This window comes from Podarcis raffonei, chromosome 1 (assembly GCF_027172205.1).
Source record: "Podarcis raffonei isolate rPodRaf1 chromosome 1, rPodRaf1.pri, whole genome shotgun sequence".
NCBI lineage: Eukaryota > Metazoa > Chordata > Lepidosauria > Squamata > Lacertidae > Podarcis > Podarcis raffonei.
Genome location: NC_070602.1, coordinates 93,347,674 through 93,490,426, shown reverse-complemented (window position 1 = coordinate 93,490,426; position 142,753 = coordinate 93,347,674). Strand labels below are relative to the sequence as shown.

General features: G+C 43.5%; 6 protein-coding genes across 15 annotated transcripts in view; 4 read left to right on the top strand and 2 right to left on the bottom strand.

Annotated features, from left to right (window-relative positions):
- The window catches only part of STEAP3 (STEAP3 metalloreductase), a 24,800-nt gene extending 5,190 nt beyond the window's left edge, over window positions 1-19,610 (top strand). For 2 of the 3 annotated variants that reach the window (XM_053404915.1, XM_053404906.1), the window contains exons 2-5: window positions 9,597-10,091; window positions 10,969-11,496; window positions 15,452-15,613; window positions 18,182-19,610. In XM_053404915.1, coding sequence (XP_053260890.1) covers window positions 9,606-10,091; window positions 10,969-11,496; window positions 15,452-15,613; window positions 18,182-18,472 — 1,467 coding nt within the window. In that variant the 5' untranslated portion in view covers window positions 9,597-9,605 and the 3' untranslated portion in view covers window positions 18,473-19,610. Of the gene's footprint in view, window positions 1-7,193; window positions 7,380-9,596; window positions 10,092-10,968; window positions 11,497-15,451; window positions 15,614-18,181 lie in introns of those variants that run through there. The other variant, XM_053404924.1, reaches the window with a different exon arrangement.
- An 8,881-nt stretch (window positions 19,611-28,491) lies between these two features.
- Window positions 28,492-40,947, bottom strand: C1H2orf76 (chromosome 1 C2orf76 homolog). Of its 5 annotated transcripts, XM_053404852.1 has the most exons (7): window positions 40,764-40,891; window positions 39,962-40,237; window positions 38,344-38,496; window positions 37,069-37,119; window positions 34,647-34,684; window positions 34,420-34,501; window positions 28,492-29,202 (listed from the first exon to the last, which is right to left on the bottom strand). In XM_053404852.1, the coding sequence occupies exons 3-7, from the start codon at window positions 38,474-38,476 to the stop codon at window positions 29,126-29,128; spliced, it is 381 nt and encodes a 126-aa protein (XP_053260827.1). In that variant the 5' UTR covers window positions 38,477-38,496; window positions 39,962-40,237; window positions 40,764-40,891; the 3' UTR covers window positions 28,492-29,125. The 5 variants fall into 5 exon arrangements, with proteins under 5 accessions (XP_053260827.1, XP_053260818.1, XP_053260835.1 ...); XM_053404843.1 differs by lacking the exon at window positions 39,962-40,237 and having other exon boundaries at window positions 40,764-40,941; XM_053404860.1 differs by lacking the exons at window positions 39,962-40,237; window positions 40,764-40,891 and adding an exon at window positions 39,751-39,954.
- Window positions 40,948-41,784: 837 nt separating this feature from the next.
- DBI (diazepam binding inhibitor, acyl-CoA binding protein) lies at window positions 41,785-48,372 on the top strand. The gene is made up of 4 exons (XM_053404894.1): window positions 41,785-41,904; window positions 43,296-43,413; window positions 47,393-47,455; window positions 48,136-48,372. The coding sequence occupies exons 1-4, from the start codon at window positions 41,896-41,898 to the stop codon at window positions 48,210-48,212; spliced, it is 267 nt and encodes an 88-aa protein (XP_053260869.1). The 5' UTR covers window positions 41,785-41,895; the 3' UTR covers window positions 48,213-48,372.
- Window positions 48,373-56,780: 8,408 nt separating this feature from the next.
- Window positions 56,781-65,048, top strand: TMEM37 (transmembrane protein 37). The gene is made up of 2 exons (XM_053404830.1): window positions 56,781-57,199; window positions 61,200-65,048. Exons 1-2 carry the CDS (start codon window positions 57,179-57,181, stop codon window positions 61,770-61,772), a joined length of 594 nt encoding a protein of 197 aa, XP_053260805.1. The 5' UTR covers window positions 56,781-57,178; the 3' UTR covers window positions 61,773-65,048.
- Window positions 65,049-68,165: 3,117 nt separating this feature from the next.
- Window positions 68,166-95,836, bottom strand: SCTR (secretin receptor). Of its 3 annotated transcripts, none has more exons than XM_053404800.1 (13): window positions 92,072-95,834; window positions 85,750-85,879; window positions 83,829-83,939; window positions 80,132-80,250; window positions 78,753-78,850; window positions 77,590-77,725; window positions 76,193-76,346; window positions 74,806-74,866; window positions 72,779-72,845; window positions 72,488-72,579; window positions 71,334-71,472; window positions 69,741-69,782; window positions 68,166-69,654 (listed from the first exon to the last, which is right to left on the bottom strand). In XM_053404800.1, the coding sequence occupies exons 1-13, from the start codon at window positions 92,114-92,116 to the stop codon at window positions 69,472-69,474; spliced, it is 1,377 nt and encodes a 458-aa protein (XP_053260775.1). In that variant the 5' UTR covers window positions 92,117-95,834; the 3' UTR covers window positions 68,166-69,471. The 3 variants fall into 3 exon arrangements, with proteins under 3 accessions (XP_053260775.1, XP_053260783.1, XP_053260793.1); XM_053404808.1 differs by having other exon boundaries at window positions 85,750-85,876; XM_053404818.1 differs by lacking the exons at window positions 68,166-69,654; window positions 69,741-69,782 and having other exon boundaries at window positions 71,141-71,472; window positions 92,072-95,836.
- A 343-nt stretch (window positions 95,837-96,179) lies between these two features.
- Window positions 96,180-135,218, top strand: CFAP221 (cilia and flagella associated protein 221). Of its 2 annotated transcripts, XM_053404773.1 has the most exons (25): window positions 96,180-96,378; window positions 101,678-101,865; window positions 102,621-102,721; window positions 103,768-103,854; window positions 103,974-104,069; window positions 110,640-110,740; window positions 115,411-115,514; window positions 116,373-116,532; window positions 118,206-118,338; window positions 118,434-118,545; window positions 119,963-120,074; window positions 123,370-123,457; window positions 124,396-124,485; window positions 125,703-125,798; window positions 126,480-126,576; window positions 127,537-127,664; window positions 128,520-128,600; window positions 129,274-129,381; window positions 129,525-129,662; window positions 130,051-130,209; window positions 130,311-130,411; window positions 131,642-131,734; window positions 132,232-132,339; window positions 133,875-133,940; window positions 134,985-135,218. In XM_053404773.1, the coding sequence occupies exons 2-25, from the start codon at window positions 101,724-101,726 to the stop codon at window positions 135,106-135,108; spliced, it is 2,625 nt and encodes an 874-aa protein (XP_053260748.1). In that variant the 5' UTR covers window positions 96,180-96,378; window positions 101,678-101,723; the 3' UTR covers window positions 135,109-135,218. The 2 variants fall into 2 exon arrangements, with proteins under 2 accessions (XP_053260748.1, XP_053260758.1); XM_053404783.1 differs by lacking the exon at window positions 96,180-96,378 and having other exon boundaries at window positions 101,712-101,869.
- The last annotated feature ends 7,535 nt before the right edge of the window (window positions 135,219-142,753 follow it).

The following is a 142,753-nucleotide window of genomic DNA, read 5'->3' as shown; positions in this document are numbered from 1 at the left end:
CATTATATTTTAAAAGCCAAAAATTGCAAATATAATAGTTTGAAATTCAGTTAAGTCTATCTAGGCGTAAGTCCTATTAAGGCTGCAGTTCCATAGACACTTACTTGGGAGAAAACTGCACTGAGTGTCATGGGCCTTACTCCCTGAGTAAGCATATATAGGATTGCAGAGTCAGTAATCTAATGAAGAAACAATCTTCTGTGATGTTTTTCCCAGTGGGAGAAGCCTGTTTCAACCTAAATTCTTTCTCATGGAGCTTTTGCTTCATTTCATGTGTGCAAGGCAACATTCAAACATGTGGCCCTTTAAAAGCTGAGGGAAATCTCTTTTGTAAACCTGTAACAACCTTTCTGGCCTCCTTGCTTTGTATCTAAGCAAACAACACAGTGTTGCAGGTGAGTTCTAAACAAGACTGTAGAAAGAAGTTTTTAAAAATAAATAAAAAGAAGGCGGGGGACCATTTCAAAGTATTCATAGTAGTAACTAAGTACCAGACAGGAAAGTTAAAAAGTTGAAAATACCCATTTTCTGGAACTACCAATAAACTCTATTAGAAAATAGAGGCTCCTGATGTTCTCAGAAGTGACTGTTAATGCCAAAAAGGAGCAGGCAGTCCTTGCATGTCACTCAGAGTGCATGTAGGAAAGTTGGTGCAAAAGGAGTCATGAGAGAGTACTGCTAACCACAAGCACCTTTCTAGAAAAGTAGGGCAGCAAATGTGCAGAGAACCAGGGTTGGAGTAATGGTTAGAACATTGGACTAAGATTCAGGAAGACGTGGGTTCAAATCCCGCCCACCCCACTGCCATGAAGCTCATTGGGTAACCTTGGACCAGCCCCTATCTCTCAGCCTAGCCTACTTTGCAGGGTTCTTGTGAGGCAAAATGCAGGGCTGTATACACACATGCCATCCTAAGCTCGTTTGGAGAAGGGTGGGATGTGCATTTAAACAATAATAGTTTAAAATAAAAATACATCCGTTCCAGTATAAACTTGGTGATTTTGTGCAATAATTAATTTGGCCACTTGCCCAGCCAGGTTTCATTTCTATTTATTTAACTTTCAGCATTTTATTAGTGTTGTGGTTTGGTAGTCATTTCATTAAAGAACATTTTCATATACAGCTCTATGCTATATTTGTAATGACTAAACCGCTTCTGACACAACGGAACACTGTGACAGAAGCCAGAGAGCACGGAAACGCCATTTACCTTCCCGCCGCAGTGATACCTATTTATCTACTTGCACTGGCATGCTTTCGAACTGCTAGGTAAGCAGGAGCTGGGACAGAGCAACAGAAGCTTCCCCCGTCACAGGGATTTGAACCGCTGACCACCTGATCTGGCAAGCCCGAGAGGCTCAGTGGTTTAGACTACAGAGCCACCCACATCCCTTGCTGGCCACATGACCCGGAAAGCTGTCTGTGGACAAATGCCGGCTCCCTCGGCCTGAAAGCAAGATGAGTGCCACAACCCCAGAGTCTCCTTCGACTGCACTTAATTGTCCAGGGGTACTTTACCTTATATTTGTAATGAATAATAATAATAAAAACCTTCAGCAACAATGTGACCGCTGCAGTCAGCAAACCCTTATAGATCCGAAAACAAAACATCCTGAAAATGGCCATCTCAGGAGCACAGCTGAACCCAACTGGCTGTTGTCAATGGGAGCTCAGTGCACATGCATTGTTTCTTCCATTGTATCATGAGAGCAGCACAAGGAAGTAGGTTTGGTTAAAAGATAGTGACTGGCTCAAAGTCACCCAGTGAGCTTCACATCTGAGTGGAGATTTGAACCCGGCATCCCCAGTTCAAGTCCAATACACTGATTACTACACCACACCTGCTCAATGACAATTATTATTATTATTATTATTATTATTATTATTATTATATTTATTTATTTATTTATTTATTTATTTATTTATTTATTCATTCTCTGCCTATCTGGGTGGTTTCCACAGCCACTCTGGGCAGCTCCCAACAGAGTAATAAAAAGAAGAAGAGAAAGAAAGAAAGCAAGCAATAAAACATTAAAAACTTCCCTTACAGCTAGCTCCACAACCCTCTATGCTGTTTCCTGTCCCCATTCTCCACCTAAATTCATCTCACATTCTCTTCTCTAATTCCGTTCACCTCCTTCATGGCCTGCAGCCTTGTGTGTCTTTGGAGAGAGATTCTAAAATTATTGCAAAGTCTTTGTTTCCAAAGTAGACTAAATAAGGCATAGTGAGTGCAAGTGTGTTTAATTATCATAGTTATAATGATAGGCTTGACTTTGGATATTTATCCTTAGCATTGCCTCTTGTGAAACACAGCTTCAGAAAATAATTCGCAATGCAAATTTCTGGAAACAATTAGACTTCCAATCCCGTTTCTGCAAACTTGTGTGTGTGTAAATATATATTCACATGGTGGGGGGAGGGAAGGAAGTGCTTGACTCCCTTGCCACAAAAACTGTAAATTTGCATTATTTGTTAGGCTAAAATCATGGTTGATCATCAAAAGTGCTTAGGGATTGGGTAATGGTAGCAAAAAGCAACAGGAGATGTGAGTAGTAAATGTCACCTCTTATTAATGGGAAAGAATTAACTTTGTTTACTGGCAGTTGTTTGGCATAGGCACTGGGCAAGCTTCCAGAGGCCTGACAGGTAGGATTTAAGGTTAATTAAGCCTTGGTTACTTGATTGCCTATCATGAGTAGGGGCTTCTGGCGTGCTAAATTCAATCAACCATCCACTGGTCATGTTATGTCATGCATCTAGAATGGTGAGGTCCATTTCCACAAATCTCTGGCTCTACCTAATAAGTGCTATCTGACCAAAGAGGCTTCTAGCCCCCCAAAAAACTATTGATTGCTGAGTGGGCCCATATTGATTCATAGCCTGCCTTAGTTACCTTTACAAACAAAGACTCCAAGGGACAGAGTACAATTTCCACGTTTTCTTGACCATCACAACAACCCTGTGAAGTTTCAGATAGGTGAACAATTCAAAAACTTAAAATTGTAGTAATATATATTAGCTGCTTTCTCTTTTAAATCAGTGGAGTTTTTATTGTAATCTCTTATTCTGCTGCTTTTTATTGATGGCTCTGATTTTTAGGGTTTTTAAGATTTGCTATTAGTTTTATTTATTGTAATGCTTTAAATGAATAAAATTGGCAGTATTAAAAGCAACTGGTCCCAATAAAATCAATATTGTTTTTTTTTAAAGAAAGGCAATCAGCAAGCAAATTTTTTTTCAAACAGGTACCTTTTAACTTGCCATTCATCTTTGAAAGGACAACAGAGGAAAGAGGCTGCACACACCTCTTGCAGAGAAATAGGAAGATAAACTAGCCTCAGTGAAGGATATAATTTGTAGCCGGTCCTCATCATTAGTGCATCTCAAATGCTGGGGAGGATCATGTAGATTACATGAGTCTTTGCCAACCTGGTGCCCTCCAGATGTTTTTGACTATAACTTCCATCAGCCAAAGCCAGCACAGTTATGTCAGCTGTGGTGTTGATGAGAGTTGCGGTCAAAAGCATTTAGAGGTCACCAGCTTGGCAAAAGTCTGGGCTAAAAGGAATGCAGAAACAAAATAAAATCAGAGAGCAGCAACAACGGCAATGGTTTAAAAGATTAATGGATATATTTCATGGCATAGTTAATCTCATAATTGGCCCTGATTGCTATGCTAGGTTCTTCTGTGGCAAATCTTTGTGGAATCATAACATTCTTGGCATGATGGCGGAAGCCATTGTGGTGGGTCTGCAAGTCAACAAGAGCCTCTTTTAAGACCTTTCCTGTATGCTCATTGACCACAGTGCCCTGTTGCGCTAGCAGGACTTAGTGCGCTGGCTTCTGCTAGCGCAACAACCAAGTTGAATCTGGCCCATTGGCAGTGATGGTATCAAATGTGAACACCTGTTATGCATAGACAAGCAAACAAATCTCCGGCAATTATTATCAAAACAACCTTTAACATTTCCAGACTTTCCAAAGAAAGAGTTCTTAAAAAAAAAAACTATTATTGCCAGGTATTTGAGTAGTTAATGGAATTTGAGAGGTATTTTGCTGGTCAGTAAATGCATATTTAAATGTACACAAGTAATGCTTATGACCCTTACGCAACCATATTCCACAATTAAACTGCAACAGCAATTATTGTGCTGTCTGGGAGAAGCATCACATTTTCTGAACTGGAAAATAAAGTCTTTTGACTGCTTGGAAAAATGAGACTTCCTTGAAGCAGTCTATATGGAAACTGTTTGCTACAAATAAAAGACAAATATGTGAAAAAAAGGTCTTAAAGAGCCCTTAGATAATCAGCCATTAGCTTTTCATAGTTGTGAGTGAGGAGCCAGGGCTTCCTGCACTGCGGTCAAAAAAGGCTGTTGCTATTTGTGGTGTCTATTAGGATATTGGGAATCTTGCAGATGGCCATGATGTTACTCTGCCTACTTTATAGCGTCTATAGTCTTAAGAACCTGATTCAGCTAAGCCCTTGCGATTCAATCCCAAGGGGATTCAGTTATGCTCTTAGTGTCTTAGTGTTAAATACGTGCTTAAGTAGAATGCTGAGTCAAACTCCTTGACTTTTATCCGCTCTACAAAAATAACTATATTTATACACAGTTGGTTATGTAATATGCCTTCTGGGCTGGATGCTGTGCTCCAGCAGCAGAACATATGATCTATACTAGGGTTTCAGTGTTGGAGCAAAGGGGTTGTTTGTCCTTTTGCTTAGACACCAAGAACTGGTTCTGTCTCCTGCATTAGGTAAAGGTAGGCAAAGGACCCCTGGATGGTTAAATCCTGTCAAAGGCAACTATGGGGTGCAGCACTCATTTCGCTTTCCAGGTCGAGGGAGCCGGCGTTTGTCTAGGCAGCTTTCCGGGTCATGTGGCCAGCATGACTAAACCGCTTCTGGTGCAACGGAACACCGTGACGGAAGCCAGAGCGCATGGAAACGCCGTTTACCTTCCCACCGCAGCAGTACCTATTTATCTACTTGCACTGGTGTGCTTTTGAACTGCTAGGTTGGCAGAAGCTGGGACAGAGCAACAGAAGTTCACCCCATCCCACAGATTTGAACTGCTGACCTTCCAATCGGCAAGCCAAGAGGCTCAGTGGTTTATACCACTGTGCCACCCGCACCCCTATGCCAATGGTGCCATGGTGGCAGCAATTGACTCTGCTCAGTTAAAGCCCATGTACAGTATTTCCCCATGGATTTGCTCCATGCTGGTTTTATTGGGCAAGAACAGGACACACAAGCCTCTCCCAGACTGGAGAGCTGCCCTATAGGATATAACACAATCAACATGGACTTTTAGAAGAGTGGGAAAGCCCTTCACTAAATACAACACAGCTGTACAAGAATGTAGGCTTAAAGTTACACTATCAAATTCTAATGTAATTATATTCTTTATTACGAAATGGATTCATGCAGGTCATTCCATTATTGCACTGGAGGAGTAACTGCATTCAGAAAATCCTGCAAACTGTGTTTTTTATTATAGCAAATAAAGGCATCATATTAACTCACGTGCTGACTTCTTCCAGTTCTCAAGCTTGGCAAACAGAGATGTTTAAGGTACAGGCTCTTCGCAATCATGTATTATTTTTAAATATCTCTCCTGTAGCTATGGGGGCAAGGGAGGTAGCTATGCACAATGTATCATGTGTGGCAATTGCATTGGACTTCCTTCTAGATGTTGTAGCCTAGCTTTGGAAGCCCCTGATGTCCCAGAAAGAGAAATCGGAACAGCACATTTTCTGGCCCTGAAGCACAAAATACATATCGGGCAAATCACATTCCCAATTTTTGGCACTCTCAAGACATGTAGATGGCTGCCTCCCTCCCACTCTCATGCTGCAATCTTACATAGAGTACACTGACCTGGGAGTACACCCTACTGAGCACAGAGGGACTTACTTCCAAAGATACATGCAAAGGATCATACCGTCAGTTTCCTAACTTTCAAAAGAGGTTGACAGGAACCTTTGCCTTACTGTTAATTTTGCCTCGCATACTGCTGCTTGTACCTGCCGGTAAAAGGTACCATGACTGACACACACTCACCTTCATAAATTTGTCTTGCTAGATATTACTGCTGCTGCTGCTGCTGCTGCTGCTGCTGCTATATCGGAGGTGTGCTTAACCTGTCCTGGAAACCAAGCATAGAATCAGAATCATAGAGTTGGAAGAGACCACAAGGGCCATCGAGTCCAACCTCCTGCCAAGCAGGAAACACCATCAGAGCACTCCTGACATATGGTTGTCAAGCCTCTGCTTAAAGACCTCCAAAGAAGGAGACTCCACCACACTCCTTGGCAGCAAATTCCACTGTCAAACAGCTCTTACTGTCAGGAAGTTCTTCCTATTGTTTAGGTGGAATCTTCTTTCTTGTAGTTTGGAACCATTGCTCCATGTCCGCTTCTCTGGAGCAGCAGAGTTAGTGTTGCATCTCCAGCTCTCATGAATCAGTTACCAGCTGAAATCAGACAGGCACTGAGTGTGGTGTTGTGTAGACACCTGCTAAAGACATTTTTGTTTGGGAAGGCTTTCCCTGAGGTGCAACTCAGTCGTTTACGGAAGATCAATTTTATATTTGAGGAAATGTTTCATTTTTTTTAAGCGTTTGCATAGGTGGCATTATTGGTCTAGAATTCGTAGAATGATTTTGTTCTTACAAGTTTGTGTTCCTGTGTTTTAATTCTGTTTAACAGTGTGCTCCACTTTGATGGGTTTGTGCCATGAAATGGTCTCTACATTTTATTATTATTATTATTAATAATAATAATAATAATATCCCAGCTTTCTTACAAGGAGCTCAGTGTGGCATCCTTGTTTTTCCCCTTCCCTATTTTATGCTCACAGTAATACTGTGAAGTAGCATAGACTGAGAGATGGTAAGTGGCCCAAGGTCACCCACTGAGGTTCATGGCTGTGTGGGGATTTGAACCCTGGCCTCTCACATCCTAGTCCAATGCTCTAAACACAACAACACAGCGGCTCTCCTTTTCCTCTACGCTGGTGGTGGTGCTGAGATATATATGATTTCTGCTTGGCATCTTTACTGCTGTAACTGCAAATTATACGCAGATGGGGCAGGTTTATTAACTTTCTTTCTGGATGGAGAGACTCTTGGGATATCTTGTGGAACTGGAGACAAAAAAAGAGTCTTTGGTTAAAAGGTCTCTTTCTTACCAAAATCTGTTCAGTTCACAGCAGGGATGTGGCACCTGCTCAGTTCTTCTGAGAGAAGCCTCTCCAGATCTGAGGAAGGAATTAAATGACTTTGTTTCCCTCATAATGAAGCAGCTGCAGGAAGTTTTTGGGGGCCCACTTTTTTAAAAGAAAAATCGGTTAAAACTGACGTTTATTTCAGGTGCCGAGGTTCTCCTTATTTTCCAATCTTCCTTTAATGATGACTAATTGCACAGTCCTGAGACCAAATAAATATGTATAGAACTGAGTAATTAATATAGTGCCCAAATTTATACCAGATGTGTTGAAAAATTAAAATGTAAATTTTAAAATGACATGATTAAATGAGAGCCTATCCACTTATCTGCAGCCTTTTAAAAAGAATAATAAAGCAGTGCACATTTTATTTCCTTCTGACCAGTGCCCTGACATTAAAAAAACTCTCGGTCAGGAGTAGAATTAAGTAGGGCTGCTTGCAAACTGGTAAATCAATTTCGCCACCTCTTTGACTTGAAGAGGAGTAGAAATTGCTGTCCTTGGGATATGGGTTAGGAATTCAGCATACTTTTCAACCAGCAGTACGGCTGCCTCTCAAACTGGCAAAATTGGATGAGAGCTGTTCCTGGTTGCATTGAGGTTGAAGTTATTTCCACTGCTCTTAAGAATAAGTGCCAATTATGGGAAGGAGAAACAAGAGCAGAGTACATATGTATGACCAGTCCCAGATAAACATTACATGTGAATCAGCAAAATAAGGTTTTGGACCACCAATGATGCATACTTTAGCTCTTACCAGCCATTCTGCTAGACCACACTGTTTCTTAAACAATCATCTTACAACTTGGCTTAATCGCCTTGAGCTCATGATAGCGCAGTATTTAAAACAAGGGAGTTTATTTAATCCACCTTTAATTACAGAGGCCATGCCTGTTCATCTCCTTTAAAGCACCTTGGCTTGGCTTACATTTTTCAACCATTTAATTGTCAGTGTTTGCGCAAGCCACATCATCCATCAATTTGCCCCGTGAAAAACAAAACAAAAACCTGCTTCTCTCAAAACTTTGCAAACACATCTTTCTTCCATTTCTGAATGGCACTTAATTACAGAATATAAATGCCAAGCTATGAAAGAGAGCAGAGCAGTTTGCTGCTCCTTAGGGAGAACGTAACTGTGCTTTTGAAGTGCTGTGGGCCCATTGTGAGAGAAGTCGCCAGGAAAAAAAAACCTACCTTGACGTGTTGAATATTAATATATCTTTATTTCACTCGCTCAGAAATGCATTTCTCTTTGTTTTGAGACAGGTATGAAGAACTTGTGGGCCCTCCAGATGTTGTAGGACTATGGCTTCTGTCACCATCCCAGACCATTGGCCATGCTCGATGGGGTACATCAACATCTGGAGGATCTCAAATTCTTCACCTTTGCTTTAAGACTACTTCTTACTTAGAATGCAGCTCAAACGAATAAATAACCCAAGTGACCTTTCATAGCCTGACTCAAGCTTTGTCTACTCCTGTGTTCCTTCCAAGGCAAAAACTTAACATGTGTCTGCAACTGCACTCTATTCTCACCCGCATGTTGGGCAGAGCAATAGAAAATATGTCAATCAACCCTCTTATGGTAGCTACCTCACTCTTGTGACTGCTACCTCAAGGCTTATTTGCATCAGAGCAGCAAAAGGCACTGATCCATCTTATCCATATATTCATGAGTGTGAGAACTTTCCTAAATATTTATTCCAGAGTAAAACACATAGATTAAGGTAGGGCTGAGCGAAGCCTAAAGATGCCAAGAAAACAATGCGTTGGAGGATGGAAGAGATTCGTCCCATGCTTTCACCACCCTGAATATGTGAACAAAAAAAAGATGGTTAAAATTAATTCAGGCTAAGCTAATCTACTCGAAGCAATTATGATAATATGGCATAAGGCTGCAATTCTAACCCCAGCTGTTTATCTTGAGTGCTGAAATATAGACATACATTCACTTACTAGTTAGGAATAAGAGACCACCCGTTTACAGATTTCCTGTTAAGCTCTAACATGTTATTTGTTTTGTTTGTTTGCAAAATTATATCCCACCCTTCACTGTCAAACCAAACAGCATGAAACCAATCAATAAACACTGAAACATGCAATTCACTACATAAATCATCCCATCTGTCAGCATACTACTAGATAGACCAGGGCTCCTAAATCAGAAGGTCTGGAGAAAAGGGTAGACTTCCAGCTGGCCCCAAAAGATGGCCAATGGTGGTGCCAGCTGGACTTCAGGGGAAAAAGAGATTCTGCAACTGGTCCCAGAAGAAATTCCACAACTTTCATACAAAGTGGGGTGAAAGGAAGGCGCCATTTTTAGCCGGGTATCTGATGCGACTTTGTGTTTTGTTTGCTTTAGCTTATCGTGATGCCGGAGGGTGACATGGCAAAACCACTCCTCGGCCGACAAAATGTGGAAAGTAATGCAAGCCTCATCACAGCCACTGGTAACACGACGGTGGGGATCCTGGGCAGTGGTGACTTTGCACGCTCCTTGTCTATGCGCCTGGTGTGCTCAGGTTTCAAAGTGGTGATTGGAAGCCGGAACCCAAAGCGCAATGCCACCCTCTTTCCATCAGCAGCTGAAGTAACTTTCCAGGCAGATGCTATAAAGAAGACAGATATTATCTTTGTGGCGGTTTTCAGAGAACATTACACCACACTCTGCGACCTCAGCGATGAGCTGTCTGGCAAAATCCTGGTGGATGTCAGCAACAACGATGAAATCAACCATCACAAAGAATCAAATGCTGAGTATTTGGCGTCACTTTTCCCATCATGCACTGTTGTCAAAGGATTTAACGTCATCTCAGCGTGGACATTACAGTCAGGCCCAAGGGATGGGAATAAGCAGGTACTGTTCTGATATATTGGTTGTGTGTATACATCCAGACCTGTCACACTTGGAGAGAAAGAAAATGTGGTGGGAGGGGGGAGAGAAAACATGGCTTAAAATGCAGTTACAATACATTTTTTCTCATACCTGTGATCAGGGCTCTTTGCAGTTTGGAGATAACTTGTACACAGCCTGCTGTCTTGCATACACCTCAGCAAAACCCCAAAACTCTCAGCTTCCTTTAAAGTAAAACACTAAATTCTGGGTCTCAGAGTTGCGAGAGCCATGATTTTTATGCAAATGGATTGATTATCTGATTGAGTCAAACAGAATTAATTCAAGCAATCAATTAAGCTGTCTTTATATTAGCAGTTCAAAAGCACGTCAAAGTGCAAGTAGATAAATAGGTACCACTCCGGCGGGAAGGTAAACGGCGTTTCCGTGCGTTGCTCTGGTTCGACAGAAGCGGCTTAGTCATGCTGGCCACATGACTCGGAAGCTGTACGCCGGCTCCCTCGGCCAATAAAGCGAGATGAGCGCCACAACCCCAGAGTCGGTGATGACTGGACCTAATGGTCAGGGGTCCCTTTACCTTTTATAATATAGTGACAGCCCTTGCAAAACAAAAACCAAAAAAAGCCACCCTCTCTGGTGTTCAGGTTCTCTAGGAGTCTGGGTCATAGCCTACAACTTACCTCAAAATTCAAGAAACTTGGGAAGAGGAAGTACATACGAGTCAACAGAGACAAAGGTGCACACATGAAATGCTCAGGTGTGTCCGTATTATTGCTTTGTATGGCAATCGCCATGCCATCACTCGTCCTTGAACCCCGTACCTGTGCTCCTGATCTCTGCTTGCCAGTCACTGGCATCACATGTCCTCTGTTTCCTGCAGGTCTTCATATGCTCCAACAACCAAGAAGCCAAGCGTGCCATTGCTGAAATTGCTCACATGCTGGGGTTCACCCCGGTGGACATGGGCTCCTTGTGCTCAGCTCGTGAGATTGAGAATATTCCTCTACGGCTTCTCCCTGCCTGGAAGATCCCCGTCTTCTTGGCCCTGGGTCTCTTTCTCTGCTTCTACACATACAACTTCATCCGGCAAGTTTTGCACCCTTACATCCGGGAGCAAAAGAACAAGTTTTACAAGATCCCTGTGGAGGTCGTCAACACCACGTTGCCTTGCGTTGCCTACGTCATGCTATCCCTCGTCTACCTGCCTGGAGTGCTGGCAGCCATTTTCCAGCTCTACCGCTGCACCAAGTATAGGCGGTTCCCTGACTGGCTTGACCAGTGGCTGCAGCACAGGAAGCAGATAGGTCTGCTAAGCTTTTTCTGTGCAGCCCTGCACGCTGTGTACAGCTTGTGCCTACCCATGCGGCGATCCCATCGTTACTCGTTGCTCAGAGATGCTGTCAGTCAGGTACTGTACTTCCAATTCTTTGGAATGCTGGTACGTGGTCTGTTCTGTCCGCAAATGATGTGGGTGTAAAAAAAATGCTGGTGATCTTAGTTCGTCCCTAAGATCAGCCTCCATACCTGAGGACTGGAAAGTGGTCAATTTAGCACCATTTAAATAAATAAAAAAGCAATTTGGGTCAGAGAAGATTTTGGGGTATTACAGGGCAGGTAGCTTAATATCTGAACCAGGAAAAGGGGTGGAAAGCATTATTAAAGCTAAAATTACCAAGCATAGTTTGCTTTGCATAGTTTCTGCAAAGATAAGTCTCAAGTCTCACTTGAGAGTGTCCAATAAGTATATAAGTATATGGATAAGGGTGATCCAGGAGACACTGTGTACTTGAACTTTGAAACAGCTTTTCATTCTGCCCCCTCACCAAAGTCACTTTATGGTCCTTTTATGGATCAGTAACTGGCTAACGAACAGGAAGCAGACAGTAGGACTAAATTGACAGTTAAGACAGTGGAGGAATTTAAGTAGTCTGGTCCTAAAAAATATCTGTACTTGGACCAGTGCTTTTAACTTGTTCACAAGTGATCTAGAGTTGCTGTTGTTATTTCTACCCTGCCCATCTGGCTAGCTTTCAACAGAACATTAAAAGCAGAACAAAACTTCAAACATTTAAAACTTCCCTAAACAGGGCTGCCTTCACATGTCTTCTAAAAGTCGGATAGTTGTTTATTTCCTTGACATCTGATGGGAGGGCGTTCCACAGGGGGGTGCCACTACCGAGAAGGCCCTCTACCTGGTTAGAGGGGATTAGTAAGGTGGCCAAGTTTGCTGATGACACCAAATTGTTTAGGCTGGGTAAGAATGAAACAGATTTGCAAGAAGCTGCAGAAAGATATTTCCAAACAGGGCAAATGAGCAGTAAAATTGGCAAATGCAATTCAACGTAAACAAGTGTAAAGTGATGCAGGTTGGAGGAAAAAACCGTAACTTCACATGTACACTAATGGGGTTCTGAGCTAGATATGCCTAACCATCATGATCTTGGGATCACGATGGATAGCTTGATGAAAATGCCAACCCCACTGTGTGTACTAGCTGTGAAAAAGGCAAATTCCCTCATTAGGAAAACAAGCTGCCAATATCATAGAGCATTACACAAATCTATGCTGCGGCTGCACTTGTAATACTGTCTATAGTTCTGGTCTCCACACCTCCAAAAGGATACAGTGGTATCTCTGGTTATGTACTTAATTCATTCCAGAGGTTCGTTCTTAACCTGAAACTGTCAACCTGAAGCACCACTTTAGCTAATGGGGCCTCCTGCTGCTGCGCAATTTCTGTTCTCATCCTGAAGCAAAGTTCTTAACCTGAGGTACTATTTCTGGGTTAGTGGAGTATGTAACCTGAAGCGTATGTAACCTGAAGCATATGTAACCCGAGGTACCACTGTATTGTACAGCTGGGGGGGGGAGGTGCAGAAAAGGGCAATCAAAATTATCAAGGGCCTGGAGCAACTCTCCTTTGGAGTAAAGGCTGGAATGTTTACGGCTTTTTCATTTTAGGGGGGGAAAGGCAAGAAAGGGTGGATGTGGCAGAGGTGTATAAAACCATACCTGATGTGAGGAAAGTGGACACACACACTCTCTCTCAAACTATGGAATTCGTTATCGCAAGGTGTAGAAATGGCCACCCGTTTGGACGGCTTAAAAAGAGGATTAGACAGATCGATCGATGATAAGGCTACCAGTGACGATGAATCATGCTGACTGCATACTACCCCCCCCCCCATATCAGAGACTGTCTGCCTCTTAAGTAGTAGTTGCTGGAGATCACAAATTGGAGAGTGCTGTTGTCGCCAGTGTCCTGCTTATGGGGCTTCTCATGTGCAGCTGATGGACCACTCCAGAAAACAGGATGCGAGATGAAACGGGCCTTTTGTCTAATAGCAGAGATCTTCTTACATTCCCCAAAGCATTGCATGGGAGTTTCAATGCAGCTAGTGGAAATATATTCCACATTAGCAGTCTTAGACTCACAGCCTAAGAAATACTGATGAATGCAAGATGCCGCAATGAGTTAGCACTTTTCAGTTTTTTTATTCCTGCTAATATTGTCTGAGCCTCCTTCCCGATCACCTTGCTGTATTCGATGCAAGGAATGCAGTCCCCCAACAGCCTCTTAATTCCAGCTGCATTTATTTCTCTTCTGTGATTCTTGTAAATAAATCCCTTGCAAGCCGTTGATGCCCATTTCCCTCTTTTCTTGCGTTGTTTCTTTCTTTTCCCCCCCCTGAGCAACATCCTTGCTTCATGAATCGCATTGATTTTAATGGAATAAATGGCTGGGTCTAAGTGTCAGTCTCTGTAATATAGTACAAATCCCAATTCTTTTTTTCCATTAGCCTGAACGCTTCTCTCCTAAATGCACTTAAACCAAATCCCATTAAGCCCTGAGCAGTCAAGTATTCAGAGAGCGACACTTGTGGACTTAGCTCGAAACTGGAGCTGATTTCACATATTAATTGCAGCCTTCGATGGCAAAGCATGGTCTGATCATGGAGGTGCCAAGTTATTGGCAAGCCCTGCAGAGGTCAGTGGGAAATTGAGGCTGATACAATAGAGGTGTTGCGTATTTGACGTTCTCTGGTCCAAGAGGTGGGAAGACAGTCTGCTGTGAATAGGGCTGCACTCTTCTGGAAGGAGCAGGTCTGTAGCTTCAGTGTGCTCCTGGAGTCAAATTTGTCACTGGAGGACTTCAGTGGCTAGGAATGCCTGTTTCCAGTTACCTGGCTGCTGCATTTTGGACCAGCTGAAGTTTCCTAGTTGACCAGCTACAGCCCTTTGGAACAGAAGCGAAGCCACTGTAACTTCCAGCTTGAATTGGTGCAACATGCTGCAAGTGGGGCTGGCCTTGAAAAAAACTAGGAAACTTCAGCTGCTCCAAAACGCAGCAGCCAGGTTACGGGATTGGCTTCCATTTAAGGGTAAAGGGGACCCCTGACCATTGGGTCCAGTCGTGACCGACACGGGTTGCGGTGCTCATCTCGCTTTATTGGCTGATGGAGCCGGCATACAGCTTCCGGGTCATGTGGCCAGCATGACTGAGCCGCTTCTGGCGAACCAGAGCAGCACACGGAAACGCTGTTTACCTTCCTGCCGGAGCGGTACCTATTTATCTACTTGCACTTAGACGTGCTTTTGAACTGCTAGGTTGGCAGGAGCAGGGACCAAGCAATGGGAGCTCACCCCGTTGTGGGGATTCGAACTGCCGACCTTCTGTTCAGCAAGTCCTAGGCTCTGTGTTTAACCCACAGGGCCACCCAAACCGCTATATCCTTTTAAATGTGTTGCGGATGGGGGGGTTGTTTTTATTAAGTATTTTGTGTTCTTTTCTTTTGTATTTTAATGTTGTGAACTGCCCTGTGATCTTCGGATGAACTTAATTTAATTGTTTAATAAATAAAATAAAATAAATGTCCAGACCCAATTCAGTCTCAAATGTCTGAAAGGCTACCTCCTTTCTCGGAGACCCCCTCAAGTGTTAAGATCGGATTACCTTCTTGATAATTCCACCATCCTCGGTAGTGTGGCAGCACAGGAGAGGGTATTCTTTGTGGCAGTTGCAAAATATAACTTGTAAATGATGATGATGGCGACGGATGAAATATAAGGTTGCTGGATGGACAACATTGGTGCAAACTCATTTTGTCCAGGAGTGGAGGCAGGGTGCACCAGCAGCAGATAGAGGCCAATGGCAGAATTAAATGCCTAGACTGGAATGGGAGTCAGCCATGTGCTGGTGCAGAAGAATTTAATCATTGCCACCTTTGACAGAAGGGCCACCAGGCTGCTGCTGTTAAAGAAAAGAAACCCCATGAAAATGCTTCAAGGGTACGGAGCGAACTCTGTGTATCTTTTAAACCCTCTTTTGTTGCTCCTACACACCTTTGCTCTTGTTCCTTCAGGTGGAGAAGAAAACAGATCCATGGGTAGAGGAGGAAGTCTGGCGGATGGAGATGTACATCTCTTTTGGCATCATGGCCTTGGGCTTGCTGTCCTTGCTTGCCATAACCTCACTTCCTTCCATCTCCAACTCTCTCAACTGGAGGGAATTCAGTTTCATTCAGGTAAGTGCTGCAATTCAAGGGTTTTTAGAGAGGGAGGGGGGAAGACAGTTCTCAGGGCCAAAACAGACACCACAAGGCTGTTGTTCACATAAAAAGTAAGAGATGTTTTTCTAATCTCATTCCAGTGCAGGGTGGCTGGGAAAAACTTTCCTTTTTTTGTTTTCACCATAAAACAAGTAAAAGTAATGAAAGTAGTTCAGAAGATTGAAAAGAAGGGTCAAGAGCTGTTTTAGCCATGCCCAACATTAAAGCATTTGAACAGCCCCTTGGTTTCCCAAGCCATTTGCCGCTGCTGTTTGAGAAGTACAATCCCCAAGTTCCTTTGGTGCACAGGATGAGTGTTGGGGTTCTTTGGACCCCAGACAGTTCTGCAGCACAGATTTGACACTTAAGAACTGATTTGCGGCTGCCACTCCATATTAAATATAGAAAATATCAGCACCAAATACGTTCAATACTAGTTCAAATCCATTTTTGTTATTTTCCTTTACATTTCATCATTTGCTATTTGTTTCTCTACATTGCATTACCCTAACAGAGGACTTTGTTGTTCCTCTGCCACCAAGTGGTGAAAGTTTGTGTTTGCGTGTGTTAAAACTAGTTTAGAAGATCTCTACTAGGACATGCATGTTGTAAAACGACATCAAGAATTTATTTTCCATCCATGTGTATTAGGATACAGTCCACTGCACACTTCCTTAATAATAAGCCCTACTGAATCCAATGGCCATTGACTTCTGACCAAATATCCATAGGATTGCGCTGCCCTTTCTTTTTTAAGGAAGCCATTGGACTAAGACAATGGTCTGGATACTGAATTGCCCTTCCATAAACAGAAGGGACTCCCAAATCAACAATTCTTCCTGTTAGAAGAAAGAGGTTAGGGGTTGGAGGGAGGGGAGAGGCCATTTACATCAATTCCCCTGCAGCCCTCAGCACACACCCCAAGCTGTTCTGGAGCGTCCCCTCTATACTCTGGAGCGGATTTGCAGAGGACATACAGTGGGAACCTGCAAAAAAATCACCGCCGCCAGCAGCAGGATCTCATGAGCAGAGTTCCACTCTCAGGAAGTTAGGATCCACGCCAATGACTCATCAAAAACAAATCACTGGAAAGTATCCTGCTCCAGTCATTGTATCTATTTTAGGCTGAATTTTAGCTGCCTGAGTTTTGCTCATTTATAAGAAAAGATAGGCTTGTGTTACAATTGTTCCATGCCTATAGTTAGAGTGGTTTGTGTTAAAACTGCTTCACTGTGGTGGTGGTTGCATAAAGGGAGCTGTAAACTTTTACAAATCATTACTTAAAATTGACCTGATTACTTGGCAGTGGACCTGATTACTTTGTGCCAGCCTTTGACCAGGAATGTAAATGTGAGGACAGCTCATCTGATCAGGCCAATTCGCTGTGAGAGTCTGGGAATTTCAAAAGAGTAGCTTCATTCTACCCAAGCAAAATGCCCTAGAACAGGGGTCAGCAAACTTTTCCAGCAGGGGGCCGGTTCACTGTCCCTCAGACCTTGTGGAGGGCTGGACTATATTGGGGGGGGGGGTAATGAATGAATTCCTATGCCCCACAAATAACCCAGAGATGCATTTAAAATAAAAAGGCGCATTCTACTAATGTAAAAACACGATTCCTGGACCGTCCACGGGCCGGATTTAGAAGGCGATTGGGCCGTATCTGGCCCCTGGGTCTTAGTTTGCCTACCCATGCCCTAGAAGCTCATATATTCCCATCAACAGAATCTGGCCTAATAATAATAACAACAACAACAAAAATGTCAGCATTACCCATTTTAGCTCCTATCCCATTCAAATTAGTTATAACTCCATCACATTGAAATCAACAGCTTAGCAGTTTGGTTAGGAGGAGGTAAATCAGGTCCATTCGGGTGTGGTGGCTTTGTCCAGTTGGCTGCTCAGGATGCCAGGAGCCCCAGAGAACCCACACACACCTTGCTGGAGGTCCCAATAGATACGCCTGTTTCAAATATTAGGTCATCCACCCACCCACCCTCTCCATCGTGATATCATTCCTATTCATTTTCTTTTTCCAATCTCTTGTTCTTTTTGGATTTGCCCGCCCCTCTCAACCTCCAAGTCTGTGTCCCTTATTGTGACAAAGCTAAAGTATACCTAATTGACACAAGCACATATTTCCTATATGCCTCCATCTCCCTCTTCATCTGCTTTCCCTTATTTTAGCATTCAGGGACCTGTCATGCTTGTTCTATTGACGCACCATTCACATGGCTACTAATAATAATTTTCATTGGTTTCGGACCTAATTAAAACTTACTTGACCTGGATGGAGGGCCGCCTTTGGGGATAAGGCCCATTTCAAAGCTGCTACTCAGGTGCACCCCAACCCTGTGCTTACTCAGAAGCAAATCCCACTGAGGAAAGTGGAACTTGCAGCCAAGGAATTGTGTACTGTATTGGACTGTAGCATTGGGTAGGATACAGCTACATACAAAGGATAAATAACGCTTGGAGAAACAAGAGTACCAAACTCCAGCCACGTCACTGAAAACAATGTTGTTGTTCTTCTGCTCCCCTTTTCAGTCCTCCCTTGGCTTTGTTGCTCTGGTGATCAGCACTCTGCACACCCTGACTTACGGCTGGACCAGGGCCTTTGATGAAAGCCAGTACAAGTTCTACCTGCCTCCCACCTTTACTCTCACGCTGCTGGTACCGTGTGCTGTGATCCTGGCCAAACTCTTCTTCCAGCTCCCTTGTATGAACCAAAGACTGCGGCGCATCAGGAACGGGTGGGAGAGGGGCAGGTATGTCAAGTTCACCTTGCCCAGAGCATCGGGGGAATTTTCAAGTGGAGAAACCAGCAGCACTGTGTGATCCAGCATCTCTCTCTCTCTCTCTCTCTTCCATCATGACAAGTTTTCAAAGAGCACTATGAAGATTCTGGGGGTTTCTTAATATAGTTTTTGTTTGTTTTTTGAAGCTTGTAAGTTTGGTATTATTGAATGGTGGTGATAATTATCATCTTATTTCAGGCACTTAAGGAAGGAATGTTACCAGTGTTTTAGAATATACTGGTAATTCTGGGGGTGGGGAGAGTGGTTGCCTTAAAACTTAAATCTTTTGGGGGGTGTTTGATGCGGCGGGGGAGAGACGTTACCAATGTATCTGGCTTACACCGCAGTATTTGGAATATATTGGTAATTATGTAAGGCAGGGGTGGCCAACATGGTGCCCCTCCCAGAAGTTTTAGACTACAACTTCCATCAGTCCTGACTATTGCCTAGCCTGTCACTGATAGGACTTGCAGTCCACAACACACAGAGGGGCCCATGTTGGCTAACCCTGATGTAGGGGGTGCAGAATGGTTGCCTTAAAACCTCAGTGCACAATTTTAGTTGCACAGTTTAATGATGCATAGGAAAATAGAATCACTCTGCTGATGCATTCAACAAAGGGGTGGGACACAGCATTTTCTGCGCACCTGGCAAATGGTTTCTGTCTTCTTCTTTTAAGCCAGCATTCCTGCATGATCACACAGAGCACACAATCAGTCCACCCGTAAACCAAAGTGGCAACTCTGGAAGGGCCTATTCTCCGATAACAAACGGTGTAAAAAAAAAAATACTCTAGGTCAGATTGGAAGTACGTGTTAAGTTTATTACACGGCTGCCATTAAAACAGCAACCACATGTTTATAAATCCCTCCTCCCCTTCTGTATACAAACTACCTGTGCCCCGATGCCACAGCCTGTGCATTTGCCCACCCGACATGATGGTCTGAAGCTGACGGGACAAAACCAAAAAGTGTCATCGGTTGTTGCAGAGGAAGAACTAAGCGTGAAACTGCCACACATTTAAATGCAGTTCCAGCCTCACTTTTCCTTTGCATGGGCCAAGTTCACACATTACTACTTATGTATTTATTACATTTATATAACACCTTTCTGCCAAGGAGCCCAAGTCAATTTATGATTTTTTAAATATTGAACAAATAAATGATGCAAAATGTAAAGTTGGCCCTGACTGAGCTGGTGGGGGAGGAGGGAATAAGTCCAACTGGAGCAAACCAAACCGTGATGTTGTCTTTGCCTGCTTGCCTCTCTCTTCTCCTTCCCACACAACTGGTGTCCATTGACTGGAGCAGGCCACTATATCATCCATGCAGCAATTGCTCATGTCTCTTTGGCAGCTTTGAATAAGTGAAACGGCAGGTGTGCCAGTGATCGTTTTAGCATGTCAACAAATTAGGTAAAGTGAGCTTAAAAGGAACCAGGCTGCAAACTGAGCACATGCTGGCCCTCAACACGAATTCCCTCAAGATGTCTTGCAAACAAATGGTGCAAAAGTTGGAAAGCAACCTCCATTCCCAAGAGGGAGTAACAAGAAGCTGGTAGCTCTCTAGAAACATGGAACAGTTGATTCTAAGCAGAGCCTGTTGCCCTATGAAATGTCCTCCTATGTCCTCATCTGCAGCATGTCGGTCTCCCCATCCACCTCGCCCTCCAGCCACTTCAGGTGACACACAGGGAAAGATCTCCTGGAATGGATCGCAAAGTTTGTAGTGGCTGGCGAGGAATCTCTTCAGTCCAAGGGTTACACTCCTTTATGAGGAAACCTTTGGGGGCTGTGTGCCAGTGGTGGGTGTGGCCAGAGGCAAAAGTGGGCCAAGCAATGGATGCAACTCGTTGTGCCTTGGTATTGTAGACCACGTTCCAGCCAGGCAGAAGCACTTAAGGAGGGCTCTGAGCAGGGCTGGTCAAGGGCTGGACAGGGTGGTGTGAAGGCTGCATTTGGCCCCTGCCGTCGTGGTTCCCCACCCATTTAATATGGAGGAAGGAATACGTACAACAGTTTATAGAAAGAGAAGAAATGAGCCTTTCCACCACCTCATCTAGTGTGCCCCTTTTATATCATAGAATTGCAGAGTTGTTTTAAAACAGCACAGGGGAAATTGGGGGTGGTGAGGCAAGGAGGGAGAAAAATGAGGGAGCAGCAGTAATTTGGTCGCTGGCCAACCACTTGAGAAAACAATGAAAACTTCCAAACGCAACTACTGACCAGGAGCTTCTACAACCAGCTGACATGGCTGAAGAGCATCCATTTTTATGGCATCTTGTAGGGAAGAAAGAGGCTCATTGGCCCACTTAGAGGTGACCAGAGGGCAAGCATTTAATGTGACATTTTAAATTCACATCCTTCAAGACTGCCAGTCAAATGCCCCCAAACACCAGGGCACCTCAACTCCCTGCATCTTAAATCTTCATTTAATGAGCTGCTGTATTCCCACCCAATCTTTTTCACAGCTTTGATGCCAAAGCATTATCTAATGAAGCAACTTCCGCAGCTGATGTACAATGGAAAGGCATTTCTGCACGCCAAATATAAGTCCTGAGGTTCTGGATGGTAAAAACACATACAAAGTACTAATAAGGAATGAATTCATCGGCTCAGAACCGCTTGTTCCAGGACCTGGAAAAGCCAATGAAGGAAGCTGGAACACCTGTAATTAAAAAAAGCCATGGGACAACCTTAAACAAAAAGAAACAGCTGAGCAGAAAGTGGGATGAAGCTGCTTTCAGTATTGTCTGGAAAAACCACGTCTTCTAAGTTAACACTAGTGCAAGTCACTATAAACAAATAAAATAACAACTCAAGACTACTGATTCACAGCACGGACAGCTTATTACTCCATTAAAGCAACAGAAATCTTTGTCTAGAAACGGGCTGCTGCACCCATGCACACCCCACTTGCATTGCAAAGCAACCCCGTTGAACTGACCCGATAGCGGTTTCAATGCCACCAGGGATGCATGTTACCGTCAGCTGCTACACATACAGTATGTAGAGTGGGACTCAGACTGCTAGCTCTGATGTGTTGTCTCATATCTTGAGGACAAACGCTGTAACCCTGGCCAGATCAGATCCTGACTGCTGAATGGATTAAATGGTGCAAAAATGTTTTGAGACTACAGACGTGCTCGTTGAATCTGAAGATACAGCATAGACATTTAGAAGTAGTAGCATTATTTGATTACTGTTAGGATATTAGATACGGAACCTGTCTTGATACATACCACTGGACCATTTAGACCACAATCTGCAGTTTCCTTTTGGGCTACTCTGCCTATACAATTTAGAAGGGGCATATCAAGGCAAGTATCAGGCTGTGGCCTACAATCATAAGAAGCATGAATACATTCTCTACATGTACCAGAAGATGTTCTTGGGGACTGTACTAATAATAATTCACCCCACCCTTTCCTCTTACACTTTGCTTGAGTTCAGAAAGACAATTTTGAAAGTTTAGGTAAAAAAAACAATTTACAGGGAAACCTGGGGAGTAATGACCGTTGTGCACGACTTACAATTTCCCGTAATTTAACTGCCGTCATACAAAATCTTGGGAGGAGTTTAAAAAGCAGTTTGGGAGTTCTGCAAGGGCAATCTTTGAAAAGCTAACTAAAGAACATTCAGGTGCATGCAAAGAGCACTCCTTTGGGTCACAATGTTGTGTAACACATGAATCATCTGAAAGGCTTTCAAAACGCTGCAGAGGGAGGAAGAATCAGGCAGAAGGCAAACAAGGATTCTGTCGAAGGTAACAAACTCAGGCAGCAAAAAAATTTCAGTAATGCGCTGGCCTTAAGCCATTGTTACCAGGGAGGATAGAAAGACAGAAATGCAATTGTTCCTTTCAAGAGTTTCACATGGATCTGAGCTGTCTTCATCTGGTACAGAAAAGTGAACACTGGCACCAGATGTAACACAATTGTATAGGACACCCATGTTTCTTTGTTGTAAGCCACTGTGAGCATGATTTTTTTGTGTGTGGAAAAGCGGCATACGAAGAAAATTGAATGAATGAATAGCATTCAAGTCAGGGCGCTATGAAAGCAAATGTATCTGAATGTCTCTTCCAGAGAGTTGTGCTTGCTTCAGTGGTGGCTGGTCTATGGAGGCAAATGGAACATTGGACAACCAAGCTCAGGCTGCCAGCTGCCAGCTCTCTGCCTTCTGACTTACGTCCAGTCCAGGGAGTGGCCCAGCCTGTCAGTTTCCTCCTCTTCAGTCTCAGAGGTCCCCTTGCAGAACTCAGCAGTGAGGAGGATGGGGACAAAACTAGAATTAGTTGGCTCACCTAGTCATTGCCTCTGGTTCTGCCTTCTCTCCCCTCCCTCTTCTCTCCCCACCACCACCACCAGTCCCAATGGGACACCAGATACCACTGTCTCCATTCACACGCTATCCTTGCAAAATCAAGCCTGCAGCTGCAAGATCAAGAAACACCTCTGCTTGAAAAGTAGCCAGCTGACCCTATTTATAAGCAAAAACCCAGTGAGGACAAGAATCGAGAGATCCAATGTGACCGAAGAGCTGAGGCGGAGAGAGAGGTGGAGTATTACTCCTCACAATTTTATGCAGGTCTAGAGGAGAAACTTCCCAGTGATCAGACACCGAAGTGCTACCTGCTTTTCTTTGGCAAGCAACAGGGTAGCTACCGCACTACCATGGGAGAAGCAAAAGAGCTGGGAGAGAACAGCACCACCAACCATAGGCAAGTGATCCCTTATGTTCTCTAACATGCCCCTCCCTTGCTAAACTGTGCCAAGGCTGCTACTCGGGAGTAGCAAAGCATAGCTCCTCCCCAGATATTCTGAAAAATGTCAACCTATTTCCACAGGGTTGCTTTCTACATTTTTGCCTGCTTTCAAGACGCGAAATTCAGCAGGGAGGGCTAAGCTTGTACTGTGCTGCCGGGGGGGGGGCAAGCAGAAGGAGGGGGTGCAGTTGTTTGGGGACCTGGAAGATAATGACAGTCATGGTGAGAGAACTGTAAGGCTCCGTGACTGTGCCCTTGCACGTGGAAATCCTGTGGGGATCCAGCCTCTTTGCTTTTAACAGATACCACCGATATTTTCCGAATTCCCTCCACAACCACAAGATCCAGAAATACACAAAAACAAACACACACACCCTCCAGCCCCAGACAGATCCTTGTGCAGTGCACACAAGGAAGACCCAGAGCTCTGGCAGCTGTAACTTGACAGGCCACCTGTTCATATTGTAAGATGCCCATATAGTTGTTATGTTCTCAGTAACCCCAGCTGCTTTACATACAAACATGGAGGAGGCCAGGTTTCAGCACCTTCCTTTGTCTACAGTGAACAACCCATACGAGAACATACGAGAACATATGAGAAGTTAAACAGAATAAAGCCTCTTTATAAATAAAAAAAGTTGCAAAACAAAAATCTTTTGTAAATAGTTTCTGCATTTTTAACCCATCAGTACTGGGACAGAAGGGTTACGTGACGCTTGTTTGAAGATACATACCTATGTTATTTTTCTATTTATATTCTGTATGGATATACTGCTGCAAAATGAGAGATATGAAAATGTATACTGCTTACCATTGATGTTTTCTGCACTGCCCCAATTGTGCCTTGGGAGTTTTAACCAGTTACTATCCTGCCTCATACAGGAACTTTAATGTGTCCTGTTGCTATCTTGTACAAAGTGTAACCAGGATATATATCTATGAAATGGAAGCACTGATACTAGCGAAGCCCTGCTATTTTTTTTCTTTCTTATTTGCAGTAAAAAAAAAAAGTTATTTCTAAAGTTCCTTTGCATTTTCTCCTAGTTCGGCTGTTTGAGGCACATTTTCTCCCCTTGCTTTGTAAGGAAGCGAAACACCCAGTTCCAAGGAGGGAGGGAATCCTAAGGCCAATAGAGATTCCCCTGCACTAATATTTTTTTTATTTAATATTTATTTGATATTATTTTTATTTAATAGGCCAGCCACCTGGCCTCTGAGCTTCTTCTAAGGAAGGGGTGATCCATTCTTGACTTAAGATAGGGAGGAAACACTGTCAGGGAACCTTCACTGATCCATACAATGACCTAGGATATCTCGAAGCAACAAAAGTCACTTCATTCTCTATTTTAAAAAGCTATAGCAGGAAAAAGCGAACAAGCAAAAGAGGAAAGGCAACGGTTGCCTTCCCTCTTCATCACTTTTCTTTTTAGCCACTACCTCAAAAGAATGCAACATGTCGAAGGCACCATCTCCTACTTAGGAGATGCAGAATTTTGATGAGCTTATTTGGCACATGGCTTCAAGTGAGTTCATTTAAATTCTTGCACTGAAGCTTAACCTCTGCAGGTAAAGCTTTCAAACACTCCCTAGGTATTTGCACTGGATTATTATTTTTTCCCCAATTCCACTAGTTTCCATTATGCAAAGCTTTCCCTTTCAAAGTCTTAGGATCTAGCGAGCGCTTAATTTGAAGCAGGATTTATTGGTGGGGGGAATGTTTTATATTCACCCCTAAGATCAACACACCCAATGACTGTAATTTAATACAACGAAATATGTATTCTTAGGGAAGCTGTACAGCCTGATCCTATGCATGCACACTCAGAAGTAACAGTACAATGGCAGTTGCTCCCAAGTAAACATGCAGATGACTTTTTCTGTGATCAATATCTTTAACGACCGAATTGCAATGAATGCACACTGTTTCAGCAAACCAGATCTGTTTTACACAAACAGAACTAAATTAACAGCATGGAGAAGATTCCACATCCATGATCTGCAGGGAATAGATTCAGGTTTGCATATAATAAAGAGGATTAATATACAAGAGAAGCAAGCTAGGAGTTTCCCCTGGCTTTTTGCTTAACATCAGTCCAGCAAATATTTGTCTGCGCAGCCTTTGGCATTTCACCGGGCATAGAGAACACAGGCCCCTTGGGTTAAACCAGTTCACTAATGGTTATTCATAAAAGCATCGCTATTTTTCCTTGCACCTGCAAAGCAAAAGCACAGGCTATGCTGACACCTTGTGGCTTTTGCCGCAGACAAATCCGCTTCTCCCTTCTCCCTGCAGAGCAAAATTGCATTGGTTTTTCTTCAAAAGCAACTAGTGTGTCTGTCTGTCACAGTCGTGCTTGCTGAAATTCCAGAAACGGCTATCGGCAAACCATGTGCTTGTCACTCGGAGAACAGCTGCAAGGTGACACGACACGAGGAAACCAAACTGAATGGGACACTCGCACCAACTCAAGTAGAGGACAAGCGTCCTGATGTGCTAGGCGGCTAATGGGGGGGGGAGGAGTCTCTGCCCCTTACCTTTGCAGAAAAATAGCATGCTAGCACAACTCAGACAACACAAAGAGCTGAAAATCCCTCGCCTAACAACACTCCCAATGCTCTCCTTGCTCTGTAACCCTGTCACTGGGTGCGTATCTATCAGTTCAAAGCAGCTGGTGACAAGGAGATTAAAAACTGCAGGGTTTGGGGTGAGAAGAGGATGTATACAGAAACTTTGTCTCTTGCCTCCTGCACCCCATAGTTCATCCACAACTCCCCCAATATGTCTCTTACATTCCTTGGGCACCAAAGAAATCTCTCACTTTGCTTCCCAATCACTGCTTTATCTCTTCTATGTAATAAAAATCAAAACTCTTTCCAAGCCCTTCTGTGTTCTCCTCAAATCCATCATCACAGAAGTGCAAGGCAGTTTCACCCAGGTTCAGAAGGATATACGTTCTTTTTGCATTTGTGACTTTTCATCCAAAGAGTTTTGGCCCCCCTGTAGGCATGGTTTTCTCACCGGCTACAAATTTTTTATCCTCCTGACCATTTCTCCTACAGTCAATTCAATTCAGCACTCTAGAAACCATAAATTTGCTTTTTAACCTTGAAGCCAAGAGCAGCTACACATTTGTGTTCTCCCTACAATAAAAGATGTTTCCCTTATGACCATGGCAGAGTCATCCACTTCTCTACATGGCAGTATATCTAAATGCTTGCAGTGACATGAAAACAGGTTCAATTCACATGTTACTTTGGTATCAGAGATTATTTTATCTGCAATCGCTTGCACTTCCAAATCACCACCAACACCCCACATTCTTGAAGCATCGTGATTGATCTAACCCTGTAAGGAATCTGCCACAAGCTGAACTGCACAGCACACACAAGGAGATGCATCTGTTTCCATTTCAGATATTAACTTAATCAAATATTCAGAAGTTAGTTATTCGTGCATCTGGAATCCCTCATAAAATCTGAATGAGTTATAAAACACATTTATTTCAATTGGGACTAAATTCTAAGGAAGCCTAGGCATTTTCACACTCACCATTTTGCAGAAAAGAAAATTGGAAGGCACAGTTTATGCATTCCCAAAGGCTAAAAATTACTTGGGGTTTCTGATGTTCCATCCATTATCTTGTATTGCAGTTCAAAACGTTATACCTCAGAGCTCCACCAGTACTTTCTTTGCTGCCTGCCAACCAAAGCTTATCACGACACAATTTCAAACTATGTATTTCTGACTCATTTCTCCTTCTGTAAGCAGAAATGAGGCACTCAGCTTGTAGAGGAAACAGGATGGGGTAGAAATCTAAAACTAAAACGTTTCAATGTTAGTGTCTCTCCATACCTTTGGGGGTGGGGAGTCATTTTAAAGAGCTAGTGAAAACACACAATAATCAGTACTTCAGAAAGTCGTAATTCAGAAGCATCATTGCCAGGAATAAAACAGAGACCCTATTGTTAAAGCTCACTCAAACAATGAAGTGCCCCTGCTTTTACACTGGAGAATTCCTGAAGCAGCATTAACTTTTCTCTCAAGAGTTTCTTTATATATTTCCAGATTTCTTACACTGCGCAATACAACTGGACAATGTGGGAACACTAGGCACAGAGTGGAACAACTGTAATAACCTTCAAAAAGAGCCAGTGCACAATGGACAAAGTGCATCAAAAAAGAAACACTGCCAGGTTCTGAAAATATCTGAACCACACCTGTACCTCTCTTCTTTAAAGAACACCACAAAACGGAAGCTGCAGACTTTAAATCTGCAAGGCATTTATGTTACTATCCACCTCTTAAATACGCATTCTGGTCTCCAAATGGCTATCCCTTAAGACCAAAGAATATTCTATTATTCTAACAGAGAAAATAATCCCAACATGCCTTGGGATGGCCACTGACCAAATGGCAACACACCACCTTGTTGGAAGTCCCAGTAACCAGCCAATATGGTGCAAGGAATTTTACTGCATATCTACACCCAATCAGAAAACCAAGGAAGGAGAGCAGGTGTAAAATTCCCATCACAGAAGGGGCTGCTAGAAATTATTGACTCTGCAAATGGTTCTATGCCCTCCAGGGTAAATGACTGGCTAGTAGGGGGCAGGTTCAACTACAAGGAAGCTTCTTCTTCTGCCCCAAATCTACTCTAGTTGGTCAGGAGAACCCATAGAACAACATGTGATGGCGGGTGGGGGGAAAGAGGAGATCATTCCGTAAAGCAAGCCGAAATACTTACGGTGATGGAACAATCTCCTCAGTGCTACAAGGAATTCCACCCTATTTCCAAAAAGAACAAACAAAATTCTCCATTTGCTGCCCACAAATCCACCAAGCATCACCCCTGTGCTTTACAAGAATGTATTTCACTTAGAACTCTAGCCATCCCTTTAAAAAAAAAAGCATTTTGCCTGCAAGGCTGAAGAAATGAATTTGAATATGGAACATGAAAGATTTGGCATGAGTTAGTGCTAATGGATCAGTCACACCTGTTCCTTTATTATTTTCTTCACAGAAAAGGATCTTTGAGAGTGAGCTCTGAGGGAGGAACTGGCTATGGTATGACAAGATTTTGAACAGCAGCCATTCTGACAAAACCCCACAGGATTCCCAGCCTCAGCAGTAATGACTCACTTGCGATAAATAATCCTTTATTTCAAAAGTTTCCAAGTTTGTACACAAGACTCCCCCCCCCCCCCGTGATTTTTTTCAGATTTGTAGCAATAACATATAACCATTAAGCAGAAAGGAGCCATTTACATTTTATCCAGAAGACACAGCAAGGGAAAAGAATGGAAAAATAGCTTACATATATATATATTTGGGTTGTGTACAGAAAAAACCCACCTCATAGGCTTGGCTATGGCTTCGTAGCTCAGATTAGCATCATATTTTGCCTCAGATCCAAGGCAGAGGTCATCTTGCCATATTTCCCAAAGTCTGAGATGTCTTCCCCTTGACTATAATAATAATAAAAATAGCCCAATATATTTCCTAAGTCTTGAAGTCAGCCAGCTTCACCTCGGACTCAAGCTGCCTTGGATTCTAAGGCGGTCCAAGTACCTCCAAGGAAGAGATTCTTGCCTCTGACTTGCATCTCATCCAAGGCCAAGGCACAGCCCTAATAAAATACTGGTGTTAGTTAATTACATTTAACACCTTGTCCACAGCCAACATTTCACATTTTTAAAAATGTATGGTGGATTGGTATGTTTCCACTGTAAAACACTTCCCATACGATTTGTGAGTAGGGGCTTGTGTTTGAAAAGAACTGAAGATAGCAACTGTATGAAAAGAAGGGTTTGTTGTTCCTGCAAACAAAATTCATAATACTTATAATATACAGCTTTTTAAGGTTTAAGAATTTATAAAGCCTCACAAAACAAGCAGCGGGGGAATCTTCTCCCAAGTTGCAAAGTCTTCACCAGGTAGCGACGGGATTGGCTTTATATTTCCTGTAATCATCCATGCAGAAAAATGCAAGCTCCGTTTCATTTGCTGAAAGGAAAAATATTGAGCGTGTTTCGTGAAAACATTAATTTTCAAGCCACAGAACGTTAGATTAACATTAATTAGAATCACAGATGGTGCTGAATACTCTATGGTTCAAGGCTATTGCTAGTTATTCACTTGTTTGTTTTTACATCAGATCCAAATAGCAAGAATGTGCTTAGTACACCCAACCCCAAAAGCATACTACAGCCAGGGGCAAGAACAGCACCCTTCTTAAAAGGCACCATTTTAAAACAAGGGCTATGAAACCATTTGCAGAGCATTCCATAAATAAATCCAGTGCTTCTCTTCAGAATACATGGGAAAATAACAAAGTTCCTCATTCTGTTTCGCGGGAGGGGGGGATATCCCCCTGAAATTAACCTGTAGCCATAATAATTTAATACTTAGAGGATGAGTAGAATATTTTACAGATCACTTTACATTCTCCCTCATGACCCATAAAAAAACGTGCGTCTGAGGGAGCTAATTTTTTTGCCCTGCCAATGATTAATTCATGAGGCTTCAACAATATGCAAAGTGAAAGACACAAATTGGCTTCTCCAGCAATACCTTCAAATGCCTCTAATTATCCACAGGGGATATGGCAGAGCTGAAGGACCCGCAAAGGTTCAGAGCAGCCACAATTCTTCCCACCAGCGGGTCAAGGACTTCCTCTTCTAAAACAGTAAGTCAGCAACATTACTAATTCAGAGCGGGGGATGGAGCTGACGGAAAGCCATCACAATTAAGAGACGTCGGATTCTTTTGAAGTGGCAAGCCACGACTAAGTTCCACCGGTTTTATTTTTTTTGATAAACTAAACCAGAAGTTAATGAAGTCTGCCTGTGTAATGCAAAACAGGAGCGAGGGACGGCAACTCTGAATATTGGCTAGGATGCCTGCGGAAACTGGGGGCAAGGGAAAGTGAGGAAGATACAGCAGCAGTTCCCAAACTTTTTTGCCCTCCCCCCTGGACCTCTTAAAAATGGTTGAGGGTCTTGGTGGGTCACTTAATCATATTTTTTCTTCCTTTTTTCACAATTGTAATGTGCTGTGTTGTAATTCTTAATTGTATTTCTATTGCTTCTTTTATTTCTTATATGGCGTTTTATTGAATGCCATAAAATTCTACAGCATTCAAATTCTAAATGTTCCTCACAGGCCCGCTGCAAACCATCTGAATGAAGCTCGTGGACCACAGTTTGGGAACCTCTGTCATTCAATATACAGTGGTACCTTGGGTTAAGAATTTAATTCGTTCTGGAGGTCCGTTCTTAACCTCAAGTACCACTTTAGCTAATGGGGCCTCCCGCTGCCACCGCACGATTTCTGTTCTCATCCTGAAGCAAAGTTCTTAACCCGAGGTACTATTTCTGGGTTAGCGGAGTCTGTAATCTGAAGCGTCTGTAACCTGAAGTGTCTGTAACCCGAGGTACCACTGTACTTGCAAAACAAAAGGGAGATGGTGGGATGCTGCCTTAAGTCAAGGCGGACCACTGGTCCATTTAGCTCAGTATTGCCGGCAGCAGCTCTCGCAAGGTTTCTGGCAGAGCTTCTTCACATGCTGGGGATTGAATCTTCTGCAAGCCACCCTGAGACCTCTGGAGATAGGGCAGAATATAAATTCAATAAATAAATAAAATAAATCTTCAACCTTCTGCATGCAAAGCAGATGCTCTACCACTGAGTTCCAGCCCTTCCCCACGAGACAGTTAAGCCTCATTTATCAGACAATTGTTGCCAATTAAAAAAAAGTTAATTCTCCCAAGCACTTCCAGGTATAGGGCCTGTTTCTACAGGGTGAGTCCTTTAAAAGAGGCCCCATGGATACAGAGTAAATATGTTCCATGGGGCCTCTTTTAAAAGACTCACCCTGTATATAACATTTCACTCCTGGTTTTATAACCTGGGAGAAATAAGCAGCAAGCTTCAGGTTCACACACTGACCCCCACTGTCCACTCCCTCAAGAACCACATTTCTTTGAATGCAGGATCTTTCTGGTTTAGTTACTAGAGCCTCCTTGTGACAAGGAGACGGTCGTCTTCAAAAGCAACTACTCTACTCTGAACTTTAAAATGGTAAGCGCAATGCCGGTGGTGAACAAAAGAGGTTCAAAGACTCTCTCAAGGCAAATCTTTAAAAATGTAGTATAAACACCAAAAACTGGGAAACACTGGCATGCGAGCGCTCCAGTTGGGGAACAGCCTTTACCAAAGGTGTCATGGCTTTTGAAGATGCTCAAACTCAGAATGAAAGGGAGAAACGTGCTAAGAGGAAGGCACGCTTGGCAAACCCTTACCGTGATCAACTCCCGCCCGGAAATCTATGTCCCTGCTGTGAAAGGACATGTGGATCCAGAACTGGCCTCCACAGTCACTTATGGACTCACTGTTAAAACTGTGTTTATGGAAGACAATCTTACTTGGCTACAAGTGATCGCCAAAGAAGCAGCAGCAGCAGCACAGGTTGAGAAGTAGGTAACTTGTGGCACTCCTGATGCTGCAGCCCTGGTTTCTGGCCAAGCATGTTGGGCTTTTAGAAGTTGGGAGTCCAACAGCAGCTGGAAGGCTGCAAGTTTCTGCACCCCTGCCATAAAGGAAGGATGCATTTCCCAGCTTCAGAAAGTAGAGAACGCAAAGGTCCATATCCCCTCCTCTGTATCTTCTTGGGCTACATCACTAGCCAAACCAAAATAGTAAAAAGGGGCAGTGATGACAGCCCTCTATATCTGACTCAATTCAATCATAGAATCTTTTTAAAAGTGCCCAAGTCTCTTAGCTTTTCAATTTAATTGTTCAATTTGATTGTTCAATTCAAATTCAATTCATTAAGTGTTTCACCAGCTGAGAACCCCATTCTGGGGGATGGTTGAACATAATTCTTCCACTTCATGAAGCAAAATTTCTATGGTCCAAATATTCAGGCAAAAGGTATACAGCTTCCTTTAATGCTTGCCTCCTACATCTCCACCATGAGAAGACTGGCCTAAGAAAGCCAATCTCACAAGACAGCAAAAAAGCATTTAGGTCAGGCAACCCCCAAACTCGGCCCTCCAGATGTTTGGGGACTACAATTCCCATCATCCCTGACCACTGGTCCTGTTAGCTAGGGATGATGGGAGTTGTAGTCTCAAAACATCTGGAGGGCCGAGTTTGGGCATGTCTGATTTAGGTTCTTACAGGACTCATCTGTTCCAGGGCTTTCGTTGAGAGTATACCTACATAGCAGCTGCCCATGTTTCTGGTTCAGTGCAGATGATAATAATTCTGGAGCTTTCCCCCCCGCTCCATGCAAAGTTTTCCATTTCCTTAAGTTCATTAGCAACAATTAATGGATGCCAATTGCAAATACGGGAACTGGCAGCTTCAAAGTAGTTGGATTTGCTTACAAAATCCAAGTAGCATCAGCATGCGAAGTCAGGTCACTCTCTTGGGCGCCATAACATTTTCCAATGATAATTACCCTTTACAAATTAGCCGAATATGCAAATTAGCCTAAATGAGCCAATTCAAACATTTCTGGAAAGCCCACATCCCTATTACTCTGTTTATAACCACAGTCATTCCCTCCATTCCTGATGTTTACACTGTGAGTGCCATTGCTTATGTAGCCAAAATGCTACCGTCAGAGGGCAAGAAGGGGTGGAAGGAGGGGGACTGAAAAGTTTGAAGAGGTGCAAAAAGCTTTAGGAAGGGAGAGAGAAGCCCTAAGGGGGATAAGAGCCCAAAACAATCCAATGAGGGCTGCGTATGCTCAGAGACCATGGAATGCTGACTGTCGGAGAGAGGCAGGAAAAACTGGAGAGATGGGATGGAACAGCCACCTCCATGCTGTAATATTTTGCTGCAGATCCCACCGGTGTTCCACTAAACAGCTGCTTTAGAACACTTCTAAGAAACAAAGGAAATTTTCCCTTACAGTAGCAAAAGCATATTTCTGCCAGGAGAAAAAGGCCAGCCATGCAGATACAGCGTATCATTGTCTCATAATGAAGCTCCCCTATAGATGCAGAGCTTTTAACAACACTGCATCAGCTTTCCAGTCAGGTGCCCTCCTTGTGTTTTGCACTACAACTCCCATGATCCCCCACCAGCAAGAGCTAAGGATGATGGAGAGTTGTAGTGCCAAACATCTGGAAATACCAGGTTGGGATCTTATCAACCCCCAAATTAATTGAATGCAGAAATGCCCTAACACACCTTACTGATTTAATATTTAAAATCTCTTCATCATGTAATACATTTTATTGCTGAATATGTAAGTGAGTGTATAGAGACAAGGGATAAAACAAGCACCATTAGCTGTACTGCTGGATAAGTGTTTAATGGTTATTGTATTTGTACTTGTTTAAAAACCACTAAAATTTTGTTTTAAAATACATATATTTAAAATCTCAGCAGTTAACTGGGAAGCTTACTGGTCCAGTAAACAAAAGACCAGAACCTAGTGCTCGTCTTGTGCTATCAGTAAGCCTGAGTAGTTTGACTACCTCACAGGCCAGCCAGAGTATCAACCCAAAAGCTTACTTTTCTTTTTCGTATAACGTGAATCGAATGAGATGTGATCTCTACCTGCTCAACGAATGTTTCAGAAGTTCAGCTGGCTTATGTGGAGCAAAAGTTTACACCCACCCAGCGGACACCTGGTTTGCCACACAACACTGTTACCTTGCATTTATCGCTGCATGACATGGCCTATGGCACTTCCCAATCAGGAAGCAAGCAAATGTGTTCCAATATTCCCTTTTTATACTTGTATTCCCTCTCAAGTGATCTTGGTGACTCTCCAGAACTGCACATTATTGAACAGGCTCTCCTCATTACTCCTCACTAGTTACACTGCTTAAATTTCCAACCAAAGCATCAGTGTAAACGTCGCTGAAAAGATGAGGCAGGCACGGTACGAATAACCAAGCTGTCAGTCATTTAAAATTACCCTCAACAGAATTCCAAGCATAACCTTTTTATTTCGCGGTGGGGACGGGACGACAGAGGGAATACCCCCATTAGCATTCTGAAGAGAGGTACATGGGGCCCTCGAACCCAATGATTTGAATGTACGTTAAGCACACATACACACTGGTCCTCAATAATAGTCAGGTTGCGTATGGAACATCAGGTTTAGCATTTGCTTTTCAGCAGGCTATCCAAACATAATCAGCCAGGATAATGACAAGAACAACGAGCTGAGGCTTCAGTCAATCCCAGCCCACTACCAACCTATGCCAGCGGCTTTCAGGGTGCTGTCCTCTGCCAAAATGAGTTTGTCATCATCTTCTAAACTCACGACGAGTTCATTGGTCTAGAAATGGAGGGGGAGGAGCGGATGAAAATAAATACGGAGTAGTCAAATAACATTATATCCTACTAGAAGGCAGGCACCTTCCAGCATGAACAAATTAAATTTAGAGAGAATTAGGAGGGGAGTGAGCAGTCATAAGATGTACCTTAGAGCCATGCGCCTGGTGAAGAATCTTCATTGTATCTGAAAGAGATTGCTTGCTTTGAGATAGTTTTTTTGTTTCTTCTACTGGGCATTTAGCTATAATGCTCCATCTAAGGTCTTGTGCATCACACCATACATTCTTCCCGCACATTTGTTACCTTGCAATATTTTTCTTCTTATTTTGCTTCTCTCAACTAGAATTGGACAGGCAGTACAACATCATCACAATCCTAGAAAATCCCTCTGAATTCAACAGAGACTTGTTCTTTACAAGCTCAAAAATACTAATGGAATCAGCTGTAGAAGGTTTATATACTTAGAAACATGCAATCTAATCTCACATCCATTAAGCCTTGAACACAAACGCCGAGCAGAATCCTTAAGACTACTCAAAAATACAAATAAATTAAAAACCCAGTTGACAGTATAGGCTGCAGAATTCAAGCCACAAAATGAATCTGAATTTCCAATCGCAGTTTTGATTAGTAGTTATATGGTTTAAAAGTAAAATCTCACACACACACAGAAAGCAGGTCCCTTTTTAAACTGTTAATCAGAAGTTGTGTGATACGAGATCATCTTTCTTCCTAATATAATCACAGTTTCCCAATCCGGATTGGAGGCAACCTCAGAATACATCCCTACTTGATAAACCTCTACTTGCACCAAACATGCTGAATTGTGCATGAAATATAAAAGCTGGTGGTGTTTGCTAAGGACACTCACTGAGGACCTTTTATACCAAACAGAGAGGCCACATTACAACTGACTTTTTCTTTATCTTTGCAAAGTAAGTGGCAATCACCTATTTAAAGTAATCTCAGTAAAAATATGAAACAACCACCATGTCTTGCAATTGCTATACTGTTGCTGAACGTCCAGCCTACCTATCGGTGTTTTCAGGAAAGTCATACCCTCAAGCTATGAGCAGCATTTTATTTTAAAGTAGGTGTGCTTCAAATGGCTGCTTTTTCTGATAATTGCACTCTGGTTTCTTATTATCAATACCTGCTTATTATGTTATGCATTAGCAAAGCAAGGCAAAAGGCAAATGTTCACAACCAAAAAACCACCCATCCATTAGCTAAACTGCTGTTTTCTTGCCGACAGTTAGTGAAGAACTATAATGGATTGGGTGGGAGAGGGCGAAACCTGTCAGTTTCGGTTCTCAGTTTCTTATTTTTTCAATCTTAAACTCAGTTCTCCAAGATGCTGCAGCAGTTTGCAATTTTTTCATAAAAATTAAGTGCTATGATCATTAAAATTTAGTGCTATTGTTTCATTAAAATTTTAATGCTATTTTCACCTAATGTACACATTTTGCAAGGATTTTTTCCTAATATGGTACTGAATGTTTTGCATGCTGTTTTCACTAATATATTCATTTTTATACACATTTCCCCAGCTATGTGCATGTTTGTAAACACTGGTTAGAGAACTTTGTTTCAGAAAATGCAAATTTGATACATTCAGCATTAAAGGCAAACTGAATTCAGTTTCTCCCCCTATCCCAAGACAGGGCTGAACTGCAAAGCACTGCAACTAGTAACCACTACAAATGTCCCCTGTAACTCCTGAGCCAAGCCTAGATCTTCTTGACAACAAGCAAGAGAAACCTGCTGTTTAATTGTTGCTCCCTGAAAGTTGAAAGTTTTCAAAATGTCAGATTCCGAGCTAGATATATTATATATACTATATTGCCAAATCAAATATATTTGATTTTGCAGCCCAAATCCTGTTTGTTTTCAATGATTAATAAAATACTTTGCTTTAATTTTATATCCGTTTCACAAATTCATACTTAAGCTCTTTCCTGTTTACCTCCAGCCTCATTCCCACTCTCTTCTTATTTACTATGTAAATTCTTTCCACACATAAGCCTCTCATTCCATGCTTCTTGCTCCTGCTTGGCTACCCCTTCTGACCTCACAATTAGTTGCTGGATATTGAAATGCAGAAGCACGGAGGAAACTGCAGTTTCAAAGGATTGTGGGTCATGAGCAGCACTTCAACATGTGAGGCGAGTTTAAAAGGCACTTAAGGAAGATGATAAAAAAATTAATACCCAAAAGACAATGCTGCCAATTAACACCAGCATGAATAATCTGCAGGCTAATACTGAAATGAATTCCAAGATGTACAACGGTTTAATTATTCCATGAGGTAAAGCTTAAACTGTCATGGAACCAAAACTCCCAATTATTTTCCAGCCCAACCTCTACATCCAGCTTCCCCTCACAAAATACCAAAATGGGAATCTAATTAGGTCCCCTCCAGATGTTGTTGAACTACATCTTCCATCATCCCTCACCAAGCTAGCTGAGGCTCATGGGAGTTGTAGTCCAACAACATCCAGAGGGCATCACAGGCTAACCCCGATGCAAATAAACCAATTTAATGGAAGTGCAAGGAAAGATACATACCATATCTATATTTTTTAAAAGGAGGTGGAAGTCCTGTCCTTAATACCACATCTAGAAAAAAAATGTTGAAAAGGAACATTAACCATTTTCACTTGGATTTAACAAGATACACACAATGGGTAAAACTCAACACTGCACTCTTCCAATTGTTCCATCTGTACAAGCATTTCAGCTTTCCAGGTGGAGCAATCATCCCTCCTTCCCCTGCACACTCTTTTGAGGGTTCTCCCAAGCCCCCCAGAGCCAGTTTGGGGGGGGCATGGGGAGAAGATGGGGGAAGCCCCAATTCACAAACAGAAGTTCTTGCCCTGGGCATTGGCTTTAAGTGAATCCTGCCCACAGTTATTATCTGTTCTTAGAACCAGCAGCACAGTCCTATGCATGTCTACACAAAAATATGTTCATCTGAGTCCAATGGAGCTTACTCCCAAGTAAGTGCTCCTGCAGTCCAAGTCATACAAATCAATGGAATCCCAAGTTCCAAAAAAAAAAACATGGAAAAGGCTTATAGTGGCATATTAAGTGTACCAAAGGATGTTTGAAATTACAGGTTAAAATCATGCACAATACATCCCAGTATCTGTGAAAAGTCATCATAATCCCATGAATTCCATCCACACTGTTACAGTGGTACCTCGGGTTAAGTACTTAATTTGTTCCGGAGGTCCGTTCTTAACCTGAAACTGTTCTTAACCTGAAGCACCACTTTAGCTAATGAGGCCTCCTGCTGCCGCTGCACCACCGGAGCACAATTTCTGTTCTCATCCTGAAGCAAAGTTCTTAACCCAAGGTACTATTTCTGGGTTAGTGGAGTCTGTAACCTGAAGCGTATGTAACCTGAAGAATATGTAACCCGAGGTACCCCTGTAGATCCATAACTGCAGGAAGCCTTATATGTGACATGTCTCTGAGAAGCTGAGGGTCCTCTGAAGGATGAGCAATAGAATGGAACCTACGGATGCCTAGGGCGTTGTTCATCCAGGCGATGACATAGTAAAAACATAGGAAGTTGCCTTATACCAAATCAGACCATTGGGTTCATCTATCCTAGTATCATGAACACTAATTGGCTTTCTAGGGGTTCAGGAAGGAGCTTTTCCCAGCACTACCTAGAGATGCCAGGGATTGAACTTGGTACCTTTTGCATGCAAAGCACTAGGCTACAGCTCTTCCCTGGGGCCTATCAGCATGGGGCAGTGTCCCCCCACTTCCCCCCCCCCGCCACATGTTCCTTGGCACACCAAGAAGCACTAGCCAGCCATAACAGTTTCTTACCATTCTTCACAAATTCAATAAACTCTCCGACAGTCTGATCCAGAGTAACATAATGGTACACAACAGGTTTAAAATTACGGTGCTCAAAGGAGCGAACTAGACGAACAGTGACAGTAACGTCTTCTGATGACATGTGAGTTATCCAACAAGTACCTGGAAGGCAAAAATGTAAAGCAACATAATGAAGGAGCTTGCTTTTGGAAAAAACAAGAGCATAAGGTCCTAGCATTGGGTACAATCAATGTTTCAGTAGCAAAAAACTTCAAGTTCTTTTGTTTATTTGTTTAAGATGTATTCCAGCGTTGTACATAAAAGAATTGTACCCAAAATGCATATTGATATCTAAGCAGAACTTTATATATATATATATATATATATATATATACACACATACATATATATATATATATATATATATATATATATACATACACACACACACACACACACACAAAGAGCAGCCCCTAGGGGCTAACAATTGGCAGGGTTGTAGTAGACAGCAAAGGGGAATTTAACCCATCCCTGCCCTGTGGAATACTGTATCATTCTTTTGAATCTAGCATTTGCCCTGGAAGGATTCCCCTCCGGTACCAATTGAGGATTGTACTCACTTTCAAGTGAACAAAATTTATATACCGCTTGACTGCAATAAAACCTCTAAGCAGTTGACAATAAGTAACCTATTGAAGCAAATCTAAAATGGTGACTTGCAGGCACTATTGTGTTAATAATATTTATTAAATTTCTATACTGCCCTCCATCCTGAGATCACAGGGAGGTTTACAATATAAAACACAAAAATACATAGCATAATAACAAACAAACAAAAAAATACCCCTGCTGTTCAAAAGGCCAGATTGTTTAATCAGTGATTTAGCAAAGTTTTTACAATATTCATTCTTGTGCCACTTCCAGTTTGTTGTAATACCGTTTGTACTTGTAAACAGATGTTTCATTTACTTGCTGTACCTTATTTGCTAGAATATACTATTTTGTCGTTTTAACCATTTAAGTAAAAGGGTGTTTGTTTAAGAATCACATCGGTTGCCCCACCCACTTTTGGTCTGGCACGTTCAGAGCATCATGCAAGCTACACCAATACCACATGGTGGCATAAATAATGTTTAGTAAAAGTCATGCTGCGCTGTGTCTAACTAAGACACTTAGTTTTTAGCACCATGAACTGTACATTTGCTCATAATGCACAAATACAAACGTTGTACTCTCCCAGATACTATTTTTCGCTACACACAATGTACCAGGGCACTGGGGTCGGAGCCACCCAACCCAAATCTCCCTGAGTATCACTCCAAACTCTATTTTTATTTTATTTTATTGGTCTCTTGCTCAATGGTGCAGCGGTGCAGTGACGAAGCACCGCCACTTAGCTCAGAGTGGTGAAATCACCTTATGGCGGGCGCCAATATATAAATAATTGCGTCAATCCTCTGCAAAACCACTATAGCGACCAACCAAAGTGTCAAACAGAACGTGGAGCAATTCTGCGCTTGACACCATTCTCATGTCAGGCTAGGAAATGTAATTCTTGCTGCTACTGGGAATCCCCGACCAACTCGCACGACGAATCCCGCTCTCCTCATGCTCCACTTTGCCTCACCGGCGCTCCAGGCAAACGCCTTCCCTCCAAACACGTGGCCCAATCTCAGGCAGAGGTCTTCCACTTCCTGGTACTGTACTTAGACGCCGCGTTTCCCCGGCTGCCTCCAGACACAGCCTCGCCTCCTCTGCAAACGCCTTCAACGAACTCGCCAACGATTGGCTGTCGCGAGCACATTTCTCCCGCCCTACTGGCGGAGTTGCGTCGCCCACTGGCCCCTTTATAATTGACGGCAACTTTGCCCATAGAGAGAGCAAAACCCATGGCCGGTTAACACTATATGGGAAATATAGAGATATGGAACTTGTAGAAAGCTTAACCTGCAATCTTATATACATACACGTTCTTGAAACTCAGAGAGGTTTACATACGTGTTTCATGTTCTCTGCTTTATTTGGGATTTGCACTGTACAGCGGAATCTGTTGGGAGCTGCCCGGAGTTGCTAGGGAAACCCAGCCAGATGAGCGGGGTATAATTTTTTTTTATTATTATTATTATTATTATTATTATTATTATTATTATTATTATTATTCACGTTTACATTCGCGTGAAAAGTGCAATCAGAATTTTAAAATGTATTAAAATTGTTTTGCGGTACAGTCCATTCTCCCCATTGTTGCAGGTTGGGGAGAAGGCTGTGGCCAATAGTGGCTTATGACAACCCTGCAGTGTAGCCCACTGTTAATACTGCAAAACGCTCCTTTCGTCGCAGCAAATATTTAATGCGCTGAAGTTGCCTTGAGACACCCACTTCCAACCCAAATCAACCGCTCAGTTTCATATTAAAATAGCATGATTTACGGTCTACGGAGACGGGAACAATCTTCTCCTTTGGCGAGGTGGGGTCTAGAGCTTGAAGCTGCGCGTTCAGCATTCCCTTTCGACTGCAGGCGCTTCTCTTTTCGGGCGGGCGCCCCCTCGCCTAATTACGCTTATTATCCAGAGGCCGCCGTCATTAACGTTGATATACTTCCGGTTGTCGACTAGTCCGTTCCGGTTGTCGACTAGACCCTCCATGTGCGGGTCAAGAATGGGGGAAGCCGCGCATTGATAGAAATCATGACATTTTCTCAGCATAGTCTGCATCTATCAATTAGGGCAATTTCCATGATTTGAAATTGCTAAACAAGAGTTCTTACCCCAGATAAGAACCGTAGCTATTCTGAGCATGCAGTTTTGCTTAAGAACATAAAAAAAGAAACCCCGGCTTGCAAAGTCCACCTATCGTAGCATTACCTCTGCAAACGAAAAAACAAGCCAGCAGGCGCTGGACGGTCCAGTAATAATCGCGGCTGCCTGCTTATTAAAGTTCGAATTAAGCTCAGGATGCATGCACGCGCACGACTTCCGAAAGTCCTTATGTGCAGCCCGCAGCTTCCTCGATAGACGTCATCGTTGTTGTTGCTTTTCCCCCATCCCCCCAAAATACTTGCTTACTTTAACCTTAATATGAATCCTTATGTATTTTTATCAGCTTTTGTCATGGGCGTAGCCAAAGGAGGGGCAGCTGCCCCCTGCCCAGATCAAGTAAAACAATAGGAATGCCTACGTAATTGGCCAATCACGTCGAACAAAAGTCCTGCCCCTCCCTAACAAAAATACAGTATTGGCTACGCCTATGGGCCTTTGCCTCAGTCGCGAAGAGGGTCTTCAAACAACGTAAGGAACCAGGGAGGTAGGCTAGTCTTCCATTTTGGTTATACGTACATCTGTGGCCACCATCGGAGTCAGGCGTTGCCTTTCGCCCGTCAGTCCCAGCCGCTTGCCGAATCGTGGTGGGAACAAAGGCCGGCGAGTGCCCGCCCCCTCTCTTCTGATTGGTCGCGCGAGCTGGGCTGATTCGTGAAATAGAGACTTTGGGGCAAGAAGCTGCAACGGGCGCAGTTCAGCCTTTTGTTGCATCGGGAAGAGGTCGCTGCGCGCTTCTGCAACCATGGCACAGGTAAGCCCCCCCCCTTCCCTAACGAAAGGGCGCTCTTCCAAGACACCCCCCCCCTTTGCAGGCGCGGCAAGTCTGCTTCTCTTTCGCTAGGCTTTTCTCAGTGTCGGTTTCGCTTTTCTCTGCAGTAGTCGGCGGAAGGGTGTACGCGCCTCTGTTGAGGTCTTGTTCCTGCTTTCTTTCTAGTTGGAAGTGTGTCTTCCACACTTCTCCTTCTGGCCGCTGCCTAATAAGCTTCTGTTTTATGTTGCTCCTGCAAGCACCCACACAAACCCCACTTCGTAATATAGGCGGCCCGGAATGAGGGGGTGGGTCTCTTTCTTTCCTCGTGGGGGAAGAGAAGGAGAAATGAAGCGCCCTTGTTCTCCCATTGCAGAGCACGCGCTTGTGCCTTGGTAGGCAGTGCTAAGTCCTCCAGGGGCTTATTCCTCTGCAAAGTTGCGGCCAACTATTAGAAGTAGGTCGCTACTTCTGAAATAATAGCCAGTGATCATTATAAAACCACAAATGTGAAGCGTGTACTAGCCAGGTAAATTCTTAAAAATTCTTCCAAAGCTGTTATTTTGTATCTTCAGTCATGGTGGTTGAAACTTTTCAGAAGCCAGACTTTCAAGATTTTGCACAGTGGGTCTGCAGTCCTTATGCGTAATAGCTTGAAGCTGAGTTCTTGTTTAGAATTGCTAATACTGTACAGGCAGCCTTTTCTTCTCTTTCTCTCCCCCCCCCCCCGCCCCCAATCTGGAACAGGCACTTTTGCCTAACTGATCTAGTGGTTGAAGGATAGGTGATAAAACCTCAGTTTTTATGGTATGTGAGGCTCTTGTGTGAAAGGATTCTTTAGCATGCTGACTGTGGATGCAACAAGAGAATTTACAAAGTTGGGCCTGGGAAAAAGCATGCAAATGCAGCTGGAGATAATGGCCCCTTGTGGCTTCCGCTGCCAAGTGCATGAGCAGCTTGCTCAAGGTATGTGGCAGCACTTGGTGGCGTGTGCAATGTCTTCGTGAAAGTGGCTTGCAGGAACTTGAACTTGAAAAGAAATTGGGCAACAGCCCCGGTAAGTCGTGCTGGAACAGCTTTTCTGCCAAGTGTTAGTAAAGCAACTCATTTTGCAACCTTCCACCCTCAGGATAATTATCAAGCTTCAAATCTCCACACTGTTTGCCCAACTAAATTCCCACACCTTGAATCTTATGCATGGTTGTCTGGGAGCAAGTCCAACTAACCTGGTGGGACTTATTTCAAAGTAAACATGTAAAGGACTGTACCACAGTTCATGAAGCTCTAAAAAGTTTGGTGCTAAAATTTATTATGATTTAGATGAATTATGTTTGCCTACATTAAGTGTACTGAACAGCAGTAAATCCCTTAATTTGAATCCTTATTCGAAATAGGCAGAGTTTGAAAAAGCTGCAGAAGAAGTCAAGAAGCTGAAGACCCAACCAACAGATCAAGAAATGCTGGATATCTACAGCCATTACAAGCAGGCCACAGTTGGAGATGTAAATACAGGTATGAGTTAACTTCACACCACATTCAAATCCATGCTTAGGGATTGCTCATTGAGCAATTCTTTCATCCTAATCTGTTGAGTTATTTCATTGAGAATTATAAACTACTATATACTGAAATGTAACGTATCTCACACCAGATAGGTAAAGATCCTATATGCTGTGAGTCCAAATGAGCACCGTAAGTTAAATCTGGGTATATTAACTGCATGTAACACTTGATAGTAAATGTGCTCCCTCAATACAGGGCTCCTTAAATGCCCGGGGCAGCCTTTCAACGAGATCAACTTGCCTTTCATTTCAGACTTGCTCGTTTGCTTGAAAGCAACTTGCAATAGCAAGCAATTTACTTAGCTGCTTATAACCTCTTTCAAAATCTGCTTCATACCATAAATAGTTAAAAGCATCAGTTGCTACTGCTTGCATACATAGCATGGAGTCCTGCGATGTGCATAGATTTCATACAACAGCATATAAATAAGTGGATTAAAAAGTAATATTGCAGCAAACATAACTATAGTTTCAGGTACATCATTTCACATCAAGTCTCCCTATTGAGGTGACCATCACGGCTAACTTCTGCTACAGCAGCTCCTTTGAAATATGTAATACCTCACATACTTCAAGGAGTGTAGCCAGATTTAGCTGATTCTTATGAAACAGTAGAAACTTTAAGTGGGATGTAACTTGCAATAGTGCCTGCAGAAATGTTCTACATTGCAAAGGCCTAGTCAGGACGAGTTGTCTGATCCTTGCAGAGATTCCATATTCTAAGTGAAGCAATTTACCCAATCCAGTAGTTCAGGGCATTGCTTAACTTTTTGGTGTCCTAGTCTAACCGACTCTCAAGAGCTTTGGGCTAGGAGCACTTGCAGCTCTGAAAGATACTTGCTCTGAAAGATAGCTTGCTCTGATTTGCACACAACTCAAAACAAAATGCCTTTTCTGTGAGGGTCCTTGGCATAGAACTCGTGAAACTGCTGCATGTGAGAATGGCAACTGTAAACTCTGTTCCAGTGGAACTTGCTATGAGTTTGAGTGACTGCCTTTAGAAGCTACAACCAGATCCTCTTTACCCCTCTCCACAACCCTTGCCCAGTATTGCAGTACAACAGTTAAGCAGGATATGAATGTGTCTGCTGCTTTGGATGTGTTGCCATGTTGGCACTCCAAGTATCCTATTGGACGAGTGTTCAGAAAGTGAATTCCAAAAGGATAGGTTGGGCCACTTTTAGTTGGAGCTGAGATAGCAGACTATTGCACAGCTAGACTAGGGTTCGCATAACAGCCTAGTATTACGCTTGGGTTTCATCTTTCAAGAGGAAGGTGAAACTATCAGATTCACTAGTCGAGGACAGAAGCACCCATTTGGTATCTTACAACTAAAAGCACACCTGTAGAATCTGCACATTGCACTGGATAGCACTGCTCGAGGCAGGGGGAGGTTTAATATTTTGCAGGAGTATCAATAAGTAGCTGAAGTCAGGTTGGGGTGTGCTACAAGCAACTATTCGGAAGAGCCCTAAAAATGCTTGGGAAGTTAAAGCCCTTGTATATCTGCTTCCTTTAACTTTGGTTTTGTTTAAACATTGGTGTGAGAGCGTCATGCAAACACAACTTTTGTACTGATCACGAGAATGACTAGTTTCTCTTGGAGGCCATTCTTGTTGCCACAGCTGGTACCCTGATCTACCAACCTACTTGGTGGTTCAGCCTATTGGATAACTTCAAATGCAGGGAAATTAGTTGAAAAGGGAGTCTCGTTTCAGTACGTAAAACTGGATGGAAAGTCTAGGCATAATTCTGCTGTTTCTGTAGCTTGTGTGTGTTTTGGAGGTTGGGGAGGGGAGAGAGGCTTGGTAGATGAATCAAGGGTAGCATACTGGTTCTTGATAATGGGACCAACCAGAAGACTGACATGAGTGCCCCTGTTTTGATTATTTTGCAACAGTGTGGTTACTCATGGGCATGCTGCAGGAGGGGGATCTGAAACTCTTGGCTAATTGCCTCCGCTTCCAGTGCCAGCAGTACAAGGGTCAGGCAGTAGCTTAGCTTCCCTCTGGGATGACAGTGCCAACTAGAGCTAAAGGTCACCCAGTACCTTGCAAGCAGCTGGTTTTCATGAATAGCCCCATTGCCAATCCTGGTGTAAAAATGACAGTGCTGTGTTTGCATGCAATTCATTCTGAAATGCTAATCATAGAACTTGAGCACAATACATTCGTTTATGTATGCCCCACCCCTCTCCAACCACTCCTAAAGCACAGGCATGGAAAGTAGGTCAAAAGGTAATATTTGACCATCCTGGGCCTTCAGGCAAGTCCTTCTGAAAGAGCAGTCAAATACAGACAAACCTACTAGACCAAATGCTGGTGTTCAGTAGACTGCCAAGGAAACAAAGGCTGTTCTGGTACGGTAGCCACTAACTAGGCCAAGGCACAAATGGTTAACTGGAAGCCAGATGAGAAGTTGCTGGCTCAGAGTTCATTCGATCCTTTGGAGGATGCTGTCTCTTTTCATACAGGGTGGCTGTATAAAGATTACTGGAAATATATGTGAACTTATTCAGATGCTTGAGGTTCACTATATAAATGCAAAATAACATGGTACGATGGAGATTGTGATCGGTTACCAAAAAAACAGAATCGCTTGGAGCCAAAAGGAAGAAGCCGTCTGTTCCAGGTTAACATTTCCGCAATGGAATCTGCCCCGTATCTCTGTACCATATAGTAGCTAGTTGGGTAGATCAGAGAAGAGAGTGCCAGAATATTGTCTTCCTTATTGCTGAAAAGGATCCTCCTTGTAGATGGAAGTGGAACAACCAATATGGCAGCAGTGGTCCCAAAGTGAGCACCAAGTAACTACCAGAGCTTGCTCCTAAGATGTTCTGTGCATTTTCTGTCCCAGTGAATGGTTGTCTTAAGTATCCTTGGATATATATAGAGAGAAATCTATCTTTTCGTATCTTCTTTTTTATTTCCAAATGGAATATTGCAACACATATGGCATGCAATTTTCATGAAAATGTAGGGTAATTCCCTAATGTCAAACCACAGGGCATTGCACCCTGCATGAGATTGAGCAAGTTGCCTACCATTAAAATTAGTTGTGAATTGATGAGTCAGTTTCTGATAGGTGTAGCCAGTATGGGCATATTTGTCTTAAAATCTAGGCTGCCTAACTTGGCAACACAGGCTTCCTACCTTATGGAAGAACAAATATGCAGGCACTTCTGTTGCTGTGTTAGTTGAGTTAGGTGATCCAAAGGAAACTTGCTCATCTTGGTTCAGGGGGCTCCATTGTGGGCAATGCGGTGCTTATTTTGCCGTCTCTCCAGCACTTGGTTATTCTGGTTCTGAGAATATAGGTTGGCTTTTAGGTTGCACATTAAACCGTGTATGCGAAATCATTTTGAACAATGATTAGTAAATACCCTTCATTCAGGAACAAACATGCCATGTTGACTGAACAATCCTTGGATTAAAGCTGTCCTTCAAAAGTTGAGAGGCGGCAACTTTGCTATCGTTAGCAACTCTTCAAGGAAGTACCTCTAGATTGGATATCAACTTGAGAAAAACAGCTAGAATCGGCACACAGCAAAATGTGACCTATCCTAATGGAAACTCAGAGTTAACAAACAACTTACTATACAATGAACAAAAACATGCAGGAAGTAAATATTTGGCAGGCTTAAAGCTTTTTAACAAGCAGGACTAAACTTCTGTTTCTAGGCTGCAAAAAACAAACAGTAAGTAACAAAAGGATGCCAAAATCTATACCCCAACTATGCTCTTGCCTCTTAAATCTAAATGGGAAACTTAAGATAAATAAGACTCTGACTGATCAGGATCGTGATCATCTTTATTTTTCATTTTATAGTTCATGCAGTTTGCCTTTGTTCGTATACCCAAAGCGATCTCTTGTACTATGGGGGGAAAGCAAGGCTGTTGCATTACTATGTTAAAATGTCACTATTTCAGACCGTCCTGGGATGCTTGATTTCAAAGGGAAGGCCAAGTGGGACGCCTGGAATTCCTTGAAAGGTAAGCCTTAAGTGCAACAGCAAATACAACTCAATTGCTATCAAATCATTGGGATGGCTGACTCAACTTAATCTCACCCATAGATCAACATTACTTGCCTTAACTCTAGCAGTTCATTCCTTCAGCTTTATGGCCTTCCTTTAAGCCCTTAGTTTCAGTGTCACAAAAGCTGGCTGTACTGCAGCCATTTCATGTTTCCACATGTGCACAGATGTGCTGGTGTCAATGGATGCAGGTGGGGGAAGGGTATCTGTGTTGAAACTCTTCCTAGCAGGCTGTTTCAGCACCTTTAGAATTGCCAAGAGTCGTCTTTTATAGATTCCCAGCTCTGTACCTGAGAAGCTAGGAGGTTCCTTTGGCCAAAACGCATAACTTGTAAGGTGTACATGGGAGTCAAGGTTGTTTGTTGCTTTCCTTTCCCCACCTTGTCCATTTTAAGGGTTCATGATCTCCACCACTTAATCCGGTTTCAACATACAGCTGGGCCATCTTTTAGACTGAGTTGACTATTCGTGTTCACACGCCACTGAAGTAAAGGTTAACCTACTGTACAGTTACGTAACAAATGGGCACAGAGGAGTCCTTTCTTAGGTGACATGGGTGAGGGAGGGAGGCTGATTACCATAGATCTAGCATGGATTGAACACTACTTCATGTTTTATCTCTGCTTTTTCTTTCAGGAATGTCCAAAGAAGATGCAATGAAAGCATATATTAAAAAAGTGGAAGAGCTGAAGGAAAAATATGGAATGCAATAAACCCCTTTCCTGCATGCCTTAAAATGGAATCATGCCTTACTCTACTAACTTAAACTGTGTTACACAGTATGGCAGTGCCAAGACTTGATGCCACTTTCTATAATTAATAGCTGTGTAAATTTACTTCTAATGGTTTGTATAATAAACACTATCAAATTCACTTGTTGGTAGTCTCGTGGATCTCGTGTATCAGGAGGAGTCCATTACTGTGCATGGTACCTGCACAAGTTGCATAGAGGACCACTAGTATAGAGGCTGGCCTCTGTCTGGCTCTCCAGCAAGGATGGCAGGATACTGTTGAAATATCTGAAGCCAGCCACAGACTGCTTTTAGCTGGAGTCCCATGGCACTTCCTCTCTTTGTCTCTTGGCCAGTCATTAAGAGCTGCTCAACTGCTTCCAGTGCTGGGGCAAACATTGCTTCACAATTCCAAGTCTCTTGCCCATCTCATGTGTGAACAAACAGTGTGACACTCCACTGGTCAGAAAAGTGGCGAGTTCAATTCACGAAGGCTAAGGAGCCTTGTTCTTGATGTAAGATTGGAAGTGCACTGCAAATATTGTCTGTGCAGCTTATAAAACTTGTAGGTGCCAAGCAGAAGCATCCCGCACTTACTGTAATTGAACAATGCAGCCAGTGTGAGGCACACCTTCAATAAAAAGGTAAAGGACCGCTGACAGTTAAGTCCAGTCGCAGACGACTCGGGGGTTGCGGCGCTCATCTCGCCAGTTTTTCCGGGTCATGTGGCCAACATGACTAAGCCGCTTCTGGCGCAATGGAACACCGAAACCAGAGCAGTGCATGGAAATGCTGTTTACCTTCCCGTCAGAGTAGTACCTATTTATCTACTTGCACTTTTTGAACTTCTAGGTTGGCAGGAGCTGGGACTGAGCAACAGGAGCTCACCCCGTCACAGGAATTCGAACCACCGACCTTCTGATCGGCAAGCCCAAGACCGCATCCCTAAACCTTCAATAGCAACTGTACAAATAATGTAGTATAAAGCACTGGAGGGAATTCAACAACACATGACTCACCTGCACGAGCATTTCAGCTTCCCCTATTCACTCTTCTGGGAGTTTTGTAGAATCACGGAATTGTAAGGGACGCTGATGACCATGTAGTCCAATTCCCTACAATGCAGAAATATGAACCTGTCAAACCTGCAACCGTAGTGTTGTTAGCACCTCTCTCTAACTAGCTGGGCTATATCTATGCTCCCCCCATGGCTCCATAGCTGGTTTCAAGAGGAACAGAAGGAAAACCCATATTGTGAGAGCCCTTGTGCAGTCCTTCTGCTTATGAGATGCATTAGGCATATTCCCCTCAAGTTGTTTGGAAAAAACGAAGTGATATCAAGCTGCTCCATACCTGGAGTTAGACCCACTGAAACAAATGGGCTGATTTTGTTAGATTGCATTGGCTTCAGGGAGTCTGCTCTGAGCAGCACTTGACATTGGATGTTGCCCAATGATCTAGCTTCAAATAGCAAAGATGACCCTTCAGTACAGGATGGGGGAAGCCAGCTTAATCCCTTGGATGCAGGCATAGTCTTTGAAAACTGCCTATTCACAGGCGGTCTTAGACTGTGTGTCACCTTAAAGGCTTAGTATCTTCCACAGGTTTCATTCAAACAAGTGCCAGCACAAGGGACCCCAGGACAAGCAGTGAAATGGTGTGAAGGTGGTTTTTGGCAGAGCAGAGCCATGGCCCTGAGACATGGCAGCCTGTATTGTATTGGGACAGGGCCGGATTTAGGTTTGATGAGGCCCTAAGCTACTGAAGGTAATAGGGCCCTTTATATGTCCAGCTGCCCTTTGTCAACAACAAATTGGCGCTGTTTTTTGTGTTGAATATATGCTATATGTTAATTTATGGACCCAATACGTATCTAAAGCCATTTGCACATAACAGATAGGAGCCTACACAACACAAAACACTGTTGCTGTATGTAGGTTTTATTTTATTTGTTTTTTATCTTATATTTTGGAAATGTACATCCAGTTGTTTTCCTTTAAATTTTTGGGGGGCCCTAAGCTATAGCTTCTTTAGCTTATACGTAAATCCGGCACAATAGGGAAGATTCCTAAATCCTACTATGGGCAACAATCTAGGTGATGCTTCTAGGACGATGAGGTGTTCCCCACTGCAATTTTGAGAAGCAAATTGGGTCATAACTCAAAGATGGGCTGCAAAGCCTATCCTGGTCACCAGATGGAGCCAAATAACTCTTAATGTAGGCGATTTGGACGCCCTTGCCTACTCTTGGCAACTAAAGTTCTTAACTGCAACTACTGTTTTTTAAAGGGTATTCAAGCAGTATCTGTTACAATATTCAATTGGAAGGATTAAGTAGAATCTTTTCACTCCTAAAGCTAGTGTGTGCTGCTCAAAAACCTTGCTGGTTGAGCTCAGATTTGTTTTATCTGTTTGGAGGTAGCCAAAAGAACCTAAAGCTTAGTGGAATCAAGAGGGAAGAATTAAGTCTGGCAGGCTTCGTACAGGAGCAGGTAAGAAGGCCTAAGCTGGATCATATCAGAGTAGACTTGGAATTCCATGATGCCTGTTAACACTGAATGCTGACTCTCCTTGAGTAGTTGCTGGGACCAAAAGAAGTTCCCAGGCCCTGCACCTTAGAGCTCCACAGGTAAAATGAGTGGAAGTCTGCCACTTGGACCAAGCCTTTCCAGTTAAAAGCTATAAAAAATATATCCTGTGAGAAGGCTAAGCTACATACACAAATGATGTTTGGCTATGTGTTGTTTTCCTCATGGATGTGTGTGTTATGTGCTTCAGAAGACAAGTACAGTCAGTCATACCTTGGTTCTCAAATGGAATGCTTCCAGAAGTCCGTTCGACTTCTGAAAATGTTCGAAAACCAAGGCGCAGCTTGCAATTGGCTGCAGGAGCTTCCTGCACTCAATCGGAAGCCGCAGAAGCCGCGTCGGACATTAGACTTCCAAAACAAGTTCACAAAACTTCACTCACTTCTGGGTTTGCGGCGTTCAAGAGCCAAAACATTCGAGTCATGAGGCGTTCAAGAACCAAGGTACGACTGTACAGGGGTTGGGTCTTTTTTTCCTTCCTAAAAAATGCTGTTCTCCATCTCAGGTGTTTAAGATTTCTCCTATGGAAGAAAATATATAGTGCCCATATCTTTTTCCTTTGGGAGATGGGATGGAAAATAGTAGTTGTGGGTAGGTGGGCTTTTTTCAGCAAAATAAGACTGCTAGGAGGAAAGGGGAGAGGATCTTTTCCTTATCACCTACTTTTCTGAGGCTGAGTGTTGCCTTGAGAGGGGAGTCACTCGTTAGATGTGACTCAAGGATTTGTTCCTAAACAAATAAAAACTTATCTCTTGAGTGTGTGTAGGGGTCTATACCATGACACAACAGCAGCCTCTTGCCAGACATTCAAAAACAAACCCTTGCACTATTTAGACCATTGCTAGATATGTTTTGAAAATGGCCTTATTTGTGGATTTGAAGAGCTCCTGCTACAACTCTTGAAGGTTGATTAAGCTGCCACTTTGCCTGCTCAGCCTAGAAGAAAATCTGATAACTGGGCAGACTCTTGTTTTTATGGATGCATTGTAACAAAGGATGCCAATCTGAACTTTTTCTACGGTTTATTTCTGTTGATCACAGTATCACTGCAGTTGGCACTACTTCATATGAAAAGAGGCCCCCATTCTGACCCTGTTACTATTCCTTAACTTAAATGTGACCTAGAAAATGTAAGTAAATATCCTGACCTAATACTTAATGTAATGGTCAGGACACACAATCCTGTGTTACCAGAAAACGTTAATTGCCATTTCCTGTAAGAAATAATTGGGTTCAGCATAGGCAGTGCCATCTTTCTCCAAAGGTAAACATACAATTCAGGAAACATACAATCAACAGTCATGTCTCACTAGGGTCATGTCCTTCCAACTTCAGACTTGGTAAACAGACAGTAACTTGTAGGAATAAACAATAGTACAATGAATAAATGAAGTATAACAGTCAGGAAGATCCTGCCTCTCCCCAGTTATGTTGGTCCAAAATTATACTTAAACCCCATATTTAAGTTGGTTGGGATTCTGGGAAGTTCACAATATCAGGGACCCACTTTTCACACCACAATCTCAAGAATAAACTAACAGATCAAGAAACAGGTGAGAGACACTGTAGTTGTGCTGCTATAGAATATCAACAGATGGAGCTTAACACACAAGGCACAGATCTTTGGTTCTGATTGATTCAAAACAAATACATGTGTCCCCCCCTTTTTTTTTTAGGGTGGATACTACAGCAAATCATATCCACTCTAGGCTTTTAGATAGATAAGGATCCTTGGGGGGAGGATAATTTCACCTTTATGGTCAAGCTATGTACTACATGATTTGCTGCCTATTATTATTATTCTATTTATTATTAGTGCTTTTTACTGGGGGGCTGCAGGGGTATGCATACCCCTAAACATTTTGTGAATCTAAGTTTGGTCTCACTGAGGGGCAGTATTTCAATATGAGTAGGAAAATGAGAGTACCCCTAAACATTTTTTTAGGAAAAAAGCACTTTTTTATTTATTTATTTATTTATTTATTTAATTTCTGTATGTAAACAGGCTGCCTTAAGCAGCATCCATATGCTCTCTCCATTTTATTTCATGTAAGAAACCAACCTTTATTCCTCTGTTTTGTGAACTTCATTATTGGGCGTAAGGTTAAAGGCAGAAGCACATATTCATAAACGGACACATACGAACTTCACCCAAAGGTCCCAAAGCTCTTCAAAAGCGAATGGATTCACCTGTGCACCTTGTATCTGCAAGTGTCTCCACTGTTGGGGGAAAATTGACTGCTGTGCAATGAATGACTTTCAGAGCTGCACATTGCAAGAGTTCTCTATAAGAGTTGAGAGCACACAGTTCTAGAGCTGGCTCACAGCTGTACTGATGCCTTTGAAGCAAATTTGCCCTGGAATGTATCTAAAGCTGTTAAACACTCCAAATCTCTCTTCTCTTTCAACCCCTGTATCTTTTGAGTTTCAGATTATCATATTGTTTTGCAATACATTGGCTGACTAGCTTTGTTTTGCACAGAACCCCTTCCACTGGACATCCTGTTTTTCATTACAAGCTCTGCATCAAAAAAGACCAAACTATCTTGCAGTGTTGAAGTGAGTCAACATGATGAGCCCTTCTTTCAGTCTCAGCCCTTGTAGTTGAACAAGTTTTTTCTATCATGCCTCTATTCTACACTGTTATAACATGAGCCCGTAACCTTATATTTATCTCATTTGTGTGTGCTATGAAAGGGCACATTCAAATATTTGTACAGTGGTACCTTGGTTTTCAAACGTCTCGGAAGTCAAACATTTCGGTTTTCAAACACCGAAAACCTGGAAGTAAATGCTTCCATTTTCAAATGCACCTTGGAAGTCGAACGGCTTCCTCTGGGTTGTTGTTTTTTTTCAATTTCCTCTATTGAATTTGCAGGCCGCCCTTTGAGCCTCAGTTTTCGAACGTTTGGGAAGTGAAAGGGTCTTCCGGAATGGATTACGTTTGACAACCGAGGTATCACTGTATTTTCTACAGCATCTGAAGGAAAGGACGGGGAACAATGATTTGGGATTATGGGAGTTGTAGTCCAACATCATCTGGTCCCGTATCTCCCACCTAAAAGACTGCAAATGTCATCTCAGCCCCAAATGTATTTTGGTGGCACTCTTTTCAAGCACCACTTTCTTTTCTCTCTGCCCCAGCATTAAAATAGAATTTTATAATACGGGCCTACTTTACAAGACTGTTGTAAAAATGAATGAGGTGACCATAAATCATGCTGAACACTTTGAATGTGCTAAGGTATGCTTAATCAAGATGAGGCAGCTGTTTTAAAGTGTTGTCTTACATCTCTCATTATGCAGAGTCAGACCACTGGACTATCTAGGCTTGTATTTTCTACTTGGGCGCACAGTGCCTCTCCAGAAAGCCTTTCCCAGTACACCTACCTGAGATCCTTTTAACTAGAGATGCCAAAGATTGAAACATGGTCTCACCCTGAACTGTGAGCCTTCCACTTGGTTTGGAGTATTTCCTTGGTGGGGTTGCGAACTGCCCTAATCACACTCTTAAAACGCTAGATTGCTATGTTTTCAAGACAAAGCTTGGACTTTGACAGCAGACTCTGATAAAGTTGGATGTTTTTCCTTGTGATTCACATGCTGCAATCTTTTCAAAGCAGTAATGACTTTATCAAATATAATGAGAGAGTGCAAAAGTTCGCTGTTTTATTATTCTGGCTAGGAGCTTCCTTACCTTTATGTGGAGTAACTATAACACTATCAGATCTCAGGCATGTAAAATTGGAGACCTTTAGCCCATTCCCTGACTTTATACAAGGCTGTATCCCCTAAGGTGTGCTGCAGAGGACTATATCTGCTGTATTTCACTCTACTAACTGCTGTTTCAGTTGATCCTGAAAACTAGCTGCTGCTCTCAGAAAAGAGACTTGACTCCTAATTTGTGACATAGTCCAAAGGGAGCATGAAACAAGAAAATAGCTGACCAGCACTACAAGTACATGAAATCCCAATAAAGTAGATTTCTTTCCATTTTGTTTTTTCTTCCACATAACCTGATTTAGTCAATGAAACAGTCACCAAGTACGAAACAATATTGGCCTTCGAATGCAGAAATATGGAATGATCAGGGAAAGCATGTGGATGACAGCTTGCAAGAAATAACATTTCACAGTGCTGGTGCAAATACTGCGTGGGCAATTATCAAACACAAGAAGATAGCTTTTTAAATGTTAAGAGCTATAGATTTCAGAACAAGAAAGAAACTGAGGATATACACTTTACATGGAAATGACAGCACAGACAAATCAATAAGCCCACCACCCTGCTCCAACAATCAATTCACTGCAAGGGTGAGCAGCAAGAGAGTAAGAAGGATCCTCTGTCCACCCTGCCTCCCTTATTTTGCTCAGCAATGCCTTGATAGCTGCAGGCGGTGAACATAAGGACTTGAGGGTACAAATATGTTAGAGCATCAGCCTTCAATCATCCTAGCATGCCAATGCCAGTTTAACTGCAAGCATGTGCAGTCTACCCCAGGCAAGAAGCTGGCATTGGATCCAGTTTTCACAGGCTGCTCAGAGCTGCCCAACTGGCATTTATCTTCTTGTGTTTTTCTTATGTTAAATGTTGTGCAATCATTGCTGGGAGATCCCTACTGTGAGTAAGAATTCCCAGAGAGAGTGCATGCGAGCGTGCGTGCTGTGTTCATCTGTTGGGGGGGAGTGTCTAGTGACACCTCTAAAACAAACAAAATGGAGGCGATATGCTTCTCTCAGTGGCAATAACACTTATGAATACCAGTTGCTGGAAACCACAGGACAAGGGAATGTTACTGGGCTCATGTAACAGGCTTCCCATGGGCATCTGGTTAACCACTGTGAGAACAGGATGCTGGACTAGATGGCCTCTGGCCTGATCCATCAGGGCTCTTCTTATGTCCTTAGGATTATTTCAGAAGCTTTTTTGTGACACGTTATCCCCAATTGACTGGTGGACTTTCAAAAGGTGACCTTGGATGATAATGAAATGCAACCTGTTGCTGTTGTCGGCCTTTCTCTGTCTAAGGAGACAGTGGAGAAGTGTGCCTTTGGGGGTGAAGTCAAACTGTTGCAGGGTTGCAGTGCAGGCTGTAGAGACTAATACCTGTATGGAAGAGACATGTTTTGTTGCAGCTGAGGCAGATGAAGGTGTCTGGTTTTGCTTCTGCAGATGCACCATGGTGCTTCTTTTCTCTGCGCTTCTCCCTGTGGTTATTCCTCCTCTGGTCACAACTTGATCACAACGCCTAGAGACAGTCCAAGCTATCTGAAAGACCACATTCCCTCATACAAACCTGCTTGGGTTTTGAGACCTTTGGGGGAGGCCCTTCTCCCAATCTCCACCTGAGAGAATGTGGGAAAGGGCCATCTTGGTGGTAGCAACTCCAGAACTCCCTCCCTGAGGAAGCTAGCCTGGCTCTCTTTGTTGTCCTTCCATTGGCAGGTGAAGACCTTGTTCCAACAGGCTTTTGCCAAGTGACTGCTTTTAATGAAAGGGCTGGTGCCCTGCTGCTTTTTATCACAATTGTGGGTATTTTTAAAACACGTGTTACAAAACGCTCGTTTTTTATTGTTTTTTTCTACATTTTTAGTGATTCCCCCCCCCCTTTGTAAGCCACCTTGAATCCCGTCAGGGGCAAAGGTGGGGTACAAATAAGTTGTTGTTACTGACAAATTGACAAACTGTATTCCAAGTCTTGTTTTGTTTGCGGTTATTGCCCTGCTGTGAAAAAAACCAATAAAATGCCTATTTCACAGAGGAAGGAAGCACAACTTAGGTCGCCCTGAAAGAGGCGGCTTGGAGCACTCCAGGTCACCTGCGCACGTAAGCGCGCAGAAAACAGCGGATCCCCCCGGAAAAGGCGACCTGGGGAGATCTGCGTGGATCCCTGCCACCCGCGGCGACCCAGGAGGGGACCCTGCACTTCTGCCGCGGCCCAGGCGAGGGCGGCGGTTGTGCCCCCGGCGGCTCTTCCCTGGCGCCGGGCTTGCCCGGAGCGCCCTCCGCCTCTCTCGGCCCTCCTCCCCCTGCTCCTCCTCCAGCCGCTCGCCGGCTCCAGCCGCTTTCGGCGGCCTCCTCCTCCTCCTTCCCTCCTCGGCTCGGCTGCTGACTCAGCCACAGGGAAAACTCAAAGGGCAGTTCGCCTGCCTGTCTCCCGCCGCTCTCGGCAGGACGCGCGGGCGAGAGCGGCCTTTGACGCGCCCCACTCCGCCGCCATGGGCCCCTGGCCGGGAGCGGGCGCGTGAAGCGGGCGCCCGGGAGACATTTCTCGCGCTCTCCTCCGCCGCGCAGCCGCCGGCCTCAAAGTTGCTCCCCGGACTTCGCCGCCTCGCTCCGCGGGAAGGGGCGCAAGGCAGCATGACAGCCATCGCAGTGCAGGTAAAATCGGGAGCCCAGGAGGAGCCATTCTTCCTCTCTGGCGGGTGGGACAAATATATATCTATCTCTTTTTGTTTGAGCTGGAGCTGCGTGTTTTGTTGGCATCGCTGTGTGCCGCCGCCGCCGCCCTTTGTTCTGGCGTTGCAGCGCCTCTGCCCGCGTTTCCCCCTCGCCCTACAGGCAGAGCCGCTCATCGCAGCCCGCGCTTCAAACTAGCCGACTTTCTTTTGCCACCTGTTGCTCGATGCAAATTCCCCGCTTATTACCATCGCTTTGTCTTGAAGCAAGGCGGAAAAAGTTCTCTCGTGTGCTATTGTGTCGATCCCCCTTGGCTGTGGCCAACTCTCTGTCTCTCCCTGTCGTTTCCTTTAGGAGAGCTTCCCGGATAGAAGATCTTCTGTCCTCCTGCAATCTCAAAATCTCTCTCTCCATCGCTCCCTCTTCCTGTAGGTGTGTGTGTGTGTTTCAGATCCTCCAACATTTCTCCGATGAAAATAGGGACACCCTATTCCATCATAATAATAATTTCACTATTTATACACCGTCCATCTGACTGGTTTGCCCCAGCCACTCTGGGAGATTTCATACATACATACATACATACATACATATAACACTAAACTTTTTTAAAAAAAAAAACTTCCCTATACAGGGCAGCCTTCAAACATCTAAAAATGGTACCTTATCTCCTTGGCTGGGAAGGGATCACATAACTCCATACCCTCCAACATTTCTCCCATGAGAACATTCCAGGGACATTCCAGGATCAAATCAGAAACCAGGACAGTTTTTGTAAATCTGGGACTGTCTCTGGAAAATAGAGACACTTGGAGGGTCTGGCATTTACATCTGACTTTGAATGTCTGGACTGCTTTTCTAAATTTGCATTCACCATCCAATGAGGGAAATCTGATGAGAGACAGTAGTTAGAGCGTGGGGGTTAGGGTTCGAATCCTCCCCGCTCGACATAAAGCTCACTGGGTGTCCTTGGGCCAGTCGCTGCCTCACAGCCAAACCTACCTCACAGGGTTGTTGTCCCATTGAATATGCAAAATCTGTGCTTTCTAGCTGCATATTTCAGGGGTGGGGACTTTTTAAAAACTTGTTTGCTTTCTGACATTTCTGCCCTGCCTTTCTTCCGCCATGAAACCCCTTTTAACATCATGTGTACAAAACGATTCTGCTCCAGAGGCAGAGCTATGGTCCGTTGGGGTTTCACTGTGTAAGCTTTTGTCAACTTAAGGACTCAAATAACATTCTGAACTTGCTCCATTTCCTCCCGTCTCTCCTGGAATGCAATGAGTTGTTTACAAAGATCAGTGGCTCTGTTCCTCCCCGGGACATTATTACTGATGTTTCAGCAAAACTGACTCTCGCTCAGTGGATCTTGTGAGGATATTTTGTGCAAGAGCCATATTTTAATATATAGAGATAGATAGATATATAATGAACCACAGGGGCTGCAATTAAGAAAAGAAGAGATATAGGATGTTACAAGGAAGATATGCTCACAGCGAATGTTTTTAGCTTGTGAACTAAGCTCCTGAGAAATGGGAGCAGGATGGCATCATAGAGAGTTGCTTTATACTGAGTCTGACCATTGGTCCTTCTAACTGAATCCTCTCTGCACTAGCAGCTGCTCTCCAGGATTTCAGACAGAGGTTTCTCCTTGCCCTGGAGATGCTGGGGTTAGAACCCATGACCTTCTGTATGGAGAGTGGATGCTCCAACCACTGAGCTACAGCCTTTTCCTCAAATTCCCATTTCAGCAGTTTCCAGCAAAATCATATAAATCTATGCATGTGTACACACACACACACACACACACACCCTTAAAATTATTAAATAATAAAATCAAGCATTTAAAAACACTTAACCTTTAAGCAACTCCTATCCAGCATTTATTATTCCTCTGCTGGATGTCTCATCATCAACGCAAGCTCTGCTTGACTGAATTTCCCATCTTTCCCCCCAAGTTGTCCTCTCCTGCTTCACACTCCTTATCCTTTGAAAACATCACCATTCATCGCGCTGATCAGAGAGGAAGTCCTGGTTTTCTCTTTGATACCTCTCTGCCTGGGATAGCTCACTCGGTAGAGTATGAGACCCTAAATCGCAGGGTTGTGGGTTCGAGCACCCACATTAGGCAAAAGATTCCTGCATTGCAGGAGGTTGGACTAGATTACCCTTGAGGTCCCTTCCAGCTGTACAATGCAATGATATTCCTTTGCTCCTTATGTTGTGCCCATATCCAAAGCAGCCTGGATAGCTCAGTTGGTTAGAGCATGGCGCTGATTATGCCAAGGTGGCAGGTTCAATCTCTGTATGGGACAGCTGTATATTCCTGCATTGCAGGGGGTTGGAATAGATGATCCTCAGGGTCCCTTCGAACTCTACAATTCTGTGAAATCACATCACTACTCCCTTTGCAACGTTATAAAATGATGGCCCTGGAAAACCCATGAGACAGCTCCCCATGCAGTAAAGGTTATCTTGATTGGATACATCAAAATAGTCAGGGTCCTTTCCTCCAACACACAGGAAATCAGAACTTGGTGGAGCTGCAATGCTCATTACTAGAAAAGTGTGTATAGGGAGAAGTGGAACATTTTAACCTCTCACTTTTAAAACTCCGGAGGCGGCGTCAATGACAGCCAACACTTCTGCACAGAACAAGCCATGGCAAGACAGATCGAAATGTTAAGCTGGGGAAGTTTCAATGCAGCCTTGGGCGGGCGGCCTGGGCAGGCAAGTTTGCAGTGGCAGCCAGGGAGGCAAGTTCATAAAGTGGGGCAAGCCACATGCGCAATAGTCTTGTTCCTACACACACAATTTAAAAAAATGCTCCGATGGTGGGAGGATTTCCTGGTTCAGCCAAGAACAGGTCTGTGCTGCTTTGTTGTTGTTGTGTAGTCGTTTAGTCGTGTCCGACTCTTTGTGACCCCATGGACCAGAGCACGCCAGGCACTCCTGTCTTCCACTGTCTCCCGCAGTTTGGTCAAACTCATGCTGGTAGCTTCGAGATCACTGTCCAACCATCTCGTCCTCTGTCGTCCCCTTCTCCTTGTGCCCTCCATCTTTCCCAACTTCAGGGTCTTTTCCAGGGAGTCTTCTCTTCTCATGAGGTGGCCAAAGTATTGGAGCCTCAGCTTCACGATCTGTCCTTCCAGTGAGCACTCAGGGCTGATTTCCTTAAGAATGGATACGTTTGATCTTCTTGCAGTCCATGGGACTCTCAAGAGTCTCCTCCAGCACCATAATTCAAAAGCATCAATTATTCAGCAATCAGCCTTCTTTATGGTCCAGCTAGTGGGAAATAAAAACTCTGTTTGCTAGTATATGGTGCCTTGTTGTTTCTCTGAATGGTAGTCAGCCAGGGCATTGCCTACAAGACCAAAGAAAGATGTGACTAAGTGTAGCCTGCTTCACTTTTCTTTTTCTTATGAATGAAATATGGCAGATAATTTACTTTCTTTCCAGACTCTTTTCTTAACAGCATAAATGTAGCATCTCTCTCCCCCCCCCCTCTCTCTCACACACACACACGAGATGTTATATTCAAAAGATTGGTTTGGTAAGACTTCCACTGCTTCTGTGGCATTTTAAATGTTTTATCACTGTCTTCCCTTTCTTACAGCACTCTCAAATCATTTGTATATTAAGGCTGCATATACACACCATAGATGTAAGGCACATTGCTTCCCCCAAAGAATCCTGGGAACCCCTCGCAGATCTAAAGTTCCCTGCACCATTAACAAACTACAATTCCCAAGATTCTTTGAGGGTAGCAGTGTGCTTTAAATGTATAGTGTGTACCCAACCAAGCTTGTCTGCACGGTGTATTTAACCGACTTCAACGACTCTTGCTGTTATTGAGCATTCTTTCTAACTGGTCACAACATCAATAGCAATATAATTGCTGGCTGCGATTTAAAAGCAATCTGTGTTGCTTTAATAGGAGGGGTATTTAACTTCTTTCTTTTTGGACCTTCTCTTTAAGGCCCAGTGGTTACTCACTCGTAGAAGACGGACAAGATCGTTTTTTGAGATGTTCATCAGGAGCCTGATTATCCTCTGCGTTGCGATAGCCATTGTCCTGTCCTCCATTGCTGTGTGCGATGGGCACTGGCTTTTTGCCAAGGGAAAGCTCTTTGGACTGTGGCACTTCTGCACAGTCGGGAACAATAGTGCCCTGAAATGTGCCACTGATCTCACGTTGGCCAACATTCGAGGGATCAACGTGGGAATGACTTTTGCAAGAAGTCTGGTGTCTTTTGCTGTTGTCGTCGCAATCTTTGGCCTGGAACTTCTCATGGTCTCCCAAGTCTGTGAAGACGTCAACTCCAGGAAGAAGTGGTCGATGGGATCGATCCTCGTTCTTCTCTCGTTCCTGCTCTCATTCACTGGAGTTTTGAGCTTCTTATTCCTTCTGAGGGACCACATCACTCTCACGGGTTTCACACTAACCTATTGGTGTGAATTCATTTCTGCCTTCCTTTTCTTCCTGAATGGAATCAGTGGACTTCATCTTAACAACATCACATTTCCGTGGAATAGAATGAGGAAAAATTAAAAGAATGGTGGATATTAGCTTCACCAGATACACAGAAAAGTAAACTGGGGCCTTTCAAAAGGAGACCAAGTTTTCTTAGTTTACATTAAGAGAAAACATATGAAATGGATGTCTCCAAGATCACTTGATAATGGATGCTGGATACTGGAAGTTCGCTATTATGACCTGCTTAGATTTTGAATGATGTAACTCTCCACAGAAATGGAAGTGCAAAAGACTGGTTTCCTTTGTTTAAAGCTCATTCATTTAAAGGTGGCCCAGTAAAAGCAAAACAAACTTGGTTTGCTGGTTTTAATGCTATTTAAGGCGCATCCTTACTGTAATCTATCTGGAGTTCTTAGATTTATTAATCAAAAGCTCCAACCAGGTCACAGTAAATTGTGACTTAATCTCATTAAAACCAATAGGTCAGATTGTCAGGACTAAGAAATCTCACTGGAGGTCATACTCAGTATCCAAGTGAGAAAAGATTATAAATGTGCTTTGTCCTTTTCAGAAAACTTCATGGTTTCATTTTTGCACATCAGCTGGGATCAAGATTAGGATCATTTGTACTATGCAAAATGTTGAGAATGCTAACTAAGGTCTCACCTCCAAATTCAAATAATTTGCATTTTAGCATAACCTATTCAAAAAACATTATATGGGCTTTGGTCCTTGTTGTTTCTGCCATGAGAGTATATCTGATTTATATACAATGCCAACATTTCAACAAACCAGCCATGCACTGTGGAGATAATTGCTCTCATCTGAACTGTACCTCCCATGAACCTTTTTATGGTGACAATTTGGTTTCACGAGATACAGGGCTTGTCTTACATCTCACCACATTCTGGTGTCTCTCTTAACCATTTTCCAAGTGGGAAAGGAAGAGATCTCAGGCCAGAGTGCAAGAGGTGGCTGGGCTGCCCTGGAATGGATTTCAGTGGCTTTCCAGATGTGGTTGGACTCCAATTCCCATCAGCTGCTGCCGCCAGCATGGCCTGTGGTCAGGAATGATGGGAGTTGTAGTCCAACAATACATGGAGGGCCACAGGTTCCAAGCACTGCCCAGCCGCATCTCCTACCTGGAAGCAGGATGGTTTGAAGGGGAACCACAGGAAGGCGCATTGATGGAGACGGACACAGACAACCAGACTTTGGTCATCATGACAAAACTGATTGCCTGATTTGAACCACAACAAGGAGCCTAATGACAGTAGGTATACTCTTAACGACACCGGCCAAATGATAAAATAACACCTGCAGTATTCATTTGGTTCAGTATAAGTGATTTTAAAAGAAACTTCCTTAAGATGTCCACCTTTAATTTTGTAACATTCAGGCACCCCTGTTGCTGGAGAGCAACACAGAGAATCAAAATGCTTAATATATGGGTTGCAGTCGTCTCTTACATGGCTGGAATTTATGCTATATAATTTAATATTATGTCTGATTGTTATTTCTTTCATTCATGGATAGCAAGCATGGACCCCAGTCATTTCTATCTTAGAGTAAGCATCTTTACGAATAAGTATTATTCTCCCTCTCCCTTTTTCTTCACATGATTCCACAATCTCATTATGTGGCCAGATGGGTTAGAATGATTTCAATTATAGAAGATCCACAACCCTCATTGTGTTGGAGCCGAAGAGGTGAATTGGGCAGCTTAGCAGCAACAAAGGCACTTTGCTGCAGAGAGGCAGAGCTATCTGCCCAATATATTGTTAAAGAGGTCTTTGCTACTCAGAGTTAATGAGGAAAAAACAAGGCAAACTCTTCCCTGTGGGCTAGAGATGATCTTTCAAAACGCCATCACTCTATGCAGTCCTCAGAGAACAGGATGTAGATCAGGGAATGCTGTGCTAGCATTGCCAATTTCACTTCCCTCTTCTCAAAATCACAGGAAGCAAAGTTCCTGCTCTCTCTTTCTCTGAAGGCAGTCATCCAAGCTGGGAGTGTTGTTCAAATTCTCTTCTTGTTTTTTAAAAAAATTATGCTTTGATAAAAATGCTTGGAAATTTTTTTTGTTTGGGTTTGAGGAGTGATCTAGTGTATATCTGCTGGCAGGATTATTTTGAAAATACATCCAGGGACACACGTAACTACCCATGTAGTTCTGTATGGATTGACAATTGTTTCTTGGTGAAACAACAGCCGTAATACCCTAAAGAACCACCATTTACCCAGTGCAACCATTTCGTGACTAGTCGAGAGAGAAGTATCCTCACGATCCACGATGGCTTAAAAGGGGTTGGTCAAGGTGGCTTTTATGTGAAGCTGTTCAACACACCCGACCCCCAAATAGTTGTCAAAATGGTGAGTGGTTGGCACACATTTGTTCATGATTATGTTGCAGAAGTGTTGACCAACTGTCCACAAATGGTTCAGGTGTTCTAGGTGAGTTGTCAATGGTAGAAAGGGCTGATGAACGCAAACCCTTATCAGAAACATGTGATGTGTGTCAGAGACTGTGCTGTTCTCCATTTAAGCACAGTCCTTTTAAAATAACAAACATCTGGCAACTGGAAAGAGGCAATACTGTGCCATGGATTTAATTCAAGGGCAATCCCAAACGTTTGTTTAGGAAACATGATGTCTTTTTGGAAGAACGGTCTAGTGAATGAAGAAATTGTGGCAAGGCTTTGTTCCCCATGGGCCTACCCAGATAATCATCTTGCAGCACAACAACTGTGCAATTGTGACTAATCTGCTGTGTAAGAGCCACAGAAGTGATAGCTTCCTTTAAATAAGTACACATGCTTAGGGGACTTTTGCATTCCCTCCCCCTATCACTGGCTGCTTCTTAAGAGTTTCAGCTCCATTTTTACAAAAGCTCAACACTCCAACACTCTCTGAAGTACACATCATTCAGACTTTTCTAAAATTGGCACACTATGATAAGACATCCCACATGCATTAGGCGGGCCTGGGTATCACACAATTTCCACTGAACTGAAGCTTTCAAGACTATCCCATGGAGGTTAAAACGCATTAGAGACCCATTTTGAGCTGACAATCTGAAGGAGCCCTCCATGCCATTCTATAGCTGGTTCTTCTTATGGGCTTATGATTCCATTCCTATTAAAGGCCATTTGTCAGTAAAGACTGGAGAGTGTGATAGCAAAGGGGTGTGTTTGTATGTGGTCTTTGTCTCAAATAAGTGTTGTTGTTTTTTATTATGAAACCTGCAGCTTTTCTAAACTGTTTTCTTAAAAAAAAAAAAGGTTAGAGAATATAGGAAGAAATCTCAGATCTGAATGTCAAATGTTCAATAAACTACTTTGTGAATTGCTAGTTCTAGTCCTGTGTCGCGATTTGGGGGCAGGTAGCAGTTTGAAAGCACGTCAAAGTGCAAGTAGATAAGTAGGTACCGCTCCTGCGGAAAGGTAAACGGTGTTTCTGTGCGCTGCTCTGGTTCGCCAGAAGCGGCTTAGTCATGCTGGCCACGTGACCCGGAAGCTGTACGCCAGCTCCCTTGGCCAGTAAAGCAAGATGAGCGCCGCGACCCCAGAGTCGGCCATGACTGGACCTAACGGTCAGGGGTCCCTTTACCCTTTACCTTTTAGCCATTAAACAAGAGCATGGAAACGGATGCGGGAGGGGCTGTTGCTCAATGGTAGAGACGTGCTTTGCACACAGACAGACCCGAGTTCAACCCCCAGCATCTCCAGGTAGAACTGGCAAAGATCCATCTCTGAGACACTGGAGACGGCTGCCAGTCAGTGTAAATAATACTGAATCGGACTGAGTGTTTCCTAGCTTTCCTCCAAAATCAAAAATGAAAATTGAAGACTATTGGAACACAAACTATGGCACAGTCTCACAGCCACACATTTCTCCAGAGCAGAGTGATACAGTGCGTGGAAGGCTTAGCAGAAGAAACCAAATTATATTTGAAAATATTCAACTTTAATCAAAGATACACGTGCAACTGGTACTGTGCATAGTCAGAAAAGGGTGCACATTCACACCCAGGGCTGAATAACAGCAAGGAATTGCTATCTTCATCTTTCTTTGCTTGGGAGGTTCACGAGGGCATCAGGTTGGCCACTGCCACAGACTAGAAAAGTCTGGCACTCCACAGGCAATTCTTAGGCTCTTAATTAGTACTTTGGCTCAAGGCGGCAGCATCAGTAGCTTGCAACAGTTCAGACTTGGAAGGGCACTACTGTAAGTGGGTCATTGATATGCCACAAATGGGTTGTTGGCAGTACAGGTAGGATGTTTTGTTTTGTTAATTACTGGATTTCCCAGTAAACAGGGGTAGCATTCAGCTTACTTGGTTCTTCCCTGAACCCAATGCAGATTGCTTTTCTCTCAGATTCCCAACTCATATGCATGTGTAGTGCGATGCCAAAATGATCTAGGCATGTTGAAAAGAAAAGCAAGTCCCTTTCAGCTTGGCAGAAATGCACACAGGACTTCAACAGCCAATTTCACAAAGTTTATTATGAGTTAGAAAGAAGCTAAGATGACAACCGGAGGAAGCAGAAGAAAGAGGGCAATTCAGTTTAAGCCTACCTGCCTATGTATAATGTTGTTTTCGCCTAATATTTAGCTTTGGATTCATCACAACTATTTGTTCGATAAGGGATAGTACAGAATGATCACACCAGACAAACTAGATGGTTCAGACTATAACACAGAGTAGATGTTGTTATTATCTCTTCAGCAGGAATGGGCTACTTGCTCCACACTGCAGCCTTCTGGGAGTCCTGTAAGCTATTGGACCACAACTAAGGAGTGCATATTTATTTATGCATCATTAACACAATGCAATGCAAAAATAAAAAAGAGAGCATGGTAGAGGCTTGGTCCCAGCTGACGTATATTATGCTTCAATTTGTTCAAGGTCTCATGTGAGACAAGAAACAGTAGCTCTGAAAAGATGGATGTCAGTTAAGAGAAATGCTAATTCAGATTTTTTTGGTAACTTCCCCTGTGGCAATTTACTTTCAGGATTTATTTTAACCCTAGCATGTTGGGAAAGTGTGGCAACTCCCCTTATCCTTAGTTTGAGGCTTCTACATATATTTCTTATTTGGAGATAAGTCCTTTGCTTTAATTCTGGATTTTGGTTCAGACAACTGGTCATGGGGACGCGGGTGGTAGGGAAGCGGGTGGCACTGTGGGTAAAACCTCAGTGCCTAGGACTTGCCGATCATATGGTCAGCGGTTCAAATCCCCGCGGCGGGGTGAGCTCCCGTCTTTTGGTCCCAGCTCCTGCCCACCTAGCAGTTCGAAAGCACCCCTAAGTGCAAGTTGATAAATAGGTACCGCTTTATAGCAGGAAGGTAAACGGCGTTTCCGCGTGCTGTGCTGGTGCTGGCTCGCCAGAGCAGCTTCGTCACGCTGGCCACGTGACCCGGAAGTGTCTTCGGACGGCGCCGGCTCACGGCCTCTAGAGCGAGATGAGCACGCAACCCCAGAGTCGGACACGACTGGCCCGTACGGGCAGGGGTACCTTTACCTTTGCTTTAATTCTGGATTTTGGTTCAGACAACTGGTCATACAAACTGCCACAGTCAGTACAGAGACCGCTTTGGCAGATGCATGAAGTGGGCACCGAAAAGTGTGCTTGGATCATACACATGCACCCTGAGTGCAAAGAAATAAATGAGGGGAAAGAATTCAATTTTTACAGCAGGAGGTCAAAAGGCCAAACAATACAAGCTGTACTATGCAGGACATGCATGAATGCCGAATCCAATCAAGATCCATTTAGCATGGGTGTGACTGGCAGCTGCTAGTGATATATAGGCATAAGAAAATCAATAATGTGGTGGGCGGGGAATGATTACTTTCTCTAGCGAGCAATGAATACCCAGGATCTGTTGAAACCCAGTTTCACAGTGTCAGTCACATGTGCTAATGAATTTCTTCTACCTGGTAGGTCCATGTTAGAATCTCACGTTAGCAACACCTGCATGTGGTTCCCGTAAGAGGGGAACTCAAATGTGCACATCCTTATTTGCACATGCAAATCAAAAGGCCTCAGATGCATTCTTTCTTTTTTGCTTGCTCGCTCTACCAGTTTGAAGGCTCTTGCACTTCTGTGGGCAAGGCTGCAACTCTGCGCAATAGAAGAGAAGGCCAGGAATACACAGCCACAAATTATGAGTGCTGGAATCTTCTTGTTAGCTATTGCCGCCCATGGAGGAAGAATTTGCTGCTTCTCAATGCGCACACATTGCTCCCGAGAAACGGGGGGGGGGGGGAGTCCCTGACACCCATTCCCTCCCCAATCAGGCTAGCTGTGGCTCCTGCAGTTGCATCATGTGACACAGGGGCATGATCCAGATGGTACAAGTGAGCAGCAGCACAGATTTCCCCAAGGGAAGGGGAAGAGAAAGCATTTTGCAGAGGCAGCCGTGAAAGCAAAGCAAATGCAACGACCCAAGCACACATGCCTGACATTTGGAAGTAGTTTTTAATGGTGGGATTGTCTCCACTAGTCAGCCTGGCAGAGTGGCGTTGTTCCACTTGTGCTGGACATGATACAGTTGAAGTTCTGTCGGCTCAAGCTCTACTGGCATGCAGTCAAACTAGATGACCCTTTGAGGTCTCTTCCAACTCTAAGACTCTAAGCCATGTTTATCTACCTATATGTTTATATAAAAAAATGCAGACATGCAACCTATTGAAAGTAATAAGGAGGTAAGAAATGCACATTAACCCCACTCATCTGGTCAAGAACAGTCTTGCAAACACATCTAACTTAGCTCTGGCTTTGGCAAGTCTACCTGGAAAGAGTTCAATAGTAATACATCAGCCACCACAAATAACACTCTGCATGTGTTTGTGGTCTTTTCTGGTTTGGTACCGAGATCATTAGCTGGGCATTCTCAGCTTATTGAAGAGATCATTGTACGATGGGAGGAAAAGGTAGTCTGTAATATATGCAAAACGCAAGATGTTTAGGGCTTTCTAGGCATCTTGGATTAGCCCCAGAAGACAACAGGAAATCAAGCTAGACGATGGAGAATAGATATGGCACCCAGCTTCCTTATTCTTGAAACATCAAGGCAGCCCTTCACAGAATGTGTTACAGCAGTCAAGCCTCTGGATTACAAAAGCATGAACAACAGATACATGGGCTGAGAGAGACATCATCTTCTGAGAAAGTAAAGTAATTAAAAAAATATTCCCTCAACCATCATGGCAGCTGAATGTCCAAGGTCCAAAGCTGCAAACCTGTGAGATCTAGTTTCGGTGCTGATCACAATCCATTGTTGAATCCTGCAGCCAGTTAAGGGTGTAATTTTTTGCTCTCTGTGTGTGTGTGTGTGTTTTTAAAGCTTGTATTCTACAAAGTGTCTCCAGACAACACAATGTTTCCCCAAGGAAATGCAGCTGATGAGTCATGTCTTGCCCAAACTATTCAATGTCGCACAATATTCAGCAGTACAAAACAAATCAGAAAAGCCTTTTAATCTGGCACTCACATCCCACTAGAAAATGGCATCTTAGAATGGTGTAGTCAGAAGGGAATCTTCCACCAGGAAACAAATCTTCATACATCATCTTTGTAAAAAAAATAAATTTAAAAAATCCTCCAGCTCCTCCAGGGGATAATAAAGATTCTGGGCACAGACAAAGCCAGACTCCGTGAACAGCTAATTAAGGGGCAAATTTAGCTTTCAGATCCATAATCTCAATTCTTGAGCTTTCCAGTTCCCTCCGAGTGAGCAATTAGTTCTTTCCTGCACAAGATCCATCACATTTGACTCAGATTTGGGGCAGAAGGTCCCCTTTCCTCCTGGGGGCTGGGCTTCATCAGCTGCAGCACCTGGGTGAATCCACTGACATCATTCGGAAATGTGCAGCTGTGATGCTTCTGCGAATGAATGTGTTTTCTTAAGTGCCACTGCCGCCATTTTCTGTGGATCTCCTGCTGGACCTAAACAAAACATTATGGGGTCAACATGCAAATAAGAAGAACACGTATTTTGATTTTTAGTACATTACAATCTATGGGAAACTCACCTCTCCGTTAAGAAAACAGTAAAGCACAGCCACAGCAAAGCCCTGAGAACAAAAGAGGCCCGTGTCATTTATGAGATATACAACTGGAAATTGCAAGTCGGCACTCCAGAAAAAATATAGATGCAAGAAGAAGCTCATGTAGACCTTCCAGGCACGCAGTGTGCTGCCAGATGTGAAGAAAAGACAGAGTGGCTTACAGAGCAATCTAAACCAGGGCCAGAGAAGAGTGGTCTGTCTACTACTGCATCCCAAGTCCTGCCACCACAAACTAGTCCGGGGCGAGAGGTGCAGTGGGGGGGGGGGAATCACAGGCACATAGGGCCCCCCAAAGGGCTTGGCCCCCTGAAGCTGGTGCCCCTGGTCAGGGCAGAAGGTGGCGGTGGGATTTCCACCATACCACTCCCACGAGCTCCAGGATTAGAAAGCTGGAGCAGCTTTGGAACCAGTGATCCATGATCAGCTCTGCTCTATCCCTGCCCCATAACACCCCATTTCGGGGGCCCATGCTGGTTAACCACCTGTGCGAACGCTGCCATGCTTAGCGTCTCAAGTGCTATGCTTTCTGCTACCACAGCAAGTAGCAGCAGAAGTGATGGTCCCTGTCACCTGTGCCATATGTTAAGCCCCTCCAGTGGCAAAGATCCATGGGTTAGGATTGGATTGTTACACTAGGAGAAATGATATACTTTGCTGGACCAACTGGATATTTTAGCAGTTGCAGTGTTTTCAAACTCACACAGGTCTTTCTTGCAACAAGGGCATTCTGAGAAGAAAGTGAGGCATGGGGCAAGATGGAAGAGGTCCATGTTACAAAGAGGGTCCTGCAAGGTGCAATGAGAAATACTGGATCTCTGGGGTGTTGGTCCAATCAGAAACCCAATGCAGAGGAGGGCTATATCATGCCCAACCTGAATGTGTATTTCATTCCTTGTGCCATTAAAAAAAAGAGAAAGACTGTTAACTACCCTTGTCCTTGTGGGAGGACTTTATTCCTAAAGCAGGCATGGCTAAACCCATTTGGGTTAGGGACTCACCTGCCTTCTCCCAATTTATGAAGTGCCCAAGACCCAACAATTATGTTGGTGAAAGGTGGGGGAGAATTGACAGTACTGGGATGGGCAGAGACCAATACCCTGATAGGGATAAAAAAAAGTTCCCTCCCTAACCCTAATCAACCACTTGACCAGTGGAAAGAAGGTAATAACCTGTCCTCCTCAGTTGATCTGTCCAGATCTGGGAAGAGGGGGCTGTGTGGCAATTTCTGTGTCTGCTTGTGTTTGTTCACACTCTCTCCATGTATGTAAAAGTATGCATGAGAGAGAGTGGTGCAGCCATATCCACCACTGGCATGCAACCTACAAAAGATTTGCCAAGTGTTAATGTGTTGGGCCCCCCAAAAAGCATTAGCCAATAACCACCCCTGTTCTAGTTACCTAAGAATTCCAGTTACCTCTTTGCATCCTGTTTGCTCTAGACACCTGGGGGCCTGGAAAACATTAAGGAGGTTTGCCAACACAGCCTGTTTTGATTGCAAAAGACGGGTGGGGCTTCTTTCATCTGAAGATGATGAAGACCTTCCAAGGAACAGATTACCTGGAAAGATCCAATGGCTTTTTCAAACAGAGCTTGAATCTCCATGGTGCCGTTCGTGGTATCGAAAGGGAAGAAAGCAAATATGATGTAATGGACTCCAAAGAGAGGGATGAGGATGAGTGTGGATTTAGCGAGTCTCCTAGGAGTAAAGACGGAGATAACAGAACAAAACAGAAATGAAGAAATGGCCTAAAGAGGGTGAGCTTCATATTGATCTCAGTTTGTAGGCAGAACTATCCCCTCCAGTAGCAACAGAAGAAAACGCAAAGGGAAGTTTCAGGGGCAGTGCAGGCCCGCCTTTAAAGATCAGCAATATTACTAGCGCCAGACAACAGGTCACAGGGTCTAGGTCCCAGAAGTCCCTGCAGCTTCTGTTTTTTTACATATTGGCAGCAGGCACCATGGACATCCTCCATGAATCTAAGCCCCCTTTAAAGCCCCCTAAGTTAGTGGCTATCGTCATCACATCTTCTCAAAGTGAATTCCATAGTTTAAACTCTGTGCTGTGTGAAGAAGTGCTTCATTTTCTCTCTCCTGAATCGCCTACCTCTTCAGTTCCACGGGATGGCCCTTAACAGAAGTACAGTGGTATCTCAGAAGTCGAACGGAATCTGTTCCAGAAGTCTGTTTGACTTCCAAAACATTCGGAAACCAAGGTGCAGCTTCCGATTGGCTGCAGGAAGCTCCTGCAGCCAATCGGAAGCCGCAGAAGCCTCATCGGATGTTCAGTTTCCAAAGAACGTTTGCAAACTGGAACACTCACTTCTGGGTTTGCGGCATTCGGGAGCCAAAACGGACGAGTACCAAGGCATTCAACAACCAAGGTATGACTGTATTACAAGAGAGGGGAGGGGGATTTTCTCCATCAGCTTTCATCACACTACGCTCAGGGCTTTGCATCCAGATTTGTGCTCTGTTGCTGCTACTATAGATGGGGATAAGATCTTTCCAAAAGAAGCACAAGCAGACCTGGAGGCATTTTATTGGGGTGGGTGTCCTTGAGGCAGCTAATCAGACAAGTTTATCTGGGTGATACATATCTTTGCATATATTTGCAGGCAAACAGGTAAAATATCTGTGCACAGGTATCTCTTGCTGTTGTGCTTATGTGTGAGGCTGAGGGTTTTTTTGTTTTTTGTTTTAAGCTGTCTTACTTGTATTGACTGGAATCCTTGTTCCTTCCATCTGGCCATCTAAGTTTGCTCATTAGAATCCTCACAATATTAACAAACAAAACGAAATTGATCTGCAAAGAGAATGAAAAGCTGGCATTGACATTCACATATTTGAAAGACACACATCAAATTTACTCTCTTCAGTTCGATCTTCATCTCAGAAATCGGCTGTGAAATGGACTTACAGCAATAGCATGAATTTGTTTATTACGGTCACAGACGAATAACATTTGGTACAAAAATAGAAGAGGCATTGTAATTCAGACTTACAACAATAGAAACTACCACAGGGCCTTGAATGAGCCACCGGGCATATGTAAGATGAGTATCCCAGCATCTGTAAGAGAGCAAAATTCATTCATTGTGCTTTTCAGGTCAACAAATGCCAGCGAGCATCATGTTAGCAATATTTGTCTTCAAAGGAAAATATCGCAAGGCAACATGCCCAGCAGATAGGAGCTGGCATCCATCCTGGCCTTTCAAATTATACCGGGTAGGTGAAACTATTAGAATACTCAAGTGTGCAGAAAACAAGCAGGAAAAGCAGAAGAATACATTTGCATTTTACTGTGAGTCATGATTCAGAGCAGCTCAACAAATCAGCAATGCCCTAGTCGCCATCCTTTTTCAACTTGATGCCCTTCTTCGCCACTCCCATCAGGCCCGTCCAGCCTGGCCAATGGTCACAGCATGATGGGAGTTGTAGTCCAAAGCACCCCCAGGATGGGGAAGTGTACCCTGGTCTAGGGGTGGGGAGGAGCGGGATCCATCCAGACCCTGATCACCCTCAACCTGGTAAAGGAAGTCCCAGTGGTGTCAGGTGACCCACTTTTGCCTGTGCATTTTGAAATCAAACTGTGCAAGCAAAGGCACAATGCTATGCATGCAAGCCCTGAGGATCAGCTGATTGTCTGGGCTTGCATAGCCCTGTGGTGACTGCAGGCAGCCTTTCTGCCCAGCTGCTCCTTTACCTGCCACACAGCTAACCTCACATAGGACATCAGATGTGCAGCAGGAGGATGCTGCTGGGCCAAAACAGGCTTGTGGTTCTGGAGGGCCTCAGGCTAAGTAAGAAGACCAGGGCTGAGGTGAGGGCTGGATGAGGACAGACTGAGGTTAATAGAGTCTCATAGAGCAGCCTCTACAGCTTCACCTGGCTCTCACTATAACCAGGAGTACTTTTCGTGAAAAAGAGGGGCTGTGATCACCTCCCTTATTCCCTTAGAATTGCAATGGTGCCTGCCTGAGAGGTGCTGGAACTGAGTTCTGGCAAGTTCTGGCTGGGGAAAAAAGCCTTGACTATAACACAGGTATATATGGCTGCTGGCCTGAAAGATTTTTACTTCTGATACCGTATTCCAACCCCAGTCAAACGTCAAAGTCCAGAGGCCTCACAGCAATGCAGCTGAGTCAGCTTCTTATCCTTTGACTTGAGGTTCCGAAAACACTTCCTTGTTTTTCAAGATAATATTGTGTTTTCGTTTAGCGCGGTCTTTGCAACGAGAAAACAACAGCACTTCACAAACAACCCAACTCCCCCTGCTGGATGGGAAATGATCGTAATCAAATTAATGCATATGCAACAATACGTTTTTTAAAAAATAAGTGTTTAAGGTTCCACAATAATCTGTGTTGTTTTTGATGCAACAGGCGAAGAACAGCTCCCTTCTGGAATTTATTATCACAATAACTGCAGATACAGCTGCTTCCCCTCTTGCCATTTTAATACAGAGAGCTCCTGACAATGAGTGTCTTTCATAAATGCCCTGCTGCTGCTGCTGCTGCTGCTGTTGTTGTGATGTGATGTTCAGATGAAAACTCTGCCTATTTTCTTTTACTGATAATAATAAAAGTATGAGTTCTAGATGACAAATGAAGGCTACAAATGGTTCTTGGAACAGAACAAAAGACATAAACATGGTCTGGAACCAGATTAACTGGCCTGACTTCCCCAGCGTAGAATGATGGGGATTGCTTGAGACAATATATGTCTGGCCAGTGGGAGATGGCAAAGAGAAAAGAACGGATTCTGTTTTCACAAGGAAGCTGCAGATTTTTTTTATACTGGCCAGGCACTTGTATAATGGGATACACACTATTTTTAGGTGTGGTTTGATCAGTATTAATTGCAGCTGAACTGCTACTGTTATTCTCTTCTTGCCTCAGTGTATCAGAATATTGCAAGAAAATAGGATTGCAGCCATTTGAAACCAGCTGTCAAAGGTTCTGTGGGCACACAGCTGAGGCAACGCTAATAAATACAGAGCATGGAAAGATGTAATGGAAACACAACTTACCCAACATTTTCATGTAATAGTCTGGCCGTGACCCATGCAATTGCAAAGAAAGTTGGAGTGCCTGCAGTGAAGAAAAAAAGAGAGACACCCCCCGGGTCAATCCTTAAGGCTTGTCCATACTTCCTCTTCTCCCGCTCCTTTCGCCCAGAGCAAAAACCGCTCTTTAGTGCTCAGTTGGAGCAAATAGCAATTCAGGTGTTTTGCGGATTGCCCTTTGTTCCAATTTAGAGCTAAAGACTAAGCGGAAGTGTGGGAAAGCCCTTAATCATAGAACGCACAAGAAATCATAGCATTGTAGAGTTGGAAGGGACCCTGAGGATTATCTGGCCTGCAAAGCAGGAATATGCAGCTATGCCATCACCAGCTAAATGAATATTTTGATGCATAATAGCAAACTCCTGTGGTTCTGTGAGGCAAAATGGGAACAACCACAAACCAAAGAGAAGTTCCCCTGATACAGTGGTACCTCGGGTTAAGAACTTAGTTCGTTCTGGAGGTCCGTTCTTAACCTGAAACTGTTCTTAACCTGAAGCACCACTTTAGCTAATGGGGCCTCCTGCTGCCGCTGCGCGGCCACTGCACGATTTCTGTTCTCATCCTGAAGCAAAGTTCTTAACCCGAGGTAATATTTCTGGATTAGCGGAGTCTATAACCTGAAGCATATGTAACCTGAAGCGTATGTAACCCGAGGTACCACTGTATACCCAGGGGAATATGAAGCTATACACAAGCACATGATGTTTCAGTTCAGTTGTCCCCAACTCAAAAGGGAACAACAACAAAAAAGAGCCTGTGGAAAACTGGCTGCTGAGGACTATGCATGCATATTATTGGCTTCTTTGAAATGTTTTTGTTACCTCAGCTGTGTAAGCAATACATTCTGCCCCTGCAAACCCTGCTCCATCACACACCTCAGAGCTGTACAAAGGATAGTGAGAGAAAGAAGGAAAGCGGCGAGTGGGGAGGCAAGAGGAGAAATAGGGGGAGGGGAAGCATCAAAAGAAGCAATGTAGCAAAGAGGACAAAAGAAAGAAGAATAAAGCAGGAAGCAAGAGCAGGGAATGAAGAAGAGGGAGCCAGAGGCTGTGTACACACCACACATTTAAAGGACATGACTTCCCCCAAAGGATTCTGGGAGCAGGAGCTTGTTAAGAGTGCTAGGAATTGTAGCTACAGCTCCCAGGATTCTTTGCAGGAAGCCTTGTGCTTTAAAGTTGTGGTGCCAGAAATGGAGTGAGACAGGAAGTGAGAGACACACAAAATGAGGGTAAGCAAAAAAGAGTGCAGGAAGGCAAGGGAAGCAGAGCAAGGACTGACATGGAGTCACTGGGGGATAATACTGTGCAGCATTCTGTTGCAGCTCCCCCCGGTGTCAACTGGTACTTACCCCATCCCAGAACCACAAACCACCAGAAGAACTTTCTTTCGGAGAAGAAAGACATCACCAGCAAGGTATGAAGATAAAGCCCTTCTACAAGAAGCCAGCTGTAGTTAGCCATGATACAGAAGTTAATGAAGACCATGATAATCTTACATCGGCCCTGAGGAAAAAGGAAGAGAAGCTAAACAGCATGTGCTTAGTCTCCCTTTCCTAGGCATTTCACAGTCCTGCTCCCAAGCTTCACCTTGCTGTGTCATGCTTTATTTATCACCGGTGTAAAAGTCGGGTTGTGGTTGTTACAATTACTACTCATTTTTGTCATTCTCAGTGTAGATTTTGAGTGATACAAATCTACAGTGTAGATTTTTCGCTCTATAAGACGCACCAGACCACAAGATGCACCTAGTTTTTGGAGGAGGAAAACAAGAAAAAAAATATTCTGAATCTCAGAAGCAAGAACAGCAAGAGGGATCGCTGCGCAGTGAAAGCAACAATCCCTCTTGCTGTTCTGGCTTCTGGGATAGCTGCACAGCCTGCATTCGCTCCATAAGACGCATACAGATTTCCCCTTACTTTTTAGGAGGGAAAAAGTGTGTCTTATAGAGCAAAAAATACAGTAAATCACACACAGAATAGACCTGTGGGAATCAATGGACTGAAGTTGCTTAAATCAATGGGTCTGTTCTGAGTATGATATCATGGGATATAAGTCGCTGTTACCCATGTATTTTATTTATTGGTTTGGATTGTTTTATTTCTACCACTAGCATCCATGTTTAAATGTATGCTGTATTCTTTAAAAAAAAATGTTGTAAAAGATTCAAAATGTTATCTTTTAAAATCAACAAGTCTGCAACAAATTATTATTGTTCAAGTCCTGAACACTTTTGCCATTTTCAAACCTACTGCCAATCACAGAGGTTCACATTCACTCCCTTGTGAAATCTTTATAAGAGCTGATTAATGCACTTCAATTAATTTCCTCGTAAAGTGATGCCACACGACACGTTATGCAAATTGTGTTTAAACACGTTTTGCTCTTTGGTTTCTTTGGCCTTGTGATTATTTCATTCATTTAGTTTGAACATCCACCCCTTGTGGTTGTGGTATTCATAAAACCAAAGAACAACTAAATATATAAACAATATATTATTTATGTTCAGACCATACATACACAAACAAACAGATGAGCAGCACACTCCTTAGCATTTTTTACTCATACGTAAATCCTCAGTTTTCAATGGGTCTGCACCAGGGAAGTTCACATAAGCTTGCACCTCAAGTCTGCCATTTTCCCTGACAAAATGGCTCACAGGGATGGAAAGGGAATTTAATTCTCAGGCACCTTTCTTCAACCTATGATGAGCTGGATGGTAGGCCATATTTATAGGCTTCTTCCTTACCATGTGTAACTCACAGTAGACTGTATCGTCAGTGTCTTCAGACAGGACAGGATCTCTGATGAAGTTTGCCAAAGCTCGCAAAATGAACGATGCAAAGAGCTGCATGTGGATGCAATTTCTCGTACAGCGAAGCCTTCTGTGGCCCAAAGAGAAAAGCATCAAGAAGGTTTCTAAACAAGGAACTGCTTGGGTTTCTTATCAGACATATGAACAGATCTTACACCATCTAAAGTAGAATCAGACTATTGATCCATCAAACCCATCTGCTCATGGGTGTAGTCAGGATTTGGGAAGGGAGGCAGAACGGACACGATTGGTCAGTTAGTTAAGTATTTCTATGGTTTTACTTGATCCTAGAAGGGAGGAGCTACCCCCTTGCCCCCCTTGGCTATGCCCATGCATCTGCTCAGACAGGAAACTGCTTCTCCAAGATCTCAGTCTTGCCACTTGAGGATTGAATATAGGGCAAAGTGTGGTACCACTCAGCAATGGTCATTCAAATCAACAGGAACCTCATCAGTACTCTGCAACCATCCAATACCATTGCCTGATCTGATAGCATCGTGAAGCAAAACTGACGTATTGATGGTAAAACTGAGAACTCTTGGACTGAAGATCATCTTTCCCACAACACTAGGCTGAGGAACTAGTGACCCTCTGGATGTTTCCGGACTAGACCTCCCTGACTCTTAGCCATGCTGGCTGGGGCTGATGGGAGCTGGAGTCCATAGCATCTTGACAACTTGACAACACCCCTGCTTTAATAGAAAGACAAAAGAACTAATAAAAGGGGGAATGCAGTCACTGCTTCTTTGCCAGGCTTCGTCAGATCCACCTGAAAAACCTATCCAATGAGCAGGATATCCACCTAACATACAGATCATCTTCCCAAATCCACAGCTTAAGTTTTAAAACTTAAGTTTTTTCTTCTACCCACTTGAATATACACTTCTGCCTGTTGACGTTTGAACGGAATGTACACTTCCCCACTGTTACTGTGCAAAACAGGAAGCCCTTTCAGAATGAATATCTGACGAAAGATCAATGGAACGGCTTTTGAAATAACACTTTATTTCACTATTCATTTGGGGGTTGGTTTTTTCCACAGATTAACCAGGAAGTAGAAACAAATATTTAAAAAGGAATGAATAATTCTTCTTCACCTGAAAGAACCCAGAATGCCCAAGGCAATTGTCAGCGCCACTAGAGAAGCGCTGGTTCCGATGGTGTACACAATCTCCAACTTCCTCAGGTAAGACACCTGTCAAGAAACATCCAGGTACACTCAGTCCCGGCAGAGATGTTAATGTGTAGGAAACCCACTTGTCTCAAAAAGAGTGACAACATGTCTTTTTTCAGAACATGCTGTCCCATCATTTGTTCTAAAAGCACTACCATGAACTAATTTGGTTTTGCCTGCAATCAGAGTGATTAGAAAACACTGCCCCAGGTAGAATTAGGCCAGATTTAAAATTTAGAGACACAAAAACCCCACAGAGGGTTGTAAGTGGTTGACAACATATTTAAATTGTTTTACCATTGTCTACAGGTGCAGTATTAGTGTGCCATAAATCAATGGCCTGGCAGTAGGCTTTGCTTCCATGTCAACTGCGCTTGTGTATAACTAGTCCCAACTGAGCTTCAGTCACTTAAAACAGACTGCTGTCCTATAACAAATTTTTGAAGGGAGAAAGGCTCTGTTTGTATTATGACTGAATAATACTATGTTTTGTCACCAGGTGGGGCTATTTGCAACACCTTTTCCTACTCTGCTCTTTAGTGCTGTGTTTCAAACCCGAGTAAGCCACTGGCGGAAGATAAACGCATAGGATGAAGGCAGATATCTAAAAGTGTGGTATAGGTGGCTTGAGCACACTTTTTCTGCTGCAGAACAAAAACATATGTATTTACGATATTTCTATATCCCACCTTTCTATGCCAATCTAAAAACAAGTACAATAAAAGTACAGCCTAAAAACAAAACAAACTACGAAGCAAAGTCAACAGCAGCTAAAATCAAACAAGCAGCAGTTTTAAAAGCACAACAGAAGACAGAGCCATGGAACTGGATTCTCCTCCTCTCCTCTGGCTCCAGTTTTTGAATATCAGCAGGAACCTCATCCAGAGTTATCAGGAAATGATGCAGATCCAAAAGAGTCTGGTGAGAGGATATCCTAATGGGTTTTCCACCTGTGGCTTAGTGGGTCAATCTAAACAAGCAGAAATACCCAGGAATACAGGGAATGTGTGCTCAAACCACTTCCACCCCACTTCTGATGTTTCCGATGACCTGCCCGTTGAGCATTCATCCTGGTTTGTTTGATGACATTGCTTTAGGGCGAATGTCATCCCACATTGCCCAGTGAATTTCTCCTTCACTTTCCTTATCACAAAAGGTCATGTTTGGGGAAGCAGGTTTATTGTGAAAGACCTTCCAATCAACTATAATTGCCCAACCTGAATTTTCAGTATTGAATTCCACCCAAAAACAGCAACTGTTTGAAAGTGCCCATAGGATACTGTACTGATTATTTGTACTTACCCTACGCTGCCACGCAACTATAGGAGCATTAATCTCTTCCACATTTAAACCACAAGCAATATAGGGTCTTGGATATTTTTCTGACCAGCCATCCTTGGTGCAGTTACGATATATAAACCCTTGGTTTGCAATGACAGAAACAAAATAAGTCATACAGTTAGTAGTTGCAATTAGCACTGGTGAAAGCTACTATTATACAGTAAATACACATTCAAGACCACATGGTGGAGTCTGGAAGTTTTTGCTTCCTTTTTAGATTACCTGCAGCTTGCTGTGATGTCAGAACCCGGGCAAATTGTGGTTCATCTTAACTATGGTTTGCTGAAACAAGCCAATTTCAAACTGTAGTTTATGAAGCTGGCTTGTTTCAGCAAAGCATTTTCAAGATTAGCCATTAGTGGAGCAGAAAATTGTTTACTGTTCTTAAACCACAGACAAAAATAGCTGTATTCATTATGTTCCAAAGAGATGCATTAATCCTGTTATGTTTAAGAGCAATTAAGTGACTGTCTGAACACAGACATTCCTGCTTCTGTCTCTGTTTTACTTTTTTGTTCTACAAGGAACAAAGTTCATTGTTGGCACCATAAAAATAAATGGTTCCCAAGAATGAAAACATCATTTCAGGATTGCAAGTGCGGAGATATATCACACAACTGGTTGCACTTACGCTGTGGCTGTTATGGCATGCTGTGAACCATAAAGCACTAGCATCAGTCACCTATAGTATAGTAAATGGTATGCAGTTAAATCCCAAGTATATTAATTGGAAGTAAGTCTCACTATGTTCAATGAGACTGGCTCCTTTCTAAGTACCGTATACTTAGGCTTCAAGTTGTTTAAAATGTAACTGATTGATCAAGGCCAAGTTGAGTCGATCACCTTGGGCAGCAGGATCCACTGGGGCAGCATATCTGGCCTCCAAGGAACACAACACATATAGATTTTTATTCCTTCCTGGTTCCTGATACACAGCTTCTCATACTCTTCCCGCTTCTTCCCTGACAGATAGGTTGGGGTGTCATTTTGTGGTTCACGTCCGGTACCAAAATGTCTTGTGGCAACGCTGTGATTGATCAATATGTATTTAAAGGTTTTCTTATCACCCTTCATCATTAAAGCAATAAAGCCCAGAGCAAGCATAACAAATCAAAACAGCCAAGAGCTGAGTTGTTTCAATTTTACCAGCTCCCTCTAGCGGCTGAGTTTTCCATCTGCAGGCAGCTGGTGGGAGAGGCTGTCTGTCTTCCCTGACCTGGTCCTTCCAGCTGCTTTGGAACTAACAACTTCCATCTGTCTCAGCCCCAGCCAGCGGGGTTGAGAGAGTTGTAGTCCAAAGCAGCTTTGCAGTGTTCCCAGCGATCAGGCAACAAGCTGCTCATTGTCCCTTTTCCAGACCCTCTCAAGCAGGCTGTTAAGGTGCTGAATCATAACACCTGAATTGGGAGAGGTTGTGCAGTCCTTAGATGCAGTGGTGAAGTGGACGAGGAAGAACCAGAAGAACTTGAATCCTGGCAAGACAGGGGTTCTGTGGCTAAGTGATTCCTGTCACCTCTACAGTTCCATGCTCTGGGGAGCAGTTGCAGCAACAGAGGACCACTCCTCCTCTGCCAGTTTATGTAACTTCCTCTGACGGACTGCATACACGCAGCTGGAGACTGTGCTTGCATGGAATCTTCCTCTGCTCATCCCTTTTCAATTCCCTCCTGGTTCTGGGAAACAGGAGAGGGTGGGGAAGCAGGTGGGACCTTCCCTTGCCTGACCTGCCTCTTCCTCCTCTTCTTCCAACCCATCTGGTGCTCCAGCCTCTGATTATTGCCTCCTGGCTGATACAGGTCCCCACAAACCATTGCCCCCCTCTCCCGAGTCAGACTCCACCCGCCCCCTGCCCAGATACACACTTGCCAGTCCCAGAAAGGGTGCTTCTGGATCCAGCATTGTCGATGGAGGCTCAGGTAACCTTGGTGGCTAGAAGCACCTTTCTGCAGCTGCAACTGGTACAACTGGTACAACTGTTCCTGCACCAGGAAAACGTAGCCATAGTAGTTCGCACATTGGTTACTTCAAGACTGGGCTACTGCAATGCACTCTATGTGGGGCTTCCCTTGAGCTTGATTCAGAAGCTGCAGTTAATGCAGAATGGTGCAACTTGATGCTGACAGGAGTGAGTCCTTGTCTGCATATAACACCTGTGCTCAGAGATCTGCACTGGTTGCCAATTTGCTGCTGGGTCAAGTTCAAGGTGTTACTATTAGAATATAAAGCCCTTAAGAGACAGTTTACCTTACACTATATATGTCCACTCAACTGCTGCAATCTGCAGAACTGGCACTGCAAAGGTGCCACATAACACCCATTTGTAGCAAATCAGTATTTTAGGGTGGCAGCTCCCACTATTTAGAACTCCCCGTCCATTAACATCAGGCAGGCACCTTCAATTGACTGTACTCTTTTCGGTGCCTGCTAAAAACATTTTTTTCCTAGAGAAGACTACCCAAATATGCAGAATGTTTACATGGGTTTTAATGTTTTTAGCTTATCACTGATCTTAATCACCATCCAAAGCAACCCTTCACTGTGGCTCCATGAAAACACGACAGAACAAATACACCAGGCAGGAGCCGTCTTTCCTTGTTTATATTATGCTTTGTTTTTATTCCCATGGACCAGAGGGGAAATTACCACTTCTATCTGTGTGTTTATAGATCCATATCTATATCTATATGAACAAGCAGTTTCCTCAGAAGCACTCTGTGGGCAGCCCATTATTTTTCTCATTTTGCAGATAGGAAGCCTAAAAAGTTTCATTGTTGGGATCTGAGCCCTGATCTTGGTCCAAATTCTCTCCATGTGTGGCACAAGAACATGAGAAGATGATTCAGGCTACAGATCCATCTGAATCACCATCCTGCTGCACACAGTGGCTAACCAGGTGCCTCTGGGAACCCTACAAGCAGGAGAGGAAGGCAATAGCCTTCTTTCCCATTCCGGCTCCCCAGCAGCTGGTGTTCAGTGCCATACTGCCTATGAATCCAGAGATTATGTATACAACCACCACAACCAGTTGCCCATGATAGATGGTGGATTCGTCTAGGAATTACATTTTTAAAAATCCAAATAGGTTGTGCCACTTGTCAAATTCTACTTATCTTACCCCAAGCTTGACGTCACAGAAAGAAAAAGCCAACGTAACATTTACAGAATTTACACTCTGATCCAAATGGGATCCTGGAGAGGAATTTACTGTTCACCTGCTCGCCTGGGGCAAACAGCAATTGCCCCACGGGGAATAGGCAAGGAGCAAATGCAGAAACCTGCTATGCCTCCTGATGCCAATCAGCTTATGGGACGTCCAGCAACATCCATTAAGACGAGTCCCAGAAGGGCTCTTGGTCTGTGACCTGACTTTCTACCTCTTTCTTTTTTTCTTTTGTGATCCTTGGATGAAGGGTGGTATATAAATTTAATTAATAATAGTAATAATAACTCTGTGCAAGGCTAAGATAGCAGCATCAGACGTTTCTGGAAGCAGCTCCTAGATTCTAGGTAAGATTCTACTTTCCTTAGAAAAACAATACATGACAAACCATATTCTAGCCTGTGTTACACTGAGGACTCAGCCTTTAATCCTTGACAGGGTACAAGGAAAGCCTGGTATCAGACAGTGCCTATGGAAGTGTTATGTTTTAAGTTTTACCTGTTTTCCCAGTTACCATTTGGAAGGCTTTGGGGCAAGGAACGCTAACTGTTTGCCCAATGGAAGAAGACAGCCAGCAGGTTATATTATCCCACATTCCAAGGCATCTGTCTAGGAGTCAAGAACAACAACAAAAGTTACATACCTCACGCCATCCAGACAAAGAAGAGGAATTACCACATTCTGACCCCCAGGCCTGAGGTTCCTCAACCCTGCTTTAAGCACATTTCTATGCCTCATTTCCCATTTGTTACGCCTATAGTGGAGATGATCAGTATCTTATCTTCTGGGAAAGCTTGTGGCTTCTCTAGGGCTGTCACAAATTGTGATGGAAACTCAAAGTTTAAAACTCCCAGATTTGTGCAGGCATTAGCAATCATTGGCTGATTCTCTGAGCAAACCCCAGAATTTTGGCTATCAGTGCTTGAGATGATGTGGATGGGCTAGGTGGCAGCTCTACTCACTGCAAACTAATCTGAGCAGCCCACTTGGCATCATCTAGGCACTGCAGGTGCTACAAGGAAGGGAAAAACCTACCATGTATCACACAGCAATGCCTGATGTATAGCAATGCTTCGTATCATTCCCTCTGCTGCCACCACCACCACCCAACTCTACAAGTGTTTTCCAGCTGGTGCAAAAATACAAAGGGCTCCTTTTATTTATTCTGCATCTTCACATGCTCATACTTTGTTTTAGACTACTTGGGTCTGCTTCATGTAGAGCCCAGACACCACGGGAATTGGCAGCCTACAGGCATCCATTAACTAAGCCAAGTGGGCATTAATCAGGCAGTTCCAGGAGCATTTGAGAAGGAAACTGTGATGAGTGTGCTGGGAAAAGGGAGGAGAAGTGATCTTGTTCAATTGTATACTATTGTGCCCCATAGACATATCTTCTGAAGTAGGCATTTGGCATTCCTAACAGAGGACCCCCTTGATGCCAATGGCATATAGAGATAAAGTGTAGTTTGGGGGGGGCAGATAGATGACAGACAGGGCCATTAATGCCAAAGGTTCCCACAGACCCACTGGATGCCTATCACCTGACTTCAACTCACTGATAAACAGGAAGGGCAAGGACACTGTTTTGTTTATTTAAGAAATGACTATATTAATAAAACATCATAAATCAAGACAAGGAGGAAACAGATCAATACTACCTTTCAACCAGCCATTGTTCTGAAATCTCTTTCCCAGAAGTCATCCATTCCCTATCCCACCTGAAACATGCACACCCACATTCACTCACCCAGGTCTCTGTGGACAACATAGTAGGGGGAAATATTTGAGTCTAGCTACTAAATACAATACAGTGGTACCTCAGGTTAAGTACTTAATTTGTTCCGGAGGTCCGTTCTTAACCTGAAACTGTTCTTAATCTGAAGCACCATTTTAGCTAATGGGGCCTCCTGCTGCCGCTGCGCCGCCGGAGCACGATTTCTGTTCTCATCCTGAAGCAAAGTTCTTAACCTGAAGCACTATTTCTGGGTTAGCGGAGTCTGCAACCTGAAGCGTATGTAACCTGAAGCGTATGTAACCCGAGGTACCACTGTACTCTCTGAGCACACTAGATTTGATTCCATGCAACACTGAAATTTTTGAAACTGGAGCTTCCTTTTTCAAACATTATACAAGAAGCACAAAAGCAGGATGTGAGTGAAACGAGGCTGAAATTAGTCTAATTTTCTATCAAAAACAATGACCAAAACAAACAAAAAAACCAGCTGCTTCTTCATTCCAGAATCCTTGATGCGTATCCTGGTATCTCTAATGACTGGGACTTTCCTAGCCTGCAATCTCTGTTTCGGAAATGAGTCCCACAAGTGAACCCATGGCTACAACATCAGCCTAATTTTTCCTTACGTGTGCATGCACGCGTACACACACACACACACACACACACACACACACAGTTTTACCTGAACTCTGGAGCAATTCATTTCCATTTGTCACATTCACTTCTTCCTTGGAGAGGACCAAGCTGCAGAGTTGTTCTTCTGTTGTCATAATTTTCATGATTTCACATGATGAAATAAAGGCTCTGACCTGCTAGTTGAGAAAGCATTTGCTCTTTTATTGGTCAGTAGCCAAACACACACCCTACAAAACATCCACATAAAGGTTTATGGGCAGGTTACAGTTATAGAAATAGATGGATTCCTAACAGTGCAGCATGTTAAAATCAGAGAATGCCCTTTGAAGTTTTGCCTGCCCTTCTGAGCTCATTTTGAACTCACTAGAGCAGGAGTGGGGAACCTCGGGTCTGGGGATCAAACGCAGCCCCTCCAGGTCTCTGGCTCTGGTCCTTGGGGCTCTCCCAAGCCACTGATTTCAGTGGAAGCAGCTGAACTACACCAGTTTCATGTTGACAAAAAAAGTCCATGTCATCAGGGTTAGATTGCAAAGGGCTTAAGTCAGCTTGTTTCACTGAAAAGATATGTTCATGAATTAGAGGGAGTTTATACAAAAGCCACCCCAGATTAGCTCGACACGACCTGCAGCAGGTATAGCCGAAAGCACACTGGGGCTTTGTCCTATAACAGCGGGATATCCTTGTTTCCCCTTAGCACATATTTGATTTGCACTGCTTTGAGCAAATTCCATGCCATCTGCACATTTATCTAATGCTTTTAATCTAATGTACATTGTAAACTTGCATTAACACATCGGGTTACGATACCAAGGTAACCCAGCCAGTTCTTGAAAATGTGTCGGCAGGATTTGTTGGTCTGCTGCTCCTTTGATTGCCTTTCAAAAAAAATAAATCTCTTTCAAATGAATGAACCCTTGCCATTTGCCATTCAAAAAATATCAGAACATGCCCAAGAAAGATGTTAGATTGTTTCTGTATGCCACAACTGCTGCTAGAATTTTGTTGGCCAAAAATTGGAAATTACAAGAAGTACCAACAATGGAGGAATGGCAGATGAAGATGATGGAATTTTCGGAGCTAGCCGACCTGACCAGAAGAGTCCGTGACCAGAAGGAGGAGGAGTACCAGGAGGATTGGAAGAAATTTAAAGACTATTTAGCTAAATATGCTAAGATAATTTAAATTGAAATACTTGCAAGTACCAGTCTGGCCTACGATTTAAATAAGTGATGTTATAGAATAATATGTTTAAAGTAAAAATGAAAAGAAAGAAAGATGTCAATTGATTAAGTAAATTACATGTGAAAGTAGTTTTGGAAAACTGTTACAATGATATACATTGAAATTCAGCCTGGGTGAGTTGAGGAAGTCACCCAACAATGTAAAGAAAAATGGAATTATTATACTTAAGATTTATGTTTGTTTGTTTATTTGTTTGTTTATATATATATGGAAAATCAATAAAAAAATAAAATATATATATCGGAACAGGATAACTATGCACACAAAAAAGAGAGAGAAGAAGAGGGGAAATCCCTCACAACTGGCAGCGGAAAGGGCAACCTAGACAGGAACAGCCCTGCTAAAATTCAGGATAACAAATGTGTGGAATTTCCATTGTCCCCCCCCCCCCGCTCTTTTCTTTTGTTCTTTTCTGCACACAGCAAATCAAAATGGGGAAAGTCCATTTCAGTCTTAACAAAAGCCAGTCCTGCTCAGCCATAGCAACCATTCCAAAACTGGCCAGTGTTAACTGCAGACAGCATACATTTCATCGGTGTTAGAAAGGTCTCCAGTTAGCAGTGACAGACACAGGAAAGCAACAGGTAAACAGAATAAATGCTGCAAACAAGGCTACAGCTCTTACTGGGGTTTCATTTGAGCCTTGGCCCATAAAGAAGGGCTGGAAGTTGACTAAATACATTGAAATAGATTATCTGTATGCATTTTAGTTAGCTCATTTCTTACGTTTGCACAGATCTGCCTATAGATTGAACATATCACCTCCTGGTTAGGAATGTAGCCTAAATTTATTATTTATTAAAAAAAAGATTTACAACCTGCCTGACTGTAATCTGTACAGTTTTAAACCATAAGATGTTCAGATGGCCTGGACTGGTCCCTATGGCAAGTGCCAGAAGGGTGTCATACTCAGGGGGCAGTCTGAAGGGGTGGGATATATGTGATAGATTATAGAGGTGGCTGGTGGACACACACACACACAGTCCTTGGGTTTATTTTCTTGCATTTTTTAAGGGCTTCTTTCTTTTCTTTGGCTGGTCATTTGAGCAATGACAGGAGGGGAGATCCTCTCTTATCTGTCAGTCACTCAGCATGGAAATCATAATATTTATCCTAACTTATTTGTGACAGTACTTGACTCAAGGCGAAGATGGAAACACAGGAGGGAAGGTGCCCCTTTGCTTCAGATTCCAGAGAAGCCTGACAAAGAGCAGGGGTGTAATCTAAAGGCACACAAATTTGCAATTGCCTAAAACTAGGAAAGGGAGGGTAGGGTTCAAACTTTGCACAATCACACCTAGAAGGAAGGTGTACTCTTGGGCCCTCACTAGGAAAAGGAAGCAAAATGTGGGGATGGTTGGCCTGCTCAACCACAGCCATGGCTCATGACATTGGGCAGGGGTAGGCAAACTAAAGCCTGGAGGCCAGATGCGGCCCAATCGCCTTCTCAATCCGTCCTGCGGACGGTCTGGGAATCAGCGTGTTTTTACATGAGTAGAATGTGTCCTTTTATTTAAAATGCATCTCTGGGTTATTTGTGGGGCCTGCCTGGTGTTTTTACATGAGCAGAATGTGTCCTTTTAATGCATCTCTGGGTTATATGTGGGGCTTAGGAATTCGTTCATTTTTTCTCCCAAACTATAGTCCGGCCCACCACATGGTCTGAGGGACGGTGGACCGGCCCATGGCTGACAAAGGTTGCTGACCCCTGACACTGGGCCTTACGTCAATGAACTATTACTCATTGTGAACCATGACACTTGGCTAGGAAAACTGAACTGACAGCCACAGTCTTGACAACTAGCCTTGCATTTTAGAAGAGGGAGCTTTCTGGATGTCAGCAAGTACAAAAAAGGCTTCCTTTCTGTCTGCAGACATAGAATAGAGCTTGGAACCATCTTTGGTGGAAAAATGCCTCAGCAGGGTAGATAGAGCATGTTAATTCCCTCACAGCCACCTGTGTGTCGCTAGAAAGCCCCGTTACATGCTTTGAGAACTATGTGTCCAAGCTCTGAAATGGAAAATAAACCAGAATATATATATATATATATATATATATATATATATATATATATATATATATATATATATATACACACCAAGCCATGACTTAAAATAGTCTGATCGCTCTGTTTTGTTTCCAAACCAGATGAGTTCCAATGAGAGAGGGGGATTTTTACCTTGCCTTGTTGGATATAAACATGTCAGAAAATGTAAGCATATGCGTATTTTGGTCAGCTAGGATAGCTCAGTCGGTGGAGCATGAGATTCTTAATCTCAGGATCATGGCTTTGAGCCCCGTGTTGGGCAAAATATTCCTGCATTGCAGGGGGTTGCACTAGATGACCCTTATGGTCCCTTCCAACTCTACAGTTCTATTATTCCAGTGTAATGGGTTCGGATGTTATTCAGCTTGAGTCTGCCATTCTAAATAACAAGGGGGCGCTTTAAAAAGTAGCTCAAGCAACATGACTGAAAAAGGTAAGGGCACAGCTCTCCTGCAGGCAGCCAGGATTCCTTTATGGTTGTGTAAAAAAGGGTAAACTACGATAGTTCAGTGTTCGAAATGTGGCAAGGACAATGCTTTCCTGAAACATATGTTTGTACAGTGTTCTATAGTTACTAAGTTTTGGGAGAAAGTGCTGGACTGTGTAGCTATGACTGTACAGAAAAAGTTAAATCTTTCAGTGGCGAATGTTCTATTGAACTACAGTATTTACCTACTGTATGGAAATTAACAACAGGACAACAAAAATGGATCCTGCGTGGCCTAATGGTGGACAAGAGATTGATATTGAAGAACTGGAAAAGTAAAGATACGATACCCTTTAATCAATGAGTTGGCGATACGATATCACTCGCAACCTATGAATGGGGGGGGTGTATCACTTTTAGATATATTTTTGTTGTTCTTTTTCTCTCCCTCACTTTTCCTTTTTTCTGTATCACTTTATATTTTACTGAAGTATTTTCAATTACAGTGGTACCTCAGGTTAAGTACTTAATTCGTTCCAGAGGTCTGTACTTAACCTGAAACTGTTCTTAACCTGAAGCACCACTTTAGCTAATGGGGCCTCCTGCTGCTGCTGCTGCGCCGTCGGAGCACAATTTCTGTTCTCATCCTGAAGCAAAGTTCTTAACCTGAAGCACTATTTCTGGGTTAGCGGAGTCTGTAACCTGTGAAGCATATGTAACCCGAGGTACCACTGTAAAACAAATAAATATTTTTTTAAAAAAAAAGTTATAGAGAGTGAGGCATAGCTGATGTTCTGTAGTGGAGAAGCCTGTAAGACGTATGTCAAAAAGTCCTGCTTCAAATCAAATGAATTCCCTCAGGGAAGCCACTGTCTTTTAGGATGTGTTCACATTACCGCCCAGCTGTGCATAGCAGCTTGGCTTCAATTGTGTCAGATTCGTTTCTGTCTGTGTACACACCAGGGGGCTTTCTAGTGTCTTTACCCCATGCAAATGTGTTCACAGCTACTTGTGTGATGTGAAACAGCACATCAAAGTTGTATAACAAAGTACAGGATGGATATGGATTTCGCACAGCATTCTATGAACACAGATTAGAAACCCAACACTGGAAATGCAGCAAGAGCACTGTAAATGGGAGGGTTAATGTATCCTTAATATTAGCCCCCCTCCCTGTATCTGCAGCAGTAAGAACTGCTGAGGTAATATATGTGAAGCATTTTGAGCACTGAATTGTTAGACCTCTAGGATGTATGTGGCCGTGGTGTGTGCGCACCAGAAGAGAGATTTGAGTGGAATCACTCATTCAGTGCACCTATTATCCCAAGCAGCATGGCTAATCCATGCTGAGTCATGTGCCAATTTCCCATAATTTTGCAGAGGGGGGGGAGAGATGTAGGCTCTGCATAGGTTGTTTTTTATCTCAGGAAATCGGTGCCAAGTAGCTACTTCTTTTTACATCATATTTTAAACAAATGGAAGACGTTATAATCACAAAAGTCAAAGGCAACCTGTGGGAGTCATTGCTTCCTATTGTGACAACAGGTCTAGCTATGGTTTTAAGCTAAGCAACTTAATTGGCGGAAATTTGTGTGTGAATATGAAAATCTGGTTATACAGGTCAAATAATACCCTTGCTTCCAAACTAATAGTCTGATACACTGTTGTACTTTGAGCAATAATTTTACCCAATCCTTAAATAATATTGGATACCTCATTTTTTAAATATTTGAAATGGATCGATTAAAAAAATGTTTAATTACAAACTCTAAATATTTTAAATTTTGTTTTGGTTTTTTTTAATGTTTTGCTCATCTCCACATGACATTTATTCCTCTAGCCTCACCTAAGCAACATTGCATTATGGAAACAAGCAAGCAAGAAATAAAATTTTGAACAGGTGTATGTCAACAAAGCTATTTATTTCTCATATAATTTAGTATATCAGTTACAATCAATAATGATGATATAAAACATAAGCAAATATGCTTTTAACCAGCAGCTGTCTCAATATGGTTTATGAAGATAAAGAAAGAAGCTGTCATAAAACTTACGTTTATAGACTGAACAAATCGGGAGACTATCCATTCAGCTAATCCCCTCTGCATATGCACAGCACTTAAGCATTCTAGCCCCCATAGCACACAGAAACTATTTGAGGACAAGACTGTGCTACGTGGTCTGAAAAGTTTACTTTTCCACTGAGCACACCTTTAGGGAAAGAAACTTTTCCCAAGGAAAATCTCATGCATTCCTAAATTGAAGCTGCCAGTGTGAGTGTGCTCCCCTAAAATAACTAAACTCTAATCTCTCTTCTAAAACACACTTTTCCTATCCTCTCACCGCTTCGCTGATGCATCAGAATGTTTTGTATGGGACATACAAGTTTTTAAGGAGTTTCATGTCCTCTCCTTGGGGAATGAAGCTCAGAATTTTTCCAGCTTTATCCCACAGTGCTTTGTTTATTCAATAAGAAAAATGCCTTGGTGTTCAGTAGGGCTTACTCTCACAGAATCGTATATATATATAGGATCATAGCCTTAGTGCATCAACCAGGCTTTCATAAATTTCTCCCCCTTTCCCTTTTCAGTGGATGGACTCTTGTGTGCGTTTGCAGCAAAACAATAATACAAGGCTCTTTGGTTACTTACAGTTAGTGTCGAAGAGGAAAGGATTATTATTACGATGGTCCACATGTTCGGCTGTTGTCTGTCTCTTTCATCTCCCAGGTGCAGGATCAGAAGTCATTTCAATGGGCAATCCTCAGCAGGTTCTCTCAGTCTGTTTCCTTGGGTTCCTGAGCTCGCCTCATCTTTCGCCGGTGCTGTTACTTCTGTTACTGAGTCCCAAGAGGGCTCTTGGTGCCTCTTTGAAGCAGGATGCTTGACACACACCTTGCACTGCAGGCAGCTCTGCAGTCCATGCCCCAGATATCTTCGTCACCCGTGCCCCCTTTCATTACTCATTGTTATCGCTGCACTTGAGCAAGGAAAGGTCAATCTTTTACGTTCCCACGGTAAGGGCAGCAAGAAAAGTTCTGGCACAGATGTCACAGGAGCCAGGGGGGAGATAATTTAATATCTTGGAGACTGGAAGGAAGCAGGTGAGCACACAGGAAAAAAATCTAGTGGGATGGGGTGGGGGGAGAGCTTTGCACAATGGGATTCTAGCTGACCAAAACACCTCTGCTAATGTCTGCCTGGAATGATGACCGGAGAGCACAAGGGAAAACTGATGGAGAGAGACTAACTTCAATGGAAATGAAAGCTCCACTCCTGCGGAGCTTTAGTAGGAGCAAGCTTCAGTGGGTGGGTATATGGAATATGATTCATTGTTCACACTCACGTGGGTAGGGATGCAAGTACTCCCTGGAAGCTACATATGACAACAACTATATTGATCTAGTGTAAAAAGTAGGGCAACAGCTGCCACAGGTACAGCCCATGCCTAATCACATTTATTCAAGACTTATACATCTAAGTAATGGTGCACAAAACTGCATCCTTGTATTATTGACTTTTGGGGGGAGGGCAGAGTTATAACCTGGTAAAATCATTTCAGAGCCCTTGACCAAAAACAAACACATACAGATGCATTTCATGCCTCCACCTCTTGAACACACATGCTTATTATCAAATGTGAAATTTGACTACAGACCTGAGTCCCCGCTCTTGTCGTGTCTTACTGCTGGCTTGCACTGATTATATTTGGTATATGCCACATCCTTTTTTTAATTGCTGCCCAAGTAGCCCATTTAAAAAAGGGTAGCTATGTCCAGGAAGGGGATATTGCACTCTAGAATGTTTTACCTGCCTGCATTTCTGATATTTGATCTGCCACAAAATGTTAATCACTGTGCAGCAATACAACAAATGCAAAAGAAAAAAAAGGAAAGGCTAATGTAGAATTAAATTAGAAGCATTATTTTTCTTATAATGCTACAAGACCATATTAAATATACTTTGGGCTAATATTATCAACATCCATAGGTACTGAGATGATTTGCTCCCTCAGATATTCTGAAGAACCCAGAACATTAGTAAACCGCAGAACTACTGTGCTCCATCAACTTCCCTGTCTGGCAGCCCAAAACATTTTGATGTGTCACGCAAAGGACAAGATGGCGATTTCCATCACCCCGATTCCATATTGAAAAGCTAACCCGTTGGACTAATTTAAACAGGACAGCATTCTTTACTGCACCTCAGGGCAGCAGACTAGCTTAGAAGGCACAGGGCAAGCTGTCTGGCTCACACAGCACTCTGTCCACTCTGCATGCCTTAGCATATGAGGCAGCTGCCCAGTTCTGCCCAATGGAAGAGCTAGCCCTGTAAAATCCCTGTTGTCCCCCCAACTTTTTAAAGGCTTAGTTTGTGGCAATTCTTCTGCCTTGCACAACACAACTGGTGCATCAAAGATTCACATCCATATTGGCGAAGTACCTTTGCTCTATCTGGTGCAGAGGAATGGTTCATGAGACAGCTAGTGATGTGGTTGATGACGCTTCACCTTTCTGCAATGTTTGCCCTGCATTTAACAAAAGAATCTAACAAGAGCTCCCTGGACTGGGCCAATGGCCTATCTAGTCCAGCCTCCTCTTCTCACAGTGGCCAACCAGGTACCTAAATAGGAAGCACACTTAAGCCAGACCTGAATACAAGACCATTCTCTCCTCCTGACCCCAAGCCATGAAGCCCTTTGGGAAATTCCAGAGATCAGGTATTTGAGAGAAGGAACAGGACAACAGATTCCGAGTCCATTGGCAGAATTTTAACCTGCTTTGCCTGCTTGTATCTTCACCATTACTATGTCCTGCTGCAACACAGTTCCTTTCCTGTTACCTTTCATTGCCCTTTTCTTAACTTTCTCATCTGTGTTTCATTTTTGAATTAGACAGGTAGTCTACTAACAAAATAATGAGACTTTTGTTTGCTTGGGATTGCTATGGCTGGCTATTAAGCACCAGCCACGTCCCCTTGGCAAAGGGAAGGATGCATCGTAATAGTCAGAAGTGTTTCTGTTATAAGGTGGCATATGAGGCAGCAGTTCCACCTTCAGGTTGTAAGGTCATCGTCAGATACTACAGGGAGCAAGGCGCCTTCCTCTTGCTTGTTTTGAACTTCCAGGTCATGCATATAACACAGGGCCGGATTTAGGTTTGATGAGGTCCTAAGCTACTGAAGGTAACAGAGCCCTTTATATGTCCAGCTGTCCTTTGCCAACAACAAATTGTCGCTGTTTTTTGTGTTGATTTACTTACATCATAGGATCCTACACCACACAAAACACTATTGCTGTATGTAGGTTTTATTCTATTTGTTTTTTTATCTTAAATTTTGGAAATGTACATCAAGGTTTTTTCCCCCTGTAAATTTTTTTGGGGGCCCCCAAGAGAGTGGGGCCCTATGCTATAATTTGTTTACCTTATACGTAAATCCGGCATTGATATAACATGCAGCTAAGGCACTGCCTATTATCTCACAGTTACATGTAGAAGCAAGGTGGGGGACTGTTGCACATAACTTTTAAAGGTGCGTGTTTGTTTTCTTCTAGTGCAGTGGTTTTGCAAACCTTATGCCTTCAATGAATGCTTTTTACATCAGTCAGACCCTGAGGGTCTGCTGTGGATCTGCTGCATGTTGCAAAGGATTCTGGGGCCAGCTGGGCTTTCTCCACCACCCTTCATCAACGGAACAACCTCTTATATATCAGGAAAAGGTTGCAGAGGGAAATTGGGATTGATGGGCAAGCTGTATTGCATGGAAAACTCCCTACAATTCTTACCAATCATCAGAGAAGCTCTGACAAGCTTCCAGGGTCCCTGGAGCTACAATACTTGCAATAATTAATGCCTAAAATAGGGGTTGGGGGGGATATAATCTGACCAACCCTGGAAACCCCTGTTTTGCCTTCTAATCCTAGGTGTGCAGATGCTGGCGGCTGATATGCCTGGAAGCATCAAAAGCTACCATATGCCAAGTCAGACCATTGATCTATCTAGTTCCGTACTGTCCAAGAGTTAGATTCTGGAATTGGTTTTGAATCGCAGAGGCAACCCTGGAATATAAGGAATGAATACTACTATTACTGCTGCGGCTGAGCATGGACCTGGCCTTTCACCTCTGACGGAAGAAGGGCCACAGCCCATTGGGACAGCATCTGCTTTCCACGCAGAAAGACGCAGGTTCAATCCCCAGCACCTCCAGGTCGGACAGGGAAAAGACTTCTGCCCCAAACCCCAGAGAGCGGCTGCTAGTCAGTTCAAATTAAGCCCGGTAAATAAAGCCACTAACATGCTGGAAGGCAATTTACAGATAACAGTAAGTGTACTGCTAAAAACATACCCCCCAAAAAAAACATTAAAAGCAATTAGCCATGGAAAGAATTAATCTATTGAAACCATACCAATAATTAAAGCAACGCACGACACCAGCCCTTTCGTTAAAAGCAGCTTCCAAAAGTACAGTACAAGCGCCGGAGGAGAAACCCATGTCTTTCTCATCCTCCCTTCCAAACTCACTTCACTAACCTGCTCAAACTAATGGTATAGCCCCCTCTGTCTTGAAAACCCTTTCCGAGGTAGCAAGCACGAGGTTTTTTGTTTTTTGTTTTGTTTTATTTTGCTTTTAAGGAACCTAAAGCCACAGCTTGAAGCATAAATCTGTGGGGAAGACAGAAAAGCCTCCTGCTGCCTGGCGGGCTTCCCTTCCTCGCTTCCCCCCCCCGGCCGAGAATGGCACGGTCCGCAGCGTGCTGTGTTCCTCGGAACGGCGGCTTGGCGACCGGCTTAGCAACGGAGGTGAAGGGACAAGCTCCGTGCGGAGGGGAAGGGCGGGTGCCGCCGCCTTCTTTTTGCTCCCCTCGGCCTCCCCATGCCCCTTCCCCGCGCAGCCCCCCACTGCCCACCCGGCTCCCCCGGCTGGCCCTGGGCTGCGTGGAGTAGTGACCCGCACGCACGGTAGGTCCCTCCTTGAGCCCAGAAGAGCCGGGGAAGGGCTGGTTGGTTTACACTGGGGGGCCGGCAGGTTGCAAGCGAAGCAGGCTGTTGTTTGCCCGGGGATTCATTGTCAGAGCAGAAACTCCCCTGCGTGAGGCAGCGGACGAGGGTGTGGGTTTGTTGTTATTGTTGTTGTTATTATTATCATTGCAACTCTTTCCCCATCTGTCCCAGTGTTGTCTGTTCCAGGGTGCAATGCAATGGTTCCCAAACTTTTTTCAGGCCGCTTCCCACCCCCTTTAGTTCCACAAACTCATTCATAGTGTCCTCTTAAAAGGCATTATTCAAAATAACGGTTTGCATAAGCCGCATCATAAAATTTAGAACAGGAACAATTAATTGCGTGTTTCTTCAGAATCCAATTAAAACTTTTTAGTTTAATTCAACATAACTGAGGGATTTGATCCACTGATGACACCAGTTTCCCACAGCCTGATAGTCATTTATGCCTCCAGTGCCACCCTGACACCCCCTTAGTGCCACCCTTGGTATCCCACTGCCCATTGCATTATAGACTAAATATTTGGCATGTGGTCCTTTTTAGCTCCTGGAGAATTGGGTTGCTTCTTTATGCAGGCTCAGGCCTCATCGGCCTCCTTAACCACTAACTCTGCTTGTAGTGAGTTTCTACATGAGCAACTGCAGACAACACCCAGGTGTTGCTAACATGGCGCAAATGTTAGTTTGAGGGCCATACATGTCTACTGCTTCAGGCAGCAGATTGTCGAGTACAGTTGACCAACCTGTGGCATGAGTGCCATAAGGGGTGCACTTCAACAAGGGTGCTTGAGAAAGAGGTCCTGTGGCTTTAGATAATGGCCTGCTATTGTTCCTTTCTCTTCAGTGCTGCCCTTCTACTAGCTAAAGATACACCTGCCTCTGGATACAAGGAGAATTTTATATGCACTGTAGTAGTGTGGATTGGAGTTGTAATACTACATAGTGTGGACTTAGTGTGCTTGCCCAAATGATTGGCTATCACTCTTCTAGAAATACCTGTGGAAGTTTGTCCCATCCTTGTATTTTTTTTAAGAGTCCATGTTCTCTTGAGATCCCACTATACAAAGGGAGGTTGAGCTGAGCTGGAGTGTCTGGCCCAAACTCATCCAGAGACCTTCATGGCTGGTTGGGAATTTGAACCCAGGTCTTCCGAGTCCTAGACACAAATTCTCACACATTTTATTTTTAAAGGTACATTGTTCTCTATTTATTTCCCACCATAAACAGTATGTTCCAATATTGCACATACAACCTTTTTTAGAATAGATAGGTGAGGAAGCTGTGTTGTGCAAGAAACACATAGCACAGGGTTGGTGCCGAAAGCAGCAGTTCATCTCCCTTCTGCCTCAGTTTGGGTAGTATTGCTGGCCTCATTCCCCTTCTGGCTGCTGCCATCATTTATGTAGTTCGGCTTGGGAATGTGTGACAGTATCATCAAGATACTGGGTAAGCATTGTGGGGTGGGGCGGGCCAATTTGAAAGTGGGATGCTGTTTCAGTGTCCACTTTATGTCAAGTATAACCAGTGCTATTTTTCTAGAAAAAGAGGTGCCAGAACTCACCATGAATGCCTCCCTTGTTCTCTTATAATGGCAATGGCGCCCACCTGAGAGGTGCCACAACTGAGTTCTGACAAGTTTTGGCTGGAAAAAAAGTCCTCAGTTTAACATGTAGTTCCACCCAAAAGATTTGCTCCTCTTCTCTCCCTTTCTGTTCCAAGGCTTCACTTGGTTTTGCGATGTCATGAAGGGGTTGGCTGTGACAGATGCCCAGCAGATGAAGTTTTGTGAACCCAACAGACGGTTTATTATTTAATTTTCTGTGGCAAGCCCCAGGCTCTATTTACATTTAGATAACTCTGCTTACTTCAACTGGACCTGCAATTCCTCTTAGCTGCTGCTGCCTTTTGTAATTGTCTTCATTAAGTAAACAACTCATTCTAAAGTTATTTAAAGCAGGGAATTGAAATGCCGTTACTATAACTCCACATATTAATGTCTAACAAATGAAGAGGAAGTTGGAAAAATTAAGATATTTTTAAAAGATTGCCCAAGGAGATTAATTTATCATACTCTAAAAAAATAATCAGATGGACCTTGAGAGCAGCTCATGTTCCTTTCCTGGAACATTCTGAGATGGATGGAAATAAACTTTCTGTACATTACATTTGTTTGGTCAGGACCTGTTTCTTAAGCATAAGAGTATATCTGAATTGTGATCCTTTTATGTGGCAGAATTATGGATTGTTGACTTACTCTAAAGCATTTGAGCCATTATGAGGTTCTTAAAGTTAATGAAGTTTGGCAATTATAATTAACATTACTGTCTGGATTTCTGTGATGAAGCCTTAATTTGTGTGTCTGATGTGTCAGATTGTTTGCTGAGAAATGGCCTTTGCTCTATTTGGAGGACAAACACAGTTCTTGTTTTCAGTTCTGGCTTTTCAATATTAAAACAAAATAAATAAACAAATCTGTCAGAAAGGGCATTTGTTTTCCTTGGGATTCTAAGTACAGTACTACATTTACTCAGAAGTAAGTCTAGCTTTGATCAATGGGACTTGATCCTGTCAAAATCCTGTCAAAAGGATTTTAACCTAAACCATAGAAAGGGCTAAGCACTTACTTACTTATAAGGAGAGTTCAAGGGCAGTCTGCTTTGGGTCTGAGTATGGAGACATCTCTGAGTATGGAGAAGATTAGTGTGAGCAGCAGTTACTCCGAAACAATTAGTGAGAGAATATTGGTATCCCCCTTGTGATACTGATTTATTTATTTTTTATTTAACCGGATTTATATACTGCTTAAACATGAAAACCTCTAAGTGGTCCACATGAAAACAAACAAACATTTAAGAATACTGATAAAATCAGAGATTAAAAATAAATTGGCCTAATTGTTTTTCCTAAATATAAATAACTAGGGGCTGTGCTCCCCTTGCCAGTCCACCACATTTAACCCACCAGAGATTCCTCCCCATGCAACTACTAAACTTGCTTTTCACCCATTTCTGAAGCCACTTCTCCCTTCTGTTCTGCAGCCCTGCTTTGCACTCCTGTTTTCATGCCTATACCATGAGAACCTCCTGAATCTTCTTCCTCCCTCTCATCCCAAGTCCTAAGCACCCTTTCTACATTTCCCCCAGCTAGAAGCATCCACCGTCTCCTATTCTTCAGTCCCTTTCATGCCCCTGCTTTCTTTCATCTTCAACCTCATTCCCATGCCTCTTGCTCCCTCCTTTCGCAACCCCTTCAAATATTCCATAGTACTTCACTGTTGTTGTTTAAAACCACCATTTCCCTCTATCCCTGCTTTACTCAAACTTCTGCCATTGTTTTAAACCACCACTTTCCCCCTCTCAGTGTTACCTCCCTTCTCCTGTCCTAGGGCCTCTGCAGTGGTGCAAACTGCCTTCTCTCTCTCTCTCTCTCTTTTATTTCTTTATTGTGAACACTCATAGATACATCCATTATACATAAATAAAATGAAAAGAAACAGAAAAAGAATAAAAACAAAAAATAGATAACTAACTTCAAAAAACAAATATTTTCAAATTAACTTCTACATAGGGAGTATAAGCCTTCTTTACACAGCTTTGGCTTGACTCCTTAATTCGAATCATGACTTCCCACTATCCATGAACGTACTTGGTAAATCTTTTTTTTTTTTTTTTTACAGATAACTGTATTTAGATGGCAAGTTTTGGAGAAACATTCTGATTGCCAGTAGGGTTTAGTCTACGCTAAGCCAAGTGATGCTCTGGAAGCCTTCTTTTTCCATGAAATTTATAAAGACATCCTATTCTTAATCTTTCTTTTGAGTGATTTCTTATTAGGTCTGTTAATTTGGTAAACTGCCTTCTCTTTTCCCCACATCCCCTTTCCTGACTTCATGCAAATCCAGGATTGTGGTGAGGTGCTACCAGTACTCCAATGGGAGCTGCACAATGGCAGCTCAACATTTTATGTATTATGTATGTATAGGAAGAAATCAGCAGGTTTTAAAAAAAATATGCATTCTAAAACAAGGGGCTGGATTCAGCTAACAAGTCCTGCTAGCAGAAGCCTGCACAAGGACTTTGTTGACTCAGTAGGGCTTTCCTCGCTCTCCTCCCCCTGTGCGCCCCAAGTTGGCTCGGGGGGGGGGTTGGGAGAACCCCAATAACAGCACAGCAGGGAAAGAGAGGGCCGTTTGTACCATCAGGCAAGCAGAAATGCTTGCGTTGACAGCAGTCTGGTTAGTGCTACGTTGAATTCCTCCCAGAATTACATATTTAAATAAACATCAAGTTTACATTTCTGGGTAGGCTTCCCTAAACAGAAATGTATTTAGTAGGAATTAATAACAGCAAAGGTGCCTATTGTCATGTCACATGGCACTTGTAAAAATGCCAGTTCCATAGATTGGAGCAGGCACATATGGGGAGGGGGGCGGTATGGCCAGGGCTTTTTTCCAGCCAAAACTTGCCAGAACTCAGTTCTGGCACTTCTCAGGTGGGTGCCATTGCCATTCTGAGAAAATGTGGGAGGTGTTCATGGTGAGTTCCAGCACCACCATCCCTCTCTCATTTTCGGACAATAGCACTGGTGAGGCAGTCCTCCAAGTAAACTGGCTCCAGGTTGTTAAGGGATTTTTTTACTAATAGCAGCACCTTGAATTTGGCCTGGTAACAAACCAGTAGCCATTGCAGATCTCTGAGTAGAGATGTAGTAATCTGACAGGGTCTAGATTTCAGCCTCCTATTAAGGTTTAAGCCTTTCCCCGCCCCCCACTAAACTTTGTTCTACAAACCTGTTGCTGAGGGAACTGAGACATATCCTTCAGCGTCTACCCTGTTTCCAGATGAGTGAGTTTGGGGGAGGAAGGATTATAGAACAGATTTGTAAAAAGCCCCCTGCTTGTTGTGTATGCCATGTGAGAATCACTTTCAGGCAACTAAACAAGGAAGTGTCATTAAAAATTGTTGGGTTTTTCTCCTGCCATAAAATAATTACATAGATATACGTGGGCAGGTAGGTTTGTATAATTAGTGGAGTTATTTGCATGTTGTTATGGCCATTATGAATGAATCTAATATCCTATTTATAAAGCATTTGTTGGTTTTTAAGGGGGGGGGAATTCCTTGGAAATGCTCAGCAAGCTGTGTAACAGTGTCATCCATGGCAGCAGGAATTGAACTTTCGACTAGGAATTTGCACAACAAGTGTCTTTGTGCATGTAGGATTTTCATATGTACTACTATATTTTTGCATTTGATTACAGGGAATGATCATTTTGATGCCTGTGAAGTTGTATTAACCACAAGAAGATGGAAGTGGTGAAATCAGCCTGTTCCGAAGAGTTCAGCAACACCAAAGAAACCCCTGAGAAACTGCAATCTCTTCTTTTGGACAGCCTGGTGGATGATACTAAGGAAGCAACTGATGTCCCCAATCGCCTTGTGGAATCCAGTAGGTGATTGGATATACTTATGCAGGCGGGACTTCTTGGTTTATAGGTTTTTGAAGGCCTTCGAGTGCTTCCAAATGTTAACTGTTTTCGGTGGGGTGCGAGGTTCATTACCAAGAAATCCAGGTTGTGCTGTTATAGTTGATTGGGAGGTCTTGCACACAAATACCACCCTTCTAAAAGTTTAGACTTATGGGAAGAAGCTAAGAGATGGGGCAGTACATTGGATAGTGGAGGGGGTGGGGTAATACTTGCTTTGATACAATGCCACTTCCTTGCGAACAAATCAGAGCAAACGCTTATTAAATAAACCAAGGTTATCTAATCTCCCTGAATGCTCAACAAATAGGTCATCTGAAAGACCTTCAGTCTTGCTCCTAATGAAGTTGACTGGTTGGCCAAGCAATCCAGAGATACACTGCTGCTATGCAGGCAGAATGGCTGCTAAATCCTTTGCCCACTTAGCCCAGGCAGGAAGTGAGGAGACTTACAAAAAGACAACATCTGGGTTAGTGTGGTGAGGCTGATAGCAATGGGCAGGTTGGGAGCGAGTCCCTGATAGCTTTTTCGACAAAGAAGCTAGACTGATTAGACTGTGGCACCGATCTACCTAAGCTAATCACAGCTAAGCCTCATTAAAACAAATGGAACGCATTAGTCACCGCTAATTTTAATTGAGCTCTGATCCAGCTGATCTGACTCAGTATACCAATTATTGCTTCTGATTTCTTTCATTCTTTTTTTCTTCTCTTTTCAGAGATATTTAGAAAGCTTCTAAGAAATGATGTCATACAGGCTAAACCTGCCATCATGCACTTTGGAGGGTATATAATGGAACAACATCACCAGCAAGTACTGGTAAGTAATAATGGTGTTGTTAGGTAGCGGGCTGAAATGAAATAATTACACCTGGAATTGCCCACTGGCCACCTATGCTCATCACGCTAAACCATGGTTTAGTCTCAAGATGTGCATGAGCAGGACGGAGCCACAGAGCATCTTGGACTTGGACATTCTTATCCTCCCCCCTCCCCCTCCTGTACAGTTGGGAAAAGGACTTTGGTAGCATCTGCTTTTTGTTTCACTGCATCTCGAATTGTCATGCCAGCCATAGAAGGGACCATGGTTTAGAGCAAGCCATTGTCAGATTCAAAAATCATGGTTTATTAAGCTGGCTTGTTTAAACTAGTTGCAGCTGGCGGTAAACTACAATTCCTTGGGTTAGACAACACAGCTAGGGAAAAATCTCTATGTCAAGCCTATCCACACAGATTTATTTTTTTCTAATTCCCGTCTTGCTCCTTAATTTTGACAGGAAGTGAATTCTCCACCCTGGTTCCTCTGAAGCTTCAAACAATTCTTGCATATTTTATGTAATATAGTGTAAAAGTGGCTGGGACATAAGCCAGCATTTGATGCAAGAGGTGATTCATTAGGAATTGAACTCGATTGGTCAGAACCATGAAAATCTATGTCTAAATCCATTTAAAAATAGATTTCTCCCCCATCCTTAGACACAAAGCAAGATTCAAGGGAAGTGAAAATGCTGCCAGAGCTTCTCCTTGGACCAGGGCAGCAAGTGGTGTGCCAGCTCTAAACTTGCTGTAGCTCCTTCCTGCTCATGAAAGTGTCTCTAAACCATAGTGTAAGCATAATATAGAAATGCGGCCACTGTCTTTTGATCACTTTCTGAATATCTTTTCTATTTCATTTGCAAACACAAAGGGGGAGAAAACCTGTAAGAACAATACTGAAGGAAATGATCGGTCAAGGAACTATTTTCCAAAGCTCACTAGATAGCACTTCGAATTCATTACAGTTAGACTGTCACTTAAGATTTTAAAACATAGATGTTTGTTCTTAAAATGAAAGGCAGAAAAAACCCTGCTTATTTTGTTCTGCAGAAACTTCTGAATATTTCAAGCGAAGTTATAAATTTCCATGTTATTCCACCGGAGACAAAGTACTTTCAGATCAAATACAGCAAAATAGTAAGTGTCAGTAGTAACCTTCTCATCATTTGCATTTAATTCTCCACTTTCCATTTTCACATTGCAATATAAATGGCAGCTGGGCACTTCTTGCGAAATTACCGTTCTCTGTTTTACAGCAACGGCTTGTCCCTGGCTTGTCCTTCACAATTACGGTTGATTTCTGTGCTGATGAATGGCGATACTATTATGACTGCCTTAGAATCCATTCTCAGGTAAGACACCACAAGGGGGGGGGAATGTATATGTGGCCTCCTCCTCACTTTGTATGAGTGAAATAAATGTTGTTGTACTCCATGATATATAAAAATAATGGATTGATCTTACAGATTAATAATACTCAATTTTATTCACTGTATTGTCAGTCTATATTATTCATCCCTTTCCTTTGTGTTATTTTGTTCTACCCTCAGTGAAGAGATAACACACTGAATTTGGGGGGAGGGGGAGGGAGGAGCAAACAGAGGTCTAATGTGAACCTAATGAGGAAATACTAGGAGTGTCTGGTTTGGTTTGAAATACAAAATAGAAGTGTTCAGAAGAATAATGGTTCCAGGTTTTTTAAAATCCTCAAAACTGGTCATTTTTTCACTCAAATGCAGCAAATTTTTGTTGGAATGGATTGCAGTCTCCTTATAGGAAGTACACTTGTGAAATTTGCATGGGAAATTCAACTCAGTGCTGCAGAAAAATAAAAATGAAGCTTCTTAGAATGCTGAACATTTTCAGGAAAGCTATGTTTTTCAATTTTTCCTCATCCCCAAGAGGACTAGAAACATGCCTTTAAAGGCAAAAAAATGTCATTTATCACCATAGGATGGAGAGATATATCTCTGTATAAGGCTGTTATGTACTGAGTTGAATAGGATCCAAACTGCAGCAGTCTGATTGGTCCTAGAACAATAGGATCCAAAAGGCAGCAGTCTGATTGGTCCTAGAACAATAGGATTCAGAATGCAGCAGTCTGATTGGTCCTAGAACAATGCAGCAGTATGATTGGTTGGCAGGAACTACCCAATCATGCTCCAGATAGAAGTGAATCCACAACCTGATTGGCTTACAGTAGAATTCCGGAATTAGCCAATCATGTGCAGCCCATTGTGTAAATAATGTATATAAAGCAGATACTTTGAGGGGACTTCCATTCATTCCTCCTCACCACTATGAGCTGAATAAAGAGCATGAAATCACTTCGCGACTCTGAGTATATTTCACTGGCGACGAAGGTGGGATCCCGCTGAGCTGACTGCCACACACAGCACCGCAGCACCGCAGCACCGCCACCTGCCGCACCGCTGCCTCGCACCGTGTATCCAGGCTTCAGCTCCGGGACACAAGGAACTCAGAATGGCAACCGACAACAGCTTCTCGCCATTCAACCCAGCATCTGGAGACTGGGAAGCGTACGCCTCCCGTTTCACCTTCCTCCTAGAAGCCAAAGGGGTCACCGACGAAGAAGACGCCAAGAAGAGGGCGATATTCTTCAGCGTCTGCGGAGAGGAGACGTTTGAAATCGCCCGGGCTCTCCTTGCGCCTGAAGACGTCGCTACTGTTCCATACAAAACAATAATGGAACAGCTGAAGGGGCACTTTTCGCCGCAGCCCTCAGTGGTGGCTCGTCGAAATGCCTTCTACGCAAAGCGGCAAGCCCCTGGGGAAACCATAACTGGGTTTGTGACCTCTCTCCGCCAAGCCGCCCGGTTCTACAACTTCTCAGAGCTGGAGAACATGCTTCGTGACCACCTCGTCGGTGGCCTGAAGGATGAGAAGCTGCAACGACGCCTCTACGCTAAGAAGGACCTAACGTTCCAGGTCGCTCTGGAGGAGGCCCTGGCAACGGAAGCTGCCGAGAGGTCGACGCAAGAGGCACGGCCGAGCCAGCTGTCCCAACCGAGGGTCCACCACGAAGACCTCACCGACGACTCAGGATCCGACAGGGAGGAGGTGCACCGAGTACAGCAGTGCACTCAAGCAGCCCACATACCACAGCTGCCTCGACGAGAAGGAGGGAACTGCGCAAGCTGTGGAGAAAGTCACGAGAGGAGGACCTGCCGTTTCCGCAACGCAGAGTGCAGGCAGTGCAGAAAATTGGGACACATCGCCCGGGTGTGTCGGGCTCGGCCCACCCGACGCCAGGCATCAGATGACCAATCCAAGAGCCCCAGGTCCCGGGGCCCAACGCACCAAGGCAACTCGACAGAGCTCACGGACTTCCAGGTATACCAGTTGCCCCACCCCAACGTAGAGAAAATTTATGTTGACGTACAGATAGAGGGGGCCCCATGCCGCATGGAGCTTGACACGGGTTCAACTCTATCCATAATCTCGGCAAGGACCTTAAGGAAACTGTGTCCTACTGGGGGTCCCAAACTCAGGCCGGCCCCATTCACCCTCCGGGACTTCCAAAAACGTAAGGTCCCCACAATGGGGGTGGGGACCTTCAGGGTGCAATACCGAGGGCGGACGCGGCAACTGGACTTGCTTGTGGTCAAGGGCCCCTACATTAGCTTACTGGGATTGGCATGGTTTGGACCACTGGGGCTAGCCGTCACCGGGGTGAACCACACTAGCTTACAAGTGGACGTGGACGCCATATGCAAGGAATTTCCGGGGGTTTTCGATGGGAAATTGGGACAGTATACGGGCCCCCCCATTGCTCTACAGCTTGACCCCGCAGTACGACCGGTCAGGCTCAAGGCCCGCCGGGTCCCGTTCGCCCTGAAACCCCGTATAGACGAGGAATTGGACCGGCTCGTGAAGCAAGGAGTGCTGGAGCCGGTGCCTAATGCCCCCTGGGAAACCCCAATCGTCACGCCCGTCAAGCCTAATGGTTCAGTCCGCATCTGCGCAGACTACAAATGTACCATAAACAAGGCCCTCACGGCCCATGCATACCCAGTGCCAGTGGTCAGCCATGTTCTTGCCACCCTGGCTGGGTCGAAAATTTTTGGCAAGCTGGACTTGGCCCAAGCATATCAACAGCTGCCAGTAGATGAGGCCACAGCAGAGGCACAGACGATTGTGACGCACAGAGGAGCATTCAGGGTAAAGCGGCTGCAATTCGGTGTCAGCGTGGCACCAGGCATATTCCAGAATCTAATGGACTCTCTACTTAAAGGGATTCCGGGCGTCACCCCCTTCTTCGATGATGTGTTGATTGCCGGGCCCACACCAGAGGAGTTTGAGGACCGCCTCCGCACCGTTCTGCACCGTTTCCAGACGGCGGGTCTCAAGGTGAAGCGGGAAAAATGTCTACTAGGAGTGCCTCAGGTGGACTTTCTGGGATTTATGGTGGACGCAGAAGGGGTCCACCCGACTGGGGACAAGGTACGGGCCATTTGTGATGCCCCAGCGCCCAAGAACAAGACTGAACTTCAGGCCTTCTTGGGACTATTGAACTTTTACCATTCCTTCCTTCCCCACAAGGTGGCGGTAGCAGAGCCCCTACACAGACTCCTGGACAAGCGGGCCCCTTGGGTGTGGGGCCAGCGCCAGGAGGCCGCATTCCAGGCAGTCAAGGACTTGCTGGTCTCAAACTCAGTCTTGGCACACTTCGAGAGGCTGCCGGTGGTGCTAGCATGCGATGCCTCGCCCTATGGAATTGGCGCTGTCCTGGGACACCAACTCCCGGATGGAAGAGAGGTACCGGTGGCATACTTTTCCCAGACACTCAACGCAACCGAGCGGAACTACTCGCAAATCGACAAGGAGGGTCTGGCAATCGTGAAGGGAGTAAAAAAATTCCATGATTTCTTGTACGGGCGGCCCTTCACCGTGGTGACTGACCACAAGCCGTTGCTTGGCTTATTTGCCCCTGAAAAGCAGACCCCCCAAGTGCTGTCTCCTCGCGTCCTCAGGTGGTCAATTTTCCTTGCCAGCTACCAGTATGCACTGATTCACCGTCCAGGGAAGGCGATGGGCCATGCGGATGCCCTCAGCAGGCTACCACTACCGGAAACAGGCCCCGACCCAGCACCTGCACAAGAGGTTATGAGCCTGGAGCTGCTTCCCGACCACCCCATTCAGGCACAAGAAGTTGCACACCATTCCAAGAAAGATAGGGTCATCTCCCGGGTCCTGGACTGGGTGTGGAGGGGATGGCCCAGCAGCAGCCCCGGGCCAGAATTCGCCGGCTACACAACCCGCAAACATGAACTGTCGGCCCACAAGGGGTGCCTGTTATGGGGAAGCAGGGTCATTGTTCCCCAGCCCCTCCGCAAAAGGGTCCTCACAGCCCTACACGAGACACACCCAGGGGTAGTAAGAATGAAGGCCCTTGCCAGGAGTTATGTGTGGTGGCCGGGGATCGACGGAGAGATAGAGGCCTGGGTCAAACACTGCCAGGCCTGCCAAGAATCCCGCCCAGATCCCCCAAGGGCCCCAGTCCAGTCCTGGGAGTCCGCCCGAGCACCATGGTCACGCCTGCATGTGGACTTCGCTGGCCCCTTTCAGGGGAAAACATTCTTCATAGTGGTGGACTCCTACACCAAATGGCTGGAAGTCGCACTGGTACCGTCCACTTCTACGTCTGCAGCCATCCGGGTACTACGCAGGCTGTTTGCAACCCACGGGCTCCCTGACACTCTCGTCTCAGACAACGGGACTGCATTTACGTCAGGAGAATTCCAAACCTTCACAGCGCAGAACGCCATCCGCCACATCCGCCATTCCATCCTGCCACCAATGGCCAAGCAGAACGCATGGTGCGGACCACCAAGGACACCCTTCGCCGCATGACGCAAGGGGATTGGGAGTACCGCCTTGCCACATTCCTTCTAGCACAGCACAGCACCCCCAGCTCAACAACTGGCCGGAGCCCCGCTGAACTACTAATGGGTCGGCGCCTTGCAATCAGATTGGACCGCATTCACCCCGATAGAGCTCAGGATGAGGTAGTGGTGGGGGAAGGCAGGAACCCCCGGACCTTCGAGGCCCAGGACCCAGTGTACGCAAAGAATTTTGGGGCAGGCCCAGCATGGGTACCCGCCACAGTCACCAGGGTCACTGGCCCCGTGTCGTACGAGGTGCTAACAGATGGGGGGCAATGCTGGCGCCGCCACTGCGACCAGATACGGCGACGATTCCCGGGAGAAAACCAGGAGGAGGAAAGGTCAGAGGAGTCCCAAGGGAACAGAGGGGCAGTGAGACCCATAGAGCACGAGGGGCCAGCAGGAGAGGCAGAATCAGTAAATACAGAGAGGACCTGCGAGGCCGAAAGGACACCGGAACCAGAACCACGACTGAGCGAGCCGGTTGCGCCAGACCAAATAGCCCCATCACAGCCAGCATCCTTGGAACACGAGCCAGAACCTGAACCCCGGACCAGGGAACACCCCAGGCCGCAACGCACACGTAGGCCGCCAGCGTACCTCGAGGACTATGAATGCGACCTCCCGGGCAGGACTGGAACTTAGAGGGGAGGGGTGTTATGTACTGAGTTGAATAGGATCCAAACTGCAGCAGTCTGATTGGTCCTAGAACAATAGGATCCAAAAGGCAGCAGTCTGATTGGTCCTAGAACAATAGGATTCAGAATGCAGCAGTCTGATTGGTCCTAGAACAATGCAGCAGTATGATTGGTTGGCAGGAACTACCCAATCATGCTCCAGATAGAAGTGAATCCACAACCTGATTGGCTTACAGTAGAATTCCGGAATTAGCCAATCATGTGCAGCCCATTGTGTAAATAATGTATATAAAGCAGATACTTTGAGGGGACTTCCATTCATTCCTCCTCACCACTATGAGCTGAATAAAGAGCATGAAATCACTTCGCGACTCTGAGTATATTTCAAAGGCAAAAAGGTAAAGCACCCCTGGACGGTTAAGTCCAGTCAAAGGTGACTTTGGGTGGGGCGCTCATCTTGCTTCAGGTTGAGGGAGCAGGTATTTGTCCACAGACAGTTTTCCAGGTCATGTGGCCAGCATGACTAAACTACTGGTGCTTAGAGGACCATGACAAGTGCCAGAACACACGGAAACACCGTTTACCTTCCCGTTGCAGCGGTATCTATTTATCTACTTGTACTGGCATGCTTTCAAACTGCAAGGTTGTTTATAAAAACCACTGGCATGTGTGGCTGGAATGTAGCCCACTGTACAATTTTAAAAGCCACATCCATTTCTCTGGTTTAGACTGCTCTGCCTCCTTTCTTTTAGCAAATGTTTTGTGCCGCTGGGGAAGTGGTAATTCTGTATTGATTTGCTTTGGATGTTTGTATGTGATGCCAATAAAAGGTTTGATGATGATGATGATTTCTCTGGTTTTGGGCTAAAAAAAGTTCCCATCCCTGATTTAGGCAGAAAGCACACTGATTTGGCCATATGGCTGTCTAAATCTGTTTCCATGTTCTCATATCTGAGAATGGAATAAGGCCGTAATCCTGCGCGCGCGCACACACACACACACACACAAAGTGACCCTGTAGTCAGAGACCTCTCTTGTCTGTTGCTGCACAGTGCCTAATATATATTTGGCACTTTTTATAAATAATAAACAGTTGTTCTGATAATAAGTATGTCTTGCATCTTGGTAAACATGTATAAAATCAGACTGAAGATCTTTCCCCTACATTGTGTATGTTACTATAATGATAGGGGAGGCATCTCCATTATTCTCTATTGAAAGCCAGTCATTTTTCACAAAATCCCTTCAGTCCACGTAACCTTGGTTCTTGTAACTCAGCAGTACAAGAGGAGCCAGTTAGCAACCACCCCAGTGTATGTCAATTAATATTTATCTCTTGTAACAGTCTATGTAATTTCCTTCTTGGTTTTCCCTCCAGGGAGATGACACGTTGCTGGTTCCTCTACATGCCTATCCTGTGATGAACACTGTAGAATTTCCATCCTTCATTAATTTATCTGATGTTTCTCTAGGACAATGGTAAGCTGTTATGATTTTTTTTTAATTAAACTGTTTCTCATGTATTACTAAAATAATTAGCTTAATGTGACAGGTTGGGGAGAGGGCGGAACGAAACAGAGTACCTTTTCATATGATATTAACTCAATCAGGAAATACAATTGCATCTGGTTTTACCATAGCAGTGTGCTTTCAGTGGGCAGGCATTGTAAAATATATTTGATTATTCTGAAAGATTATCTGTGACTGTAATGCTGTATTTCTCCAAAGCTGATGAGATTTCTGAGAGACAGTGTTTATATTCCAGCAGTATTCTGCCACTACGGTAGCCTTGGTTGTATAAATGGTTTTCATTAGCACTGTGCTCTTACTACAGAGTTATAGTACAGAGATGATGTATTCTAGAAACAAATGAAGCTGACTTATAACAAATCAGACCATTGACCTACCTGTTTCAGTATTGTTTACATAAATTAACAGAGACTCTCCAGGGTTCCAGAAGGGAGTCTTTCCCAGTCATACGTGGAGATGCCAGAGATTTAACATAGGACCTCCTGTATGCAAAACAGATGCTCTATATTGACAAGCTGGAACGTGTATAGAGAAGGGCGATCAAAATGATCAAGGGTCTGGAAACCAAGTATTGTGAGGAGCAGTTGAGGGAGTTGAGGATGTTTAGCCTGGAAAAGAGGAGACTGAGAGGAGATGAGATAGCTATCTTCAAACATCTCAAGGGCTGTCACATGGAAGGTGGAGCAAGCTTGTTTTCTCCTCCTCCAGAGGGAAGGACTCAAACCAATGGCTTTAAGTTACAAGAAAGGAGGTTCTGACTAAACATCAGGAAGAACTTTCTGGCAGTGAAAGCTGTTGGACAGTTGGAACGGTCTCCCTCAGGAGGCGGTGGACTCTCCTTCATTGTGGGTTTTAAAGCAGAGGAAAGACGGCCATCAGTCATAGATGTTTTAGTTGAAATTTCTACATTGCTAGGGTTTGGATTAGATCAGGGGTCAGCAAACTTTTTAGCAGGGGGCTGGTCCACTGTCCCTCAGAACTTGTGAGGGGCAAGACTGAAGGAAAAAAATGAACAAATTCCTATGCCCCACAAATAACCCAGAGGTGCATTTTAAATAAAAGCACACATTCTACTCATGTAAAAACATGCTGATTCCCAGACCATCCGCGGGCTGGATTTAGAAGGCGATTGGGCCGGATCTGGCCCCCGGGCCTTAGTTTGCCTACCCATGGATTAGATGAACCTTGGGTCATCCAGCTCTGCAATTCTATGATGCTAAACCCTTGAGCTATGGCTTCCCGATGCATGAAAGTCCCTGGTTGTGGACCCAGAAGCATTCTCCTGAATGCATTCAAGTGAGGGAGAGGAAGCGCTTTGAATGTGCTTTAAAGGTATAGTGTGTGTGTAGCATCTACGCACAGGCCTCATTGGAACCATTTTGCTTTTAACTGTATATATATATATATATATTCTTACAAATCCTGTTCGTTAAGTGAAAGTAAGTTTATTCTTAAAAAAATTCTCTCCTGAGTCCCATGATCAATTCCATTTTTCACATACACCCATCTCACCCTGTCCACCCATGCCTTCCTTCTTAGGAAGGCCACAATTGCTACCCAAATTGGAAATGTTAAAAACCTATCAAGCAGGGAATCTCTTCTTCATCCAAACTTAAAAAAAAAGAAAAAGTTTCAAGGCAATACTACATATAAACTACATTCCTTATTAATCAGCTAGACAGGATTTTAGTCAACAGTTTATAGAATGTTGGAGGAGTTTGAGTAAAAAAATAAAAAATAAATTTTTTAACAAAGTGAAGAATATGCTGTGTTTTTCTAAGTCATTTTGTTTTGACTAGTTAAAACCAGACATGCAAAAATCCTTACAGATAGGCTTGGCTTTTGGAAAATGCACAGGGCATTCGGATGTCAGCCAGCTAGGAATCCAAAGCTGCTTTTTAAGCTTAGGGTACGCGTCTAATCATTGGCTGAGAAGATGAGTCTAATCCCAATAACCTGTGAATAAGCCTTATTGATATCAATAGATGTAACTAAGGAAGAGCTGGATAACGGTTCCGATAGTTTCATGTTATCCGTCCTGGATGCTACCTCTTATAACCACAGATGGAGAAGTCAAGTTTCTGAAGGCAGCCCTGCTTAGGGAAGTTTTGAATGTTTGAAGTTTGCTTCTGCTTTTAATGTTCTGTTGAAAGCCACCAAGAGTGGCTGGGGAAATCCAGCCAAATGGCCTGGGTAGAAATACTAAATTATTATTATTATTATTATTATTATTGAGTGCTGCTCAGTCTAGATAAAAATGGATGTAGTTTCTCTCTGTTGATCTATTTATACATGCAGTGTGCAAGTGGGGGATCTTTATGGGGTGGAGTAGTCAAAACTGTGACCTACAACCTGAGTGACTGTCAGAGGAGTTTGCTGAAAACTAAATTCTAAAACACCGGATCTATGAGTTCACACAATTTTTAATTCAGGATGTGCAGTGCAATTCTGTACACATCTACTCGGAAGTAAGCCCCATTGAGTCCAGTGGGACCCCAGGCTTGCAGGATCTCATTTGTTTTTTGCTAGAACCCTGAGATTCACAGAGCAAAACCTGGTGCAAAAGACACATGCTTGGAATTAAAGAATTATCAGTCCAGGAACTCACAGTGTTTCCATGCAAGGACCCACTGCTGGTTATCTCAAGCTTAATAATAATATAATAATAAATTTTATTTATATCCCGCCCTCCCCAGCCGAAGTCGGGCTCAGGGCGGCTAACAACAATAAAACAATACAAAAGTACAACACAAACAACACTCTAAAATCATTCATTATAAAATTAATTAAATTCAAGCCACTGGCCACCATTGGGCCAGAGCTCCGCGAAGATTGCCGAGGGAGGGAGTCAGGCTGTGCCCTGGCCAAAGGCCTGGCGGAACAGCTCCGTCTTGCAGGCCCTGCGGAAAGATGTCAAATCCCGCAGGGCCCTAGTCTCTTGTGACAGAGTGTTCCACCAGGTCGGAGCCACAGCCGAAAAAGCCCTGGCTCTAGTTGAGGCCAGCCTAACTTCTCTGTGGCCTGGGACCTTCAAGATGTTTTTATTTGAAGACCGTAAGTTTCTCTGTGGGGCATACCAGGAGAGGCGGTCCCGTAGGTACGAGGGTCCTAGGCCGTATAGGGCTTTAAAGGTTAAAACCAGCACCTTAAACCTGATCCTGTACTCCACCAGGAGCCAGTGCAGTTGATATAGCACCGGATGAATGTGATCTCGCAGCGAAGACCCCGTAAGGAGTCTCGCTGCAGCATTCTGCACCCGCTGGAGTTTCTGGGTCAGTCTTAAGGGCAGCCCCACGTAGAGCGAGTTACAATAATCCAGTCTGGAGGTGACCGTCGCGTGGATCACAGTGGCTAGGTCAGGGCGAGAGAGGTAAGGAGGCAACTGCTTAGCTTGGCGGAGATGGAAAAATGCCGCCTTTGTTATAGCTGCAATCTGCGCCTCCATGGAAAGGGAGGTGTCGAAGATTACACCCAAACTCTTAACGGACGGTGCTGGCACTAACTGCGCCCCCGCAAGAGATGGGAGTTGCCCCCCCAATCCCATATCGTCCCGTCCCAGCCACAGGACTTCTGTCTTCGAAGGATTTAGCTTCAACCAGCTCCCACGTAACCATCCAGCCACAGCTTCCAGACATCTGGTCAGTGTGTCTGGGGCCGAGTCAGGATGGCCATCCATCAACAGATAGAGTTGGGTGTCATCGGCATACTGATGGCAACCCAGCCCAAAACTCCGGACAAGCTGGGCTTCTGTTGTTTCAGCAGTAGAATTTGCTGGGCTAGGCGGGTTATACTGTTTCTTCTGTTATTAAACAATTTGGTGTCAGAAATCCTTGTTGATCTAGAGAAAACTACCCAAAGATTTACCTTCTGCCCAAGCCTCATATAAATTAAAAACACTGTAGTGATTTCAGCTGCCTTTTCTTTCTTATTATTTTCATAAAATAATATAAATTTTCATTCAAGATAATACGGTAATGAAAAAATACAGCATCTGAGCAAATTAAATACATGATTGTTTTGCAGATTATTGTGTTTTTTCTCTTCCAGGAATTGCTAATTTTAATAAAAATACTACTTTATTGTCACCTGTCTCTGGTTCATATATTGCATTAATTTGACAAGGGTTTCATATTCGTGTCTCTTTGTACTTACGTTTCCCACATTTTTTTTATTATTTCAATATATCAGGAAAGAACAACTTGTGTAACTACACAAAATCAAATGCAGTTATATATAAAGGCCCTACATCACTTAGTGCAGAGTCAGACTAAAAATAATTGCAGAAAGAACAGCAACCAGTTCAGAAAAGATAGGGCATCACAACATACAACTGAATATTTTTGGGATCCCGTGATGAATCCCAAACATTACTGATCGGATATCTCTATAGAAGACTTCCATTGCTGAGCAATAGCCATCTCAAGCTGCTCCCAGCAGGAAAAGAGCCAACTTTTTGCGTTTAACAGTTGGATTAAGGTCACTTTGCAGGGCTAAGGAGGGGTTTGTACTTACCTGCTCAGTACATTTCTATCTGTCATGCTGCCCAGGGGTGGGCAGATGTGCTAATGAACATTAATGTAATTATTTCTGATTCTTTTGTCCTGTATCACCTTTTCCAGTAAAGAATATGTGATTCCCCTGGAGTGCAGCTGTCCCATAGATTTTGAGTTCCACATAGACTATCTTCAGCCTCACAAAGCCTTTACGGTTCATCCAACATCTGGTAAAATCTTGGGAGGGGGAGCATTACTTCATTAATGTGTGAATGCTAGTATCTTAAATAGCGTATACTGTATATATAAACATATTATAGTGCAATCTGCCACCACCCCTCATGCTGGGCTGGGTAGGTAGATGGGTGGGTGGGTGGAATGAGGAAAAGTGTCCCTTCACCCAGCTAAGACAACTTTCCACCAGCTGCTGAATTTGTAGGTTGGCAGGAGCCAGTGGAAAGCCCCAAAATGTGGGGTTCAGTGGAAAGGGCCGACCCGAGCTGGCCCATAATTCTCTGGATCTCAAGCCAATCTCACTGTCCTTTCCATCCACTCCAAAGCCCCACTGTGGCTGCCATGCGTGGCAGGGCTGTAGATAAAGCCCCATCGGTGGTAGGGAGGATGTTAGGATTGCCCCCTACTCCACAAATTAAGAACAGAGATCTTAATTGCTACAACCTCCCCAGTTGAAGAAAAGGAAACCTATGAGCATCGAAATGCTGCTAGACTACAATGCCCATCATCCCTGGAAATTGGGCCATGTTGCCTTGAGCTGATGGCATAGCTTATCTGCACCAAGAGGCTTCCAAAAGTTTGAGCTTTAGGGGTAGTCATGTTTGTTTGTTTGTTTGTTTGTTTGTTTGTTTGTTTTTACGAAGAAGTGCCACCAGCTGCTGAACTATACTCGTAATTCGCTTTTCCAGTCACCTTGCCACCTTTTCGCATCACCTTTAAGGCCTCTCAAACTAAGCTTCCAAAAATCCCTGATTGTTCTGTACAATTTCTTGCAGTCATAAAAGTGCTGTGATTTCAAGGTGAATGCACTAACTATTTTTTTGTTTTTGTTTTAATTCGCTCATTCACTACAGGAATAATTCCTGCCAACGGGAAAGCAGAAATTATGGTAACATTTGCACCATTTGAATACGGAACAGCCCAGATGAAAATGGAGTTGTGGATTTCACAATTTAACTCAAAACCTTATATATGTGCGTTCACAGGAACATCATCGCCACGCCCTACATTAACGTATGTGCGGCCGGTACTTGCTTTGAACATTTTTTTAAAAAATCATTGTGTGTTTCGCTGAGAAACCTTTACAAAATAATATTTCCTGGGGAGGGGTGTCCTATCGTAACAACCACACAGTGTGTGTGTGTGTTAGAAACAAATGAGCCAAGATGATATAAATACATCAGGCTGAATCCAGAGTAAATGAGTAAGTAAATGTGGTATTAGGCGACATTGAAATCAGAGGAAAAGGTTAGCTACAAAGTCCTGTAGATTTAAGTGGGAGGTAAGTTCCTCTAACTTTGGATCCAGCCCATCATTTTGTTTGGAAAAAGCTGCAGTAAAGATACTTCTTAATAATGCTTTGAGAACAGTAATGTCATTTTTTTACACCAGACTGAATTTCAGCGTCATATGTTTATAATTAGGGAGGGAAAGAGCTGTCTTAGTTTCCAGTCCATGTCAGTTTCATGTTCCATTCTGTCCCATTTCTGCATTAATGTGCATTTAAATAAAAATCTGGATGAAAATGTATAGTTAAATGTGTATTTTTAAGAGCTGATTTTTTTCCCTCAGAGTATGCGCTTCTCAACATATTTTACCCTAAAATAAGCATTTTTGGTAACTTATATGGAGTTGAGAACTGTGTCACAAAATGCACTTCAGAATTCACAGAAATAGGATTCCCTAGCAGAGATGAGTATTTTCTCACTGGAGTCATCATATAAATGGGGACTTCACATCCTCCAAATGATTTTTTAGAACTTAGGAAAAAATAGAATCTAAAGTGTTTTCACAATAATGTAGGCAGCTTTCATAGTCTCTTGGCTAGGTCTCAAGAGGCTACCTTTATAAACTTACAAATTCTGATCGGGCTCAGATTATAATCTGAAGCAGAGAACAATTCTTGAGAGCACCATCATCTGCCCCTCAGCCATCACCACCCCAATTGTGCTCACTCTTTCCTTCTTCTTACCTTGGAACTCACTTGGCAAGCATAACAGCAGAGGCAAGGAGGAAGAAGAGAAGTTGGGTGTTTGCTTGTTCTCCCCCCTCTCCATTTGCACATAAAAGGGTGCCTGGGCTCTGAGCACATGTGGAAGATATTATTTATTTATTTATTCATTCATTCATTCATTCATACATACATACATACCCCGCCCTCCCCGGCCAAGACCGGGCTCAGGGTGGCTAACATCAGGTATGAAAACAATTGATTAAAATACAACTTAAAAACAGGATTAAAATACAACTTAAAATACAGCCTCATTTCAGTGGAAGCCCAGATCAAAAACTGTTTGGGGGGAGAAAACGTCAAATCTTCACCACGGCCAACTATCCAGACTGGTCCTACATGGGCCAGAAGAAAGCCAGGGAAGTCCCCAAATAGGGGTTCCATCACAGAAGGAGAAGGAAAGAGGGGAGGAGATCAGACTGGTTCCAAGCCAAAGGGCAGGCGGAACAACTATGTCTTACAGGCCCTGCAGAAAGAAATCAGATCTGTCTCAAGGGCTTCTGCCATTGCTAAAGCATACACAGTGATTCAGGTCTCAAGATATCCAAAGTTTTAGACTCCCACTTAAAAGCCAACATTTTTTGAACCACATCCTAATGGGTTGATGTCCTTTGCAGAACTGTAGCTGTACCTCCATCTATCACAATTAAAATCATGTGTCTCTTTTGAAATCTAGGAGAGCAGACTTTGAGAAGCAAGAAGCAGTTTTGGCGAGAATCCCAAAGTCTCCACAAAAAGCAGTGGCACGGCTACTGCAGAAGACATCATTGCCAAAGCAAGAACGGGGCAGTCCCCTACAAAAACCACAGGTGGGGGATTCAAGGAAAATAACAACTGCGGCAAAAATTGTTAGAATGAAATTGGGCCCATTGTTTGTTTTGATGTGTCACATTTTATTCCGTAGGCCATTGAATATAAAAACTTGAGATTCCCAGCTGATTTGTCAAATCCTTATGCTGTGGCAACTGTTTTGGTTCAGGAACCAGGCAAAATAAAGATTAAATACTTAAAAGAAGGTAATAACTTTGAATATTATGTGTTTGTGTAATGTGTGGTACTACAGGGCTGGAATTTCTGGGCCTGACTAGAATACACGGAAAGGGCAGCAAACACACTTGATCTAAGTGTGTAAGTGCAGTGATCACAAACTATTTCGCCTATTTGCATTTGCATTCTATTCCCTCCTCTTCGTTTTCTAAATTGTATGCTCTTTGTGGTAGGGAACTTTGCTTTCATTTTATCACTTTCCATCTTTTCCCCCAACCCACCTCAGGCAGATTGGCTAGTCAGCCCTAGGAAAGTGATTTGAAGTTGGAGGAACTTGTTCCCACCATAAAACACAGCTTAGTTTGACTAAATTTGGCATCTCTGTACATTTACTAATTTGATTCTGTGACTTAGAGGTACTAATAATGTCTCATTGTAGTTCTCACATAATAAGCATAGTATGAATAATTTCATAATTTTATTGTATGATTAGTCTATATGATGTACTGTACATACATAAATAGATGGATGGATACTGCCCTGGTATCTCTATACTGTAGATGGACAGGTGGTTATAAATATTTTTGGGCAATTAACAAACAAACAAACAAACTGTACCATTCCATCTGAATCTGAAGGATCTTCCCCCAGTTGAAATAAATCACTTCCAACTCTCGTGGCCTTGCAATTATGAGCACTGCTCAGCATGGGAGACCCTGAAGGTCCCTTCCACACAGTATAACTTTGTGTTTGTGAGGACCACGCTTATTAACCTCCCTGCGTGGTTTTGGCCTCGGACCCTCTCTGTACTCTCTGTACTCTCTGCTCCAGAGAAGCAGACATGGAGCAGTGGATCCAAACTGCAGGAAAGAAGATTCCACCTAAACATTAGGAAGAACTTCCTGACAGTAAGAGCTGTTCAACAGTGGAATTTGCTGCCAAGGAGTGTGGTGGAGTCTCCTTCTTTGGAGGTCTTTAAGCAGAGGCTTGACAACCATATGTCAGGAGTGCTCTGATGGTGTTTCCTGCTTGGCAGGGGGTTGGACCCGATGGCCCTTGTGGTCTCTTCCAACTCTATGATTCTATGATTCTACTGATACTGCCACTGTGCCACCCTGGTCATGATATGATCACTTCTTCACATGTGTACCACTTGAAGAGGGTTTGTTGTATATCTTGAATTATGTAATGTAAACAAGAAACGTCTCATTTGAAAATATTCATAGGTCTTATTCCCATTAACACCTGAAGCACCATCATAAACTCAGGGCCCTACCTCCTGTAAAACAGATCTTGGTAGCAATATAATCCACACTTTTTCAACATTCTGCAGTCTCTTTAACGACATGCTAAATGGAATAATTCACCATTTGTAACTGCAGCCAGTGGTGGAAGAGCTATTTTACTCTGTCTCCTGAGCATCCTGTTTGTATTTGTGCCTTACAGTCCTAGGAGGGCAAGGTGATGGAGGAGCTATAACAAGGCAGGTGAAAGAAGCTGTTTTTGAATTGAAAGTCAAGCAGGACATACAAGCAGAGCTAACCAACCAACTTAAATGGTGAGTGGCGCTCACATATTATGCAAGCAGAAATAAACAAATATAACGGCTCATTGTATTTAGGACTAACTGAATACGCCACTTAGCATATCTTTTGCAAAAAGTGGATAAAGTGATTTTATTCTTTGCTTCCCAGTTTGTAGCTGGTGAAAAATTATATGATTGTGATTTATCTTGTCAATAACTGAACAAAAAACTTACTGGGACGTATCCAGTGATACAGTGGTTTTGCACTAGTGGAAAGCAATTCTGCTTTTGCAATGTGCAGTCCTTCTCTCCCCCCCCCCCCAATATTGGGAGGCCTTCAGGAACAGTAAGGGATATGTCACAGGGGGCTGCAATAGGTAGAGGAACTGGCAAAAGATAGGTGTTGGGCATAAGCAGAAGCACTTTCTGTGAATCACCTTGTTGTAGAATCTTGGTTTGTAAATCATTCATGTGCCAATACAAATGCAGTCTTTGGGTTGAAACAAAAAAGAAGCACAGGGCTATAACCAGAAGAGTACTGGAAAACAGAAGGGAGTGATTCAGCCAAAATTAAGCATTTTGAAATTAGGTGGATTTCAACAGTAGAAATTCCATTGAAATTACTGGGTCTTAGAAGTGCTCAATTGCGCCTTGCCCATGTCAAGTCAATAGGCAGCAATCTAAAAAATCTGCACAATGTTTGCATTGGATTGATTTACTCTTTGCAAAAGCCTTGTTAGTACAGTGGTACCTCGGTTTAAGAACAGCCCTGTTTGCGAACTATTCGGTTTAAGAACTCCGCAAAACCGGAAGTAGTTTCCCGGTTTGGGAACTTTATCTCGGTCTAAGAATGGAAGCCGATCCTACCAGGCAGACAAATGAGAGATAATGTAAGAAACATAATTAATGTCATAGAATATCTGTCTGATAGGAGCGATAAACAAGCAATTTTAATGTTTGTAGATGCAGAAAAGGCCTTTGATAACGTAATTTGGGAATTTATGTTGAAAAACTTAGAATATATGGAAGTGGGACAAGAGTTTTATAATGGTATAAAGGCAATCTATACGGAGCAGAGAGCAAAATTGATTGTGAACAATGTTATTACAGAAGATATTCAAATATCCAAAGGAACAAGACAAGGTTGCCCACTATCACCACTGTTATTTATAACGGTTCTGGAAGTCTTTCTAAATGCAATTAGACAAAACAAGCAAATAAAAGGGGTAACAGTAGGTCAAAATGAGTATAAAGTTAAAGCCTTTGCCGATGATTTGGTACTGACTATAGAAGAACCATTAGAAAGTGTGAAGGAGGTGTTAGACGAAATGGAACAATTTGGAAGGGTGGCAGGATTCAGATTGAATAAGAGAAAGACCAAAATTATTGCAAAAAATATGGAACAAAGTACGATTGATTTGTTGCAGCAACGAACTGAGATAGAGGCGGTGAAAAAGGTTAAATATTTGGGAATTTGGTTATCACCTAAGAACATTGATTTGTATCAAAATAATTATATCCCGGTTTGGAAAGGAATTAAGAAAGATCTGGAGGTGTGGGCCAGAATGAAATTATCATTCTGGGGAAGAATATCTACGATAAAGATGACGGTGCTACCGAAAATGCTGTTCTTATTTCAGACTATACCCATATTAAAGGGCACAGGAACCTTCAGAGAATGGCAAAGAGTGATTTCAAGGTATATCTGGCAGGGGAAGAAGCCGAGAATAAAATTTAAGTTATTGACAGATGCAAAAGAAAGAGGAGGCTTCGCCCTGCCAGATATGAGACTGTACTATGAAGCAGCATGTATATGCTGGATAAAGGAATGGATAAAGCTAGAAAACAATGAGTTACTAGATCTTGAGGGTTTCGACAACAGATTTGGGTGGCACGCGTATCTATGGTGTGATAAAAAAAGGGTTCACAAAGGATTTGGAAACCATATCTTCAGAGGTCCATTAATAGAGGTCTGGGAAAGATATAAAAATATATTAGAACCAAAAGTACCACATTGGTTATCTCCGCTAGAGGTACTGAGTGTTAAGAAGATTAATATGAGAGTAAAATGGGGTACATATGGCGAATTGGTAACCAGTGAAGGAGGAAAATGGAAATTGAAGCCATATGAACAAGTTAAAGAGTATATGAATGATTGGCTGCACTATTTCCAAGTAAATGAAACATTTAAAAAAGACTTGAAGGATAAAGGATATGTTGAAAAAGAATCAATTTTCCAAAAAGACATAATAAATAATGAGTATAAAATTCTGTCAAAAATGTATAAGATATTGTTGGAATGGTATACTAAGGATGAAGAGGTTAAATCGGTAATGATACAGTGGGCAAGGGATGTGGGGCACAACATTCAACTCGAAGAATGGGAAAAATTGTGGAAAGAGAACATAAGATTCACGGCTTGTACGTTACTGAAAGAGAATGTGATGAAAATGTTTTATAGATGGTATATGACACCTGTAAAATTAGCAAAGATGTATAAGGTTGATAACAAATGTTGGAAATGCAAAGAAAAAGAAGGGACGTTCTTTCATCAATGGTGGGAATGTAAGAAAGTGAGAAGCTTTTGGGAATTGATATATAATGAGTTGGAAAAAATGTTAAGATATACTTTTGTGAAAAAACCTGAAGCTTTTCTTTTAGGGATAGTAGGAAAGGACATAAGAAGGAAGGACTGCAAGCTTTTCCAATACGCAGTAACGGCAGCCAGAATTGTGTTGGTCCAGAAGTGGAAACAAGAAGAGATACCGACAGTAGAAGAATGGAGACTAAAATTGACAGATTATGCAGAACTGGATAAACTAACTGGGAAAATTAGATATAGTAAAGATCAAAAGTTTATTGAGGACTGGGAAAAATTTGTGGACTATCTGAAAAATACATGTGGTATTAACACAACACTAGCAGGATTTCAAGAGGCACTGTAAAAAACAAATAAGTATTGTTTATTAGAAATATTAGGAATAAGGAGGAATATTGGCAATACGAAAAAAGGGAATGTGTATTAAAGGTATAACTATGGATGATTGTCAGAGACGCTGAAGGAAGTCCAAAACAGCTATGATTTGTTATATTCGAGATGAAATGTACAATTTGATGAAAACCAATAAAATTTATCAAAAAAAAAAAAAAAGAATGGAAGCCGAATGGTGGAAGGGCACTGGCAACAGGAGGCCTCATTAGAACAGTTTAGGTTTAAGAACAGACTTCTGGAACAGATTAAGTTTGTAAACCAAGGTACCACTGTAAATAGTTGTCTGAGCTGAACTTTAAAGTGAAAACTGTTCTCTCCTCTCTTATATGAATGCAGGCAGGTTCATTTAGGCAAAGATCCAATTTCTCCAACTTTTCAAAAGCAATTTTCTGAAGACCGACGTAGAGAAGTAGAACTATACAAGGTAGGGCATATTTTTGTTTTAAAAGAACTGTGTGGGTTTGTACACTGCAGGCGACAGCTGGGGTGCTTGTACTCAGGCAGATAGATCCATCTTGTTAGAGTATGCAAGATGTGTTCAGGATTCTGGCTTATAGACTTATCTTGAGAGGAAGCATGCACCTTGCTGCCATTAATTTTTGGGGATAATATGTGCAGTCCCGTTTCCTGTCTTCAGAGTTCACGTGCAATGTATAGCAGGAAGAAAAAGGAAAGTGGGGGAGAAACAGAAGAGGGGGGGCACCTACTATACAAGCTCTTCGGGGATATCTTCATGTACCCTGTAGGTTGGGCAGTGGTCCTGTGGCATCAATATACCAGTGCTCCTTTTGGAGCATGTTGTGGTCTTACATGCCTATTCAACATAGGCAAAGAGTCATAGGGACACAGGAATCTGCCTTGTACTGAGTCAGACCCATTGTCCATCCAGTTCAGTATTGTCTACACTAACTGGCAGCAGCTCTTAAGGGTTTCTGAAGGGGATCTCTCTGGAGATGCTGGGGACTGAACCTGGGAACTTCTGCATGCAAGGCAGATGATATGCCACTTTATTTGTATACTCCTTTTCTGTATACGTTATGCTCAAAGTGGTTCACAGTTCACAGCAAAGTATGACAACAAGCAATGCACCACATTCCATAATATCCAGAAATGTAACACCATGTCGCTTAGAGTTCCAGACAACTTCATCTCAGCTGGAGAACGATCTCATCCCACCCCTTCAGTGGCAACCTATGAATCAAACCCAGAACTCGCCTCACTGATGAGTTCTGCTTACATTTTGCAAGTCCCTTGGAAGACTACAATTTTATTGAGCCCTAAATGCAAGACTTTGCTTAAGGATCCATGTACTAATGTACTAATGTGGGTATTTATATATCTTTGTTTATGGTGCTGAGGCAGATTAAAAGGGGAGAGCCTATTATGGAGAAGGAGTTTCAAAGGAAGAATGTTGAAGTCTCAGTCAAACGTGTCATCCGAGACATTGGCGAGGTAGGTCTTTGTGTCAGAGTCAAATGGATGGATGGGAATACAGCAGGGAAGCTTGCCTTTGCGTTAAGAAATCCTTGTGAATATAACTGGGAAACTTCCTTTCGTTGGTGTCTCTCGCCAATAGGAAATAACAGGGGAAAGAGTCTGGTGAGCACTTGGAGATTTATTATGGAGAACAGTTGTGCGGGGGTAGCCTAAGATTGCAGCAGTAGTGTGGGGATGTCATAGCCACCTGAAATTTGTTGATTTAAAAAGAAATCCCAGCTAGATGCATCCCAGAGTTGATTGGCGTGTACTTAAAGAGAAAGAAATGAAACAAGTTGTCACCATGAAGTTTTGATTATTGTAATCTTCTTGCGCTTCTTGGAAATAAGGTTGCCTTTTTGTATTTTGCTGGAGGGATTCACTCACATGCTGGAAATTTAGGTTTGCACAATTAAAGTGAATTAAAGTGCACTGGTGTAACAAATCCACTTTTAAAGTTAAATCAATCCCTTTGTGGTTAGGAAAGTGATGGGAAAATTTATTGAAAAGTGTAAACGATTGATTACAGTAAGATCATGTCCTGCGCAGGGGTTACATTCTGAGGGGTGGCGTGTAAAGCCGGAATCATGCATAGTTGACTCTTACCTGCCAGAGCTGGCGCAGGATCTTACAGGGCCATCCAAGATCTTGTGAAGGCCTCTGCAGCCTGTGCAAAACCTTCCCAAAGCCTGGTAAGCAAGTCTGAGAGCTTAAAATCTCTTGCTGTGCCTGAAAAACTCAGCCTGGAAAGAACTTTTAAGCTGTCCGCCTTGCGTGTGTTTAATTTGTGCGATACCAGTTGGCCTGCCACCAAGCACATAAAGCTGTGATTGCACAAGTTAAAAGTGCACAAGTTGTGACCCTGCTGTAATGGAAATGAGTATCACCACTGCACAAGCAAATCAAGATGAATGTTCATAGATGTAGAACTTTCCTGCAAACGTCAGAACAAATGTTCCATAAAGACCAGTCACTGTCAAACCTCCATATAAGCAAATGGGTATGAATGCTCAAGAAACAGGCGATCCAAAGGAGCCCTTAGTTGTACAGAAGTCAATGGGTCATACTTCTGTGTAATTGCAGATACTTTCCCCAGTATAAATAGGCTGCTGTTAAATAAAGAGCTTGAAAGCGTTTATTCCTAACTGTAACCCTTTAAGACTGAAACTTTTCCCTTTTTGTGTGCCGTGCAGCCCCCCAAATTCTATCCCACGTTTGATCTCCTGCTAAACAACCCTTGGTGTCACAGGCACTGGAATCTGCGACGGTTCCAACAAGCTGCTCGAAAGGTACTGAAACAAATTGTCTCAGTTAAATGCAGGTGTGCTACCTTCCAGCTGCAGGAATGCTGCTCATTCCTAAATCCTTCCTGAATTTGCAAGTGTGTTTTATACCTTTTTTTTAAAAAGTTACAGTATTGCTGTGAAACTATGATTGAATCTATATTGCGGGTATGATGGCTTCACTGCCTAAAGTGTTTGCATTAAAAGGAAACAGTATGTCAGCTGTTTGATAATCCCACCATTCCATACAGCTGCCAAGCCTAATTCTGCATGGGTAGGAGAAAGTGGAAGTCACAGGTAGATGCACTGCAGCAATTATACCAGGCTTTTGGATGCCTCACCTTCCAGCTTCACAAGAACAACAAACATTCCTACACTTTAAGGTTCCATAAGTACGTTGATCAGTGCCTCAAATAGGTAGCTGTATGCAGCTTTAAAGGCTTTATAATTTTTTGTGCCTTCTTTTATGAATTCAAATTAGTTTTTAAATGGCCACATGCACTCTTTGTGCATCTATTTTCCAAGTTTGTTGCACAGCTGTAAGGTCTAGAAAACCCTGGGGCTTAAAAACGAAACAAAACAATTTGGCAGTTTTCAGACTTATGTACACAGAGATTCCAGAAAAGTTTTGGAAGACACATGCCACATAGAAAATGGATTGAACAATATCCTAAATGATTCTCCTAGATCTTGGTTCACGGCCGGCTCAATCGTGTGCTAAGTGTGTGGCGTGGAGTACTTAAAAATATTAAAAACCAAGACTGGGAAGAAGCATTCCCATCAGGTAAGCCCTCCGATTTGGAAACCCGTTTTTTAATATTTGTTTTTGTGTCATGTTGTGAAAAATGATTAGAAAGGATGCCATGACACACTGCTGTGATGCGCACCCTCGTGTGCTATAAATGAATGAATAAAGGAACAGCTAGAAAAATCCTTCCGTACCAAGATGGGTTTTGTAGCACAGCCCTGCAATGCTTCCACTATGCTTTTTCCTCTTGTCCTCTGTGGGTGGGCCACACATCACAAGTACTGTAAAAACAAGAAACAGGAATGTCATACCATTTGCTTTGTGCCATAAATGGCAACGGCTACTGTCAGATGCAGGTGGTGGTTGCTCGTGAGTAACCAGGCAGGACTCCGACCTGTCTTTTACAGCTTTTATTTGGTGCAAACTATTTAAAGTGCAGAACCACAAAGTTCATGTCTGTCTTAGTCACTTGCAGAATCTGGGAGTGGCCCCTTCCGGCTTCTCCCCCAACATTAGACACCCCAAATCTCTGCCTCTCCTTTTGTTTCGCCCCTCTGCGCAAGCTGGGCGATGGAAACGGCGTGTCTGCCTCCTGGCCAACCGGGCTAGGTGAGGCGCTTGGCCTCTCAGCAGGATCTTCGAGCCCTCTCCTCGCTTGGCTGGCCCCTTCCCTCTCTGCTCCACTGGAGGTGTGGCTTTCCCCACCGCTGGACGAGGATCTGCTCCTCAAAAGCGTTGGAGGCTCTCTGTATTCCCCTGCCTCCCTCTCCTGTTCTGATGGCAGTCCCGTGACAGCTACCATTTAGGCAGAACAGCAGAAGAAAGCATGAGGAATACTTTGGGAAGTGGGGACACCTTCTGCCATCATCTTCCAGGTCCCAGGGGTCAAAATGAGCAACGAAGGGACAAAAGTATCCCACCGTTTCTGCTGATCAAAATGCATACCCACTCTTAACTCAGTCTTAGCATTTGTACATTTCTGTGCTGGTTCAACAGAAAGCAGTTCCGAAACGACCAGCACACTAGCAATAAGTGATGATGGAAGAGTGCCTTGCGTCCTCACGGAAGATCGCCTGCTGCCTTCTGAATTCCCCACTTACAGTTCGTCTCGGGCTGATGAGCTGGTAGGTGCCTCTGTGACGTTAGCAATGGTTGATGGGTTAAAAGAGAGTGTCGCGCTCCTTTCATTCGGTTGGACAGCCGATTCCTGTGGCTACAAAACTGGCGTTCTCAAGCCTATCGATTCCAATTAAAAAGCATCCTGTGGCTACCTGGATGCCAGTTATGATATTTCCTCCCCAGTCCAACCATTAGAAAAGATTGTTGTTAAATAAATTGAAAACTAATAACAATATTTATTTATTTGGTTTTTTTTAATAAAAAGAGAATAAAAGACAAATTTTCCCGTTTGAAAGATTGATAGTGGAAGGTACAATTCAGTACTTGAGGTTACTTTTCACAATAATCTGCCTCAGAAAGTCTGGTGGGACCAGAATTTGGAAATTTCAATTGAAAAAATCTGGGGTCTAAGGTTCCATTTAAACCTTTTGGAGCTGCATTTGAAGTTGGTCCATGGTTCGTATTTAACGCCAAGGCAGCTGTCTTGTGTTGCCCCAAGGGATGTGTCTGCTGTTGTTGGAAGGGATGTTAAGTCGTAGGCACCTACTGACCTGTGTAGTGGGACTGCCTGAGGTTTATAATTTCACGTTATGGGACTTTGCCTAAATTGCCTTTACTACTGCTCAGCCAATCCCATTGATTCCACAGATAGCATTATTAATTTTCTTCTTGGCTGAGGATCACAACAATAAGAATCAAGAACGAGTTGCTCACTTCTTAGTGGTGGCTCAGGCCACATGGTGGAATGCCGGAAGACATTAATTTAAGAACTCAGGGTTTCTAGTATAATTAAAAAATGGCAGATAGCCCTATTGGAAATTCGATACCATCTTACATACTGTTTTGATTTTTTTTCCCAGGCACCTGAAGCTCTCGGTATAGTTCCTGTCAGGTCTGCAAATGTTAAGATTAAACAACTTCACCACTTCTATGAACTAAAGGTTAGATGGCTGCTAAGTCGGGTCCTGTTTTTTACTTTATGCTAGATGTTGGGCGGGACGCGGGTGGCGCTGTGGGTTAAACCACTTGGGCTTGCCGATCAGAAGGTCAGCGGTTCGAATCCCCGCAACAGGGTGAGCTCCCATTGTTCGGTCCCAGCTCCTGCCAACCTAGCAGTTCGAAAGCACGTCAAAGTACAAGTAGATAAATAGGTACCGCTCTGGCGGGAAGGTAAACGGCGTTTCCGTGCGCTGCTCTGGTTCGCCAGAAGCGGCTTAGTCATGCTGGCCACATGACCCGGTAGCTGTACGCTGGCTCCCTCGGCCAATAAAGCGAGATGAGCGCTGCAACCCCAGAGTCAGTCACAACTGGACCTAATGGTCAGGGGTCCCTTTACCTTTACTAGATGTTGGGCAAGGCATGATCAAGAGGGAACAGGTGGCAGATTTCTAAGTTCTCCCATTTTTATTTTTTTAAATTGTAGAACTAGGTCAATAGAGAGGGATATTGATCCTGAAATGCCTGCCATGTGAAGTGTTTCCTCTACACAGTGTCATGGGAAGGCATGTGAATTACAATAAATATGATATTCCCTTGTTAATTCATTTTAGGTAGTTTTCATTGGTTCATTAGAGTTTTCTACCGTATTTCAATTCCTTTTCCCTTTGTCCAAAGGTCCCTCAGCATTTCACCCTCATGGCATATCAGCCATTCTGTGTGCACCATGCGGCAACCAGTTACAAAGTTCCAAAATATTCCCAAATTCTGAGGACCGGTGCAGAGGTAACAAAACTTCTCCAGTATTGCTCCCCCCCCCCTTTTCTTGTGTTATTCTTAGCATTTGGTGGTTTAATAAATACCTTTTAAGAAACCTAACTAACAGAAAGACACCTTTCCAGAACATTTACTTTCTGCCTTTTTATCAGGAAGAGTTGATCCCAGTAATACCGGCTTTAGAGGAAAAACTCCAGGCGCAAGAAGACGAACTGGACACCACCCTGCTAAACCTCAGAGCTCCCGAAGCTTTGCTTCATCCTCCAACCGATCATCCACTTCAAATTTTCGTAAGTAAAAAAGGGCAGGCCTCAGGGCCACATCCTGAATGGCTTGACTACAGTGGTACCTCGGGTTACAGACGCTTCAGGTTACAGACGCTTCAGGTTACAGATTCCACTAACCCAGAAATAGTACCTCGGGTTAAGAAATTTGCTTCAGGATGAGAACAGAAATCGTGCGGTGGCAGTGGGAGGCCCCATTAGCTAAAGTGGTGCCTCAGGTTAAGAACAGTTTCAGGTTAAGAACGGACCTCCAGAACGAATTACGTTATTAACCCGAGGTACCACTGTATTCAGTTTCCTGACTCCTTATTGGTTGGCTGTCTTCAAAAGAAGCAAGAATTGGGGGTGTGGCCTGTGGCTCTTGCTTCAGTGTTGCCCTTCGTTTCCTTTTCAGAATCCTAGCCCAGGACTGTGTGAGTTCAAGCAGCCATTTCCCTATGCAGAAAGCAGCATTGAATATCATATTTGCCCCGTTCCGAAATACGAACTTACCAAGCAGTTTCCAGCAAAATCCTGCATACCGATGACACAGAAGAAGTTCCTTCATCACAGGGTAAGGGCTGTTGAAGTCACTGGGGATTCAAGACATGGGAGCTTGTCTTCTTTTGCTGGCTAAGATTGCTAGCAGAATTTTCTGATGTGTGGTCTTTTCAGGAGGTGATTCACGGCCTAACCAGCTGGAGAAAATTCCCATCAGTTATCCATTCAACTTTACCTAATGTACCTGCTCTGAACAACATACCAATGCCATTCTGGTAAGTAAGAACGAGTGCTTTCGTTGAAGCACCTAATTAGGTTAATTGCACCTCAGTTGTGTATACCCGAAACAACCCAGGGAATGTCGCAAGACTGAAAGTGTGGGCTTCCTGACAGGCTACTGATAGGCTAGTTCGTTTACAGTTTACAGTGGTACCTCAGGTTACAGACGCTTCAGGTTACAGACTCCACTAACCCAGAAATATTACCTCAGGTTAAGAACTTTGCTTCAGGATGAGAACATGCGGCGGCAGCAGGCGGCCCCATTAGCTAAAGTGGTACCTCAGGTTAAGAACAGTTTCAGGTTAAGAACGGACCTCCAGAATGAATTAAGTTCTTAGCCCGAGGTACCACTGTACTATTAACTTATTTCAAAGCATTCGTATCCCATTCTTCAGATGAAAAACGGTGCTAAGAACAACAGCCAGATGGTCCTGGACCATTGCTCTGTACTTTGGTCAGATCAGATGAGCCAACGATGAGTGCTCATCTGGCAGCTAGCCATTTATTTATTTATTTGTCCTAGGCTTATTAATATCAAAGTGAAATGCTTGATTTGTGCGTACGGCATTGCATGTGGTCAGTAGAGGTCAGGCTAAGCCTAAGTTATGCCTCAGTGAGGAGTTGAGGGAAGGGGAAGTTGGCTGCTAGATTTGCTCAAAGGAAGAACTTAGCTCAGCAGATTGTGTCCACTGTTTTGTTGACTGCTTAGGTGGCCCCAAACCACTTGGGTTTGAAGGAACAAAGGGTCTCTTTCTAAGCAACACTCTTACATTGCAAATGGTTCATTTTGATCTGATTTTTCTGTCTACGCATCGGGCACATTCCCCACATTTCTGGTTATTTCAGTCATGGATTCCTGCTGTTGCACCACTTTCCACCCACACCATTGGCAGAGCGTTTTTGTCCATCCCCTCAAAGTTTTCTGTGACCCATAAGGTCAGATCCTGTTTTATGTGTTTAAAGGTTATGATGGAGGTAGGGAGGGTCATAGCATTGTGTTTGCTCTTGTTTCTTTTATCACATTTTCAAGAATAACAATGGTTACTAATAAAAACAACTTAAAAAGACCCAACAGTGAATGTAGACACACACACTACATATTCCTTATTTTTTGTTTGAAAGGTATTGATATAGTTATCTATGAAAAGATAACATTATGGAGAGGATGTAGATTGTGTTTCTCCCATTCTCTCCTACCTGCATCACTGTGGTTCTGTCTTCCGCAGCAATGATCCCTACAATAAAGTCATGATTCCAAAAGCTGTGCCTCCAATACTGAATGACTTGCCAGAGCATGATAAGGAAAGTGTAATTGACGAGTAAGTTTCCTCTGCGCTGTTCTTCTGAAACAATTTTGTTGTGTTTCAAGCACTGGGACTTGGTCGCAAACGTGTATGTGTATGATTAAAGGCGTACAAGGTTGCTCTTGTATGCGTGATGCTTGTGTTCCTAAAGGCTGAAAATGACAAGTTAGGCTACAATCCTAAGCCCACTTAAACCTGGGAGCACAGGATCAGTGGAGTGGTGATGGCAGGTCAGTGTTGCGCACCTTGCTTCCCAAGGGTGAGCGTCTCTGCCATTTAGAGGGTGCGGATGGCGGCAGAGTCAATCCAGTGCCGCTGAGCCCACACACCCCACTCAGCTCCCCAAGCCTCACCCCTCTCCCTCTCGGTAAGCAAAAGCGACATCATTGGGAAGCCAAGGATGCAACGCCACCCTGCCTTCATGGCCTCACTGAATTAAGTAGAACCTGCTTTTGTGTAGACATGCCCTCAAACAACTTTAACAATAAAATAGATGTCAACTTCGTCTTCAGAGTGGCTGACGTGGAGTCTCCAATAATGCTTATACCAGAGATGGTAAAAGCTGAATTTCCTCAGATTGACCTCTCATCTGATGAGAACATATCACAAAAGTATGGAAGGTAAGCCTGTTCCCATTAGAGGGGTGGGGAGGGAACCACCTGGCCTAAGATGATATTGGACCGTGACTCCCACTATTGCTGGCCATGGGTCATACTAGGTGGGGCTGATGGGAACTGGGAGTCCCACACAACCCTACAACAAAATGTCACACAGCAGTTAAGAACGTATGGCAGACCATGTCGGTAGTGTAGATTTTGGCGAAATTCATCAAAAATAGTTCAAAAGGGCACATTATTCTTTTAGATTTTGCAAAAAAAAAAGTTCAACAACCAGCAACTTGCCCCCCCCCCCAAATCTGTGTCTGGATTTTTTGAAATATGGCAACCTTGTCTAAGTGAAATTCAGCTATTGTTCCCCTCTATAAGTAGATGAATATCATTGGTGGTCATCTTTAGCCACTCCTGAATACAGCACAGTTCCTAATGCACAATTATTTTGATTTCTTTTATGTTTTTGCCATTCCTTGTAAAGAAATAACAGATGAGATCGAAACTGAGATTTAATTGTACTGACAGTTGGTGGGGAAGGCAAGCATTCAGGTTGTGCAGAACTGTTCTGCTTAAAAAATAATGCTTTGTACTTTGGAAGCCTGTTACTGCACCTGAGTTCGGTTCAAGCTTGCTTGGATTTCTGTAGTGAAGCAATAAACGTCATAATATTGACCAAACCCATTTATGTAAGCCCTAATTAAGCTGACATGTTCTTAAGTCGAAGCATATAGAGAAGCAAAGATAATGGTGAGAGTGGCCCTTGGACTGTATCCATCTAATTAGCTGTATTAATCTGAGTTAGTGTATGAAGATGTAGTCTGCAATCCTATTTAAGGATAAGGGCTAGAGTAGGCATAAAGTGTGTTAAATGCATGAAAGCATTTAATGTCCTTTAAAAAAAAGAAACCATGGAAGATCAGCATTGGGACCATACATTTAACTTGTATGTTTAAATAAAACCAGCTGGGGGAGGATCAGAACCATAGCATGAGACAAAAATCGCTCCCACCCTATGCTGTCGTTTATACTGGAGTAAGTTATCATAGCCAACCATAGCAGTAACACTTTCCCTCCCAGGGAAAATGGCAGCTTCGAAGCAGGAGGATTTTCACTGGGAACACAGGATCGGGGAAGGTTAACCCCTGCCCTGCTTGCATGCCATGGTCCTGACCCTCTGACACACATAACACTCCACTGCTACTAAATGGCGTTTCCATGCGCTCTGGCACTCATCACAGTGTCCCATTGCACCAGAAGCGGTTTAGTCTGCTGGCCACATGACCCAGAAAGTTGTCTGTGGACAAATGCCGGCTTCCTTGGCCTGAAAAGCAAGTTGAGTGCTGCACCCCATAGTCAAGTTTGACTGGACTTAACCAACCAGGGGTCCTTTACCTTACAACTACTACTAAGAAAAAACAGGCATGCTAAATGCATTTATGCATTAAACATACCATTTGCTCTTACTCCTATTGTACGCAACTGAGATTCACTTCTGAAGGCTGTTATGATCCTTGCAGTAGTTAAGAATTACTTTCTCTTCCTAGTGAAATAAATATAGAGCTTAAAGCTGCCTCATGCACATCTGTGAGTACTTCTGCACCTGTATCCAGGTAAGTGAACAATGTGAATTTGAATAGACATTGTATTGCTTTGCTGGTATAGTTAAGTAGAAACTGTAATGATCCTTATTGATGGATACATAAAGGCTACTAAATGGCCATTATTCTGTGGACTCCTTATAGCAGGCATAGGCAAGCTCGGCCCTCCAGACGTTTTGGGACTACAACTTCCATCATCCCTGACCACTTGTCCTGTTAGCTGGGGATGATGGGAGTTGTAGTCCCAAAACATCTGGAGGGCCAGAGTTTGCCTATGCCTGCCGTATAGGAACCAAGCCCCACTGCTGCCTGCTTTAAAGGAGATTAGATTGAAGATTTGAGGGCAAGATGGGGCATGGTGGAATTCATATATATGTATGTTTTATTGGGGGAAATAAATTAGGAAAGTATATAACATTACACAGCTCTTCTTGCAGTCTTGGTATGATATAATTTTGTCCACAGTACTTGTTTTATGCAATCTGGCTCTTGTTTTAAGCCACAATATGAAATATTATTATATCATAAGAATAAACAACAGGATTTACAATTTCATGAATTATACATAAGATTACAGTCAGTATACATGTCCACATGTACTGGATATGTATATATTATCTATGAGAGGAGTTATAAATACAATACATAGTTTATAACAATATAAACAAATATATAATGTGTGAACTGCCCTGAGACCTCTGGGTATAGGGCGGTGTATATAAATCCAATAAATGAAAAATGAAGTGGTGTTGGTAGAATATATTCCATCGGTTTCAGTAGCCCTTGGATTTTCTGTATGTATACCAAAATTTGGATATGTTTGGCTTGTGTGATGCACTTTTGGACGCACTCAGAATATGGGCCATTATATATGATAGACTTCTGAGTATGGCAGGCCAAACATTTAACTTCCGAACAGGTTCCTCTCTTCCCAAGCGTTTGAATGTGCTCTGCCAAATATTGGCTACTTCTGGTTAGTGCTAACTCCGGCTGCTCCAGGAACAGTCTAGTTTGCTTTGTTTCATGTCCTGAACTTTTTCCTGTATCCTTTTTCAGAGATATAAGAGACATTGTGGACTGGTATATTCAAACTCAGAACAACATTTTTGGACAAAGGATAGGTGAATCTATGGAGAAACTGAAAGAAAAGGCCATTCAGAAGCACCTAATTCTCAACTAAATACTATGCTGAGATAGTTTTATGCGTCAGCCAAACTTTCTACATTTTTTTATGTAGCATAGCATCTTGTGAAAATAAAAGCTCTACACACTGTTATATTTTCATGTGAGGACCCTGAACATTGCAAATTATATGCCACGTGAATTGGAAGTATGTTGTTGTTGTTTAGTCATTTAGTCGTGTCCGACTCTTCGTGACCCCATGGACCAGAGCACGCCAGGCACTTCTGTCCTCCACTGCCTCCCGCAGTTTGGACAGACTCATGCTGGTAGCTTCGAGAATATCATCCAACCATCTCATCCTCTGTCGTCCCCTTCTCCTTGTGCCCTCAATCTTTCCCAACATCAGGGTCTTTTCCAGGGAGTCTTCTCTTCTCATGAGGTGACCAAAGTATTGGAGCCTCAACTTCACGATCTGTCCTTCCAGTGAGCACTCAGGGCTGATTTCCTTAAGAATGGATAGGTTTGATCTTCTTGCAGTCGGTGGGACTCTCAAGAGTCTCCTCCAGCACCATAATTCAAAAGCATCAATTCTTCGGCGATCAGCCTTCTTTATGGTCCAGCTCTCACTTTCATACATCACTACTGGGAAAACCATAGCTTTTACTATACGGACCTTTGTTGGCAAGGTGATGTCTCTACTTTTTAGGATGCTGTCTAGGTTTGTCATTGCTTTTCTCCCAAGAAGCAGGCGTGTTTTAATTTCGTGAATTGGAAGTATAATATGTTTCATTTCCCTTCCGTACCTATACATCGGTTGCTTCAGAAAATGAGCCGTATTGTGTATTAGTTGGCTTGCAAGAGCAGCTTCACACACTAACAGAGAGAAAGGTTGAGAGGAAAACACCAGGTGAACAGTTAATATCAGTGGTGGGGTGCCCTCCCATCTTTATTATTTTATACAAAGCTGTTTCTGAGAAACCCTGTGTCTAGATTCTTTGACAACCATGTTGCTATGTATATATATTTTGCCATATACATGTTTGGTCCATAGCTTACCCACCTGTGCATACACAGAGAGAAAGAGCACAGTGTTGTGTATCTTGTGTGACAGCATTAATTGCTTTCTGATAAAAGGTAGAAAAAAACTGATACGCTCTATATTTGAGTTCATTGCCTTCTGTTTAATTGTGGAATTACAACAATTATGAACTGTACCTCAGACTCTAGCCTGGACTCTTTGACTTTCTGGATTCAAAGGGTCACTGTTTCCCCTCAAGATCTTGCAGGCAGGTAGATTAGGCATAATGAGACAGCAAAGTGAAGGGGATTGAAAGTGAATTATCACATCGGCCCTGTCATGGGCCTGTCAAGGAGCCGACTGGTTGCATGCTCAGGAGCTGTCTCAGTGACAGACAGCGTTAAATGTGAAGTTTGATTAGAAACAGGAACTTAGCCTGAGGAAATGTCATGTAAACTAATGTCTGTAAATAAGTTTTCTAGTATTAAATACAACAAAACAAATTTGCTTCATTTCCCCCTAGTTTTTAATTGGATTAATTTGCCAAGCCGTTGTTTTTCTCTGCATTGTTCTCTGGTCCGGTCTGGTTTCACGTAGATGTTTTTATCACCTAGTGTAAAATACATAAAATTCCAAGTCATCCTTTATCACTGACACCCCCAGTTACATAAGAAGTGGTGATTTATGGGCTTTATTAATTGGAAAATTGGAAAAATGCTTAAGATTTTCATAAGCTGATGTCTGTGGGGAAACGCCATGTTCCTTAACATCAGTATCCTTGTTCAGTGCAATATATATATTGCCAGCCACTTAAATTAATTAGGCTTTATAGGATTGTGGGGAGTAACTGACGCGCCTTCTGAAAATAGATCTAAAATCTCAAAGAGAGCAACATTCAACTATAATAACAAAACAAAACAAAAAGTTAATATACAGGGTACATCCACTAAAGTTGGGAAATGTTCCTGGTTTAGCCCCAGCAGCTCTTGAGATGCTGCCAGGCAGACTAGACAAAGAGTGGCAGAGAATTATGGGTGGACCAATGGAACTTAAGGAAGCTCTCTTAACATCACCAGACTTTGGAGGGCTGTGCTGTTAGTGGGCTTTCCAGACACAACTCCCAACCAGGATAGAGCCTGGCCTTGTTTCTGAAAAGCATCTGGAGCCCCAGGTGAGTGGCTTTTCCAAGCCCCTGGGGTACTTGGCCAGTGCCCAGCCCTGCCGTCCATTGGTTCCAGACCTGCTGCTTTTTATGAAGTCAAACCATTGGTCCATCTAACTCAGTATTGTTTACACTGACAGGCAATTAGCTCTCCAGGATTTCAAACAGGTCTTTCCCAGCCCTACTTGGAAACACAGGATTGAAACTGGGACCTTTTAATGCAAAATTTGTGCTCCACCACTAGACGGATAGGTTAAGTCACAATCGTCACCCTCAGCCATTGCCAGCACTTTTAAAGCAATTGCTTTTTTTCTTGTTTTTAAAAAAGTCTCAGGCTTTCTTCACTGCTGGGCAATCTTCCCAGTTTACCTGTGCAGATAGCGGATATTTGGTATCCCCTGCTGCGAAAGTGTTATTGTTTATATAGCGTGATTCATTGTTAAAGTGTGTTTGAAGTTTCTGAAGCCAGTGCTACAAATTCAATCAGGTTTTGCTAGATAACCCACCTAACATAGCTGTACAAATAACAACATTTGCTATTGATTATTGGCCACATGTGCCACTTGATTACATTTCCCAGTCAGCTGAATGAGGGTGCAAAGGTTTCATTTCCATTATTTCATGCTGGAGTTGCATTTTTAATTTCCTGCACAGTTTTATGCTATGGGGTGCTGCCTCGTTGCAATATGTGGTCTTCCACGGAAACAGGGGATACAGATACAGTCACCAGGGTGACCATAAGCAGCTGGATAATCAGAGCTGGCAACAGTTGGGGGAAACTGCTACATTACACACTAAGAGGTTTCTTTAAAAATATATTAAAGGAAACAAAAAGTACATCAATTTTACAACCAGCATTATCGTTACATATTTTCAGCTTTGCGTGTGTTGGCATCCTTCCTTCTCAAGAGACAATGGGAGTGTGCCTCCAGGGGTAAAGTCAAGCCATTGTTTTTACAGCCCCAAAGTGACCTCCCTGGGGTGCAAGCCTGGGCAGTGTGTATGGAGGTCCTGGGCTGCCCAGCTGGTATGACCCCTCTCTTGGTCCTGTTGATGTGGTCCAAAGGAAAGCAGAGCAACACGTTTGGCACCAGCTTGGCTGCAGGAGTTTCCAGAACCATCTTAGAGACTCCACTCTAGATTTGTGTAGGGTTTACTCCTTAGCCTTTTCTTCTCCTGAACATATCCCGCGAGGCAGTGGAGATTTAGGATCAGAGTTTTCCTTCTACATGGCTACCTAGGTTGATGAGCTCCATTTGCCCCCTCACTTCCCTCTACAGCATGTGCCTTGATCTTTGGACTCACTATTGGCCTCGTCCGCTCAATCTGCCAGAGCCTGTCTTCACATGCAGGAGAAGTCCCTAACTCACTAAGGGTTTGAGACCCATTGGCTACCCTCACCTGGTTTAGCTGGCTAGTCACAGCCGTTTCCTGGGGTGTGGCTGTTGTCATATGCTGAGAACTTCTAGGAGCCACAGGTGAGAGCTGGGTGGGGACCAAAGGTGGACAAACTACCCCAGAAGGTGCATGACGTGTCCCCCACCTGAGGTACTACCCCTCCCCTAATACCCCATACACCTGTGTAGACATTTCTTAGCCCCAAAATTATTGACCATTTTCTGTTGAAACATCTAAGTATCAGTCACTCCTAGCCCTGTAGTCCTCGTACCAGACACTGAGTCCTCAAAGGATGAACCAAAGGTTCAGGAGAAGCAGACGGGGGTCCCTGAATTCAGTGCAGAGCCTCCCTTTGAAGGGTCCTCTGCACTGATAGCAGATCAGGAACTCCCGGAATAGTCAAGAGCAGAAAGAGGGGCTGTTCGCACACCCAGTCTTTGAGACCCATTGAGATTAATGGTCATGATGACTAACTTGAGACCATTCATTTCAATGGGTCTACTGAGCAAAAGTTTTTTATTATTATTAGTTTTTATTAATGATACTCTGAGGAAAAGTTACAGCCAACTCAGTTTCAAAAGCAAACGCACATAATAAAATCACATGTCTAGGTAGGCATGTGTGAGCAAAATGGTTTTTAGCATGCAGAAAAACAATGCAGTGAAAGGCCGAGTTCCAGAAAACAGATGCTGCCACACTAAAGCTTTTTTCAGAAAGCTGTGGGGAGTCTCGTGAATGGCTAAAATTGGGGGAGGGGAGTCACAGGTGGGGTGCCAGGTTTGGGGATTTCAGTAAAGTTCTCCCTCCTTTTCTCCTATAATCTAAGCACTGACTTGATTCAGAAAACAGCTACACATTATGAGCTAGAGGATTTCAAATGGTGAACCAGAGCAGTAGGTGTTTCAGCATCATTACTATACGCCATCATAAGATCACTGGACCTCTTCTCTCCTTTCCATTCTTGCAAGGAGCTAGAAATAGCACTCCAACGTAATTGCAAACCACATGTTAGCAACTCCAGCCCAGACAAGTTCTCCTGATGTAAGCCAATCAAAAGACAAAGGAGGCAAAATTAAAGGACCTTTGGCTGGCATTTAGACTGGGAACATTAGTGAAGAACAGCCACACCTGCTGTAAGTAAACTGCATACACAATTTTAATGGACGGTTGCTGTTACAAAACCTACAGCACTATATAATTATTGTAATGCACTTGAACCCAAATTCCAGAAGGGTAATTAGATTATGTTTATATTGCTGTTCACGACCTTGAGAGGACTTTGTCCAGAAAGGCAGCCTGTAAGGCATGGCCAAACCTGGCCCTCCAGCTGTTTTGGGACTAAAACTCCCATCATCCCTAGCTAACAGGACCAGTGGTCAGGGATGATGGGAATTGTAGTCTCATAACAGCTGGAGGGCCAGGTTTGGCCATTCCTGCTGTAAGTATTGAAAGGCTAGCACTCAACTAAAATATTGTGTGAGTGGAATAACTTCTACATATACAAAAAGCCATTCCACCTATCCTCTCCCACATGTGTGCTGCCCCCAAACATAGTCCAAAGGTTTGGGTTAGCCCCCAGAACAGATTTAGGGTGCATGTAGGGAATGCCCCCTTTGCAGAAGCAGAGGTTGTGGTGCTTGCACACTTACTGCACAATGGTTATAGTTGAATCCTGGCCACAAGAAATGACTAGAATGGTGGACTTGCTGATGGACCTGTGTGGTCTGATCCAGCAAGGCTCCTCTGAAATAATGACAAGTGCTTGTTAAGATTTTGTATGCCTGAGTCACTATGATAGATTTAATCCAATAAAGGGGTTTTCAGATCAAAATGTAAATAAATGAAACTTTTTACCTACTCCATTAAAAAGTGTGTTCACTGCACACTTGATTGCTGCACAAATGAATCACTCACAATTTCAATCTGTGAAAACATTTTATTCATGATTACAAGTTAATCTGCCCTGAGTTGGCTGCATGTAACTACATTCCTATTCTGATTTGGCTCAGAATTTCCTGCTCACCAAGCTTCCATTGCAACATTTGTTTTATGCACTAGATGGCAGCAACAACAAGTTAATCAAATGCAGAAAAGTACAGTGGTACCTCAGGTTAACTACTTAATTTGTTCCGGAGGTTCGTTCTTAACCGGAAACTGTTCTTAACCAGAAGCACCACTTTATCTAATGGGGCCTCCTGCTGCCGCCGCGCCACGGGAGCCCGATTTCTGTTCTTATCCTGAATCAAAGTTCTTAACCTGAAGCACTATTTCTGGGTTAGCGGAGTGTGTAACCTGAAGCGTATGTAACCTGAAGCATATGTAACCCAAGGTACCACTGTACAGTAAAATAGAGGCAGAAGTGGGATTGTGTGAGTTTTGGCTAATTCTGGGAGCTGGGAACACTGAGGCTTATCTTGTTCTGCACTGGACCCAGAGCTATGGCTTGTGGGTTGCCCAGGGAAATAAAAAGAGGAGGCAAAACATGCTGGAGTGTTCATGCTGTGAGCCCTGCCATCCTAGGCTATGATTATTTATGTTGTGAGTTTGGAGTGTTTAATCTCTGTGATGCCTGAGTCACTTCTAATTCCTGGGGCCCTAGATCAAGAAAGGGTTAAACTCTAATGGAGGATTCCATTGCTGAGCTAGCTGGGCAGGTTTCTCTGTGAGAGAATATTATCTATATATCTATCGGCCTATCAACATACTTCATCTGAAGATCACAAGGTAGTTTACAATATAAAAACACAAAAATGCATAGCATAAATAATAACAAACTCAGTTGAATACTACCCCATGTCCGTCAAGAGCCTTTTACAAGTCTCACCCAGCAAACTAGTTGTTGCATTCCCAGCAGGGCAGGAAGCTGGCTACAGTCATTGCAACTCTCATAATCTCTCAGATTGATTGTTGCAATGCATTTTACGTGGGGCTGCCCCTGAAGACAGCTTGGAAGCACCAGTTTGTGTGCTGACAATTCCAGAGAGGTTACCCATGCTGGTCTGTAAAAGACATGACCAAGAACCTCCTGGCACGCCATTTCATAGTTGCTTCAGCTGGTAGTTCCTCACTAATTAATTCAGTAACTGCCTGTGGAATTTAGTAATTGCCAGTAATTGGTCTACCATTCTATAGTGACCTCAACCCTCCAGGGCTGCACTATCCCTCTTTTTCTTTTAAAAGATGGTGTCTCTTATTATTAAAGATACAGTGGTACCTCTGCTTAAGTACTTAATTCGTTCTGGAGGTCCGTTCTTAACCGGAAACTGTTCTTAACCTGAAGCACCACTTTAGCTAATGGGGCCTCCTGCTGCCGCCGTGCCGCCGGAGCACGATTTCTGTTCTCATCCTGATGCAAAGTTCTTAACCTGAGGTAATATTTCTGGGTTAGCGGAGTCTGTAACCTGAAGCATATGTAACCTGAAGCGTATGTAACCCGAGGTACCACTGTAATGAGAAAAGAGGGAAGGCTCAAGATGGGGGGGGGGGGAGGAGAAGGCAAGAGTCGTAGAGAAGGGGAGAGCCTGACAGATGAAGGGCAAAACAAATGGGGGGGACCCCAAATGTATCCCATGTTGTAAGGTGCTGGCAGGGCTGTGCATTTCATTTTACTAGAACCTTCTCACCCCCACGCCCCACCCTGCCGAAGCCTCCCTTATAAACCACTTAATAATAGGAATCATGGAATCCTGTCCACTGCTGTTCCTGGGTGGGTTTGAACCACCAACCTTCTAGTTATCAGACAGTTGCACTGACCCATTGCACCACCTGAGGGACTTAAAATCTCTAAGTAGTTAACATAAAATCTTACAGACCTCCCTCAATTCCTCCCCCTCTGGATGCTTAAATTAAGCATTTACTTATTATTATTTTTTATTATTAAAGATTTTGTTGATTTACATAAGTGTGCAATCTCTCTCCCTCTCGTGTTTTCCCCACCATGTAACATTTTTACAAATCATTTTCATTTGTTGAGACATTAGGAAGAAAAGGTGGGAGGAGGGGGAGGGGGAGAGATGGGGGAGAGCGGGGTCAGGTGGTGATGTTTCTATTTCACTTTAAGCATTAAATGATTTGTACCTGAAGCCCACCCTTCACGGAATGGTTCATGCCTTTTATATATATACA

What these genes read in the sequence shown, in the direction of transcription:
- C1H2orf76 (XM_053404843.1), bottom strand. Translation starts at nt 40,836, where the DNA reads ATGCTGAACGCGCAGCTTCAAGCTCTAGACCCCACCTCGCCAAAGGAG. An exon ending in TATTGAATTTGTGAAGAATG is followed by an intron (nt 37,120 to 38,343) that starts GTAAGAAACTGT and finishes TTTTTTTTCTAG; the next exon opens with ATGTGGTATTAAGGACAGGA. An exon ending in CCTGAAAGCCGCTGGCATAG is followed by an intron (nt 29,203 to 34,419) that starts GTTGGTAGTGGG and finishes TTTTCCTTTCAG; the next exon opens with CAAATGAAACGGAGCTTGCA.
- SCTR (XM_053404800.1), bottom strand. Translation starts at nt 92,116, where the DNA reads ATGTGGACCATCGTAATAATAATCCTTTCCTCTTCGACACTAACT. An exon ending in TTTCCTCTTCGACACTAACT is followed by an intron (nt 85,880 to 92,071) that starts GTAAGTAACCAA and finishes TTTCTCAACTAG; the next exon opens with CAGGTCAGAGCCTTTATTTC. An exon ending in ACTGTTTTCTTAACGGAGAG is followed by an intron (nt 69,655 to 69,740) that starts GTGAGTTTCCCA and finishes TGTTTTGTTTAG; the next exon opens with GTCCAGCAGGAGATCCACAG.
- CFAP221 (XM_053404773.1), top strand. Translation starts at nt 101,724, where the DNA reads ATGGAAGTGGTGAAATCAGCCTGTTCCGAAGAGTTCAGCAACACCAAA. An exon ending in GAGAAGTAGAACTATACAAG is followed by an intron (nt 123,458 to 124,395) that starts GTAGGGCATATT and finishes GTGCTGAGGCAG; the next exon opens with ATTAAAAGGGGAGAGCCTAT. An exon ending in AACATACCAATGCCATTCTG is followed by an intron (nt 130,412 to 131,641) that starts GTAAGTAAGAAC and finishes TGTCTTCCGCAG; the next exon opens with CAATGATCCCTACAATAAAG.
- TMEM37 (XM_053404830.1), top strand. Translation starts at nt 57,179, where the DNA reads ATGACAGCCATCGCAGTGCAG. An exon ending in TGACAGCCATCGCAGTGCAG is followed by an intron (nt 57,200 to 61,199) that starts GTAAAATCGGGA and finishes CTTCTCTTTAAG; the next exon opens with GCCCAGTGGTTACTCACTCG.
- DBI (XM_053404894.1), top strand. An exon ending in AGTTGGAGATGTAAATACAG is followed by an intron (nt 43,414 to 47,392) that starts GTATGAGTTAAC and finishes TCACTATTTCAG; the next exon opens with ACCGTCCTGGGATGCTTGAT. An exon ending in CGCCTGGAATTCCTTGAAAG is followed by an intron (nt 47,456 to 48,135) that starts GTAAGCCTTAAG and finishes TTTTTCTTTCAG; the next exon opens with GAATGTCCAAAGAAGATGCA.